This window comes from Xenopus laevis, chromosome 1S (assembly GCF_017654675.1).
Source record: "Xenopus laevis strain J_2021 chromosome 1S, Xenopus_laevis_v10.1, whole genome shotgun sequence".
Lineage (NCBI taxonomy): Eukaryota > Metazoa > Chordata > Amphibia > Anura > Pipidae > Xenopus > Xenopus laevis.
The window spans coordinates 91635060-91779238 of record NC_054372.1 but is presented as its reverse complement, the minus strand read 5'-3'; the positions used below and the strand labels follow the sequence as shown (position 1 = coordinate 91779238).

Genomic DNA, 144179 nt, shown 5'->3' with positions numbered 1-144179 from the left:
ATATAAACAGTGTTTTATCTGTTTAGCCTAGCCTTAAAACAATCAACAGGTATCGATAATAATACAGTTCTCTTTGATACCTGCCTGAAGGATTCAGCTTCCAAACCTGATAGGTGCTTCATCTTTTTATGCTGCTAGCCACTGTTGTACTGAGTTGTCTAGGGCTCACCCGGCCTCCACCTCAGGGACCCGCGACCCCAGTTGAGTCTCTGAATCTTATAATTGATGGCACCTCACCCTGCACTCAGACCACATAATTTTAACTTTCTGCTTGCGTCTGTGATAGGGGGTGTTGACTGTGCCCAGTCCGACACTGCTACTAGGATTGCTCTGCTTTGGACTAGTAGTATCTTCTGGCAGATGAATCCTTCCATATTTAAGAGAAAAATTGCATAATCACTAGCATAACTACCATACAGCAGATATTCACAGTGTTTACGGTGTGGATATTCCTCTCCTGCCCTTTGCTATCAGCTGCAAGCATGTGAAGTAGTGATGAGCAAATCCGTCCCATTTCTCTTTAACAAAAAAATTGCAAAACCACAGACAAATTTGTGAAGTGGTGATAATTCATGAAACAGGAAAAAATTAGCCAACAGAAAAATGTGTCAGATTCAACATCCCTTTGCTCCCACAATGATGCTTGATTCTGGGGAAAAACTGCAGTGAACCTTTAAGTGTTTTTCATTTAAAATGAATAGGAGTGGTGTCAAGTATTTAAGCTGCCATGACAAAATACCCAGTGTATTCCATTGCACTACTGGAAATTGCTCATTCAAGCAATTACTAAAATGAAACTGGTGATGAAACTGCATCAGGCACTTTAAATTTATGTCAATAGAAAGAAGCATGATTAGGATCACATGTCTTTCTGCCAGGTAGTAGCCTGGATCAGTGTATACAGAAAAAATATATATACTTGTAAATAAGGGTACAGTGAAACTTTTAGTTTGTTATAGAATAGCTAGTTCTAGAATAGCATCTTTTCAATTTGCCTTAATTTTTTTCTTTTGTATGTTTTTTGCCTTCTTCTTACTCTTTTCAGCTTTCAAATGGGGGTCACTGGCCCCATCTTAAAAACAAATGTTCTGTAAGACTACAAATGTATTGTTATTGCTACATTTTATTTGTGATCTTTTTATTTAGGCTTTCTTCTATTCATATTCAAGCATGGTTGCTATGGTAATCTGGATCCTAGCAACAAGCCTACTGAAAATGGAGAGCTGGAGAGTTGCTGAATAAAAAGCTAAACAATTCAAAAACCAAAAATAATAAAAAATTAAAACCCAAAGTCCAATTCTCTCAGAATATCACTCTCTACATCACACTAAAAGTTAATTTAAAGGTGAACAACCCAAATAATACAGTGAACAGTGAAAATTGCTGTGTAAGGTTAGATGAAGTTGTGGGCAAATCAGGGGAAGGGAGGCAGGACAGGGAGGACCAAAATATATTCAAAATAAAAACTAGTCCTAGTACTAAATATATGTTTACTAAAGATCCTGGAGGTACTGGTACTAGAAAATGTTGTTGACATTGGTGATATATGGCTGAGTCATACCTCCCAATTGGTATACCCAGCATATACCCAGATCTCATGCATTAATATAAATACAGAAATACAGGTATGGAACCTTTTGTCTGGAATGATTGGGACCTAGGTTTTTTTTAGGATGAGGGGTTATTTATATCTTACTTGGAATCTGGGCTTTCTAGATAATGGGTTTTCTCATAACAGATCTTATACTTGCATATGCAACATACCACACAGACTTTTGACACTATTAATCATAAAGTGTCTATAGGAGCAATAAATACATTTTAAAAACATAAAAATAGCTGCCCCCCCCCCACTCCTGACAGATGGGGGAATGCAATTCTAGGAATTCCCAGTTACACAGGGCTGGAAGGGGACTGTGATACCATCCTGCCATTTCTTTAAATCTATAAAATAGCATCCCATCAGGCAGTATGCAACAGTTTTGGACAACAGAACAATTTTTTGTATACGAGAGCTTTCCTGATATTGAGAGGAATAGTTATTGAACATTGCCCTCCAGGCAGATAAAAAAACATCCATACCCTCTTGCTAAGCTGAACAAGGCATTGCTTTCAATGAAATATGGAGGGTGATGCCACCTGCTCCTTGCTCTGGTATTTAGCTCCTCCCTTATAATGGTAGCTTAAGTCTGGAGGGAAAGTCATTTGAAAAGGGAGAGAATTTCTACAGAGAAGCAGAATTGGACCTGTCACCCAGATACTGTATAATAAAAGTCCTTTTCAAATTAAACATGAAATCCAATTTCTATTTTTTATTAAAGCATTCATAGCTGTTGTAAACTTATTTATAAATCTCAGCTGTCAATCAAGTATTGTCTGCCACTCCTCTATGCCCTGGGCATAGAGGCGGGTCAGACAATTACTTTCACTTTCCATTTAGTACTTCCTAGATCTCACTGCTCTCCACACATCCCCCCATTCTCTTTACCATTTAATTGTTTAACCAGTACATGGGGATGGACATTGGGTCCCCCATACTAGTGCACAAACAAGATTCTGAGATGATGCAAGGCTTGTCTTAATAACAGTGTCCACAAAATAGCTCCTGCCTGCTTGCTATAATTATGAATTCCCAGACTGAAGGAAACAAGATTCAAATGATTTATATAGTGTAATACTGTAATTGAAGTTCATTTTGCTTGACTAATGTGATAAAATAGAATTTTGAATCATTTCTTTGGGTGACCGGCCCCTTTAAGCAGATTTACATGGTACAGAAATCCCATTTTGGTAGGTGGTGATCTGTTTGAGAACAGGGAATCTGTGTGTAGGCTTATGTTATAGATAATTACAGATTCTTAGGGCAGAGAGCTGTTAGGGCTAGTGATGAACAAATTTTTTGCCAAGTTTTGCCAATGACGGGCATAGACTCCAATGGGTGAAAAAGTTGTTACACACATTTCCCGCCCATACTTCCATCATTTCAGCAAACTTTCGCCAATTTCTGAAACAGGTCAGATTCGGCCATCACTAGTAAGGGCTGCGACCCAGCCAGTATTTGACAAGCCTATCTGGAAAAACTAGTGTAATTTGTAATCACCCATCTTCTCCTCCCTCTCTAAAGTATTTTACTGGTAAACCTTCCTTTTAAACTCTCCCCTCTCCTATGGCTTACATTTCCCTAATAGACCAATATCCCCACTCCTGATGTCATATGCACGCCCATTTCCTGCCCCATGATATCAGCAACACGCCAGTTCTCCTCCCCATGATGTCATTAAGAAGGCCGGAAAAACAAATAACTGAGAAAGGTGGTGTCATAAAACAATCTTTTAATCTGGAGGGAAATGTTAACTATTGTTATTGATTAGATGTCTTCTAAAGCCCTTTTCCTAACTGTAGCATCCAAAGTATTTTAACTGATAACCGTTGCTCTATCTGTTTAATGTTAGGTGTAGCCAGCCATTCATTCCAGTCCTCCCAAGGTAATTGACCCCACTGTGAGGGTAAACAAAGCCAGGACCCTCTGTGGTACAATACACATAGTTGTTCCCAAGTCCCCATGTAAGAGTTGTGCACTGTCTGGATTCTATACGTAGACTAAACTGGGCATGCTCACCAAATGGCTCCTCATTGGTCCAGCAGTATTAGCTGTGATTGGCACTATCATAATTCAAGGCTGGATTGGTCTATATTTTGCCCTACCTGGGATGTCATGCAATTGGCCCCCTCTTGAAGCTGCCTTTGTGGTGGGCAAATATAATCAAACTCAGTTCTGCATTTACAACAGGGGCTGTTCCCTTTCTGGCTTACAAAGGTGTTTGTTAAGAATTGTTCATCTTTTTTATACACATGGTAGACCACAGAGACTACCCAGATGTAATCCATCACAGCTGCACCCACATGTTCCCGTGACCAGTGTACCAATGCCCAATGGCATCATCTGCAGGCAGAACCACTAAATGCCTGCTGGCTACCAACTAGACTCTAAGAAATCTGTAACAATGGATTAACAATGTCCTAAAGGAAACATGTGTGAGTCCTACCCTATGACCACATCCTCTAACGGCTAGGTGCCGTGCCAGATGGCAACCCAAAAAGCTGCAGATTTTCATTCTAGGATTATTTGCAATATTTGGGTAAACATGTGCTATACAAGCAGATTTATTTTTGTCCCATCAGTACTAAAATGCTAAATAGTATCCATGTCTTGGCTGCATCACAGGATGATCTTACTCCCTATAAATTGCCAGCTAGATTGGTGTCATCCCTATGTGTTTCCTGATATGCCTATTTCCTGATAGGATGATAACGTCCCTATTCACTGCCTTGTAGAATGTTGTCTTTCCTATGCACTGCCTGTTAGAATGATGTTGTCACTATGCACTACCTACTAGTTGTTGGAGGGCTAATTAGGTTTGCCACCTTTCTACAAGGGGTGGTGACAAAGTGGGGCAGTCTGTGATGTCAAGGGGGAGGGGTGATGACAAAAGGTTTTGGGATGATCAAGGGCTTAATGGGGTGCTCCAAGGGCTGAATTTTAATGTATTACAAATTTAGCTGCTTTATTGCTGGTAAATTTGTAATACTGTCCGCGGTCTTGGCAGATATTTTACTGGTTAGGTTACAGGGAGTTACAGGTCAGTGTATGACCACCTTTGAGCAATAATATAAATATGAATTCAGCCTGAATTAAGTCGTCCACTGTCATCTACAATTAACTTGATCCCCAGACCCCCCTACTCTCCAAACTGTCTTTCTTACACACTAGCTCTATAATCAGTATGCTCTCATTTAAAAATAACCAAATCCAGAGCATGCTGGATCTATAGCCCATTATTTATTTGACTCCACTGCACAGTTCCTCCTGCCTATGGCACGGGGACTCCTCAACTGACTCTTCACTTTCAGCCATCCCACTGAACCCCATTGTTACATACCTTAATGAAACACCAGGAGCCATAAATGAGTATTAGACTGTCTTTGCCTACAGAGAGGATGGCCCCAAACTCTGCTATGAGCAGGAGCTACATCTCCCAGCACGAGAGAAGTTCAGCAGCCCTGCTGTCTGTCCTGCATCTGCAGTGTGTTGATGATAGGAAATCCAAGCAGGCTGTCACCTAGCACAAGCAGTAGTAGCCTCGGTAACTATCAACCCACTCCTTTCTCTCTCTTCTAAATTTACCTGTGCAGTACTTTGGCAAGGTCCTACCACTGTTGTGACAAATAAAACTTGAAATACATTATCCACTGTTTTGATCCAGAGGAAGGCAAAAAAAACCCAGTCTAAAGTCAGTGCCAATTATGCCTCAAGAGGGGAAAAAATTCCTTTTTGACCCCAGTTGCAATTGGAAACATTCCCTGGATCAAGCATTTTACATTCATTTAACATGAATAATAACATACAGACTCTCACATGTATAACAGTACCGAAACCACAATATAACAGTGCATGCAGGAGAACACACACATTCAGTTATTAATAGATAATATGAGAACATAAAGAAGAGAAACTCCTGACATTTCACAGAATATGCAAAAGAAACGGGGGGGGGGGTAGTTTCTACCTGCTCAGAAGATAAGGAAGTGCTTTTTTCCCCTAACATCACATCCCTCTCTTTCTCCACCCCCAGCCCAGCTTTCCCCTACCTTAAAGGAGAAGTCAACCTGTACGGGGAAAAAACTCAACACGTTCCTAACGCCGCCCGCCTCACAGGCGCACAAAAGCTGCGCATCACCAGTGCTCCCTATTGAGCAGCTGGGCAGCATGCAGCCCCTAATAATCTGCTGCCCTAGGCCAGGGCCTTTGTAGTCTTTCCAGAACTTACTTCCTATATGCAGGGCTTACTGTCCTCTAATGAACCACCATATATTTTTCTTTAATACTAAGCATATTGTGCTTAGTTAGAGGCTACCATCTTTAATACTCTCAACGTAATTTCCCGCTTAGACTGTTAAGTGTATGCCTGCTTGTCTAAAAACCAGCCTCTTGACCTGATCATGAGAGTAAGAGGCAAGTGTGTAAGGACATTAGTAGAAGGTAGATGAAATACATCAAATTCTAAGAATAAAATGAGACAACAAGCTTGTGAGGGGACTCGTTACATAGACGTTAGAGGGCATTATAGACAGGTAGAAGGGAATCTGTTTTCTGATGTATAAACGTGATCCTAAATTATGGGTATTGATTTTGAGATTAACACATATTATATGGGAGGTATAATATGTGTAGGTATTCACACAGCACACAGGATTTTAACACTTTGATACGGGTAATAGTCAGTAGTTCAGAGACCCTAAATAGAACATCCATATGAGTGATTTTGAGTGAGCCACATGTGTCCATATTAGGTGGTTAATACCATGAAGAGGTGTAGCTAGAGTAACACCGAAATAGAGGGGGAAAGGGTGTAGACGGTTAGTGCTTTTTGGTAATGGTGAGACTAACAGCAGCTAGTGTGATACAGCACTGATTCAGGAGTTAAACATTTAAGGGGAATTAAGGCCATACTGTCTGGTAAGTGATGCATATAAGAATTATCCCGCAATATAAAAATCAGGAGAGATAGGTCCCCGTTTATTCTAAACATGGCTCGAAGAATGATACTATAGTAATATAGGCAATATTGATTGGCGATTTTCTCCCGTTTCGCTTTGCCAAAAAAATTGCGAATTTCCCACAAAATTCGCGAAACAGTGAAAAATTCCCGAAAAATTGTGAAATCGAAAAGTTCAAATTCGAACGTTTTCACAAAAAAATCAAGCAATTCGAACACTTTCAATAAAATCTAGCAATTCGAAACGATTTCACTAAAAAATCGAGCAATTTGAAGGTTTTCACTACAAAATCGAGCAACTCGAATGTTTTCAGGGAAAAAATCGAGCAAGTAGAACATTTTCACAAAAAAATCGAGCAATTCGAACATTTTCACAAAAAAATCGTAACTTCACCGCAAATTTGTGCCAGGCCAATTTATTCGCCCATCACTAATAGGCAACATTGTTTATTGCCATTATAGATAACTGAGAAGTGGCTACGTGATTAATATTACATTGTATCTTGTTTTTAGCTCTGGTTCAGATTGAATGTCTAAACTAGGATTTTAGAAATGTTCTGGATATGTAGAGGTAGTGTACCATAAATGTATTTTTTGTATTTTATATTTAACAGCATTTTTTAGCCTTAAGGGAGTCGCCTAGTGGTGATGATGTTGACACATCAGTGTTATGTTAGCTGTCTTCCCGAGAATCTATGTATTTAAGGCTTGTTTAATAGTAATTAGGCACTTTGAGAAAGGCCCCGTCCGGGGCCGAAACGTCAGTCTGTGATTGAACAATACATTTTTAGTATTTTTAAGACCTGAGAGTGCGGATCTTATTCATTGGATACAGAGTTAAATTATTGATGCTGCACCCAGCCACATTATCTTCGTTTTTGTGAGTGCCGGCTTCTTGGTGGATTATATATATATATATGTGTGTGTATAAATTTATAGGATCTGATTCATTTTATTGAAGGGTTGAATTTGATGGTCTTTTTTCAAACCAGATAAACTATGTATCTCACCAACAGTGGCCTTGATCTCTGTGGGATATTTAACATTTTTGAAATGTTCTTAACTTTCAGAATACAATCAATGAAAAGGTATGATAATGATAATGTATGGCAAATGAGTTACTATTTGTTTATTTTGCTGTCTAGGTTACTTTTAGGTATAGTCTCCAAAAGAGTGACTCTTTCCCCTGACAGGTCTACCTTGGGAAACAAAACGAAGGGGGGAAACGAAAAGTCGGAGCGAGGACTATATCAATGAGCTCATACGGTCCTCGAACTGGCGGAAAACACAAGCCTGCCGATCGAGATCTGCCCAATTTTTGGCAGATTTATAGCAGGTCATCATTAAGGGAGACGTCTGACAAGATTACATGCTACAGGGAGGGAGCTTGGAGGGGGACACTAGAGTAAGCAGTGGAGGGAGGTGGATGGGGGCTAGAGTTTATTTCTCCTTTAAGGCTGTTTGCCATTGTCGGACTGGGGCGACCTGGGCCCACCAGGCTGCTGTCTAAGGTGCCCCCTCCAATGTCAAAAAGTCCCCTCTGGGCCCCCTGCCCCTGTTGCAACCTGCCTCCAGCCCACCTGCCCCCTCCCTCGTTTGCATGTGCGTACCTTTCTTCCTGGAGATTGGGGGTAGCAGATTTGGGCATGGTGTTGTTCTGCATGAATACAAGAACTCGCTGCTAGTGTTGCCACCTAGCCGGTAAAACACCAGGCAATGCCGGGTGCGGTATTACAAATTTACCAGCAATGTAGCTGCCCGTAAATTTGTAATACATCAAACAAATGCCCGTGGCCTGCACCCAGCCTAGTAAAAACTTACCTTTTTGCTGCTGGCTTGAGTCCAAACGTGCGCTGTGGCCCCACCCCCTTTGATGTCTTGACTGGCCCAGCCAATCACGCGCCATGGATCCACCCCCTTAATTGTCACAACCCGCCCCTTTGCAGCCAGGGCCCGCCCTTATATTCCTGTCCCCTCCACCAGCCGGTAGAGATTTTTTTAAAAGGTGGCAACCCTACCCGCTGCAGAGCGCTGATCGGAGCATACCAGGAGACAGACTCGTATAATATCAATCCGGCTTTATTTCAACGTTTAAAATGACATTAAAAAAAATAATAATAATTATTTATGCATGTAAAAAATATAAAAATAAAATACATTTTATTGATGTATTTAAGTACACATATGGACAGAAACCATATATCTGTAAGATACTGTCATGATTTTATGGTGTAGTTTTTATTTCTAAATTCTGTTTACATTACAAATATTGCATTCTACCATAAAAAATTGTATTCCTGAACCAACAATTGTATTTTTTTAGCAGTATTCATGCTGAAGCCGGTTGGAAGTGACATATCGCGAGAGCAGCGGTTGAGTGGGAGATGGAACACAGAGGGTGAGCTCCGCCATTACTGCATCGTTACTAATAGGGTGTGTCCTGCCTGCCCAGTCTGACCCTGCTGTTTGCCTGCACCATTATATCGCACTGCAGATTAGAGTGACATCACCCCTTCCCTCTCCATTTAGCGGCCTAACAACAGAACAATGGGAAGGTAACAGGATCAGGTACAATGACCTGAAATGGCGCCTACACACCAATATTACAGCTAAAAAAATACAATTGTTGGTTCAGGAATACAATTTTATATGGTAGAATGCAATATTTGTAATGTAAAGAGTGGAATAAAGAAATAGAAACTACACCATTAAAATCATGACAGAATCGTTTTAATGCACATCAAGCATTGCTTTGGAAATATTATAAAGATTGTCCTTTGTTGGCAAAGGTGCAAGAATTTCCTGGAGATCAGCATAGAGGGGCAGATGAAAGGCTAACAAAGTCTTCTGGGCTAGGGCTGCTGTTAGACATCTCTGCCATCTTGTCAGGCCCAGTGTAGGTTCTGGAGCCTAATGTGTTATTGATTTTGATAAAAATACACTTTGTCAGTTTAAAGCAGTTCAGTAAATAGCCTTGGCAAAAGGTTTGTTTCGGAGGAATGCCATAAAAATAACAATTGCCAATAATTCAATATATATACATTGATATAAATTGTCTTAAAGCCATTATTAAATTGCTGTTTACTTTGCTGCACCTTTAAACAGACAGAATACCTTCAGTGGTTTTTGTCCAGCTGTATATCACTGTGGCATCCAATGTTGTCATACCATTTAACACAATAATAAGTATCAGTATCCTGAGTGCCTGCATTTTTTACAGTCAGTTGATATTCTGTGCCTGCACCATTTATAGTGGAACCAAAATGAGCGGATGACATTCCTGGTCCATATTTAGGTTCTGTGTATGTATGATGATGATATAAAATGAGCTGGGGAGCTTTTCCAGGTGTCTGACGTAAAAAAACGGTGGCTGCATTGTTTTTAACTCCCACATTACAATTATAAGTACCAGTTTGTCCTTGGTTAACATACAGGACAGATGGAGTCAACACTGGCACCTGGGATTCCACATCTGGAAAACAAAAATAATGATCAGTGTTAATTGTCTTTGTATATCCATTTAATATTCAATAATTTATTATAACTTGTTTATACTTACAGGACATCCAGAATATTACATAAATCACTGGTACCAATAATCTCATTTTCACTGAATGGTATACAGTAATACTTCCCTTTACCCAACAAATAAACGATGTCTTTTGTTTCTAACTAACATGGTTATTTATATACAGTAGACTATGCAAACACAGCAGTGTGAGAGTCAGAGCCTCGTCCTTAATTTCCATAAAATTAATAATGCTAATCTTACAGTTTATGAATTGCCAGTTCACAATTTATGCAAAATTAAATACTACATTTAACTAGAGACAGATTAAAGCAAGTTGACTTTTGAAAATCGGTGTACTTTAGAAACACCTGCTAAATGAGCATAGATATAAAATAATAATAGAAAATACCATATGGCTGCTTGAGATACAAACAAGGTTCTGATACTATTTTACATCCTATCACTGACTCTGAAGTACAGGTATGGGATCTGTTATCCAGAATGCTTGGGACCTGGGGTTTTCTGGATAACGGATCTTTCCATAATTTGGATCTTCATACATTGAGTCTACTAGAAAATCATATAAACATGAATTAAACCTAATATGCTGGTTTTGCTTCCAATAAGGATTTATTAGGATCTTAGTTGGGATCAAGTACAAGTAACTGTTTTATTATTACTGTTGGAATACAGGTTTGTATGTATTAGCAACAACCATATCAATGTAACATCTGTTATACTGTATTGCCAGTAGATGGCAGTGTTGTGAGGGATAGTCATGTGACATACAAGTTCCCTGTGTTTGCTGTGTTCTGTTATAATAAAGTTGTTGTTGATAGCTGTGTAAGAAAGCTACACCACAGAGACTGTCTGTCTGCCTTATCTTTTGCTTAGCTTCTAGAGAGGTTTTTCTATCAGGTTATGGGCCCAGGATACGCTACAGAAGCCCAGGATACGCTACAGAAGCCCAGGATACCTTACAGCAAGCTACAGCAACTGAGTGCAGGAGACAGCAACAGATACAGAAAGACATACAGCAGAAATGGCTGCCAGCATCCCCTCAGCAAAGATCTCCATCGCAAATCTGACAAATCAGAATTACCAGTCCTGGAAATTCAAGATGAAAATGCTGCTTATAAGAGAAGGTACGTGGAAATGTATAAATGAACCCCAACCTGCACAGCCCACAGAGGATTGGCTAGACAGAGATCAGAAAGCTCAGAGCACAATCTCCCTGTGCATAGATGATGATCAAATCATACATATATGTAACTGTCAGACTGCTAAAGACATGTGGGAAGAACTGCAAAAAGTGCATGAGAGAGCTAATCTCAGCAATAAACTGTATTTAATCAGAAAGCTCTATCAGACTAAGCTGCAGAAAGAGCAGAGCATGCAGGACTATATAAGACAGACCTTAGAGATGGTGGAGAGACTGAGAGGAATTGGAGAAGATATAAAAGACTTTCATATTGCAGCTCTATTATTGAGTGGCCTTCCTGAAAGTTATGAGACCCTTGTCACAGCACTAGATGCACGTCCTGATGATGAACTGACACTGGAATATGTTAAAGGCAAGCTTGTGGATGAATACAAGCGCAAAACAGAGAGCATAAAGAATGCAAGTGTGTCCAGCTCAGAGACTGCTTTAAAGATGAAAAATAAAATTAAAAATAGCAATGTGCAGCTAGAAAAGCGGGAATGCTTTGTGTGCAGAAAGCCAGGACACCTAAAGGCAGATTGCAGAATCTGGAAAGCTAGAATGCAAAAACAAAGTGGATTGCAACAAGCTAAAAATGCCACTGAAACACAGGAGTATGCATTTCATTCTAGAAATAATGTTACCTCTGTGCAAGCATGGTGTGTGGACTCTGGTGCTACAAGTCATATGACTAATGACAGACATTTCTTCACTCAGCTTGATGAAAGCAAATCAGAAAATATAACTACAGCTAATGGACAATTAATGAAATCAGAGGGAATAGGAGACGGCGTTCTGTACTGTCCTATCTCTCCAGATATCACCAGAAAGATCCATATGAGGAATGTTCTGTATGTGCCAGATCTTGAAAGCAACCTTTTGTCAGTGAAGAAACTCACTAACCAAGGCAACATAGTCACATTTCATGGTGATAGTTGTGTCATCACACAAGGGGACTGCTTACTCGCAAAGGCTAAAATTACAGATGAACTATATCAGCTGAAATGCAGTGAAATGGTTAATATTGCCAAAGAAGATAAACATTTCAACTGCATCCACACTTGGCACAGACGCCTCGGGCACAGAAGTCCTGATATCATAAAGAAAATAGTTGAGAACAACTATGCAAGTGGTATTCAGATCAATCCATGTGATCAGACAATGACCTGTACCAGCTGCATTAAAGGGAAAATGACAAGGAAACCTTTTCCAAAGCAGAGCAGCAGCAAAGCTCATAAACCTCTGGACTTAATTCATTCAGATCTTTGTGGTCCAATGAAAACTATAACTCCAGGAAAGAAAAGGTACTTTCTTACTTTCATTGATGATTACTCTAGATATACCACAGTGTTTCTACTTCACAGTAAAGATGAAGTTCCAGAGAAAATAGAGGAGTATCTTGCTCAAGTAAGTAATAAATTTGGCAGAATGCCCAGAGTACTAAGAACAGACAATGGCTCGGAATATACAAGTGGTAAAACACAAGCCAGTCTCAGAAAACATGGAATAATGTTCCAGACAACTGTTCCATATAACCCAGAGCAAAATGGAGTTGCAGAGCGGATGAACCGCACATTGTGTGAAAGTGGGAGGAGCATGCTATTTGATGCTGATATGCCAACAACATACTGGGGAGAAGCTATTATGACTGCATGTTATCTTCAGAATCGTTTGCCAGGAAAAGCAACAACAAAAACTCCATATGAACTGTGGAACAAAAAGAAACCAGATTTAAGACATATCAAAATTTTTGGAAGTAAAGCCTATGTACACATTCCAAAAGAAAAACGTACAAAATGGGATGCTTGTGCAAAAGAAGGAATTCTTATGGGTTACAGTGAATCTCAGAAAGGATACAGAATTCTGCATCAAGACACAAACAAGGTTACAGTCAGCAGAAGCGTCATTATTGATGAAAGTTCTGTGCGTTTAAAGTTTGAACAACCAACAGAATCTGCCCAAACTGAGAGAGAATCTACATCAATCACTGAAGAAAACAAAGAAAGTGACAAAGAAATAGAGATAACAGCAGAAAATTCAATAACTGTAAATGAACCAGAGGAACCTTCAGTCAGAAGATCAACCAGAACCAATAAAGGTGTTCCAGCTGAACGTTTATCCTACATGGCTCGCAGAGCTGTCCAAACCGAACCTGGTTCATGGAAAGAAATGCAACAACTGCCTCAGCATGAGAAGCAAAAGTGGAATGAAGCCGCTGATGAAGAGATGACATCACTTCATGATCTCCAGACATGGACACTTTCAGAGCTACCTCAAGGTAAACATGCCATAGGATGTAAATGGGTTTTTAAAGCCAAATGCAACTCTGAAGGAAAGATCTGTCGTTACAAGGCAAGGTTGGTTGCTAAAGGTTACTCACAAAAGTTCGGTGAGGACTATGATGCTACTTTTGCTCCTGTTGCTAAACAAAGTACTTTTAGAACACTTTTGACGGTGGCTGCCATGCATAAGATGATTGTGAAACATCACGATATTAAGACAGCTTTTCTTAATGGTGATATAGAAGAAGAAATTTACATGTCTCAGCCAGAAGGATATGTTAAAAAGGGACAAGAGCATCTTGTATGCAAATTGCAAAAATCTCTTTACGGCCTTAAACAATCAGCACGAGCATGGAACTTAAAGATAAACCAAGTTCTATTGAATGAGGGATTTACAAGAAGCAAAGCTGACCCATGTCTCTACTCTAAACAAATAGATGCTGAATGGATGTATTTGCTAGTTTATGTAGATGACTTGATTATTGTTCACAAAAGCAACAATAACATTGCAAAGTTAACAGGAGTACTCAATGAGCACTTTGAAACCAAAGATCTTGGAGAAGTGACATATTATCTCGGAATTGACATCCAGCGTGAAAAAGATGGAAGTTTCCTATTAAACCAGAGTGCAAAAATTGAATCAATTCTCCAGCAATTCAACATGACAGAAGCCAAAGGAGCAAGTACACCTATGGATACAGCCTACCCAAGGTTAGAAGGAGAAGATGATCTTCTCACATCCAATGAAGAGTACAGACAAGCAGTGGGGGCACTTCTCTACATTGCAACCACTACTCGTCCAGACATTGCAGTCGCCATGTCTCTTCTTTGCAGACGAGTTGATAAACCACGTCAAAGAGACTGGAATGCAATCAAAAGAGTTATGAGATACTTGAAACAGACAAAGGACTTATGTTTGAAACTTTCAGCAAGTGATGACTTGAACCTCACAGGATATGTGGACTCTGATTGGGCCGGTGATCACAGTACACGCAAATCCACCAGTGGTTACTTATTCAAATTGGGAAACAGTCCTATATCCTGGTCAAGCAAGAGACAGATGTCAGTGGCATTGTCTTCTACAGAAGCTGAATACATATCAGCAGCTTTTGCTTGTCAAGAAGTTGTATGGTTACAGCAATTAATCAAGGATCTTGGAAAGCCGACATCAGAACCTACTGTGTTATTTGAGGACAATCAGGCATGCATTAAGCTTGCAACAAGTGAGAAGATGAATGCAAGAACCAAGCACATCGACGTCAGACATCATTACATTCATGACTTAGTTGATCAGAAAGTGATTGTATTGATATATTGTGAGTCTGAAAAAATGATTGCTGATGCCATGACAAAGCCACTCGCTAGAAATAGATTTGTGAATCTTAGATCAGAAATGGGACTGACATAGATAGTAGTTGTTGAGTGGGGGTGTTGGAATACAGGTTTGTATGTATTAGCAACAACCATATCAATGTAACATCTGTTATACTGTATTGCCAGTAGATGGCAGTGTTGTGAGGGATAGTCATGTGACATACAAGTTCCCTGTGTTTGCTGTGTTCTGTTATAATAAAGTTGTTGTTGATAGCTGTGTAAGAAAGCTACACCACAGAGACTGTCTGTCTGCCTTATCTTTTGCTTAGCTTCTAGAGAGGTTTTTCTATCAATTACAGAGAAAAAGGAAATCAAATTTGGATTATTTGATTATAATGAAGTCTATGGGAGATGGCCTTTCTGTAATTCGGAGCTTTCTGGATAATGGATCCCATATCTTAGATTTGTTTGTCCTCTTTAATCACAACTTAAAAGGGTGGTTCACCTTTCAGTTACTTTTAGTATTTTATAGAATGGTCTATTCTAAGCAACTTATCAATTGGCCTTCTCTAAATCTCTATATTACTCTCTATATTATACTAAAAGTCCATTTAAAGACAAAATACCCCTTTAAAGGCGAATGAAAGGCTCACATAAAATGTAGGGTTACCACCCCTAACCCAAACTGCACCACTTGAAGCGACCCAGACTTTGTTTCAACCGTGCACGCTTCATGTCTGCAGCCACTTGCAAAAGATTTGGCAGCATGAAATGGTACCCTTCAACTCACTGCCTTTTCTGCTACTAGCCACAAAACATTTTTTCTCTTTTTCACACTCTACCTAAGCTTTTTCACACTCTACCTAAGCAACCAAATCTAAAGTAGCTAATAAATTACAGGTTGCTAAAGCCAAATGATACTCCTCTATTTTGATCTTTCTTATCCGCCTTTGATATTTGACCATTTTATTTTAATGGAAATTCTTGCCCTTGCTGTTTGTAATCGAGCTCCATCTTGGTTGTCTTATTAATATTGAAACAAGTCTTCTTTGTCTGTTATGCAAACAAAAGCTTGTGATGGGTTCTCTAACTGTCTCCTCTTAACTGAACCAGTGCCTTCTCTATGGTTGTGAAAATAAATGATGTCATACTGCTCAACACCTGCAGAAGTCTTTAAGAGGAAGTGATGGTGCTTTCAGTTCACCTTTAAATGTACTTTACAGGTTTTATTTATCAGCTTGCTTTCAAAACATGAGGTGGTAGGACAGGATGGGTACAGTAGGTATAATAGTATGCAAGTACAAAAGCTAATTTCCATAGATCACTGGATCAATTCATATAATACATTCACAGTTCCCAAAGTATTATACAGAATAATGATATAGTACACTCACAAGTATCAGAGTAACATCCAGAGCAATAGTATAGTAGTACATTCACAAGTGACAAGTAGTCTTCATAGCAGTGATAAAGCGCATTCATGAGTATCTGAGTAGTATTCAGAGCAGTAATATAATACATTCACAAGTAGCAAGGAAATTCCTGTATTTATCGGATCAATATTCTTTGGGGTTAACGTGGCCATAGAAGTTAAGATTTTTAAAAGATATTTTTAATATCGTAAGACCAAACTTATTCTGAAACAATCGTTTAAATGTACAATTTGTCCATGAACTAAAAAGACCATTTCAAGTGATATCGTATAATAAGGAAAATTGTGGCTAGCTGCATGTTTGACCCTCCAAATAATTGGTTAATGGATAAATTTCACTTTGAAAGAAGAAATTTCTAACCTAACCAATCAATTTTCTGACCTATATTGGATGAAAAATCATTAGATGTGCAATTGTTCAGTGCCCACTAACCTAAGGTTAATTTGACAGATTAGTCCGATGGCACTAAAATTGGTCATTATAGTGAGAAAAATCTTAACGTCTATGGCCTCCTTTAAAGTAGATTAGCTGTTTTGTAGGCTCAGATTTTGTTATACATACCCTAGCTAAATATGTCAGCTGTTTTAATGGCTAGTTATTATTAATTGCAATCAGTGTTTCAATAAGGGAACATAATCTCTTCTAGTATAGAATAAGAGAGACTTCCAAATGTGTTATGAGGAACTAGTTTGTCTATAATGCCAAGAAAACATATTTACATGATGAGGATTTAGGGAAGGTGGTTTTGTCCTAGCTGGATTCCATCACCTTATGACAGAATCTCATTATTTTTGGGCATGACCATATCATATACTATGAATTTGTGGCAGCAATGGTGTAGTGGGGTAACACAGAGGTGGTAGAGTATCCTAATTGGATTAATCTATCTCTAGTGACAATTGGTATTCCTTATCCTTATATTCCTCCCACTCATTGGACAGGGTCGATATTTCCTGTTGAGAGATCTGGTATACCCTGAAGAATGGTGGTGGGATCATAGCCACCGGATCCCTGTACAGTTTCATAATAATTTTCTTCAAAGTCTAGGAGGATTACACTAGGCCCATCTGTCAGAAATTGCTCAGTAAAGGCTTGTTTATTTTATAAAAACACAATTTGGTCTATCCAGAGACCAGGATTAGATTGGAGTTGCCCCAAAAAGGAAGATTAGGGTATCATAAAGGGGGTCTCTTACAGCATATTTGTAGGGTGTAGGGACCAGTCATATATGATATGTCTAAGACTGGATGTTTGGACTAAAAGTTTTCTATAGGGTATATATCCCAGCAATTTTACTAGGCCTGTAATTGGATATTGGGATTATTGGGGTCAGGAATAAACCACTAAACTTTTAATACTGTTCTTGGGAGGGGCTGGTGTTTCTTTCCCCAGGAAAATTATATTTGGATACTCTTAATTTGTGCAAAGTTTAGGGGAGTTTTGAAGGATATACAAATACTTTGAGAGAAAAATTATTTTCTGTAAATTTATTCTACCCCAAATTGTCAATGGGAGGGTATAGCAGTGATTAAGTTGCCATGTCATTTTCTCAGTTACCGGAGTAAAATTGAGCTTAATATAGAGTCTAATGTCCCTTGCTATCGATGTTCCTAAATATTTAATATTTCAACCAAGGTCAGGAGGGACTGAGTGAAGATGGTTGGGATCACGTTATAATCTTTGGGAAAGATATTAGATTGGAGAATGTCCCAAAATTTTGCTTATATCAGGAACCACTTGGATGGAGGGGGTTGGATAATTTAGATAAAGTAGTGTATAATTAGTGTAGTTCAAACTTGGCAGTGAAAAGTGCCCTGGAACTGTTATATTTTGGCTCTCATCAGGCTGCACAGGTCTTCCAGCCTGGATATTCATGACTCGGCCTCAGTTGTTCTCTCTCTTGCAAGTTTCTCAGGTCCTTCTGCAGATTGAAAGCTCACTTTTAAACTAATTGATCATGGTGGAGAGAGTAGACTGACAGTCAGTTACACCTGCTAGTAACAATTGCGCTGCATGGTCTTGACTTTTAAAAGGAGATGGGGGGGGTGTCATCTTCCTGGGGTGAAGAGGTGCCATCATCTTGCATATTGCTCCAGCTATTCACAATAGCTGAAGTGGTGCTCACAATGCTGCATTTGCTCAGAAAGCCCTGCAGACAAGGTCCCCTTAAATTAACTTTTAGTATAAAGTAGACATGAACATTTTGCATGACAATCTGCAAACGGTCTTGATTTATTTAAGTGAATTTAAAATGATTAAGATTTTTGTTCAGCAGCTCTCCAGACTGGAATTTCAGCAGGTTTTTGATAGCTATGGTTTAGTATTCTATTGAATAGTGAATCCGCAACTGGAAGATGAGAGGGAGAGGACCTGTATATAAATAAAAAATATAAAGTAATAAAATTGTAGCTTTACAGAGGAATGTTTTTTTTGACCACCTGGGCCAGTGACCCCAATTTAAAGTCATAAAAATACAAAGGAAAGATGCAAACAATTAAAAAAACTATAAAAAAAATAATAAATGAAGACCAATTGAAAGGGTGCTTGAAATTAAAAATTATGACATACTAAAAAAGGTGAACTCCCCCTATAAAGATACAAAATATTAATTTAAACTTTGACAGCACAATGGCAACTGAAAGTACATTAAATAGCCTCTGGGCAGGGACTGTTACTTGGGAATTATTGTGTACAATATGATTACTTCCACTAACGCTATTTATATGTAACTGACATAGTTTGAATTTCTCAGAAAAATGCTATTTACTTTATTGCACATTTTAGCAAGAAGAATCCCTTCAGTGGTTTTTGTCCAGCTGTATATCACTGTGGCATCCAATGTTGTCATACCATTTAACACAATAATAAGTATCAGTATCCTGAGTGCCTGCATTTTTTACAGTCAGTTGATATTCTGTGCCTGCACCATTTATAGTGGAACCAAAATGAGCGGATGACATTCCTGGTCCATATTTAGGTTCTGTGTATGTATGATGATGATAAAAAATGAGCTGGGGAGCTTTTCCAGGTGTTTGACGAAGAAAACGTGTAACGTGATTGTCTTTAACTCCCACGTTACAATTATAAGTACCAGTTTGTCCTTGGTTAACATAAAGAACAGATGGAGTCATCACTGGCACCTGGGATTCCACATCTGGAAAAACAAAAAGAAAGAACAAGTTTAATTGTCTTTATACATCTGTTTAAAAGCCAGTAATACGTTATAATTTGTTTTTACTTACAGGACATCCAGAATATTAAATATATAGCTGGTGGCAATAATCTCATTTTCACCAAATATTTAATACTTCTCTTTAGCCTAAAGAAATTATTTCTCATTTCTACCTCACACCAGTCTTTTATATACAGTGCATAATGCAAAAACACTGCAGTTCTGCCAATCAGAGATTCCGACCCTGCCCTTGATTTCCATATGGTTAATAATACTTCCCTAACAGTTAGAGGTGGAAAGAATGGAGGAAATATTAAGCAGGCCCATTTAACTTTCTATATAACTCAGATTCTGTGCACAAATAAGCCAGCAACTGAATGTTTAGATGTGTAATGTAATTTCCAAATAAATGGCCCACCTTTGCTGTGATATGTGTGACATTACCTGACTTTGTCTCACCCACACAGATGAGGCCACATGGACATATATATATGTATGTATATACACACACAATGTGGCTCACTGAGAATAAGAAACATATCTACCCCTGTGTGCCAGTGATACATTTTTTATTCCATGTTGGTTGTGAGGTTGCAGATTCCTCTTCAACTGTGCACTGAGTATATATCTAATGGGAGCGCCAGGGTGTGCAAGTGTGACTCTTTTTCTATCTGAGTTTGAATCTTTCATTGAAATGTTGTTTACTTTGCTGCACCTTTAAACAGGCAGGATACCTTCAGTGGTTTTTGTCCAGCTGTATATCACTGTGGCATCCAATGTTGTCATACCATTTAACACAATAATAAGTATCAGTATCCTGAGTGCCTGCATTTTTTACAGTCAGTTGATATTCTGTGCCTGCACCATTTATAGTGGAACCAAAATAAGCGGATGACATTCCTGGTCTATATTTAGGTTCTGTATATGTATGATCATAATATAAAATGAGCTGGGAGCTTTTCCATGTGTCTGATGTAAAAAAAACTGTATCATTATTGTTTTTAACTCCCACATTACAATTCTAAGTATCAGTTTGTCCTTGGATACTATACAGAACAGATGTCATCACTGGCCCCTGTGATTCCACATCTGGAAACCAAAAATAATGATCATTCTTAATTGTCTTTACATATGTGTTTAATATTCAGTAATTTATTATAAGATGTTTATACTTACAGGACATTCAGAATATTGGTGCACCTCTTTGTCCGAAATCGCCCGAAGTTGCCTCACGAGGAAACTTTGAGCGCCTTCAGAAAACGAAGTGCACCGAGTACCATCCCGCCGGTGATTTACATTCTAGCAGGTGGGAGGCAGTTAAGGGAGATTAGTCGCCCCGAAGAAAAGGCGATTTCTTGGTGGGAAACTAAATCCCCTCTGAATCGGAGCATGTGTCTCTGCCGTAAAAAACAAACGCTCTGTAAGGCTACAAATGTATTGTTATTGTTACTTTTTATTACTGTCCTTCTATTCAGGCCTCTCCTATTCATATTCCAATCTCTTATTCAAATCAATGCATGATTGCTAGGGTTATTTGGACCCTAGTTACCAGATTGCTTAATATGCAAATTAAAGAGCTCCTGAATCAAAAGCTAAATAATGCAAAACAGCCCTTTTAACTAGTTTCAGATAAAAGCAAGTTAATTTCTAAGTTTAGAAAAACTTTAGAAACACCTGCTAAATGGTCTTTGAAACAAAACAATAAGAATGGCATAATATGGCAGCTTGAAATAAAAAAAAAAAAAGTTATTGTATAAGTTAAATGGAGAAAAGAGAAAGCAACCCCCACTAAGCCTTCTATATAACTCAGACTCTGTGCACAAATAAGCCAGCAACTGAAAATCAGGGCTAGAATCTCCCTCGTCAGATAGACCTGTTGTTGGCAAATGGAATTGGTAAAAGTTCAAATGGAAGCAAATAATCATCATCGCTGCTCCCATATACACATTACTTCTTCTAAACACTATATGGGGGAAATTCACTAAAGGGCAAAGTGACCAACGTTAGTGAAAATTCGCCAGCGGCACGTCTTTTCGGGACTTCGCCGATTTACTAACGGGCGCAGGCCAAACTTCGCTAGCGAAGGAGATAGATTCTAGCGCTACTTCGCACTCTTACGCCAGGCGAAGTTTCGATCTGGCTAAAGACCGTTACTTCGCAAATTCACCAAGATGTGCCTTTTACTCAACGTTACCTGTTCTGCCAGACTTGCCGTCTCCAGCTCAGACCAGGCGAAGTGCAATGGAATGTATAGTTCCAAAAAACGCTAGCATCTCTTACTTTTTTTTATTATTTAAAGTTTTTTCTTGTTTTTTTTTCAGTCATGAATTTGCAATAACAAAATCATACATGTATAACAAAAAAAAAAAAAAAAAAAAGAGACAAGAATTGACTCTGGGACACATTCATTTATATATACTGTTAAACCATTGTTGACATATTCTTATGTTAACAATATCACTTATCATATAAATACAAGCATTGCCAATAACTAGCAGTTTTTTAGAGAAGGTTCCCTGGGTACGTGCAAATGAGCATTCGTATGTTGCTGTTTGGTTCAATTCCTGCAAAATGCAGTGTATTGAGGGAATATCCTCCGTTTTCCATTTCCTTGCAATAGCCATTCTTGTCGCAAACAAAATATGATACATTAAATAACATTGTGCTTTGTTATACTGTAATGTTTGTATTGGATTCATTATACCCAAAAGTGCTAAGGCCGGAGTAAGTATAATATTAATTTTAGTAGTATCCTTTATCACATTCTCGACTAATCTCCATAAAGTTTGTACCCGGGGACATTCCCACCAAATATGTAAGCAACTCCCTGAACCCCCGCAGTTTCTCCAACATTTATTCGGTGAACCATATATTTTATTTAATTTGCTTGGTGTTAACCCTTTAAATGCCACAGATCGTAGAATCTACGTTCTGTGGCAAAGGTACTTGAAATGCCACAGAACGTAGATTCTACGTTCTGCAGCACTTCCGGGTTCAGAAGCGGAGGAGCGGCTGTTAGAGCCGCTCGCTCCGTTCCTGCTCGATCCCCTGCCCCTAGGCAACGAGCAGAGCAGGGGATCGAGTGGCCCCTGGGGCGCGATCGCCCAGGGGCCCAAAAACAGCAGCAGGCACGTGTTACTTACGTGTCCTGCTGCTGCAGCCTGCACCGGATCGACGATCTCCGCCCCCACAGCACACAGACAGGAACCACGAGGCAGATGTCTTCCAGGGAGTCTTCCTGATCGCCTGCAACAGTCTCCAGCGATTTTTTCAGGTTAGTGCAACAATTACACACACAAACACACCAACACACACTTATTACAGTAATACACACTTAGATTCACACTTACACACACTTACACATACATTTTTGGGGATTGGGGGGGTCACTTACACTCACTGCACTTACACACATGTGCACACGCACACACGCACACATAACATGTAATTTACCATTTGTACACACGCACACGCACATACATGGCATTGTGGCTTTTTTTTTTTTTTCTTATCGCATCGTCTCTTTTTTTGGCTGAAAAAAATGTTTTATTGCCATTACGAATAGCGTATTCGCTAACCGTACTGTGCAATATCTTTTTTATGTTATTTCGGTGATTATATTGCAATTTTGGGTATTTTGGTGCATTTTTAGCCATTTTATTGAATTTTTAGCCATTTTATTGCATTTTCAGCTCTGCGTATGTTGTGTTCACTTGTTTCTAGCCGTATAACCTGTTTGGCCCAGCTAAAATATTCAAACTGTGATTCTGACGGCCGATAACACTAGTCTGGAAAAAAAACATTGATTTTTGTGGTTTTATTGGATTTTTTTGCATTTCACTCTTTACTGCCTTATTTTGTTTTGCCTTGTAAATTTTATCTACTTTATATCCATTTGGGGGTCTCTGTGCGCCACATAGTTTGGTATATCTATGCATATTGGGCATCAAAGTGTTCAGTAGACCCCTGGCGTTCATATTTAGGATGTTTTATGCTGATACGTTACGAAATGTGGGGCATATAATGGGGTAAAATTCAAGCTTTGTGACGATTTTCAGAAATTTGATAAAAACCGTTATGTTCAGCATTGCTTTGCAGTTTGGCAGTTTGCAGTAGAAACACTTATTTACCCATATTGGATTCGTCAGAATGTGTACTTTCTGAAAATATATGGTTTTCTGGGGTCTCTGTACTGTTAGGGGGGTCTAATGTCGCATAATACACACACCAGGTGCTCATATTGCAGCAGCCAGCGCGTCAGCCGTGAAAATGTATATACACTATTGTCATTTGGGGGTCTCTGTACACCACATAGTTTGGTATATCTATGCATACTGGGCATCAAAGTGTTCAGTAGACCCCTGGCGTTCATATTTAGGATGTTTTATGCTGATACGTTAAGAAATGTGGGGCATATAATGGGGTAAAATTCAAGCTTTGTGACGATTTTCAGAAATTTGATAAAAACCGTTATTTTCAGCATTGCTTTGCAGTTTGGCAGTTTGCAGTAGAAACACTTATTTACCCATATTGGATTCGTCAGAATGTGTACTTTCTGAAAATATATGGTTTTCTGGGGTCTCTGTACTGTTAGGGGGGTCTAATGTCGCATAATACACACACCAGGTGCTCATATTGCAGCAGCCAGCGCGTCAGCCGTGAAAATGTATATACACTATTGTCATTTGGGGGTCTCTGTACACCACATAGTTTGGTATATCTATGCATACTGGGCATCAAAGTGTTCAGTAGACCCCTGGCGTTCATATTTAGGATGTTTTATGCTGATACGTTAAGAAATGTGGGGCATATAATGGGGTAAAATTCAAGCTTTGTGACGATTTTCAGAAATTTGATAAAAACCGTTATGTTCAGCATTGCTTTGCAGTTTGGCAGTTTGCAGTAGAAACACTTATTTACCCATATTGGATTCTTCAGAATGTGTACTTTCTGAAAATATATGGTTTTCTGGGGTCTCTGTACTGTTAGGGGGGTCTAATGTCGCATAATACACACACCAGGTGCTCATATTGCAGCAGCCAGCGCGTCAGCCGTGAAAATGTATATACACTATTGTCATTTGGGGGTCTCTGTGCGCCACATAGTTTGGTATATCTATGCATATTGGGCATCAAAGTGTTCAGTAGACCCCTGGCGTTCATATTTAGGATGTTTTATGCTGATACGTTACGAAATGTGGGGCATATAATGGGGTAAAATTCAAGCTTTGTGACGATTTTCAGAAATTTGATAAAAACCGTTATTTTCAGCATTGCTTTGCAGTTTGGCAGTTTGCAGTAGAAACACTTATTTACCCATATTGGATTCGTCAGAATGTGTACTTTCTGAAAATATATGGTTTTCTGGGGTCTCTGTACTGTTAGGGGGGTCTAATGTCGCATAATACACACACCAGGTGCTCATATTGCAGCAGCCAGCGTCAGCCGTGAAAATGTATATACACTATTGTCATTTGGGGGTCTCTGTACACCACATAGTTTGGTATATCTATGCATACTGGGCATCAAAGTGTTCAGTAGACCCCTGGCGTTCATATTTAGGATGTTTTATGCTGATACGTTACGAAATGTGTGGCATATAATGGGGTAGAATTCAAGCTTTGTGACGATTTTCAGAAATTTGATAAAAACCGTTATGTTCAGCATTGCTTTGCAGTTTGGCAGTTTGCAGTAGAAACACTTATTTACCCATATTGGATTCGTCAGAATGTGTACTTTCTGAAAATATATGGTTTTCTGGGGTCTCTGTACTGTTAGGGGGGTCTAATGTCGCATAATACACACTCCAGGTGCTCATATTGCAGCAGCCAGAGCGTCAGCCGTGAAAATGTATATACACTATTGTCATTTGGGGGTCTCTGTGCGCCACATAGTTTGGTATATCTATGCATATTGGGCATCAAAGTGTTCAGTAGACCCCTGGCGTTCATATTTAGGATGTTTTATGCTGATAAGTTATGAAATGTGGGGCATATAATGGGGTAAAATTCAAGCTTTGTGACGATTTTCAGAAATTTGATAAAAACCGTTATGTTCAGCATTGCTTTGCTGTTTGCCAGTTTGCAGTAGAAACACTTATTTACCCATATTGGATTCGTCAGAATGTGTACTTTCTGAAAATATATGGTTTTCTGGGGTCTCTGTACTGTTAGGGGGGGTCTAATGTCGCATAATACGCACACCAGGTGCTCATATTGCAGCAGCCAGCGCGTCAGCCATGAAAATGTATATACACTATTGTCATTTGGGGGTCTCTGTGCGCCACATAGTTTGGTATATCTATGCATACTGGGCATCAAAGTGTTCAGTAGACCCATGGCGTTCATATTTAGGATGTTTTATGCTGATACGTTACGAAATGTGTGGCATATAATGGGGTAGAATTCAAGCTTTGTGACGATTTTCAGAAATTTGATAAAAACCGTTATGTTCAGCATTGCTTTGCAGTTTGGCAGTTTGCAGTAGAAACACTTATTTACCCATATTGGATTCGTCAGAATGTGTACTTTCTGAAAATATATGGTTTTCTGGGGTCTCTGTACTGTTAGGGGGGTCTAATGTCGCATAATACACACTCCAGGTGCTCATATTGCAGCAGCCAGAGCGTCAGCCGTGAAAATGTCTATACATATTGTCATTTGGGGGTCTCTGTGCGCCACATAGTTTGGTATATCTATGCACATTGGGCATCAAACTGTTTAGTAGACCCATATGTTTATATTTAGGATGCTTTATGCTGGTAATGATACATGGACAATACGATGCTGGAAAGTTGAAGCTTTGAGGCAATTTCCAGATATTTCACCAAAACCGCCAAATTTGGCAAAGCCTTGCGACTCAGTAGTTTGGAGCAGAAAGGCATGGGTACCCATTTTAGATTCTGTAGAATGTGTACTTTCCAAAAATATATGGGGTTGGGGGGTAAACATCTATTTCTGTGTTTTTACCCCACAAAAATGCAGTGAATGTGTTAATTTTTCATTAGCTGAAGTTACCCACCGGACAATTTGTATGTGCTAACTTCATTTTGGGGCCTCTAAATGCCATATACTTTGGTAAACTTATGAACGATGGCCACCAAAATGTTCTGAGGAACCCTGGCAATCATATTTAGGGTGCTTTTTCTTAGTACGTAATGACACATGGGTGATATGGTGCTGGGAAGTTGAAGCTTTGAGGCAATTTTCAGATATTTCACCAAAACCGACAACTTTGGGAAAGCCTTGCGACTCAGTAGTTTGGAGCAATAAGGCATGGGTACCCATTTTAGATTCGGTAGAATGTGTACTTTCCAAAAATGTATGGGTTTGGGGGGTAAACATATATTTCTGTGTTTTTACCCCACAAAAATGCAGTCAATGTGTTGATTTTTCATTAGCTGAAGTTACCCACGGGACTGTTTGTATGCGCTAACTTCATTTTGGGGCCTCTAAATGCCAGATACTTTGGTAAACCTATGAACAATGGCCACCAAACTGTTCGGAGTAACCCTGGCAATCATATTTAGGGTGCTTTTTCTTAGTACGTAATGACACATGGGTGATATGGTGCTGGGAAGTTGAAGCTTTGAGGCAATTTTCAGATATTTCACCAAAACCGACAACTTTGGGAAAGCCTTGCGACTCAGTAGTTTGGAGCAATAAGGCATGGGTACCCATTTTAGATTCGGTAGAATGTGTACTTTCCAAAAATGTATGGGTTTGGGGGGTAAACATATATTTCTGTGTTTTTACCCCACAAAAATGCAGTCAATGTGTTGATTTTTCATTAGCTGAAGTTACCCACGGGACTGTTTGTATGCGCTAACTTCATTTTGGGGCCTCTAAATGCCAGATACTTTGGTAAACCTATGAACAATGGCCACCAAACTGTTCGGAGGAACCCTGGCAATCATATTTAGGGTGCTTTTTCTTAGTACGTAATGACACATGGGTGATATGGTGCTGGGAAGTTGAAGCTTTGAGGCAATTTTCAGATATTTCACCAAAACCGACAACTTTGGGAAAGCCTTGCGACTCAGTAGTTTGGAGCAGAAAGGCATGGGTACCCATTTTAGATTCAGTAGAATGTGTACTTTCCAAAAATATATGGGTTTGGGGGGTAAACATATATTTCTGTGTTTTTACCCCACAAAAATGCAGTCAATGTGTTGATTTTTCATTAGCTGAAGTTACCCACGGGACTGTTTGTATGCGCTAACTTCATTTTGGGGCCTCTAAATGCCAGATACTTTGGTAAACCTATGAACAATGGCCACCAAACTGTTCGGAGTAACCCTGGCAATCATATTTAGGGTGCTTTTTCTTAGTACGTAATGACACATGGGTGATATGGTGCTGGGAAGTTGAAGCTTTGAGGCAATTTTCAGATATTTCACCAAAACCGACAACTTTGGGAAAGCCTTGCGACTCAGTAGTTTGGAGCAATAAGGCATGGGTACCCATTTTAGATTCGGTAGAATGTGTACTTTCCAAAAATGTATGGGTTTGGGGGGTAAACATATATTTCTGTGTTTTTACCCCACAAAAATGCAGTCAATGTGTTGATTTTTCATTAGCTGAAGTTACCCACGGGACTGTTTGTATGCGCTAACTTCATTTTGGGGACTCTAAATGCCAGATACTTTGGTAAACTTATGAACAATGGCCACCAAAATGTTCAGAGGAACCCTGGCAATCATATTTAGGGTGCTTTTTCTTAGTACGTAATGACACATGGGTGATATGGTGCTGGGAAGTTGAAGCTTTGAGGCAATTTTCAGATATTTCACCAAAACCGACAACTTTGGGAAAGCCTTGCGACTCAGTAGTTTGGAGCAGAAAGGCATGGGTACCCATTTTAGATTCAGTAGAATGTGTACTTTCCAAAAATGTATGGGTTTGGGGGGTAAACATATATTTCTGTGTTTTTACCCCACAAAAATGCAGTCAATGTGTTGATTTTTCATTAGATGAAGTTACCCACAGGACTATTTGTACGCGCTAACTTCATTTTGAGGCCTCTAAATGCCAGATACTTTGATAAACCTATGAACAATGGCCACCAAACTGTTTGGAGGAACCCTGGCAATCATATTTAGGGTGCTTTTTCTTGGTGCGTAACGATACATGGGTGATATGGTGCTGGGAAGTTGAAGCTTTGAGGCAATTTTCAGATATTTCACCAAAACCGACAATTGTGGGAAAGCCTTACGACTCAGTAGTTTGGAGCAGAAAGGCATGGGTACCCATTTTAGATTCGGTAGAATGTGTACTTTCCAAAAATATATGGGTTTTGGGGGGTAAACATATATTTCTGTGTTTTTACCCCACAAAAATGCAGTCAATGTGTTGATCTTTCATTAGCTGATATATTATTCAAATTGCAGGTGAGTGATTACTCACCAAAGTTAATCACATCTCAAAGGAGATAATTAACTGATTAAAATACAACTGTCACTTAAATTAAAGTGCACTTAAATATGGAGTGTGAGAATTGTCTGAACAGAAACCAGGTCTGGGGATACTGAGCAAAGTACCCCATCTATTGCCCACTGGTCAGCAAATTCTTTCAACCGACCAGTAAACACTGCTTGGGTGTACTCTGCTCGGATGCGGGAACGCACCAGCACTCGGAACAAGACCTCTGCTGGCAGAGGATTCCCACCTTCCAGACATTGCTTTCTAGATTTATGGATGACTAATTTAGCTAAAGCCAGGAGCAAGTTGGAGAGAAGGTCTTTCTCTTTATTGTCCCGGGATACTGGGCGTCCAAAAATATAAACATGAGGGGAAAAGTGTAACCAGAACTGCAGGTAAAGCTTCCTCAAAAGAGCCAATAGAGGTTGCAGTCTGGCACACGTAAAATAAGCATGAAACACAGACTCTCCTTTGCCACAGAATGGACAAGCAGCTGGGGAGTCTGTAAAACGAGCTAAATACTCTCCCGTGCTCAATGCACCATGCAGCACTTTCCAACTCAAGTCTCCAGTTGGTCTAGGCACCAAACTGGAATAAAGAGCTTGCCACTGAGGTCTTTCACCCTCATTAAGCACACGTCTCCAGATGGTATCATATCGGGAGATGAGGGCAAGGAAGTGTACAGTGTGAAGCATTAGAGAGTACAACAGCTTTCTTGTTATATCATGAAAGCGTGTCAATGGAAAATTCTCCAACTGGCTCAAGTTGGGGGAAGGAGGTGCTTGGGGGGATTGACGGGTTTTAGGTGCTATTATTATGTCTGGAGGTGAGGAGTTCCAAGGTGGACGTGGCTCTCCAGCATGTAAAACCCCATCAATGAAGGTGTGAGAATCAGGAGAGATTGTGTCCTTGATTTCCTTGAGAAGACGGTGTGGAACCCTAGTGGTGAGGAATCCCATGCGTTGCATAACTGCTTGAGAGTCCACCCAATCTGATTTCTCAAAATCCAGGAGATCTCCAACTCTGGTTAACCGAGCCTGGCAAAGGCGACGTCGGATGCTGATGGATTCTAACATCCTAGTCTTAAAAGATGGATTGTAAAGTAGGGGCTCATTTAGAATGTCTTCCCCTTCAATGGCTCCTTGCCTTAACACGGATACCATGCTCCAGGTTTTGAGCGTGTCTTGGTAGTAAGCCGGCAGGGTTGAAAGGTTTCTTAGGAAACCCTCAGGTTCAATTATAAACAATTGCCGGTCATATCCCATATTTCGTACCTGGCGATAAAAACTCGATGCTAGAGTACACCACTGTGGAGAAGGATCTGCATACAAGTATCTCTGTATTTGCTGGAGACGGAAGGTGTGCACTTGAGAACGTATACACACGACTCCCTGCCCTCCCTCTTTCAATGGGAGGCTTGAGACACCTGCAGAAACCCAATGCTTTCCTATCCAGAGAAAGTCCAGTAACCTTCTCTGGATCTTAGCAATGAATTCTTGGGTTGGGCTAAGACATATCAGCCGGTACCAGATCTGAGAGGCCACCAGCTGATTAATCACCAAAGCTCTCCCCCTCATAGAAAGTACTTTAGCAAAACCCTTCCACTTTCCAAGGCGCGTTAGAACACACTCCTCAAGTTCAATGAAATTCTGTGAGACAGGATACTCCTCAGCTGATAGGTAGACGCCTAAATATTTAATGATTTTACTCTCCCACGAGATGTCACGAAAAGCAGGAGGCAGGAAATCCACCTTTAGAGAACCCTCCAGAAGGCCTGAGCTCTTGGACCAGTTGATCCGGGCAGATGAGGCAGCAGCGTAGACTTCTTGACACTCTTGTGCCCGCTCAAGATCAACTAGGTCCTGGGCCACAAGAATTACATCATCAGCGTAGGCTGAGAGAACCACCCTCATGTCAGGTTCTTTGAGCACCAGTCCCGTGAGCCTTTTCCTTAAGAGACACAGGAAGGGCTCAATGGCCAGCGAGTACAGTTGTCCCGACAAGGGGCATCCTTGCCGAACTCCTCGTCCAAAGGCCAGAGGTGCAGTCAGAGACCAGTTGATTTTAACTAAACACTCTGCAGAGGCATACATTGTTTTCAGGTAGCCCACAAACTGTGGGCCAAAGCTATAGGCTTGCAGAGTGCCTATAAGATATTGGTGATCCACCCTGTCAAATGCCTTCTCTTGATCCAGAGAGAGAAAAGCAAGAGATAGACCAGTCCTTCTCGCAAAATGTAGTAAGTCTCGGATTAAAAAGACATTATCAAAAATTGTCCGACCGGGGACTGTATAGGACTGGTCAGGATGAATCACCTCTGCCAGCACAGATTTGAGCCTAAGTGAGATAGCTTTGGCCACGATCTTATAGTCTGTGCTAAGCAGTGAGACTGGTCTCCAGTTCTTAATAAGACGGAGATCCCCCTTCTTAGGAAGTAGTGATAACACTGCTCGACGACACGAAAGTGGCAACTCACCTTTCTTGAAGGCCTCAGTTAGGACCCTATGGAAATCAGGGCCCAGAGTATCCCAAAAGAACTGGAAGAACTCTATGGTCAGTCCGTCAAGCCCAGGAGATTTATTGTGGGGCATTAAACGGAGTGCTTGAGAGAGTTCATCTAGAGTGATTGGTGTTTCCAACCTCTCTTTTCTCCTCTCACTGACCACTGGAAGCCCATCCCATAGCTCCTCACAGGCATCTGGAGAGATGGGATCTGGAGAAAAAAGGTTTTGATAGAAGGACCGGGCTCTGTCCCGGATAGCCTCCGGATCCTCAAGGGGGGTTCCATCCTCCGCAAAAAGGCATGTGATTTGTTTTCGGTTCCCCTTCTTCTTCTCTAGAGCATAGAAGAATCGGGAACCACGATCCATATCACAAAGTAACTGCATCCGGCTTCGCACAAAGGCACCACGAGCCTGTCGTTGTTCCATGTTACGCAGCGCTTCTTTCCTTTCTAGATATTCACACTGAAGGGCTTGGTCTTCAGAGCCTGATAGCCTTTGCTCAAGATCAAGCACCTCCCCATTCAGTGCCTCAATCTCTGCATTGCGCTGCCCGCTCACACTTTTGGTATACTCTTGACACAAGAGCTTTAGGTGAACCTTGCCTACATCCCACCACTGGTTCAATGTGGCAAATTCATCCTGAAAGGCCCTCCAGCCTCTCCATGTATCCCGGACTGACTTTGCAAAACCCTCATCTTCTAATAAACTGTTGTTAAAGTGCCAGTAAGCAGCTTTTGGCAGAGATGGTGCGATTGACATTCTCAGGGATACACAATTGTGGTCTGAGAATGGTGCCAATCTAATGGTGCTCGACTGGGCTCGTGACATGAGATGGCTCGATATATATATCCTATCAATCCGGGATTGAGAAACATGACCATCTCTCACCCTGACATAGGTAAAAGCAACCGTCTCTGGGTTCTGTTCTCTCCAGACATCAACCAAGGAGAAATGAGCAATTAGTTCTCGCAAAAGGGACTCAGACGAGTCTCTTTTCTTGGGTACATTGCGATCTCGAGCGTCAAGGGTGTAATTAAAATCACCCCCTATAATCAAGGCTTCATCAGAGTCAATTGTCTCCATGTAGGCTGACAAACTTTCAAAGAACCGTGCCCTCTCTGGTCCGGTAGTAGGAGCATACACATTCATTAGATTATATGTTCTACCTGACTCCCGGACCCGAAGATGCAATAAACGGCCAGGGATGACAGAGGTAGCATTCAGGACCTCTGGCTGGAAGGAATCTGAGAAAAGGGTCACCACCCCGCATGATGTCCAAGTGAGGTGATTAAAAAAGACCCTTCCCTTCCACTCCAGATTCCAGCTTGCTTCAAGCTCTGGAGTGGTGTGGGTCTCTTGAAGGAAACTCACAGAGTACCCTCCTTGACGAAGAAAGGAGAGTACCTGAAACATTCGGAAAGGATTCCGACAGCCATTAGTATTAAGTGTGCTTATACTCAAGGCCATTACTGAGTCTTAGGAAGTGCTTTAACCTTCATCAAGGTCTGATGAGACAAACATTTTTTGTGAAACTTCATTATACGGAGATATTCCGCTGTTCCATAGTTCTTGGCCTCTTTTATGACCTTAATGTATTGTCTCACAGAATTGATAACTAAAGGCAAATCATGCCACTTCTCCAGAGCCATGTGCATCTTCTTCTCTAATTTAACACCAAGGGTGCTCTCAAGAAACTTTTTGAGTTCCTCAGCAGGGATGATTGGGGTAGAAGGATTTGCCACTCCTATGTCAACCTCCTCTTCGATGTTCCCCTCATCCATGAGCTCTTCCTGGCTAAGGGATTGATAATCTCCCCTCTCCACTAGAGCTTTGAGAATCTCTCCACAAGTTGTTACAGGAAAAGTATCAGAATAACTTTTCTGGAGACCCTGCAATGGCTCAGGTGTTCCCTCAACTTCACTTGAAACACATTTGGAAGTGTTTGACACAGGAGCAACAGAACTAATTAGCTCCCCAGCAACAGGTAGAGCTTTGGAGGCTCGATGGTTAGCCTCTGCCCTCTCTACTACCTCCTGTGCTTTCTGGATGGCAATAACATTTGGGTCAGTTGAAGACAAGGGAGGAGAGATTTTAGCATGAACAGTAGAGGTTGTCTGGCTACCCTCCACCGTATTTACAACTCCACCCTCACCATCCTTCCCAGCAGTTTTATTTGCAGGGTCCTGTATGGGGGTTAGCCCAATATTCTCCCCCTCCTGGAGTGAAATACCCTGAGGCACTAAAAACTGAGGCTGGTTGCATTTGCCAAATCTCAGCACCTCAGGAACACTGACTACCCACTCTGCAGGAGTCTCATTAGGTATCTCTTTACACTCCAAGGGAAGATCTTCCAAATGATTTTGAGGCAGATACTGCACCCCTGACTCTGTGGGGAAACCAACACTGCCATGCAGACCATTAACCTCATTATTCCCCACCTGGTCTGGAGGCAAGAGTGCATGGTCTGACACCGGTTGATCGTGACCAACAGTTGGGCCAGACAATGTCACCACATGAGGAGCAGAAGTTTTGCTGCCCTTTTTACCCTTGGATGGGGGTGCCCCATCATTAACCACTGATGCCCATTCCTCAGGTACCAGCCAGTTTGATTTAAATTTCCTCTTTTTCTTGGCATCTGAAGAGGAAAGGCCACTATCTGCCCCAACCCCAACAGGTGTTGCAATCATGGGTACCCCCACACCTTCAGGGGTGCCCATAACAGGGGTACACTTTTTTGTGGTAGGAACAACTGCGACCCTGGGGGAAGCTTTGACATGTTTTCCCCCCTTCTCTTTTGCCGCAATTGTAAGACATGCTGCAGCCTTAGATGTCTTCAGTGAAGAAGGAGGAGGTTTGGATGTTGTAGAGGTGGGTTGTGTAACAGCCACCTCCTTTAGTGAAGGAGATATCCCCTTTGAGGACCCTGCTGAAATAGTCCCAGCAGGATAAGATGTTTTATTTGAGGCACTGGGAGCAGGAACAGGGGCTGTGGTCTTAATTTGCCCTTTGGGGCAACTCTGGCGAGTGTGCCCCAGGTTCTTGCAAAGGAAGCACCTCACTTCCTCTGTGCTGTAAAAAATTTTATACAGCACCCCTTCAAATGGAACCCCGAAAGACCCCTCAATAGTGTCTTGCCCCCGAGGTAAAAGTAGTTGCACCTGCCTTTTAAAGGAAAGGACGTGCCTCAGTCTGCTCTCCTTACATCCCAGGGGAATTCTAGACATATTTGATTTTAACTCCCCAAGGGCTTGCAGGTGGGGGTACAATAAGTGGTCTTGCAGGAAGGGGGGCACATTAGATAAAACCACCCTTGTGCCCAATCCTTCTAGGGGTTCTACAGGGACATAACTCCCTCCCACTGTGATACCCCTCTGTACCAGAGTATGCACTGCAGTTAGAGTACGGGCAAAGATTATGGCTTTCCCATACATTTTACTTGCTGCCACTACTGCAGAGTGGCCCACCACTTCAGCTGCAGCCTTTATATAAGCCTCTATGCCATGAGTGCTTGACATTAGGCATCTGACCCCATGCTTCCTTGTAAGCTTCTCTACCCCAGCAGTGACTTGGCTAGGGTTGCTGCCAGTAGCTACCGCGTGTGCAAATGTTTTAGCAGGGGTCACATTGGCTGCAGCAGCAGAAGTAGAGGCAATGGGGCTTTTTGACATGGGCTCTGACTGGTGTTTCCTTGCAGAGCTACAGCTGGGTTTTTCAGGTCCTTTTGCTTTAGAACCAAGAGATGTTTTTTATAACTTTCCTTTTTATTCCCTCCCATTATTTTACACAACACCACACAAAAAGAAAGCTTTATACTATTGATTAACAAAAAAGTAAGTTTTAAGTTGAGAAGCTGTGGCAGGGAGAGGGTTAATGTGAGCAGGTGCCTGGGAGCTGCACTGCTGCTGCTGGAAAAGATTTTATATTTATACTTATATTAAATCCTTCTCCCTTTAGCTTTCTCTCCTCACAGAACTGAGTGCAAAATCAAAATATCCACTCAATCTGTACAAAAATTAAACAATTTGTGCTGAAACAAGAGAAAAATGCAAATGAAACTGACACCCAGGTGCGGGGGAGGGGTAGGGGATCTAACAGTGAGTTTGTAGCCCAGAGCAAGTGAAGGGAACTGGGCTAGGAATCACTCACCTTCAGGGTCAAAAGAAAAATCGATTTTTAGTAAAGAAAATCAACTCAAAACTTCCCAAATTTCACCCACCAAGTGGACAACACATTCACACACCAAGTGATAACAAAAAATCCTGTCTCAAACAGGAATTTCAATGCTTAATTCAGCACTAAACAGAGAGCTTTCTCCTGTGTGTTGATCTTTCATTAGCTGAAGTTACCCACGGGACTGTTTGTATGCGCTAACTTCATTTTGGGGCCTCTAAATGCCAGATACTTTGGTAAACTTATGAACAATGACCACCAAAATGTTCAGAGGAACCCTGGCAATCATATTTAGGGTGCTTTTTCTTAGTACGTAATGATACATGGGTGATATGGTGCTGGGAAGTTGAAGGTTTGAGGAAATTTTCAGATATTTCACCAAAACCGACAATTTTGGGAAAGCCTTACGACTCAGTAGTTTGGAGCAGAAAGGCATGGGTACCCATTTTAGATTCAGTAGAATGTGTACTTTCCAAAAATATATGGGTTTGGGGGGTAAACATATAATTCTGTGTTTTTACCCCACAAAAAATGCAGTCAATGTGTTGATTTCTCAGTAGCTGAAGTAAAGTCCTGAACAATTTGGATGTGCTAACTACATATTGGTGTCTCTAAATGCCAGATACTTTGGTAAACCTATGCATAATGGGTATCAAATTGTTCAGTGGACCCCTGGCAATCATATTTCAGGTGCTTTTTCTTGGTACCTAATATAGTTTGGGATATGCGGAGCAGCAAAATAAAACCTTTGAAATGATTTTTCAGAATTTTGAATTTTTTGTTGAAAAACCGCTATGTTCAGACAAGCTTTTATGTTTGGTAGTTGGGAGTAGAGAGACATAGTTACCCATTTTGTAATCGGCAGAATGTGTACTTTTCAAAAATGTATGGTTTTCTGGGGTAAACCTACGGTTTCAGGATTTTTTGCCTTGGAATCTAAAGCATGCCGTTTTCTGCCTTAGTGCTTTCAAAATTTGGTAATAGACTGCCGGGAGTTTTTGCTGTACAGAAATCCTAAATCTCCCTAAAACTATACATATCTGGTATTGGCACGTTCGAGAGACATAAGGCTTTCCAAATCAGTTGGATTTTCATCCGTAAAATGAAATATTTTTCTGGTATAAATTGATATACGATGAAAAATTGTAATTTTTCATTTTTTTTTGGTATTTAGCACTATAAATTTTTTTGCACAGGTGTAAATACATGAAAACTCAGGCAGATTTAGAAAGCTCAGTTTCTACCGAAAAAAACAATGTATAGTTTTCCTAGGTAAACTATAGGTTTCCCCTCAGAAAATGCCCCTAAAGTGAGAGAGCACAAAATGTTTCAAAAACGGCTGGCATTTCGCGTAACCAAAATGTGAAATTCTGCTGGCACTTAAAAGGTTAAATACCATTGGTAAATTAATTTCCTAGCATTCTCAAGATGATTAACACATTTAGAAAATTCTAATGGCGATATAAATGCTTCATTCCATTGTTGTATTGTGAATGTCTGATGTAGGTCTTTTTCCCATTTTTGTATAAATCCATATTTATTTTCCAGCAAATCCTCAGGTAGTACTAACAACTTATACAGTGAGGAAGTGCCTTGCTTCTTAAGAATGGGATTTCTAAAGAAAACTTCCCAAACTGTAGGTGATCTATTAACATAATGAATCAATTTCTGTGTATAATGGCGAATCTGCAGATATTTATAAAATTCAGTATGTGGCAGTTGAAATTCTTTCTGTATTGCCGTAAATGACTTTAATGATTTACCTTCCATTAATTGAAGTAATGTAAGTATACCCCTTTGAGACCACATTTTAAATTGTAAAGATGGTATATCCATAGCAATTGTGTCTAACAATATATGGGGTGATGGAAAAGGAGAGATATATTTGGAATTGCGTATAGATCGCCATTTCTGTATTATCCACCCTAAATGAGGAGGAATGGTACCTAAATTGCAAAAAGTTATTGGACTATTAGAGGTAAAAATTTGAACTGAGGTCCAAGGGGAAAGGCAATAAATCTCAATGTCAACCCAGTGTTTAATACCTCTGGGTAAATTTAGCTCTGCTAATTGGTCTAATATTGATGCTTTATGATATATTGAAATAGCTGGAGATGCTAGTCCCCCTTTTTTTACCTCTTGTTGTAAAATTTGTTGTGCTAACCTTGGTTTTTTTGAGTTCCATATATAAGATGTAAAAATATTTTGTAATTTCTGTAAATATGATCGTGGTAAAGCGATTGGCACCACTCGCATGAGGTATAACACCTTAGGTAAACATATCATTTTCAACGCCTGAATCCTACTAAAGATAGATTTCCATGAACCAATTTCCTCCCTTAATGAGTGTAAAAGGGGTATAAAATTATCCTGAAAGAGATTATCTATAGTATTTGATAGATGCATACCCAAATATGAAATCTCTTTATCCTTCCATTCAAATGGATAAGTCTGTTTTAACTGTACCATAATGTGTTCGGGAATATTCATTCCCATAGAGCGTCTCTTACTTTTTAATGGTGATAGGCTGCAAAAGTCCGTAAATTTTTTTTTTGTGTATTTTTTTTTTGATAGATCCTACATAAGAATAGCAATTACATGTAGAAATAATTTTAAAACCAATGAACACTTTACTTTATTGCACATTTTAGCAAGTAGGAAACCTTCAGTGGTTTTTGTTCAGCTGTATATCACTGTGGCATACCATTTAACACAATAATAAGTATCAGTATCCTGAGGGTCTGTGTTTTTTACAATTTGCTGATATTCTGTGCCTGTATCATTTATAGTGGAACCAAAATGAGCAGATGACATTCCTGCTCCGAATGTAGGTTCTGTGTATGTATGATAATGCCATAAAATGATCTGGGAGTTTGACAGAACTGGTTTTTATCTCCTATAAAGAAGTGTTTTTAACTCCTATATTACAATTAAGAGTACCAGTTTGTCCTTGGTTAACATACAGAACAGATGGAGTCACCACTGGCATCTGTGATTCCACATCTGAAAAACAAAAATAATGATCAAGCTTAGTTGTCTTCATACATCTGTTTAATACCCAATTATTTATTGTAATGTGTTTCTACTTACAGGGCATCCAGAATATTAATTAAATCAGTTACCACTTATCTTATTTCCACTGAATGTTTAGTACTTTAATATTCTGTTTTCCCTACAAAGAAATAATTTAATTAATTTCTACATACTACCAGTCCAACATTCCCTCTAATTCCTTCTTGTCTATGTGTGCTAAAAAGTTTTCACACAAAATTCTTTGTGTGCACCACCATTTGCTGTGCGCTGGCCTCAAAATTTGTGTGCGCGTTCACAAGTGCACAGTTTAGAGGGAACATTGCATCAGCCATTTATATACAGTATGGTGGATCATACAAAACTTTCACAGTTTGGCAGAGAGTCTAACCTTGCCATTCATTTCCATATAATACTCCCACAGTTTTATTTTAGTGAAAGGTTGACAAAATAATGTTTTGCCCTGGGATCTACCTCATTAGATGGGCATGTGGTTAACAAATGCAACTTAAACTGTAAATCACTTATTGCAAAAGGGAAAGTTATACTCACAACCAAACAACTTTAAATTATTCAGCGGGGTGTGATCACAAAATGAATACAAAGACAAAAAATGCTCTGCATTCAGGACTGCGACATTATGTGTATACAGCTACCCCCCTTTAAACAAAACAGGGACTGTTTGTCCATATATTGCAATATATTTAAGCTTGCCAAATGTATAAAAAAAAGTATTGCCTTCCACTATTATAAAAATATTATCAGTATGGTTGAGTTGTTTGCAGCAGGAAAAAATACTAGTAATAGTAGTAGTAGTAGTTGATTAAAACCATTTATTTCTTGAAACCTATTAGAAACTTTATAAAACCTTCCTTTTAAAAAGTTATTATTAGGCATCTACTATAGTTTAGTTAGGGCTATGGTAGACAGACCAAGAAAGCTCCTCTACTGTGGGGAAATATAGCTCCCTAAATTACCTGCCCCTCTCTATTTATTTGAATTGCTGCATGTAAAACACGTTTACAAACAGCGATCATGCCCTTAGTAATTCATCCTACTAAAGCCATTACCAGGGGTTGCCACATATAAAGAGTTTAACATGTGCCAATTCAAATAAATGTGGAGTGGCAGATATTGTGGGGTGCTTAACTGCCCAGGGGAGAGCTTTGTCCCCCATCCCCGTTGTCAGTGCTTGTGTGCTCTCTTTCAAACCCCCCTCAAAATACATCTGTTATGATTGATGTCTAGTATTTGGTGTGCAATATCACTGATGTTGTGACTTCCCAAGGGCTTTACAGAATTGTTCTTTTCTTGAAAGTTATTTTCTTGAAAATTATTTTTTTTTGCACATTATCACATGATTCAGTTGTTACTTTTTTTTGTTAATGTGGCAATCATAACAGCCTGGAGTTGAGTCCCGGGTTTCAGAAAACTACTTTACCTTTTTAACAATGAACTGTTTATATGCTTTTTATCTCAGGTGGTGGTTGTGGGTTGTCCCACGAACCCTTGTACCTATCCTTTCTATGATTAGAAGTAAGATTCCATTATTAAGCTGTAAAAGTTTATGTGTGTTATGTTAGTTATATCTGGCAAGAATCTGACCACAGCAACCATTTTAAGAGCATCTTCTTTCAGTCATCATATTCTTGTGCAATCTGAGGTCATATTCACTCCATCTTCTAACAACTTTTACTGTACACGCATCAAATCGAACGAAAATCCTGAACCTGAAAAACACAGACAGCAATCATCTATAAATGGCTCTCCAGTTGATTATGAACTACCACTCACAGGTAAAAACACATGGGACATTTTGTGTTACGTGCTACAAAATATTAATTTCTTTGCATTGGAGCAAAGTGATGTGGTGCTGGTACCCTGATGTGTGTGTAAGTCACAGGGGCAACTTTGTTCTTAAAAATGGGAATCCCTATGATGTTCAGGAAAAACAGAGGAAATTTGCAGCAATCCGAATCTGATGTTAAGATATATATTTTTTTTTATTGTTGCATTAAAACATTGGTCCACATGGGACAAGGAGGGTCAGTCTTCTGCAGTTTATCCAAGTGGTGTTTCCAAACAGAATAATATAAAGCCAGAGAAGCCCTCTACAAACTGTACATCACAGGGCCCAAAGAGTTTCAGTGTGCTGAGAAAAGCATGAAACACAAGTCAAGTCACATCCTAACCCTATAAATAAATAAATACCAATTATTAGTTCAAGCCTTAATTGAAGTTCAGCTTGTCATATAGCCTTCCCTTTATATTAACATATTAACATGCAGTTTGCCCTGTCCTCTAGCTAAATGTTTAGGGCAGTCCACCGAGGCCCTCCATTAACTTGGATCTTGCATCATGTCTATAATTTGCTTCACAGACTCTATTTTGTTTGGCTTTAAGATAACAATTGTCTGGATTCAGTCTCAAACTGGGGCAGTGGTGCCCCCTTCCAACACATTACCCCCCATTTACAATTAAAGGCTACAGGGGGAATTTAATATTGGTTGCTAGCTGAAAAATCATTTGCAATTCATTCGGATAAATGTTCGCAAATCGCAAAGTGAAAAATTTTGCCTATGCAAACACTTTGCCCCTCACACAACAGTAAGATAGCGATTGCGAATTTTATAGTTTGCGATAGTGCCCAATGTATGTAATAAAATGTTGCTATCACAAGCCATTTTATGCAAGAAAATATTTAACAAAACTGCAAAGCAGGTGTCAAAGGGTCACAATGCGCAATTAAGATTAAGAATAAAAGCCTAATGAAGAAAATTACATTGCAAAGTTTGGTTCTTTGTGAATTTTATTACATTTCCCTCTTATATCTTTCTGGATCCTTTTTTTTTTTTTTACACATGTCAAATCAGGTTATAGAGTTTTACCTCAAACCATCGCATTATGGTAATTCCTCTGGCAAAAAGCATTATAGATCTACTGCTTTACACAATTGAATGTTTAACCAGACAGTGACATCTAGTGGTTTAAAGTAAGAATAATTTGTTTTAAAGGGGTCCTCCACAAAAAAAAATCAAATTTTTGTGAAAGAAAAGGTAATTTTAAGCAAAGCTTCAATATACATTCATTAAACATCTTGAGTGGCATCTGCAAACTCTGGCAAATTACAGAGGGGCTGCTCCGAGCTGCCATATATCAGTTGGCATATATATTGGGCCAGTATGGGGCTGTTTTGGCCTTAAAATGGCAAGGCTTATTTTGACTCCCAGTCCACACGTTTGTAAATGTAGTGGAAATTCAAGTCAGTGTTTGTTTTTTTCCTTTTCCTTTCTCTGGGTTAGACTTAAAGCAATGAAGAAGTCTGTTAATCAGCTGGTTTGCAACATTATTGCAGGAGTCAGATCGAGTAGTACAGTGGATACAAACTGGCAAACAGATACTTCTTTAAATAGCAACTTTTAAACTAATGAAGATTTTTGAAATTTCAGTATGTAGGAAAGTTGCTTAGAATTACATTTTCTTTCAATATGCAACAAAAACAAAACGGTTTGTGGGCACAGAACCACTTTAAATTTAAATGTCTAGATTTTGAATATGGTCATAGGTGGAGCACACATCAGAAATTTATAAAAACAGCTGATTTCAGTTTTATGTTGTTGACCTCGGCCTATACTCTGGCTGTTGTGTTATGCAGGGGGTAGGATAAATTGCTGGAATACTAATTTCTTGTTGGAGTTAAGCTCTCCATAGACGCAACGATTCTTCTTGCCGAACGACCGATTTTAGGGAAGCCCGACCAATCCTTCAAAATTATCGTGCGGTTAGTGGGATTCGAACGATCGTACATCTTACGATTTTTCAGCCAACATCTGTCAGGAAATTGATCAGCCAGGTCAAAAAATCTTTGTCGGTCCCAGTGCAATCTATCTATGCTTGCAGGGCCAAGCAGGCAGCTCCCCATTGTTTTCCTGGAAAATTGGTCTTTTTAGTTGATGGTAAATTCGTACGATCGTACGATTGTTCTGAGAAGATCGTGGTCTCACGATCAGGATCTGATCTTTTAAAAATCTCAACATCTATGGCCAGCTTTACTCTAGAGCAGTGATCCCCAACCAGTAGCTCATGAGCAACGTGTTGCTCACCAACCCCTTGGATGTTGCTCCCAGTGGCACTAAAGCAGTGGTTATTTTTTAATTTTGGTTTGGAGGCAAGTTTTGGTTGCATAAAAAACAGGTGTACTGCCAAACAGACCCTCCTGTAGACTGCCAGTCCATATAGGAGCTACCAAATAGCCAATCACAAACCATAACTGAACTCTCAGGAGTTTGCTTGCTTGTGTTGCTTTCGAACTTATTACATTTGAATGTGGCTCAAGGGTAAATAAGGTTGGGGATCCCTGCTCTAGAGGAGCAAACCAAATGCAGAGTTAAACTGACAGAACTCTTAGGGAATGATGAGCTAAGAAGTCTTGCTCTCAATCTTCTTTTGACCTTCCTCTATCTCCATCTGATGTTGCTCACCCACTTGCAGGTGTTAATAAACAGGTTCAGTTAGATGGACTGTTTTAGAAGAGACTGCCTTAACTTTTATCTTTAATGTGGTGATGTCAGCCATCTTCTAAGAACCTACACCTCTTGGTAATAATCTTTCTTCATTAAAGACTGTTCTCCATTAAAGACAGTAATACCTGCTTTAATCGCAACCATCATTACACTCTGCATTTTTTTTACTGAAAAACAAGTTCTCTGGAAAATCAAGCCTTTATTAATTCAGGAACAAGGAGTTGCTTCATGAACTTGACATTTGCTGAACAACATCAGATTCCTTGTTCCTTCATTCTGGTTTATTTAAAACTGTATTCATTATTTGATCCATTCATTAAAAGCATGTTAAAACTCTGTCACCATCTTCATTGGCATTGCAGAGAGGCTCATTTTAATCTCAGTACTGTTTAAATGACTTTTTAGCCATTCAGGTCCTTCATTGTTTATGTTTAACTGTTCAACAGGGTGAAGATAATTCCCATACTGCTCCAGATCATTACTATTAATCACTGGCTGTTGATTAAAAAGCCCATCATCCTTATGGTTAACCTAATAATCTTCTTCCCCATTCTTTTATGACATTTGGACATATCTTCCCTCTTTTAGAAACAGAAGTAGCTGTTCTTCAGAATACTGGCAAAAAGTGCGAAAGGGATTAAAAATGGATATACCCATCCTTTTTTTTACAGAATGTTTTTAAAGATTAAAGGGCTCACATACAGTTGTTTTCAGAATAATAGCAGTGTGTTTAAAAAAGTGAATTAAGGTGAAAATCCTTATAGCTTTTATTACCATACATGCAATTGCATTGGGAACACTGCACATTCTATTCTAAATCAAAACATGAAGAAAAATGTATTAAGTGTGTATTATTACTTTACAGAAAGTGAAGAAAAGGGAATAGTAGACTGTTCTTTACAAACAAACACTCACTGTATAAACTGAAAAATGTTTAAAAAAAAAAGATTTCGCTTTCCTTTGAATCACTAAACTAATATTTAGTTGTATAACCAGGGTTTCTGAGAACTGCTGCATATCTGTATTGCATGGAGATGTGAGAAGCCTATCATTTACTGCACTTGTTTATATGTTTTTCCCTTTCCAATCAACTTTTTAATCAAAGTACGCTGTTCTAAACAATGTCTGGAACGACTCATTTTACTAAGCTTTTCAGAGAGAAATGCATTAGAACCAGCATGCATTACATTTGCTGCCTTCATTCCGTAAATAAGGGGCTTAATTGACACCTGTTTTTTCTCAGAATCAATGACCTCACTAATTGAACTCCATACTGCTATTATTTCGAATACTGCTTATGATCTCTGAAGATCCACTTATTTTGCGACTTGCAAATGAGCAGTTAATCCCCTGACATGACCACCTAGGGTGGGCGATATCAGGCTTTTATGCGATTGTTGGTCCTCGAGACAACAATTGGATAACAACGGTGGGAGTACAAGCCATTGGAGCGAGGACTGCATCAACTAGCTGATTCAGTCATACAAAAATTTACTGTTCCAGGAAAAGAAGCAAAAATGTCTAGCAGTTAGATAAGGTAACTTTTATTGTATAACATAGAAAATAATTTAATTGCATATGCTTTCTATTGCAGTTTGTGAATTTTGAATAAGAAACAAATGTACAAAAAGTTCCAAAACAAATGTACCCCAATTATTTGAGACATGTTTGAAGTGTGTGGTAAAGTGAAGCATAACATGGTTTTGATGTTTATTTCACCAGCAGAGGTCACTGTTCCACTGAAAGTAATCTAATATAAACCATAATCCTACCTGAAATCCAAAGGGCAAAAAAAAACAAAAAAAACAAGCCGTGTGGTATAACAAATATCTGAAGCACTGTAGCCTTAACACTTTTCAATGTTATTACAGCATACAATATTAGACCAATAGAAATAAATTGATTAGATTCACCAGCACAAATAACAAAAATCTTTGGAACACTGTTGGGACAGTTTCAATAAATCAGCCATCCTGATATAAAAAAAGAAAACTTAATGGGCAATGATAATTATCCAGCTTGTGAAAATCCAACGACTGCAATGTTATGTGATGAAAAACTGCTCTCAGCCACTTTGTTAAAGGAAATAAAAAGCCCAGTAGTTAGGAAAGCTTTCCTTCAGATTAGTTACCACACACTCAACAAAAATTGTGGTTTTTTTCACCATAAAAATATGGTAATACTGAACATAAAAGTCCTTAATTCTATTTGCAGTGTTACTATGTCGAAGTCACGCCCTGTTGCATCTTTTTCATCAGCTCCTCGTCTTGCAGAGACAGCTCAGTAAGCTTCTTTCCCATTTTCTCATGGATGTCCAGATACTTAGAAACACAGCGATCAAGGCATACACTCTCCCCTTTAGACAGTTCAGCCTCTTTGTAGTGTGGTGGAACACATTTTTTATGACAAGCACCAGTCATCCTTAGTAAGATAAAAAGTTACATTTTTATGTTAGCCAAAGACAGAGCAGATTGTATAGAAATCAAAAACAAACTATAAAAATGTTTTAAAAAAAAAGTGAATGCCAGCAAAAGAGAGTCAGTGTTAAAGTTTTAAGTCAGAAGAGAGTGATTTTCTTGCCTAAGATATCAGTTGGCCTAAGATATCAGTAACAGTAATCCAACCAGTCCAGATAATAGTGCCAATCCATTTCTGATATTACAGATTTCATCTACTTTTTTTATGGTAAAATAAACCGTTTTGTAAGAATTAAAGAGGATATTTGTTGCCATGACTTTCAATTGAATGGTTTATTTGGTGTTACTGAGGACAATGATGAAAAATACTGTCTACAATAGAATACAGCTGCAAAAAAAATCCAGTAGCGCACTGAAAAATTGAATTAGTGAAAGAGTATTTAGTAGATTGAGTACACCGATTTCAGCATGTCTACAATAGAATTTGCCCATAGTCTATTCTCTTGTACTGGTTATAACACAAGGATTATAACAGATAAAAAAACAGAGATAAAGTGGATTATGAAGTCTAAAAAAAACAGATTTGGAAAGATACCTAGCGAGAGAGAGAATCCTGCAAAAGGAATGTATATTTAGAAAAGCATCTAAATTCATCTCAAGAAGCTATAATCAAAAACATTGTGGCAACAGGTAGAGATTAGAGATTAGAGGTAGAGATTAGGGAAGATGCATAGCACAGGTGAAAAATGCAAGTTCTTAAATAAATGGCTGATATTTTTGATTACTTAAATATTTTAATCAATGATAAATGAAAAGAAAGAAGGCCATAGGCATATGACCAGTAAGGTAGAATTCATTGATATAAGTAAAAATTATTTTAAATAAATTTTTTCTTAGCATTCAGTGTAATGTTTTTTGTTAGCATTCAAAAGATACAAATGTGCAATGTGGAAGGGGAAATTGTACTGACTAACAAACAAAAGAAGTTATACAAAAAAAATTACATTTAGACTGTAAAAACACACCCTACTCAAGACAGTTACAATCAGTAGAACACAGACTATGTATTATAGAATAATTTGTATTTTTAAGGGATGGGGCACAACATATATATATATATATATATATATATATATATATATATATTGTGAGAGAAATGCTGGATTAGAGGTGGAAGGTGTTTATATTTCTCCCAGATTTCTCTCTTATATATACTAAGCTCCAGGGAAAGTATGTCAGCAGTGAAAGAGTGTTCTTTCACTGCATTTGGCTTTTGGAAAAGCCGGTAAAAAGGGCCCTGGAGTGAATGGAAGTGAGTGGGTGGGACTTCCATTCACCAGGCTATCCAGGTTTTGGTGAAGCCTGGCTAATTAGTGGCCTCGTTAGACTTCAGGGGAAACCCCTTTAAACAGTGTGTCTCAGAGTTACTCTCTCTCTCTCTTCCTGGGGAACTGCCTGCATGCAGTAAGGGGAGAGCCGGACACAGTGAGTAACCAAACAAACAACTGTTTTTTGTAGAGTTGGATGCTAGATCCTCTCTATTGTATAGAGAGGGAGCGACTGTATGTTATTTAGAGCCGGACAGGCTAGGATTTCTTTTTATGTTTTGTTTTCCAATATGCTCCTGTGTGCCGGTTATGTGTGAATAAAGCTGATTGCGGTCAGCCTAAAACTCAATGCTGAGTGTGAACTGTGGTTTTCTGAGACCAATCCGATCCCTGCAATCTACCTAAACCCCCCGAGACGGCACCGTTTGGACGAGTGACGTTACATATGGTGGAGGATGCGGGCAATTAAAAAAAAAAAAAAAAATTTTTTTTTTTGTTTGGTTTTTTTTTTTTGAAGATTTAAAGGGCCAGAAACCCAGTTCCAGCTGTGCATTATAAAGTGTTTTGCTGCAAGGCATTATGGACGACGTTCTCAAGGCCCTGATACAGGCTACGGCTGCTCAGCAAGAGGCAACCAGAGTCCAGCAGCAACAGCTGATCGCAAACCGAGAGGAGCAGCGACAAGACCGGGAGCTCCTCAAAGAGGTAGTGCAGCAGCTAGCTGCAAGGAGTGCTGCAGCACCCCCTACAGAAACTGCTAAACCAACTGCTATACGGGCTAGCTACTATCTGCAAAAGCTGACAACAAGTGATGATGTTGAAGCTTACCTTTCCACATTTGAGAGGACAGCAGAGCGAGAGGACTGGCCTAAAGAGCAGTGGGCAGGCCTGGTGGCACCTTTTCTCTCTGGGGAACCACAAAAAGCCTATTTTGATCTGGATCATGTTGCCGCTAAAGATTATGACAAGCTTAAAGCTGAGATTTTGGCCCGGCTGGGGGTCACCCTCTCGGTCCGTGCCCAGCGTGTTCATCAGTGGATGTTTATGGCAGAAAAGCCTCCACGCTCCCAGATGCATGACCTAATTCATCTAACTAAAAAGTGGTTGCAGCCGGAGACCCTAACAGGGCCACAGATCGTGGAGCGGATAGTGATGGACCGGTACCTTAGGTCTCTGCCTTCACCTTTGCGCAAATGGGTAAGCCATGCAGACCCAACAACTGCAGACCAGCTTGTGGAAATGGTAGAGAGGTACCTTTCTGCCGAAGAGCTACTCAGTTTTCAACAAGTGGAGCACACCCTAGCTCCCAAAGGGAAACTTCCTGGCATATCCAGCAAACTCCCTGCATGGAAAAAGGGACCTACGACCGATAAGAGCATGCTCCAACGTGGAGAATCTACAGGCACTAGACCCAGAGACTACCAAAATGTGCCAGGAGGGACCCCTCCTCGCAGAGGACCCAATAAAGACTTGGTGCGGTGTTACCGGTGCCATATGCTGGGACACTTTGCTGCCGACTGCAGCCTAACTGATGAACCTATGCAGTGTGATACTGCCTTAACAAAGAGACGTACGTCAATGTATGCTCAGGTTGTATGTACTGCCCTTCCAAAGACAGGGAAGGATAAGTACCTGTGTGATGTTGTTGTGGAAGGAAAGCTAGTAAATGCATTATTAGATTCTGGTAGCCAGGTTACCCTGATGAAATCTTTGTTGATTGAAACGCCTCAGTATGGGCCTGAGACGGTAGGGGTCACATGTATTCATGGGGATACTCGCGAGTATGCTATGGCTGAAGTGGAAATCAAAACTGCCTACGGGACATTAAGGTACCCCGTAGGGTTGGTTCCCACTTTACCACATGACATAATTTTGGGGAGGAACTTCCCCCATTTCTGGAAATTGTGGGAAACTGACAAGGTTATGGACCAATCCTACTCAAAGGGAAGCCCCCCTGATTCCGGTACTAAAGTGTCTGAGGGTGTACCGGAGGGTGAGGTTACGACAGATTTTCCCTTTCTGTATTAGCAGGGGAATCTGATGAGGTAGACCCGTTGGAGGAAGACAATGACATGCCTGACTTGGAGATTAGGAGGGATAATTTTGCTTCAGAGCAGTTAAAGGATCCCACACTGTCTAGAGCAAGGGCCAATGTAAAAATGATAGATGGGAAATCTATAGATTCTGACTCTAGACCCTCTTGTCCCTACTTAGCCCTCCAAAATGACCTACTATATCAGGTAGTAGAAAAGGGAAATGACCGGGTAGAGCAGCTGGTTGTCCCAAAACCATACCGGCGTATGGTACTTGACCTCGCACATAAACATGTGATGGGCGGACATTTAGGTGTAGAGAAGACCAAAGAGCGAATTTTGCAACGGTTTTTCTGGCCAGGAATACATGGTGAAATCGAGCAATACTGTAGTTCCTGTCCAGACTGTCAGTATTCGGCTCCTAAGCTGCATTTTCGGAGCCCTTTGGTCCCTCTCCCTGTGATAGAGACACCATTTGAGAGGATAGCCATGGATTTGGTGGGCCCAATAGTAAAGTCTGCACGGGGACACCAACATATATTAGTAATAATGGATTATGCTACCCGATACCCCGAGGCCATTCCTCTACGTAATACCTCCTCTAAATCCATTGCTAGAGAGTTGGTACATGTCTTTAGCCGGGTAGGAATCCCAAAGGAAATACTCACTGACCAAGGCACCCCGTTTATGTCCCGGGTCATGAAGGATCTGTGCAAGCTGTTTAAAGTAGTCCAACTTCGCACTTCAGTATACCACCCCCAGACTGATGGATTAGTGGAAAGGTTCAATAAAACGCTCAAAAATATGCTTAAGAAGGTGGTAGACAAGGATGGGAAAAATTGGGATTACCTGTTACCCTATTTGATGTTTGCCATAAGGGAGGTCCCTCAATCCTCTACGGGATACTCACCGTTTGAGTTACTATATGGTAGGCACCCTAGGGGCTTGTTGGACATAGCAAAGGAGACTTGGGAGGGACAACCCACCCCCTTTAAAAGTGTCATTGAGCATGTATGCCAAATGCAGGACAGGATCACCGCGGTGATGCCCATAGTAAGAGAGCACATGGAGCAGGCGCAAGAAGCTCAACAGAGGGTGTATAATAGGGGTGCCAGAGTACGCAATTTTTCCCCTGGTGATCGTGTACTTGTGTTAATACCCACGGTAGAAAGCAAATTTTTGGCAAAGTGGCAAGGACCCTTTGAGATCCTTGAAAAGATTGGTGAAGTAAATTATAAGGTTCGCCAACCAGGTAAAAGAAAACCCGAGCAAATTTACCATGTCAATCTTATAAAACCCTGGAAAGAAAGAATGTCATTGTTCACCAAACCTACTTCATCTCTAAGGGCAGAACCCTTAGTGCCAGAGGTTAACGTATCAGACTCCTTGTCAGACACTCAGAGGAAAGAAGTACAGACCTTTGTAACCCAGAATAGGGATGTTTTTTCTGAGAAACCTGGACGAACCTCTTTGGTAAAGCATGACATCATAACTGAACCTGGGGTAAAGGTTAACGTAAAACCTTATAGGGTGCCTGAAGCTAGACGAGAAGCCATATCTCAGGAAGTTAAAAAGATGTTAGAGTTGGGAGTCATTGAGGAGTCGCATAGCGAGTGGTCCAGTCCCATTGTTTTAATACCTAAACCGGATGGGAGCTGGCGCTTCTGTAACGACTTTCGAAAATTAAATACGGTCTCCAAATTTGATGCCTACCCGATGCCTCGTGTGGACGAGTTAATTGAGAGATTAGGGACGGCTAGATACCTGACAACCTTAGATTTGACCAAGGGCTATTGGCAGATTCCCCTGACGGATCAAGCCAAAGAGAAAACTGCTTTTAGTACTCCTGAAGGTCTGTTCCAGTATGTAGTGTTGCCGTTTGGGTTACATGGAGCCCCGGCAACCTTCCAACGTACCATGGACCAAATCTTAAGGCCCCATAGGCACTACGCAGCAGCGTACCTTGACGACGTCGTTATCCATAGCTCGGATTGGCAATCCCATCTACCTAGGGTACAGGCCGTGCTTGATTCCATACGAATGGCCGGTTTGACGGCTAACCCAAAAAAATCTAGCATAGGCCTGGAAGAAGCCAAGTATTTGGGGTATAACATTGGTAGAGGGCTAGTTAAGCCTCAGCTTAACAAGGTGCAGGCCATTCAAGAATGGCCTAGACCAGTCACAAAAAAACAGGTTCGAGCTTTTTTGGGGATCACTGGTTACTATAGACGGTTCATAGCTAACTTTGCTACTATAGCTGTCCCTCTGACTGACCTTACAAAAGGGACCAAGTCCATAATGATCAAGTGGAACTCTGAGGCAGAGCAGGCCTTTCAGACCCTGAAAAAAGCCTTATGTAGCCAACCAGTACTGATAACCCCAGACTTCACACAGACATTTATTGTACAGACTGATGCATCCGATGTGGGGGTCGGAGCAGTACTATCCCAAATCAGAGAAGGTGCAGAGCATCCTATAGTTTTCCTGAGTAAAAAGCTGAACATCCATGAGAGAAACTATGCTACAGTAGAGAAGGAATGCTTAGCAGTGAAGTGGGCTCTGGAGGAGCTTAGATACTATCTGTTAGGGCCGCCAGTTTACATTAATTACTGACCACGCCCCCCTTAAATGGATGTGTGAAAATCGTGAAAAGAATAGAAGGGTGACAAGATGGTTCCTGGCCCTTCAGAACTACAAGTTCACAGTGGAGCATAGACCGGGGTCCCAGCTGGGAAATGCAGATGCCTTATCCCGGGTACACTGTCTTGAGGCTAATTGTGTTCCGACCCCTACGTCGAAACAGAGGGGGAGGGTGTGTGAGAGAAATGCTGGATTAGAGGTGGAAGGTGTTTATATTTCTCCCAGATTTCTCTCTTATATATACTAAGCTCCAGGGAAAGTATGTCAGCAGTGAAAGAGTGTTCTTTCACTGCATTTGGCTTTTGGAAAAGCCGGTAAAAAGGGCCCTGGAGTGAATGGAAGTGAGTGGGTGGGACTTCCATTCACCAGGCTATCCAGGTTTTGGTGAAGCCTGGCTAATTAGTGGCCTCGTTAGACTTCAGGGGAAACCCCTTTAAACAGTGTGTCTCAGAGTTACTCTCTCTCTCTCTTCCTGGGGAACTGCCTGCATGCAGTAAGGGGAGAGCCGGACACAGTGAGTAACCAAACAAACAACTGTTTTTTGTAGAGTTGGATGCTAGATCCTCTCTATTGTATAGAGAGGGAGCGACTGTATGTTATTTAGAGCCGGACAGGCTAGGATTTCTTTTTATGTTTTGTTTTCCAATATGCTCCTGTGTGCCGGTTATGTGTGAATAAAGCTGATTGCGGTCAGCCTAAAACTCAATGCTGAGTGTGAACTGTGGTTTTCTGAGACCAATCCGATCCCTGCAATCTACCTAAACCCCCCGAGACGGCACCGTTTGGACGAGTGACGTTACAATATATATATATATAGGTATCAGTAAAAGGAGCAACATCATCATTTCTGCCTACATAAGAATTAGTAAAGTAAATTAAAATGTTATTAAAATACAATGTATATTCAGCAGCTGGTCAAACGGATTGAATCTAGGAAATGCATGGAATGTTTAACGGAAACCGACCCGGAAAGGAATCTTCAAATTATACAGACATGGGCACCGTGGACTTCCTACCAGCTTTCCATATCCACCCAGTCTGTTTAGCCCATTCTTACAGTTGAGAAGGCTAGCTTGCATCCTTTAGGGGCCACGCATAAGTATTGTGTTAGTCTTTTCTAACTGCTTGATCAATGTGTTCCTTAGATGTCAGACAAATTAGGGTGTAACTATCATTGTGTGCTGATGCATGTGAACTGTTATTATGTACTTGCTCATTATACCTTGCAATTGTCATTGTATGCCACTATTTGCTTTTTCTATTTGTTTTTATGTTAATAAAAGCAGTATTGAATTAAAAAAAAAAAATACAATGTATATTACCTATAATTTACCATAATTAATCAAAGTGGCATGGTATTATAACACAAAAAACTATAGGGATTTCCAAATGTTATAATTCTTAACATTTACAAAACACATTCCAGCAAATTTTCCTTACAATCAAGTTTTTATAAATTGACACATTTAACAAGGTAGAAAGATGTAAATTTGGCAGAATATGTTCAACTGCTATAAGCTCCTCTGTTGGACATTATAGCTCAGCAGCAGTGGTTGAGGTCTAACATGATTCTGTATCATTTATCCCTGATTTAAATCACAATCAGGGATTGACAACTAAACAAATTATTTCCATGGTGGAGAAAACAAACAATTCAAATTAAGCATTCAGTAATGGTTACTATAGTCAGATGCCCACATGTTTCTCTTCTATGAGAGTAAACTAAAAACAAAGATGATTTTGATTTGATATCTCTAGAGTTTTTTAAAAAATTATTAGTTAAAATATTAAATGATGCAAAGTAAAAAAAGAAAACTAGAGAGAGAGAGAGAGTGAATGTTCAAAATAAAAGTATTAAATGTTAGTATACATAATTATATGATTGTAATTTTTTGGCTCACATGCAGCCCACCTGAATGTTAGTAAACATACCCACTTGGTTGTCTAATGAAAGAAATTACAGACAAAAAAAAAGTTGAAAGGGGGCACAGCTAAAATGGATGGTTAGCTATCTGTCCAACACCTGCCATCAACCATCTACCTGTAACATAAAATCTTTATGGATAACCTTACAGAAATACAAGGGATGACTGATCAAGTCATATCTCCGCTTCCTTAAGAATGTTCAAAATACATGCACTATTAGGGAAGGCCATGAAGGGTAAGGATGTGTCATGTATTTAAAACGCGGTGAAAGAATTGTTCTATACTCATACCTGTTATACATATCAGCCATCATTTCCACCTCCAATTCAGCTGCTAACTGCTGTGCTTTTACAGGATCCATTTAGAGACAAATAATCTGCATTTAAAACAAATCAATCGTTAAACAGTTGTATAATTGTATTAATCCTATAACATGGTTCCAACATACTGACTTATTTTACAAGAAGAATTACACTAAATTCACTGTACACAGCTCTGCTTCAGATTGAAAGCAGAGCTATACATTGGGTTGGCACCCTTCATGTTTGGCATCATTTCACATCAGTCCCTGTTTCTAGTTCCTTGGCTCTAATTACCAAGTAGTTACATGTATGATAAAAGCTGATCTCATCCTGGCTAATCTCATCCACTGAACATGCTTCTGGTCGTGGTCCTGATTCTGTTTAGTCTGCATTTTACAGCTATCCCAAATAGCAACCTTAATAAAGATCCTTGGGTCTTTATTGTAACAATCCACTAGGAAGGCTTATTGTAAGGTAGCAAGATATAGAAATACTTTTACCCAGCTGTTACTGTTACCCTGTACAATCTTGGCATGTATTGGGTTTAAGACGCTTAGGGAAAGATTTTCTTCCTATACTATACACATTTATGAAGGCCATGCTAATAGTATCAGGAATAAAGAGCAGAATTAAAAATAATCATATACATACCTTCCAACATTTTAGAAAGAGAGACAAAAAGCTAATTACCATGTTCATTTTACTCAATTTGCAGTTCATTAAAGTTTGAACACATTTTCTTTGTTATTACAGTTTTGCTAATGAAGGTGAATTGCCCTCCAAGATGCAAAATCACAGTTTCCCCAAGAGACCTGCTTATCTGAAATTGTGACAATTGTTTCTTTATCTGTATCTTAAATTGTAACAAAGTATATCTAAGTGCATCTACCATGTATTCTGGGCTTTCTGACAAAAACCTATTAAGTTTTAGAAAATGTGTATCTTTTTCTGGCTATTCAGTGCAGTAGATCAAAGACACTGGTTTATATTTATTAAAGTGTGAAGTTAGAGAACGCCACAGTCTGCTAAAATGAAATCCCGCCACTCTCCATTCATTTCTATAAGATTCTGAAAGGTGAACTTTCACCCATTGATTAATACTCTTTTAAAAATCCCATAGAAATGAATAGCCCCCCAGCACAGAGCAATCAGGAATCATGTAGCCGTAATATTTGGGCACATGATTAGTGAAATGATCATCTATACTGCTGCCTGTGTGCTGAATGTGTTAGTAATAGACACATAGTGACGTGCTGCTCTTGCATACGTCTTTAGGGCTGAAGGTGCAATAGACGTTCTGACGTGCCAGTACAGTAAACTAAAGACGTATGCGAGAGCGGTGCATCACTAAGTGCTAACACCTTCAGCACACAGGCAGCAGTATAGACCATCATTTCACTAATCATGTGCCCAAATATTAGTGCTACGTGATTTTCTGAATGAGGCGCAGAGAATAAGTCCAAACAGGATGCACTTCTCCACTTCCTAAACGCTGTGTACGCGTCCATCTCCAGGAGTGAATGATCCTGATCACAAGCTAGCTACCTCGGAATGGATGTCAGGAGGAATGGTCGGCCCTCGCACATTTTCACCTCACTAAATCTGGCCCTCGTTGCAAAAAGTTTGGACACCCCTGCTCTAGAGGACTGTGGTGATCTATAACTTCACTCTTTGATAAATATACTTCAAAGTCGGGACATTTCAATAACAATCCAGGACTACGGGCCGAGCTGTCAAAATCAGGACTGTGCCATGAAAAAGAGAGACAGTTGGGAGGTATGCATGTGACTTCCAGACTTGGGATACAACAAATGAGAGGAGGACAATGTAATGTATCAGTGTTACTGACACTAAACTATGAAAAACAATTAAATCCATCCCAGATGCATCATCCTTCCCAAATAAGCAATCTAGGCAGCTGGGATGCAACATGCATAAAACATGCAGCAGAAACCTCAAAATAAGTAAAAGGCACATTAAATGGAAATAAGGTAACAGTAGAGGCACATACCTAGGGAGGGGATATATGGGCAAGTTGGATTCAATTGCAGACATGTTTATTATGACTTATTGCAGTTGCAATGTCCAAATTCACTGCAAATCAGTAACAACTCCTTGCATTTCCTCCATGTGTGTTGTTGTCTCTTAACCTGACAGCGTGCAATAGTGTGGCCGTGCTATTGAGGTGCCACTTTTGTCCTTGGTCGGCTTTGAACATCCCTAAAGCACGTCATTAAGAAAACCTATTACCGTGCAGACCGGTGCCATGTTTAAGCATCTTTTAACTCGACTACCAAAACAAATATAAAACATTTGGTTTACTAAAAGAGAGCCACATCTAAACTCCAATTCATTCCATTCTTACTACATCAGCTCTTGTAAGGCACTCACCTATAGTCCACACGAGACAGAACTTGCTAATAACTTCCGGTGCATGTTAGAACAAGGGCACCGGAAGTATAGAATCATAGAGTTGGAAAGCATTCGCTCGTTGTTGCTACAGAAGCGGGTACAATCCTGCCACTCTTGTTGCAGCGCTAGCAAAAACTCACTTACCACGGAAGGAAAGGAAAACACTGAAAATGAGGCTTGGGACGCAACCAGAGATAACATTTTCACATGACTCGCTATTCTCCTGGTTTAGGTATAATTTTGGGCGGACCTGTACAACAGGTGACAAGAGCAGGCACAGTTGTGTTGGGTGCCTTTCTTTTTAAGGGGGTCGAAAGAGATGGAGAATGAAAAGATAACTGTGGTGGTGACTGGTAAGTGAGGGAAGGCAGCCATTGTCGGGCATTTCCAGCAAGTTATTGTCATTTGTCTTTTAAGTTATCGTGTCTGTGTGTTAAAAAGTATTCTAAAAGGATGTCAGTTTTGTCACATATGGGTTAAACTGGCTAAACATTTTAGAGCTATGTACCGATATTGTGGTATCATTTAATATTTTAAATCTTTATTGCTTACATATTTACTTATGTCTGTTTAGTGTACTTGCACCAACATATTGTCTATGGCAACATTATTTGACAAATTATAAATTGCTGCCACAAAGCTGAATCTACTCTACTTTATATTACCTGCTGCGGATTTATAATGTTTTTATAATAAAAAAAAAGTCATGAATATCCTGTAAATTATTTCCTTATAATACACAAAAGCCATGAATATCTTGTAAATTATATCCTTATAAACGGTGAGTAGTGATGTCATCAGTTATAAACGGTGAGTAGTGATGTAATTTCTGTCACATGACTCACTAAAATTTGTGTATTATAATTAATAAAGTACCCCCAGTTGTAAAATATGAGGATATTATAAGTTACCTCGGAGTTCCATGACCTGTATAAAAACACTCGGCCTTCGGCCTCGTGTTTTTATATGGTCATGAAACTCCTCGGTAACTTATAATATCCCTATATTTTACAAGAGGGGGTACTTTATTCACTATATAAACAGCTCTTAGTGATGTCATCAGTTATAAACCGAGCTTAGTAATGTCATATTTGTCACATGACGCGGTAAAACGTGTGTATCCCTTGTTGGAAATGATGAGGATATTAAAAGTAATCTCTGAGTTCCGTGACCTGTATAAAAGCTTTCATATGGTCATGGAACTCCTCGATGACTTATAACATCCTTTATATTTTACAATAGGGGGTACTTTATTCACTATATTATTACCTGTTACTTATACAACTACATTTTTGCAGTGCTTTAAAATATTTTTTTTTGTTGCTTTATAGTGACATGTTGCAATATAGGCTTCTTCAAATAATCATCATAATTTATTTATATGGCATCAGCAAGTTCTGCAACACTAAATATAATATTGCCACAATAATGTATGACAAAAAGGCATCTTACAGTAATTTAACAAATAAGCGTTACTTGAAAACAGTAAGGATGCACTGAACCCTGCATTTTTGCAGGATCTTGGATTTGGCCGCATCTTGCGAAATATAGGCCAAACCAAATCCGGGATTCTGCAGATCCTTACCATGCCACCTTTTCCCATCTGTTAACTCTTTTGTTACACCATTTTTCTTCTACAAGTGATTGTATCAGCCAGAAAAGTGTTTAACCTTTTGGAGGGAGCCCATCCTTGTCAGTTACGAAGACACATTCATGGATAGACTATGTCATTTTGCATAAACAGACTATGTCATTTTGCATTTTCTGTTTGCTTTTCTGTCTGCTTTACTTTGTGTATATGGACACCATGCCGGGTGTCTAGGGAATAATAGCAGTACCACTAATATACAGTTCCAAATTTGGAGTGCAAGGGTAGCAAATCTATTTCCCAGCTGTGTAAGCCCCTAACTGTTACTGGACTGCTGATTACAAATCCTGGGTGGTTGAAGCATGTGTAAGTGTGATATTTCCCGGTTAGTTTAAGTTGTGGAGCATCAAAGATGATGTAATACGATTGCCAATATAGAATATAAGGGTGGTAGTGTCGGTGTTGAAATAAAGTCAAGTACAAAAAATATGTTATTGGTTTAGTTTTCTCTCTTATGTGGTGGGACAGGCATACAATATGTGGGTTTAGGGCTCAATTCCTTGTACAGCCCACCCTCTATATCTATGATCTTTAAGGAACAGTTTTACAAAAAAAGTGTTTTAAAGTAATTAAAGTATAATCTATTGTATCCCTACACTGGTACAACTGGTGAGTTTGCTTTAGAAACACTGCTATACGGTAACTATAATAAAAGCTATTATAATCAAGCTGCTGTCTAGCCATGGGGGCAGCCATTGAAAGGACAGGTTACATAGCAGATAAAAGATGCACTCTTATAATCTATTGTATTCTATTACAGAGTTTACAGTATATAGCTCCCTATAGAGGCAACGATTCCTCTTGCCGAACGACCGGTTTTAGGGAAGTCTGACCAATCCTTCGAAATTATCGTGCGGTTAGTGGGATTGGAACAATCGTACATCTTACGATTTTTCGGCCAACATCTGTCAGGAAATTGATCGGCCAGGTCAAAAAATCTTTGTCGGTCCCAGTGCAATATATGTTTGCAGGGACAAGCAGGCAGCTCCCCTTCGTTTTCCTGCCAAATTTTTAGTTGATGGTAAATTCGTACGATCGTTCCTAGAAAATCGTGGTCTCACGATGAGGATCTGATCTTTTAAAAATCTCAACATCTATAGCCAGCTTATGTTATCTGCTAAGCAGCCCGTGCCTTTTATCCTTTTTTAGCTTGAATGGCTGCCCCATGGCATTGTCTTTTTAAAGCAAACGCATAACTTTTACTAATGCATAGCAACAGTACATTACATTTTACTTGCTTTTAGTTATTTGTGTTACTGTTCCTTTAAGTACTGAACAGAGAACTGTGGGCAAATCTAAAGGCCTTTTAGATTGAATGGATATTTTCTGTCTGTTAACTATGCTACAGTGACTATAAGGATGTCTTTCTATACATCCTTATAGTATAGAAACTCTGAAAAACTAAGTTAGGCTAGTTTGTTTGGCCAAATTAGGCTGAAACGGTAGCCATAGTCTATCTGTGTATGGGTTTCTTTTGTGTCACAGTAAAGTCATGTTTCATAACTGTAACTGGCATCATGCACCTCTTTTCAATAACTAAGCAGGCATATAACAGCTCTAAACCTTGTCAGATATATTTATATATGTTGGCTACATGTATGTGGGGCTTACCTGACCACATAACCATAAAATCCTTAGGTATATGTTTTCTCCTATGCAACATACATCTGCTGATTAGATCACCAATACTAAGGAATGGCGCAGTCTCATTGGTCATATTGATTGGCCTTTGATTTTGGGGTAAAGCTGGCCATAGACATGCAGATTTAGCTGCTTATCTGACGAATAATCTTATGTCACATTCTTCTGACCTGCAACTAACCATTCAGATTAAATAAAATAGCAAAAGAACAAATCGGACAATGTTCTGGCCGTGACGGTAATCCTGCAAAACTTATGTCCGACCAATAGTAGTGACAGTCACCTGTTGATATTGTCAGATAGGCAATACAGGCAGAGATATTATTGTTAGCCAACACAAATCTTCTTACCTGTCCGATTGCCATGGTGCAAAAAATGCCGGGATGATCAACACGCGCTCCAAAAATCAGAATGATTTGTGTAGAAAAAGAATAAACACCTTCAAAGCAGTAGTTTCAAACTGCAGGTATTGTTCTATTTAGCAGTATAAAATACTAAATGTTTCAGGTCAAGCCCTTTCTCAAGTGACTTGACCCATAACATGTAGTGTTTTACACTGCTAAATAAAATACAGTGGTGTGAAAAACTATTTGCCCCCTTCCTGATTTCTTATTCTTTTGCATGTTTGTCACACAAAATGTTTCTGATCATCAAACACATTTAACTATTAGTCAAAGATAACACAAGTAAACACAAAATGCAGTTTTTAAATGAGGGTTTTTATTATTTAGGGAGAAAAGAAATCCAAACCTGTGTGAAAAAGTAATTGCCCCCTGAACCTAATAACTGGTTGGGCCACCCTTAGCAGCAATAACTGCAATCAAGCGTTTGCGATAACTTGCAACGAGTCTTTTACAGCGCTCTGGAGGAATTTTGGCCCACTCATCTTTGCAGAATTGTTGTAATTCAGCTTTATTTGAGGGTTTTTCTAGCATGAACCGCCTTTTTAAGGTCATGCCACAACATCTCAATAGGATTCAGGTCAGGACTTTGACTAGGCCACTCCAAAGTCTTCATTTTGTTTTTCTTCAGCCATTCAGAGGTGGATTTGCTGGTGTGTTTTGGGTCATTGTCCTGCTGCAGCACCCAAGATCGCTTCAGCTTGAGTTGACGAACAGATGGCCGGATATTCTCCTTCAGGATTTTTTGGTAGACAGTAGAATTCATGGTTCCATCTATCACAGCAAGTCTTCCAGGTCCTGAAGCAGCAAAACAACCCCAGACCATCACACTACCACCACCATATTTTACTGTTGGTATGATGTTCTTTTTCTGAAATGCTGTTACTTTTACGCCAGATGTAACGGGACGCACACCTTCCAAAAAGTTCAACTTTTGCCTCGTCGGTCCACAAGGTATTTTCCCAAAAGTCTTGGCAATCATTGAGATGTTTTTTAGCAAAATTGAGACGAGCCTTAATGTTCTTTTTGCTTAAAAGTGGTTTGCGCCTTGGAAATCTGCCATGCAGGCCGTTTTTGCCCAGTCTCTTTCTTATGGTGGAGTCGTGAACACTGACCTTAATTGAGGCAAGTGAGGCCTGCAGTTCTTTAGATGTTGTCCTGGGGTCTTTTGTGGCCTCTCGGATGAGTTGTCTCTGCGCTCTTGGGGTAATTTTGGTCGGCCGGCCACTCCTGGGAAGGTTCACCACTGTTCCATGTTTTTGCCATTTGTGGATAATGGCTCTCACTGTGGTTCGCTGGAGTCCCAAAGCTTTAGAAATGGCTTTATAACCTTTGAAATTGAACTCAGGTGTGATAACCCACAGTTAAGTTATTTTTTAACAAGGGGGGCAATCACTTTTTCACACAGGCCCATTGGAGTTTTTTTTCTCCCTTAATAACGTAAACCTTCATTTAAAAACTGCATTTTGTGTTCAATTATGTTATCTTTGACTAATAGTTAACTGTTTTTGATGAGCAGAAACATTTAAGTGTGACAAACATGCAAAAGAATAAGAAATCAGGGAGGGGGCAAATAGTTTTTCACACCACTGTATGTGCAGTTTGAAACTACTGTGTTGAAGCTGTTTAATTTTTTTTCTACAGAAATGATTCTGAATACTTTGGGGAGTGTTACACAGACTCCTGGATTTTACAGCTTTACAAATTTTGAATGAATACGTTTGAACCAGCATTTTGTTTTCCCATTGTCCGAAAATTGTGTGAACCTTCGATTTGTACAACTTTATCTCTTCATCTATGGCCAGCTTAAGTGAATTAAAAAGTGGAGATTGGCATCTTCAATATGTATATGTGTTGGTTTTTTTTTTCACCATACTTTAAGAATGCATAGTAATATGTGTTTTTGTAGCCACATTGCAGCATTATAATATATTTGTATGCACCAAATAATAAATCAAATTCAGGTAAGTGCAACTTGCACTTGCAAATGAAGTGGTAGCACATGACCTGACATGGCCTTCAGTTGCATGACACAATTCATATGGCACTAAAGGAGGTTTTGCAAGGATCCATTATTTTAAACATGAGTTAGGCATGGTCATTAAAGGATAACTAAACCAACTTTTACACAACGGGTTCCTGCACAGCCCACAACCTCATCTGCCATGTTGCAAAATGCACCAGCTGTTCTGTCGTACCTGAAGGTCCAAAGTAGAGCTGTGCAGTAGGGGTAGGTGGTTGCAAAGTATAGCTTTGTTGCATCTATGTCTGTCATTGCTGACAAGGCACTAGATCCAGTAGTGATTTTCTTTTATACCATTGCTAGATTCTGTACAGTGGCAGAACTACCAGGGATGTTGCATTAGACCAGGGGTGTCCAAACTTTTTGCAACGAGGGCCAGATTTAGTGAGGTGAAAATGTGTGAGGGCCGACCATTCCGCGGTAGCTAGCTTGTGATCAGGATCATTCACTCCTGGAGATGGACGCGAAGTGGATTCTTTTTGGACTTATTCTCTGCGACGTGTCTATTGCTAACACCTTCAGCACACAGGCAGCAATATAGATGATCATTTCACTAATTATTTGCCCAAATATTACTGCTAGGGCTACATGATTCCTGATTGCACTGTGCTGGGGGGGCCACATTATTATTAATTTCATGATGGAGGCTGAGGGCCAGTGTAAATTTGAAAATGGGGCGCAATTGGCCCACGGGCCTGACTTTGGACATGCCTACATTAGACATTTATAGCCATTTCTAAAGTGTATAAATTAGCATAAAGCGGTAGTAATGTGGTATATTTTCATTGCTCGACTACTCCCAAATCCATTAGCTGTAGATATCGTTAGTGTAATCAGCACCAGACTTGCCAAGTCCACTAGGTGTGTTGCCTGGGATGCGCCTGCCATGAGGCAAGGTGAGAACCTTGCCTCAGGTGGCAATGCAGTGCAGTGATATAACTGTTTTTTTTTTTTTTTTTTTTTTTTTTTTAAATCATAAATTCTGCTGTTCTAGTTTAGAGAATGCCACTAAGATTTCTGCATTAGTTCTGCAGCCGCTCCTTGCACCATAGAAGCACATAAAAGGCAAGCAAGAGCGGAGAGTAGATGAAGGGGGGCAGCATTTGGAAGGCTGCCTCAGGGTGGAGGTGGAGGGCAGAATCAGTCCTGGCCAGCAAACTGAGACCCCCATGTAATAGGAAGTTGTATTCTTTTGGTAGATTTATAATAAAGTACTATGCTCTCTGCTGTGAATTTGGGTCGGTGCGGGTTGGGTTTTACCCGACCTGCACATCACTATTATACACAGCATATGCCCATTAATCTATCTGCAGCCTGCAGGACAGCCATTAGTGTTAGAGAGATACTGGAACAAGCTTTGCAATGTGTCCCCTATTTACTTTTAAGCAAACTATATTTTCCAGTAATTCTAGATCTGCAGCTCTATTTGTATATAATGCCCTGCAAACACACATGCACATAATATAGTGTAATCCTGCACTAAATGTGTACACAGTCCCCAGTAATAATTAAGAAACATGTATTGCACATAATACTGAAAGGACTGCCTCTAGTAATTTGCAAATGCTCATTATCCCCAACCATACAAAATTCCGTTAATGACTACAGTATTCCTGTAGCCATATTGTGACATTATCTGTATTAATCTGCAAACCCAGAATTGATATTCATTACACATGCACATAAACTCCAGTAATATGGGTGATTTATGTGTGTCAGATTGCCGCAATAATAAGCCAAAAAAATATTTTCATTGGCAACTAGTGGATAAAGCATCTACTTATAACTGTCTTATTATTAAATGTGCCCCTCTTGCCCTGGTTAATAAATTATTTTGTTCTCTACACTCCTCTCAAATTCATTATCTATTTCTTTAGTTAATCCTTTACCTTGTGTACTTTAGACATGCTGAATAACAAACACTTATCTGTGCTTCAAAAAGATAAAATTGAAAGGCCAGTTCTGTGCAAAATACGTTGTTTGAGACAGCACAAATATGGTGACCGCGTTTTTGGGTATGCTTCTTACCTGGCAGTTTCAGTAAAACAGCAGAGTGGCAGTAGGGATTTAGATGCCCTTTTATTCCACTGCTCACTAAATAAACTAAATATCTGGTTCATTTCATCTATCTGACATGGACCTCATACTATAACTCATTTACTTCAGGAATGCTTTTTTTTTTTTTCTCTCTAAAAAGAGCTCCGTATAGAATATTAAATTGCAAGAGCAGTCTGAGCTGTCTAACTTAGAGAGATACTAACACCAGAAAATAACCTTATATAATATCTATCATAACTTTATCTTTGAATGTTATTTATAATTTTGCCATAAAAGTATTTGCCCGATGCTTTTACATTACCTATCTGTTCCCACATGTTCCACTATGAGGGGGCTGCCATTTTTGTGCAGCAGTAGTCTGTTAGCATTAGATACTGACAGGTTGAGAAGGCACAGTCTGGTTGGCAAAACAGTCAGGTTTAGGAACAATTACTTACAAAAGCAGAACTATCAGTGAAAAATTACCAAGATGACCTATAGGGAACGTTTGGGGGCAGATTTATTAAAATGTGAGATTGGAACTCACCACAGAAAAACTGTGAGATACCTATCAATCATATTTATCAATTGAGTTCACCATATTTAAATATGCTTTTAAAAATCCCATAGGAATGCATAGAAAGTAAGTGATTTTTTCTGTGGTGAGCTCTAATCTCACATTTTGATAAATTTGCCCCTTAATGTATATTAATATAATTTTTTGTGTCAGTGTCACTTTAAAGGGCCCCTGTTGCCAAAATATATCATCGGAAAAAGGTGCGGGCTCTGGTTGGGGGTAGCTTTAGTTTTTTTGTTTTTTTGAATTGCCCCCCACCAGTGGTCTGTCTCACATAGACTCCATTTTATCCAAATAAGCCACATTTTTGAAAATGATTTACTTTTTCACTGTAATAATAGTTCCTTGTGCTTGATCCAAACTAAGACGTAATTAATCCTTATTGGAAACAAAGCCAGCATATTGGTTTTATTTAATGTTTACATGATTTTCTAGTAGACTAAAGGTGGCCATAGATGCAAAGATCCGCTCGTTTGGCCACATCGCCAAACGAGCGGATCTTTCCCCGATATTCCATTAACAAACATGGCTATATCGGGGGTAATCTGATTGTTCGCCCGTATGTCCGAACGATCCGATTACGATGTGCCGTGGGCTCCAGCGGGATCGGTCGGGTCAAAATCAAACCTGACCGATCAACCAAACGACCGATCTCCACCGGACGAAAGATGTCGTACACGCCACACACGATCCGAAAATTGGACGAATCCTCGATTCGTACGATAGGATCCGTGTGTCTATGGCCACCTTTAAAGTATGAAGATCCAAATTACAGAAATATCTGTTATCCAGAGCATTCTGGATAACCAGTCCCTTACCTGTAATATGTTTTATGATGTGCAAATGAGGTACTAAGTTATGGAACATATGCTGCCAATCTCTACAAGAAGTAGTGGAGATAGTTTCTCATCCAATATTTGGTCTGTGCCACAATGCATTTAAAAAATGCAGGTCTCTGCAAGAAGTAGTGAAGACAGGGGGTCTCCTCCACTGGGGCAGCAATGGACCTAATATTGGATTGGACAGTGGATTGCCCAACCAGTTACTGAATGATCCTTCGTTGTAGTGGGATTTAATCAAAAGTGCTTCTGTAAATATTTTTAAGATAAGGTCTTCCAAGTGAGTCTCCAAGCACGGTGAACATGGCTAATCAGGGAGGAGGTGCATGTGGTGCCTGGGCTATTTGTTGGGCATTACTATACAAGTACCCAAACTTGTGAAAAACAGAATCAGAATGCAGCTCACATAGACTTTTTGCAAATAAAAGGTCGCTAAATGGATTACAACAATTTTGCCTGGCAAGGTTAGCAAGTTTCCTTATCTTAACTCTATCCCTATCTTGGTTAGAAATGGTATAGTATGTTGCATTAGCCTTTTAAGAAGTAAGAAAGCAAGTAAAGTAGTTGTTCTCTGTCCCAAAAAAAATTCTGATGACACGTCTTCATGGTGTTTTCTGAATAAAAAGTATGTTGGGGTGGCTTTGTTTTCTGAGACTTTTAAGCAGTGGCGATACTAGAGGGGGGCGGGCCCTGGTGCGTGACGCGCAGCCGGGCCCCGCCCCCTCCGTACAGCCGCATTTGCCGGTCTTTTACAGAGGCGAACGGACTGCCGGGGGGCCCTGAGGGGGTGCGGGCCCTGGCCCGCTCGCACCCCCTGTTCCCCCGGTAGTTCCGCCACTGCTTTTAAGAACTATAGCATATTTTAACTTTTTTTCTATTCTGAATTAAGAGCAAAACTGTAGGACTATTTTACATAATATACCTGAAAAAAGATCTTATCTTATCTAAAAAAGTATCTTATTTAGGTAGCAACAATTTACATACAAAATATAGATTACAAATCACAGCACAGTTATGTGACCCTAGACTTGTATAACTTTATCCACTACAATCTAATCTCATTAATACTAATCCTACAAGGTCTGTAGTGCATAACTTTATCCCCTACAGACCATGTAAGATTTGTGCAAATGGCACCCATCCATAATTATGTTGATTGGGCAGTTACATTTTTTTTTATTAATTTACTTTGGCGTTAAAACTAATTATTTATCTATCAGCAGAACCAATAAAAAAGTGCATGGTTTTACGGTAAACACATATTCACTGTGGTTTTTTATCTGTTTTATTTTTTTTTTGCCGTTAAAGGATTTGGCCCTTTTGGAGAACACACTGTGAATGCAAGTTGGGTTGCAGTTCAGGTAAATGTCTACAGCAACAAATTAACCAAGCTCGCAATTACAAGTGAAGCGGGGTAAAACCTGCATGTTTATTATGTCAAATGCAACGTTTCAGGGATAGACCCCTTCGTCAGACTGCAGCACTTAGAAGAGTAATATATACCCAAAACAATTACCATAATACACAAACGCCACCCCTTATTGAATGCATCTTATACTAAAGCATAAATATAGAGTACTAACCTATTCACAATGGAACACAGAAAATAAATTGTGGTCTTAGTTTTTAGTCCATTCAATAAAATCCTTTCAAAAGTCCAGTTCCAAAAATTAGAAAGTGTTGTAGAATTCTTAATGGCACATCATGGTGCAGTACACAATAATGAACAATACTTAAAATTAAGACAAATCCCAATTGCAAGAAATACTTATCCTATCCCATAGCTGCCCCCGGACAGTATCCTGTTCATTGAAAAAATCTATAAAAAATTAAACAAAGTTTAGTGCTGAAAAAATAATGCTGCAATAATGGGATACAAAATTAACATTACAAATAGCAGGTCATATTAAATTCTTCATTTAACCCTGGATGTTGTTTAGTTTGCAACAGCCATATCCAGAAACGCTCTCTTTGTACGATTTTTCTTTTTAATACACATTACACTCTAATGGGCCTTAAAGGAGAAGAAGAGGCTAAAATTAAGTAAGCTTTATCAGAAAGGTCTATATAAATACACCAGCAAACCCTCAAAGTCTTTATAAATTGCTTTGAATAGCAACAGTACAGTCATCCAAGCTATCCTATTATGGTGCATCAATTGTTCCAACCTTCTGTAAAAGGGGATCTACACCCAAAAACACATTCTTTGCATAATTAAAGGATATGTGATTCTATGAAACTTTACAATATATATTTGTTTTTTAAAAAAAAAATGTTAAATCTTTTTTAATGTATTTGTAAATGTAATTGCTTCTGAAAGCCTCTGTAGATCTGCTGTTTGATCCATCTTTTGGTCCCTAGGCCAATGATCAGATCATCAGAATTAGCAGCCTAGCATTCATGCAACCTTGCTAAACAAACAAATGGCCAACTTATAGATAAACTAAAGATTCCTCTGTGCCCTGTGTCATTTTGATGAATAGAAACTGCCTGTCCTCACTGAGATATTTTTGCTCCAAAAATGCATTTTTGTATATTTATAGGCTGAGAGCTGCCTGTCACTGGCGGTGACTAGTTGTTTCTATTCATCCAAGTGACAGATCCACTACATTGACTGAAGCTTTAGCTGTCTCATTGACCTAACAATATTTAAACGACTACACTGCCTCTGTTAATGTACATTTTTTTAAAGCTATGGTATATTCCGATACTTTGTTCCATAATACACTTGTCTTCTAGGAAATGGAAAAGTTGGGCTTGGGAGAAGAGGTAGATTTGAATATTTACGAAATTCCAGTTGAATATCAGACTGTTCAAAGACTGATCCCAGCACTGCGGAAAAAACACAAGCCAAAGGTAAAAATATTGGAACATGTACAAAGTCGCTATAATTTAATGGAGTAGTTCACAATTCTATTGTTTGTTAATTATTTATTATTATTTTGTTTGGTTGCTCTCCAGTTTGAGATTTCAGCCAATCATCTTGTAATCTATTATTTCTAGCTACCTGTTAAAGACCACTCCACAACATCTTTAAAAAGTATCACCACAAGGGAGCCCATATCACCAAGTGATTTAATGGGAAAAAGAAACTGATCCCAAGCTGAAAGATTTTATTACAAGTTCACTGTTATGTGCATATCAAAATAAGAGATAATCACTGATTTGATATTCATGTATTCTTTGCTGCATTGATTTGATGATTCGTACTATAAAATCATTATCCACTACCATCTCCCAACCCCCCCCCCCCCCCCGTGTCTTCTAACATTATACCAGTCCAGCCAACACTTAGCAAGTCACGTGGCCACTTACTTACAGAACAAAACATGGTGCTGGAGATTGCTTCCACACTTAGCAGTGAGGATACGAAATGATGGCACTCGCAGGATTTTAGCAAAAACAGACAAAAAGTGTCAAAAAAGAAAAAGGTTTATTATTTTTTGACACCATTTTTTGTCTGTTTTTGTTAAAATCCTGCGAGTGCCATCATTTCGTATCCTGCATTTACCCTCTAAGCATGAGCACCCAGGTTGTGATTATACTTAGGGTGTGCGGCTCATATCCACCATTTTATATTTATATATATATATATATATATATATATATATATATATATATATATATATATATATATTTATATATATATATATTTATATATATATATATATATATATATTTATATATATATATATATATATATATAAAATCAAAGGATGGACCGTGCGTCCAACGTTTCGGCCCGCATTGGGGCCTTTATCAAGGATAAAAGTGCTTGTGATGATTTAACAATTTATATACCCACAATAGGGTATTGTGGGTATATAAATTGTTAAATCATCACAAGCACTTTTATCCTTGATAAAGGCCCCAATGCGGGCCGAAACGTTGGACGCACGGTGATATTTAAATAAAAGCACAATTATTTATTTGAACTGGAGTGCTGGTCCATCCTTTGATGATTATACAACATTACTTTGACCAAGCACCCGTGAAAAATATATATATATATTGTGTCCCTATACTTTTGGCCATATAATATGTATATCATAAGAGTTTTTGTAAGGCCTTGTTACAGAACCAAGGCATAATTTTGGTGTGTGCAATTTACTTGCTCTGCAGGTTACTGTTCATGTAGGAGTGTCTGGCATGGCTACAGCTGTAACACTAGAGAAATGTGGTCACAACACAGGCTACCAGGGCCTTGATAATTGTAAATTCTGCCCTGGCACGCAGTGCTGTGTGGAAGGAGGGCCAGAATGCTTGCACTCCATTATCGACATAGATACAGTCTGCAAGAGAGCTGCTGAAGCTGGTCTGGATGTTCAATTCACTGTGTCTACTGATGCTGGCAGGTATGTTTCTTGGGATAAATATATGTAAACGTGAACCATTTAGATCCATTGAAGGTAAATGTAAAATATTTAGCTGCTCACCTACCAAGTTGGCAATCACCCTTTGTGCTACCGCCTATAGAAGATAGACTATCGGGGTAAAAAAAAAAAAAAGTGACATTAATTTAACAGTACCACAGTTTATTCATTGATTCACTCCATATAACAGTGTAGATTGTGGCAACAGCCATGATCTGTATCATTGACCCTCTGTGTTCACTGCAGATGACAACATGCAACTTGCAGCTCCTAAATATTGTCCTATATTAATAGCTGTGCCTGCTTTTGGATTGTCTTTAATTAATTATCAATGCTTATTGGATACTTGGGTTTTAGGGATGGATATTTTGTTTTATAAATGGTAACTGTGGGAAATGGTGCTAAATTGTATTTATTTTCTTCTTTTAGATACCTCTGTGATTTCACTTACTACACCTCCTTATACCAGAGCTGTGGCAGATCAGTGTTTATCCATGTACCCCCTCTAGGGAAACCCTACACGGCAGAACAGCTGGGCCAGGCTATTCAAACCATCATCAAGGTGATTCTTGACATGCTAGAGCAATCTGAAGACCATCTCAATTGTGGCCACAGTTATAACTGACCAGGAAGATATCCCTTGCTGCAATACAACTGATTGACTATACTGCAGATTTCTAAGTGCACTCTATGCAAAGGAAACCCTTTGGTCACCTAACAGGAAATATAATCATTGGCGCTTATTTATACTATGTCCAATTTAAAATTATTCCTTGATTTACATTTGCCAGTTCTAGAGTTATTATTGAGTGTATTTCTGTTTTCTTGTCTGACAGACGTTCATTTGCTAAAGCTTGGTAATTCATCCATGAAGAACATATCTTTTGTTTCTCTTCACCCAACAAGGGGTTAGTCGTATTGTAATTACAAGTGGTGCATATTTGTGCTGTTTGAAGGGTTTGAAAGCTACTGGCTTAGATTGTATTGTTCTACCTATCAATATCCTAAGATTAATTTATATTACTAAAATGTATGACCCAACTGTCTTAGTGCATATCGGTACTAATGACAAAATAAATGGTAGATGGAAGACCTTAAAGAGTGATTTCAGGGATTTAGGCTCTAAGATCAGGGAAAGGTCTTCCAATGTCACCTTTTCGGAAATTTTCCTGTGCCACGTGCAAGTTTAGGAAGACAGCGGGAGCTTAGGGAGCTAAATGCGCGGCTCAAGTCTTGGTGTAGGAAGGAAGGGTTTAGGTTCCTAGAGCACTGGGCTGATTTTTCCTTGGGGTACAACCTATACAATCCTGACAGTTTGCACCTCAATGGAAGGGGGTCCACTGTGCTAGGGGAAAGAATGGCTAAGAGGTTGGAGGAGTGTTTAAACTAGGCAAAGGGGGCGGGCGGGTGAGATAAAAAATTATGGGGAAGCTAGGGTAGACGGGGCAGTGGGATTAGTAAGGGGTCATGGGGAAGAGGTGAGGGGGCATATCGTTTACCAGCTAAGGAGGTCCCTCTGTTACAAGAAAAACAGAATAATGCTATCTTAACCTATAATTCTCCACAAAGTAATGCAAATTTCAAAAGAAAAAGTATATAATTTGTATCACTGAGACCTGGTGGGATGAAACGTGACTGGACTGTGAATTTAAATGGCTACACCCTTTTTAGGAGAGACAGAGGGATAAAAAGGGTGGAGGAGTGTTTTTGTATGTAAAGCCTGAATTAAAGCCATGCACTAAAGAAATAACCATAGCTGGCACTGGTGAGGGTGTAGAATCCCTCTGGGTAGAGATTTTGACAGGGCAAAAGGTTACAAAGAGAATTCTCATTGGTGTATGCTATAAACCACCTCGTATAAGTAACTAGTATGAAGCCCAGCTACTCTTGCAGATACAAGCGGCTTCACAGCAGGGTCAAGTTGTTGCTATGGGTGACTTCAATTATCCAGACATTGACTGGGGTAATGGGGTTGCCAAGACAGAAAAAGCTAGTAGGTTTGTAAATATGCTGAATGACAACTTTTTATTCCAGCTCGTTCAAGAACCTATTAGGAATAACTCACTTTTGGATCTTGTAATAAATAATAATACTGAACTCATCTCTAACATTTGTGTATGAGCATTTAGGGAACAGTGATCACAACATGGTCTCCTTTGAGATTCTGTTGCAGAAGCAATTCTATAAGGGAGTAACAAACACTAAATTTCAGACGTGCAAACTTTGAAAGTATAAGGGCATCTCTGCAACATATTAAGTGGGAATTGCTTTTCACAGGGTTAAACACGCAACAAAAATGTGAAGTCTTTAAAATGCTGCTTAATAAATATATATGTCAGTATATTCCCCTTGTAAGCAAGGAACGACATTGCAAAGCAAAACCTTTTGGTTCAATAGAAGTGTTGGTGTTGAGGTGGGTAAGAAAAGATGTGCTTTTAAGGTTTTCAAGTTAGCTGAGACAGCCGAAACATTTATAAGGTACAAGGAGGCCAATAAATCATGCAAAGAAGCTATAAGGCAAGCTACAATTGATATGAAAAAGGATATTGCAGCAAGCAGTAAATAGAATCCAAAATTGTTTTTTAAATATGTTAATAGTAAAAAAATGAAGCAGGAAGTTGTGGGAACTTTAGTATTAGAGGGGGGTCAGCTGGTTGATGAAAACAAAATAAAAGCGCAGATTCCGAATTCATATTTTTCGTCTGTCTACACAAATGAGGAACCAGTAAGTGAAGGTTTCCTTTTTAATAGTCCCAATTCTATTAATACAACTAATGATGCATGGTTCACACGAGGAAATTCAAGAGAGACTAGAACATGTTAAGATAAACAAAGGTCCGGGACCAGATTGTATTCATCCCAGGGTACGTAGCGAGCTTAGCTTCGTGATTGCCAAACCTCTTTACTTTTAAACCTTAATTTTTCAGGATTCATTGACGTCTGGCATAGTGCAGAGAGACTGGCGAATTGCTAATGTGGTGCCTCTATTCAAAAAAGGATCCCGTTCTCAGCCTCAAAACTATATGCCAGTTGATCTGACATCAGTGGTAGAAAAGCTTTTTGAAGGGTTGATAAAAGATAAGATACTGGACTTTATAGCAAATCATAATACTATGAGTGTGTGCCACCATGCTTTTATGCGTAATAGATCTTGCCAGACTAACTTAATTTCTTTTTATGAGAAGGTAAGCAGGGACCTCGATTCTGGGATGGCAGTGGATGTGATTTACTTAGACTTTGCTAAAGCATTTGATATAGTGCCACACAAAAGGTTACTGGTTAAATTAAGGAATGTTGGCCTGGAACATAGTATTTGTACCTGGATAGAGAACTGGCTAAAAGATAGACTACAAAGAGTGGTGGTAAATGGAACATTTTCTAATTGTACCAGTGTTGTTAGTGGAGTACTGCAGGGCTCTGTACTAGGTCCCTTGCTTTTCAACTTGTTTATTAATGACCTGGAGGTGGGCATAGGAAGTATTTCAATTTTTGCAGATGATACTAAATTGTGCAGAACTATAGGTTCCATGCAGGATGCTGCCACTTTGCAGAGTGATTTGTCTAAGTTGGGAAACTGTGCAGCAAACTGGAAAATGAGGTTCAATGTTGATAAATGCAAGGTTATGCACTTTGGCAAAAATAATATAAATGCAAGTTATACACTAAATGGCAGTGTGTTGGGAGTTTCCTTAAATGAGAAGGATCTAGGGTTTTTTGTAGATAACAAGTTGTCTAAATCTGGGCAGTGTCATTATGTGGCTACTAAAGCAAATAAAGTTCTGTCTTACACAAAAAGGGCATTAATTCAAGGGATGACAACATAATAATGCCTCTTTATAGGTCCCTGGTAAGGCCTCATCTGGAGTATGCAGTGCAGTTTTGGACTCCAGTCCTTAAGAGGGATATAAATGAGCTGGAGAGAGTGCAGAGACGTGCAACTAAATTGGTTAGAGGGATGGAATACTTAAATTATGAAGTAGACTGTCAAGGTTGGGGTTGTTTTCTGTGGGGAAAAAGGCGCTTGCGAGGGGACATGATTACACTTTACAAGTACATTAGAGGACATTATAGACCAGGGGTCCCCAACCTTTTTCACCCGTGAGCAACATTCAGATGTAAAAAGTGTTGGGGAGCAACATAAGCATGAAAAATGTTCCTGGGTGGTGCCAAATAAGGGCTGTGATTGGCTATTGGTAGCCCCTATGTGGACTGGCAGCCTACAGGAGGTTCTGGTTGGCTGTACATCTGGTTTTCATGCAACCAAAACTTGCTTCTAAGCCAGGAATTAAAAAATAAGCACCTGCTTTGAGGCCACTGAGAGCAACATCCAAGGGGTTGGGGAGCAACATGTTGCCCGCCAGCTACTGGTTGGGGATCACTGTTATAGACAAATAGCAGGGGACCTTTTTAACCATATAGTGGATCACTGTACCAGAGGCCACCCCTTTAGACTAGAAGAAAAGAACTTTCATTTGAAGCAACGTAGGGGGTTCTTCACAGTCAGGACAGTGAGGTTGTGGAATGCACTGCCGGGTGATGTTGTGATGGCTGATTCAGTTAATGCCTTTAAGAATGGCTTGGATGATTTTTTGGACAGACAGAATATCAAAGGCTATTGTGATACTAAACTCTATAGTTAGTAAAGGTATGGGTATATATAATTTATGTGAAAGTATGGAGTGGTGTGTGTATGGATACTGGGTTTTCATTTGGAGGAGTTGAACTTGATGGACTTTGTCTTTTTTCAACCCAATTTAACAATGTATTATTCCCACTTTTTTATTTTGTGAATACATAGCTTTGAATCAAATTATTTAGGCACGATATAGGGAATTTGTTTCTTTGCTAAGTTATTAAGTCAGTACATAATGTGAACATGCCAGAAGGGTTAACCAAATGTCTGTTATTCATAATTTTTAGCCAACTATTGATGACAGAGACCAGGGGGATTTGGTGCAATACTGAGTTATATGCAAAGGCAGTTTAGAGCTTAAACTGGGCATACACAAGAATATTTTTATGCCTCCCTGGAACAATCTTATTGGTTATCTATTTGATATGATTCATCCATCAGTGGTTAATGATATGTGAGGAGACATTTGTTGTATCTTTGTCAGGTTGGCTGCAAGATCTAACATATATTAACCAATGGTTATCTGTCCCTTTGTTTACTTGGGCATTTTACCCATCCCTTCAAAATAAAGGCATGCACAGGGAATGTTACTTTAACAATGACTGATCTCCCATCCACTGACCGATTTTCATTGTTTCACAGCTAAAATTTTTAAACCTGTCTGATCGACTTTTGGGATCATTTTATCAGACTGATGCAATCATGTGCACCCCATCGGTGTAACAATAAGTAGACAATCAGAATGCTCTAATGTTGTGTAAATGCCATTGTGGCATATGTTTTTTGCCTAAAATGTCCTTTAACAGAAGCTATAAAATTAATTGTCATATTTATAGATGTTCTTTGTACTAGATAGGGGGTCCCCACCCTTTTTTACCAATGAGCCACATTCAGATGTAAAAAGAATTGGGGAGCAACACAAACAATAATGTTGGTGTGGCTGGTGCAAAACAAGTGCTGTGATGGCCTTTTGGTAGCCCCTATATGTACTGACAGCTGACAGTCTGCAGAAGGCTCTGTTTGGCAGACCACCTGGTTTTATGCAACCAAAACTTGCCTCCAAACCTGAAATCCAAAAATAATCACCTGCTTTGCAGCTACAGAAAGCAACATCCAAGGGGTTGGTGAGCACTGGTTGGAGATCACTACTCTAGATGGAAAATTGTTGTCATTGTATTCCGTTATTTTTAAATGAAAATATTACAAGAAAAAGGACAAACTTAGTAATTACCATTCTAATCTTTATGAATTTCTTGTAATACATATCCTTTGTGATAAGTGGAAGCATTTTGAGTAATGTTGTGTGTTGCCAGCCTGAAACCTGTCCATGCAATAGTCTTCTAGCTGGTTACAGGCAGTTGAGCAACCAGACTCTGCCACAGACCCCCCCCCCCAGACTGCACAGAGAGTCCTTCTGAACAATTTTGCAGATACTTTATATTTCCACTTTAAAAAAGTGTAGTGGTTTTATACTGCTGTACAGACAGTCTATAGCCAGTGGTATACAGCTCTGCATATCAACTCTCTTTGCTTGAGGATGTTCAACACAGTGGATAAGTTATTGAATAGTAAAAACACAGGAAAGGTTTCATTAGATAGAAGTGTAAATATTCTAGAACACACATTTTGTATGGGTAGGCTTAAACTGGTGTCTGGCTGGCTGTTCAGTTCAGAAAGAGTTGAAAATAGACATTCCAGCTGTTATTTGCCAGGATTATATTTAATTTTGAAATCTGACATGGTGCTAGACATATTGTCGGTTTCCCAGGTGCCCCGGTCATTTAACTTGTGCTTTGAGAAATTTCAGTCACTCTTTACTACTGCACTACAAGTTGGAGTTATTTCACCCCCTCCCTTTTTCCCCAGCAGCCCATCAGCAGAACAATGGGAAGTTACCGCTCCCTGGTAGATATAAGAACAGCACTCAATAGTAAAATCCATGTCCCACTGCGACTCTTTTAGTTACATTGAGTAGTAGAAACAACAGCCTGTCAGAAAGCAGGTCCAAAGTGCAGCACTGGCTCTTTCTGAAAACACATGACCAGGCAAAATGACCTGAGATGGCTGCCTACATACCAATATTACAACTAAAAAAAATAAATTTGTTGGGTTAGGAATGGTAGAGTGAATTGTTTGCAGTGTAAACCGTGTAATTTAGAAACAAAAACTACACCATAAAAATCATGTATGAATCCCTTTAATTATATAACAGAAGCTTTCTGTGAAAATATATATTAAAGCATATTTTCACCATATTTTTATTCACAAAAATCCAGGATTAATTTAGCAAGGAGTGCAGCAAGATTAGCCTCATGTCTTCTGTTGTTTTGCTTTATTTCTTCCTTTGGTTTTGTGAATGTAAATGTCACATAGTAACAAAAGGAAGAACTGGGGATTCACCTGGGCCTTAGAGGGCAGTGCTATGACCTAATCCTAATAAAGGATTAATAATGAAGAGGGTTATATACTAAAGGGCACTAAATTTGCTCAGGAGCAGTTGCTCATAGCAACCAATCCACAGGTAGCATTTACTGGTCCCCTGTTTAAAATAAACATGAACCAAATTGTATAACCTTTTTGAAAGAAAGTTTAGGGTTGATTTCTCTTTTAAAGATGTTTAAAATATATGTAGTTTTATCTACAGGATTCTTTCATGCAATGTCTGATAGTGGCCTTATAACTACCAGGGTAACTGGTTTCATAAATGTTCTTCAATTTGGTTCATTGCTGAATGGGAGACCAATGTTTCCTGGTTGTTAGGGCATTGTTTCACTGTTGCAGGGTGTTTAAGTGTAAGTGCAAATATCTTATTGGTTGCTATGGGTTACTGCTCCTGGCAAACTTTTATTACATATAGGTTAAAGTGACCAAATTTTAGACACTGCATTTGTGAATTGTGATGAATGTTTGTGTTTTTTGGGATGTGTGGTCTTCTAATAAGTTTGACTTGCAGAACTTGTGATCTGCAGATTTTAAGCAATTCATTTATGTGCCATTGATCGCAACTTTGCGTTAGTTATCTTTTTCTGATCTGTTTATTTGTTGAGTGATATAAAATTTTATGTGCACTATTATGACACAGGGCAACATAAATCCCTAGATGTGTATTGCCTGTTTTCCAAAACTAAGTCTTAATAGCTCACAATAACTATAACTGTTTCCCTGCATCCACCACCTCATTTAAAATGTAAGTTTCTTCTGTGCCTGTGTCTTGATTTCCTGTGTTTTGGTGCTGAGGTTAATGAATGGCCTCTTTCTTATGCAAGATAGTTACCTGATGCACACAGCAATATGTTGAGTTGAGAAGGTTTGGCAGATCAGCCATTATATTTTGGGTACTAGTGACAGAATAGCTGCTTCTGCGCTAAACGTATCAACGCATTTTTAATGGTGAATCCCTGATCTCCGTGATGGAAGGGCTTCAGCCATGCAAAAGTCAGAAGAGCTTTCAGAGCTGCAAAAATTCATATATAGGAATAAAGTGTTTAGAGAACCATAGGAAATTGTTTAATATGTACGCATAGGGTTGTGATCAATTGTTAAATAACTAATTGAAGGTAATATAAACCTCTGCCTCTACAGCTATGGTATACACAAACAAATGCACTGCCAGTTCCTTCAATGTGTCATATTCCTCAAGCAGCAAAAGGACCTGAATGCAATCTTGATTGCCATCTTCATCATCTTAAAAAGTTTAGTTTCTACAATTTTGTTTAGGGCAAGCAGGTAGTTATAAATGTGGGTGCATACTGGTCATCAAATCATGTGTAGTTTGATGGAATGTAGCAGCAGTGTTTCGCCTAAAGACCCTTTACACAAGCCTGTGGAAGGCATGTCTAAAAAAAACAAAATTGAGTTTACAGATTCAATAAAAAAACAATGCAATGCAATATATACTGTATATATAAACAAAATACAAGTATGGTTATGGAAAACAGGCTCTCGTTTAGCGACATCAATAGTTTTTTGTTTGGCTACTGATCTGATAATTTGTGCTGATTATTAGTCCGGTCCCTTCCCCTGGATCATAAAGGGACCGTGCTTATGTGGTTCCCCATCTAAAAGGATTTTTAGGGTGGTGGTAGATGGAGAGATTAGTCGCCACTGGCAAGAATATGAATCGCCGGCGGGATGACATGCGAATCTCCCCAAAATGCAAAGTAACTTCGGACGACTTCGGAAATCCGAAATGATTTGTATGCCATCCCGCCGGCTATTCGTATTGTTGCCAGTGGGAAGGCATGTACTATGTGTAGGGTTGCCACCTTTTCTGGAAAAAAAATACCGGCCTATATATCTATCTTTTTTCCCCTATTATGTTGATCCCCATTGGGATCAACCATCATTTTTATCGGCCAGGCCGGTAAAATACCAGCCGGGTGGCAAAACTAACTATGGGTAATTTAATAAAAGCTGCAAAGTCAGATGTAAAAAGCTGTAGAAACCATCATTAAAAGCATAGCTGTTACTGGTTCCTTAAGCTGGCCATAGACGCAAAGAACTGATCTTACGAATCATCGTACGATCGGACTTCCCCATCTCCCAACCTGCCACTAACCATTCCTATCAAATAAAGTACAAAAGAATAGATCAGCCGATATTCTGCCCATGACAGCAATCGTACGAAAGTAATGTCCGACCAAAGCTAGTGACAGTCTCCCTCTGAATATCGTACGATCGGCAATACACGCAGAGATATTATCAGCAGCCGACAGAAATCTTTTAACCTGTCTGATCGACCAAACGACCGATCTCCGCCATACGAAAAATGACGGGACTCTCCACACACGTTCCGAAAATCGTACGAATCCTTGATTCGGACGATTTGATCTTTGCGTCTATGGCCAGTTTTAGAGGTAGATCTGGTGCAAATGTTGTCTTATTATATAACCTACTAATTCTGTAATTACCCTTTACTGCCAATGCAAATGTGCCACTTGTATTTAAGGACTTAAATCTCAGGTTTGATATACTAGATTATGACTTCATATACCTCCTAAATCAAGCAGGCAAAACCCAGTGTGATTGTTTATCTGGTCTCACAATTCTGCAGTGCCTTGTATTATCAAACTGTTTACCATAGCAAAAGGGCTTTGATCTTGCAATCTTTGTCAACATTTAATTGTGGCAATTCTAACCTCAAATATGTGCAAATAAAGTCTTTGCAACATAAAATAAAGTGTTTGTCATCTTATTGTAATTTTTTATGTCCAATATTTTGCTGTCTTTATCTAGAAATAATAATTTGGTTTGGCTACTTTGCCTGACTTTGCCTTCTAAAATGTATGCCAAATCCGACTGAGCCTATAGCTCTGTCCCTGGGCTAACAATGGATAATTCCATTCCAAGATCTGTTGAGAGAGGCTTACGTTAGCTTTGTGCCACATCTGCATCCATAAAAGCATCTATTTCTGAGCCTTTTTTTAGCAGTATTTAGATTTGGCCAAATTCAAGAACCTGGACAAACGTAACCCTGTACAACAGTAAGCATTTCTGTAGGGTGGCAATTAAGTTAGTACCCTGTTCTTGCCTGGCCATTCCAGTCATTAAACATTTTGCATTCTTGCTTTGTGTGCCACTATACTTGAAATGAAGCAATCCTGTGTCAAGTCATTGAACATATTTTGAAAAAATGTTGCAGCCAACGACTTCCAGTGCTGGGTTTCCTCCCAGCAATTCATTGCCAGGTCTTCACTGTAGCAGTTTGGTTGCTGTTAGTTTGTTGGTCTTTCAGCCTTTGGTTTTGTCTTCAGCATGTAAAATGCTCAGTTGGGTTAATGGAATTGTTCAGTGTAAAAATAAAAACTGGGTAAATAGATAGGCTGTGCAAAATAAATAATGTTTCTAATATAGTTAGTTAGCCAAAAATGTAATGTATAAAGGCTGGAGTGATTTGATGTATAACTTGTCAGTCAGAACACTACTTCCTGCTTTTCAGCTCTCTTGTTTTACACTGACTGGTTACCGTGGCTACCAGGCAGTAACCAATCAGAGACTTGAGGGGGGGCTACATGGGTCATATCTGTTGCTTTTAAATCTGAGCTGAATGCTGAGGATCAATTACAAACTTACTGAACAGAAATGTACCATGTGGCCCCCACCTTCAAGTCACTGACTAACTCAGAGTTATAAAGCTGAAAAGCAGGAAGTGTTCTGGCTATTATGTTACACATCCAGTCACTCCAGCCTTTATACTGGTCATGTTATAGGCCATTGAAGTACATGCTACTTGTTTGCCTTTGGGTTTCCTGTATGTTCAGTACCTACTGTATGCTTCTTCAGATCCTGTTTCCTGCATTCCACAAGGTAAGCATTATTTGTGTTGTAGTTAAAATGTGGAAGGCAACAGGCTGCCAAACTAAATCTCTGCATACCTCAAAACTCACCATGAGCTAGTTAAGAAAAGCAAGCTGAAGGTTTTGGAAGGGTCCTCACAGTCTCCTGAAATAAACATCATTAGAAATCTGTGGGTAGTGCATGGGTGTGAATATGGCGTCATGATGAACTACACCGTGACATTACACATTGTTTCCCCTTCAGTGTATTGGGTGGAAGGTACCAGAATTCTCCACTTATGCCTCATTCTTCTCTTTTATGTTATAGACCTTAAAGGGATACTGCAGCAGGAAAACTTGTTTTTTCCAAAGCACATCAGTTGAACGTGCTGCTTCAGCAGAATTCTGAACTGAAATCCATTTTTTAAAAGAACAAACTGATTTTTTTTTTATGTTTAATTTTGAAACCTGGCATGGGGCTAGACGTATTGTCAGTTTCCCAGGTGCCCTCAGGTCATGTGACTTGTGCTCTGATAAACGTCAGTCACTCTTTACTGCTACACTGCAAGTTGGAATGATGATTTTCAAAGCTCAGAATAAAGTACAATGCACTGAGATGGTTGCCACTATATCAATATTACAGCTAGAAAAATTATATTTGTTGGTTCAAGAATAAATTTTTAAATGGTAGAGTGAATTGTTTTGAATGTAATTTAGAAATAAAAAGTTAAACAAATATATTATATATATATATATATATATATATATATATTTATAAAATAGCCCAATAGCCATATACTTTTTTATACATATGTTCTTTTTTGTACATAAGTTACAATTTATAGCCCCTTATCACTTACATGTTGTTGGGTACAGAGACAAAACAACTTAAAATGTCAGTTATTTTGGATATCTGCACATTTTTTCCTTAACTTTCTACACATTTCTAAAAATAGACTCAAAAGTTGCATTGTACAGCATTCTAACTTCAATTAGGTATCATACAGTACATAAGATTATAGCGAGAGCCTACATTTATAGGGCACCCAATATATGCAGCTCCTAGAAACTACAAAACATACATTATAAATCATATTTTTGTTTTTGATAATTTGCCTTTAAAGTAACACGTTGTTATGTTAACCCCAAAAACCCAAAATGTCATATGGACAAAATTAGTAAGCTTGAGACCCGGAAGAATTCAAAATGGGAAAGTGTCTCTTTGTATTCAAAAGTAGTAACATCTTTAGTAAATGTGTGGTTTTCCATAAAATTTAAATTTACAATATATTTCTCTCCCACCATTTCTTTGGTGTGAAGACAAACAGGGTATCCAAACTTAAAAACCCCAGAATATGTAAGTGTATGCAAATCATGCAAACACAATACATTTCTTGGGGTAAATATTTTCATGTGCACAAAAAAACCAAACTGCAAATCACTGATACATCTGCTGATTGCAGCATTTTGTCTCACGTGATCTACAACAGAAAGGAAAAACATCACAAACATGAATGCCACTGGTTTTTTTAACTGATTGATGTCACATAAGTATGGTTTTCTAGGCTGAAATAGGGACACCTATCCTTGCACTTATCTTCTCAGTCATTATACTTTTTCAAATTGAAACTTATGTTTCAAATTATAACAATATGGAAAATCTACAGTTCTCCTTACTAAAGGAGGGGAAGGCAGGTAATGCTAATTTCTCTACAATTTTTTTTTAAAGAAATCAAATGGTAAAAAGTAGTTATTTGTGGTGTATTACTTGAAACCAATAAGTCTGGAGGTGGTGAACTACCCGTTTAACTACTGTATGTCTCAAATAAGCATGTGATAATCCCAAGGCTATATTTAATGATACTGAAGATAATAACAGATGACTCAAAGTTAATACAGTAGTAAGGAAATATATACAAGTATGGATTAATTAACCAGATCAAAAATTTTATATTGTTTTTTAACAATTTTTTAACAATTGTTAATTAACCCTCGAATTCGACCCTCAAAGTAAAATCCTACAAATTCGAATATCGAATTCGAAGGATTTACTGCAAATCCTACGATAGATCGACCGAAGGAAAAATGATTCAAAGGATTTTAATTGATCGATTAAAGGATTTTTCTTCGATCAAAGAAACCCAAGTTTTTTTTAAAGAGACAGTACTTCGACTATCGAATAGTCGAACGTTTTTTAGTTTGAATCGAAGTCGAAGGTCGTAGTAGCCTATTCGATGTTCAAAGCACCCAAAAAAACCCTTAGAAATTCTAAGTTCTAATAGTCGAACGGTTTTTACTTTGAATCGAAGTCGAAGGTCGTAGTAGCCTATTCAATGTTCAAAGCACCCAAAAAAAAAACCTCCTTCACTCGAGCTTAGTAAATGTGCCCCACGGTGTGCTTGGATCCCCACAATATTGGCCAGAAAAGCTATAACTCCTTGCACACAACCCCCACCATAGCCCTCCATAGCAAAAGTAACCTTTTTATATTAGCTATAGGGCAAAGTCTGGTAGAGGTTAGGGTTATGACCTTCCAAAAAAGGGGTGCTTTGCAATAGTGGTCCTCCAGAATCACCCTGCAAGGAGCAAGCATATATGAAAGTATAATATTTGAAACAGAAGAGAGACTGGAGACGACATATGGTAATGCAATGTGGTTTTTTGATTCTTACATCACAGACGTCTTTGAATGGTGCCCCAGGAGTGGCCGTACACAACATAGATTCAGATAAGGTGGACCTTTCTGATAAGGCTTACTTAGTTTTAACCTTTCCTTCTCCTTTAAAGAGAAAAAAGAACTTTCCAAACATAAAAGAAGCATTTAATTAATGCTTCTTTTGCTTCACAAACAATATATTCCAGTTCTCAAAAACTGTGTTTATTTAAAGGCTTATATGGTCAAAACACTACAGACAATCCCACAAACAGTGACGATTATTATAGCTTAGATGTATATGCTCAGTCAGTCCAGTCACACTGTTCCAATCTTTAAGGTGGCCATAGATGCACCGATAATAACGGACTAAACTAATTTTGTATGATATTTGATGCATGTATGGTGGGAGACGAGCCGACCGATATCGGCAGAAGACTGGAATATCAGACGGCTCGTCGATCAGACTTGCCAGAAAATTTTGTTAAAGGAACAGGAACACCAAAAAATTAAAGTGTTTTAAAGTAATAAAAATATCATGTAGTGTTGCCCTTCACTGGTAAAACTGATGTGTTTGCTTCAGAAACACTACTATAGTTCATATAAACATGCTGCTGAATAGCAATGGTGGAAATTGAAAAAAGGCTATATGGCACAGGTTAAATAGTGGATAACTGATAATATTATGTTCTACAGAGCTTATCTGCTATCTGCTGTGTAACTTGAACCTTTTTTCAAGTTAGTAGTGTTTCTGAAGCAAACACAGCAGTTTTACCAGTGCAGGGCAACACTGCATTTTATTTAAAACAATTTCACTTTTTGATGTTACTGTCCATTTAAAGGCATCCGAACATTGGCCATTGTTAGTGCTGAATCATCAGATACAGGTAGAATTCTGTTGTTTCTACCTGTATATCTGATGATTCAGCTCTACACGTGTCTATTGAAACAAATGATCTTTCTTGGAAAGATCTTTTCCAGGAAAGATGGTAATTGTAACTTCTATGGCCACCTTTAGCTGGTTAGATCTAGATTTAATTTAGATCTAGCTGGATTAGTTAGAACCAAAAAAGTGGATCTTTGCTCGGTTTAACTATTAATGTGGTGGTCCAAATAAACAGAGCTACTTATCTGGATCCAATTATGCGGATGACCAGTGCAGAGCTGTCTGCTGAGGATCACCTCAGTGGCTCATTGTCCATTGACATTTCCTCTCTAGAACAAAATTACACTAAGACCACCAGATACCAGATTAACCAGTTTAAAAAGACTCTAAATCCAAAGAGAGTCATCCTCCAAAAAAATTTGCAGGCAATTCTCTGCCTGAATTGGAGCACTTTAGGTGAGTTTACAGTAGTTTTGGTTTTTACACCCCGTTTAAAATTACACAGCATCAAAAAAATGTGTGCATGGGTATAAAGCTCATTTGAAATCTGTGGGCTAAAAAAAAGCTTGGGCCATTCTCAATATGCACTATGCTTTGTAAGCGGAAGGTGGCACTAGTGCTCGAGCTGCTGTGCGGCTGTTCTTCAGATGAACAGCAGAGACCGCTCTGTGCAAGTAAATATTGAGCAAATGGTATGATTGTAACGGTGACTCCCTCCTGTCACACTCCCTGGAAGGCTCTCATACACACATACATATATATATATATATATATATATTATATACACACATACACACACACAGGGCTAGACTGGGCTCTGCTGCATGCACATCACCCCGAGCTGTGTGAGGAGCCTGCGCCATGGAGTAAGTACCATACCATCTGATACGCTCTTTTCCATCCTCAAATCACTGCTCTTCTTTGCCCTGTGGTGTTTTCCTGCATCTCTTACCCATCTGTACCCTCATTCCTGTATTACCTACTCCCTCACTGTACCTGTTACTATTTTCTTTTCCTCTCCCCTGACTTAGCCTGTCATGATTTTACCCCAATACCCCTCCCTTTTCCATATCCCCATCCTGTGACTGAACTTAGGCTGCACCCAGTGTAACAGGCAAGCCGACTGCATAGTGTATCGTGCTCTCATTTTACACTCTCCTTCCCTGTGCACCCACTTATTTCCTCCCCACCCCAATATTTTCTCTTTGCATTTTCCTCTCACAAGTCTGCACTCCCATCTCTCTCTCAGTGAGCTTGCACCACCCCCCACTGTTTCCCTGCATTTTTTGCTGGGCAGTGTATCCTCAAATTCCTGTTCTTCCTGCAGTCTTATCTACTCCTAGTTCCTTCATTGCTGCTGCTGCCCAGTCACTCCCCCCCCCTCCGTATCTCTCCCCCATTTACTGCCCCTGCTTGTCTCTGCTTTCCTCTATCCATCTCCTGGTTGTCTCCATTTGCTGCTCTTGTAGTCCGCTATTTCTCCATGGATTTCCTTGTGTTTCCGTGTCATCTTATCAAAGGGTCAAGAGTCCTTACATCACAGATGTCCAACCTGTGGCCCTCTTATTTTTTACTGCTATACAACTCCCAAAATTCCCTGAGAGGATGGCTACAAATGGATACTGGAAGTTGCAGTTAAATAATGGATAGAGGATCACAGGTTGGGAATCCCGGTCCTTAGATCACTAAGCTGCCCCCACCTGTGTCCTTGCTATAGGATGTTTGTCATTGAAAGGAAATGTCCTTTGCATCTAGGTGTTTATGCTGTGGATGTATCTTGCACAGTGGCAAGGTGCTTCGTATTTCTCTACCCTTTTCCAAGATGGTTATTTGCCACTTGTTGGCATTGCTAGAGTAGTTTGTTGATAGCTAGATTCTGATGTCCATCAGTGCGGTGAATGAGCAGGTTTGTGTTTATGTATAGGAATGTGTGTGGGAGCCCCAGAATATCATTTGAAAGCACCACCTGCTCTGCTCGGTGGGGGATTGACTACGGATCTGAGGCCTGGTTACCAGGTGTCAGGGGCAATGGAGGAGGAAGCAATAACAGGGCAAGGAGAGGGGGAGGACAAGAGCCAAATGAAAACAGTAGTATTAGGAGAGACATTGGACTGCAGCAGGGAGAGGTGCAAATCACACTAGAACAGTCTAGAACAGCCAACAATCTCTGGGGATGGGGTTCATAAATAGTGTTCACAGAGATGAAAGAACTCTTTGTAGAATCACATGATATAACTGTAATCAGGGAAATCAACAGGGATAGGACATTTTGAAACTCATATTTCAGTTTAGCATTATAAACGGTGTTTGTTCATTTGCAGAGCTAATAGTATTATTCACTTTGCATGCTCCAATTAGGTGGGCTTCTAATAAATGACAGTCATGCAGCTCCAGGGCTTACTTATAGGAAAAGCAAATCCTGAGAATACTGGGGGGGGGGGGGCAGGAGGCATAGGACACACAGTGGGTCATATATCAATAACCATCTTATTTTTGTAAATTAAAATAATGCTTATTTGCAAAGTTCAGAGGTCCTCTAAAATAATTTTGCTGTGGGGCTCAGTTACTTCTGGTTAGGCCACTGGTACAGCTGCTTGCACACAATCTGTAAACCTTGACACATTTCTGAGGGTACCAGAACTGACCCACTACTCCGATTGTGCTAGATCTGTCTTAGTAGCAGATGCTTAGGTTTGGCTTGTTACTCCATACTCACATCCTGCCTGAGTCTTCCAGGGGAAGGGGGTGTGACTGTTATTTGTATTTGTTGCACATGTAATAGCATGTAGTTCCTTCTAGTTCTAGTGTTCCAGAACCTTTTAGCTTTTCTTTAGCAAAACATTGCACTTGTTTTCCATGTTAATATTTAGCAGGACATCAGTTTAGCAATCCACTAGAGATCTAAAAACAGCTGTTCTGTCCCAGTTATCCCCTGGCAGGTAGCTACTGATTCATTTTCCAAACATAGAATAAGGAAGAGGCCAAGACTTGATTTATTTCCCATTTTCTCCTTAAGCTTGTCTAGAAATAAAAATTTCGGCTGCAAGCTCCTTTCTGTCCCATTTCCACTGATCGGTGCCACTAGTAAAAGTTAATAGGCATGAAACATAGTTTGGGGGGAATATTATGTGCCAAGGAGCTTGCAATCTGAAATGGTATCTTAAGTATTGCAACCACAGAAATGGATGATTGCTTGCAACTACTGTTGGTTACTGTTGGTTTACTTTTTTTTGTCAGAGCAGTATGATTGTTTTCCTTTATATACATATATTTGTGTATGCTTATAAACATAGTACATATTATAGCAGCAGTGTAATTTATATCAGTGACGTAGCTACAGATCTTTGCATTTGGCAGAGGCAGCCTACTGTCTTGTTGGGTGGGAGCCAAAGGAGTAGGGTTAACCTTCAGTAATTTGACCCTCACACATCAATGGAATTCCATAGGAAATCCCTGGAGGTAGGGGGTCTCTGAGCAGGAAGAACCCCACATTAACAGGTCACATCTGGGAGCCAGATGGTACAATCAAAAGTTACCCCAGCGCCACTGCCAAATAAATTTACTGCAGGCAACCACAATCTTTGTGCGGTGTGCAGCAGGTGTGCAGGGTACTTGAATAATAAAGCCATTCCATTAGCCAAATATATGTTAATGCTCTCTCTGCTTTTATGAAGTAAGGGATCTCAAAAAAATGTTGCTCATAGGAAATAAATACAAATTATTACAACAATGCTTACAGTTTTTAATATGCAAGTGAAATTAAGATTTGGCAATTCACTGAACACTTTGCACACCATTACCTATTTTAAGGGAGATAAAAGGAGCCCCTAATTGCACTCATTGGTGGGTACCCTGCATACCACGCTATGAGCAGAACTAAATCAGCCGATATCCTGACTGAACCCGTGTGTCCATTTATAGATAATATCCTGCAGCAAATGAGCAGCAGCACTATTTACAACACTGCATGTTAGTGGTTTACAAATTAACACTTGTAATTATAATGTAGTGAGATATCTTAGCAGTTATTGTTTGGCGGATGACATATGAACAAAGCTGATCATTGGGTTGGTATTACTGAATAAAATTTCACCTTGGGAAGCCGACAATTATTGACATTTTGTTTCTACAATTCCCAATTGCATTTACTGAAGTCATATGAAGTCATTGACATGGGAGATTGTGGAGATGTCTATTAGGTCCATGATTTGCTAGACCTACTTAAAGTGCCTCCAAACATGTCCTCAGGGCGTTCATAAGCCCACATTGACATAATTAGATTCATATGTCACTAATTATTCATATAGCATAATTTTCATGAACAATTCCACCTGTGATGGCTGGTCTACCATGCATGCAAAAAAATAATACTTGCTATGTTTTAATTTTCCACTAGCAAATTTACACCAATGTCAGTTTTGGAGCCTAAAAACCATACATATATAGGCATCTAAAACTCATTTGATCATCCATGCATGATGCACCCAATGCAAAGAATTGGTTCTTTGGTGACCTGGCTCTGTACAACAAAAATGTGATTGCCTTTAGCTCCTGCTCACTGACTGCTAAACTTCAGGGTGTTTTGCTCTGTTCACTGCAGCTGACTTTACATGCATATCTTAAAGGTTGGGAACCACTGCTCTTATCTAACAATGCTGTTCATAATTCAGCTTGCTACATATTTTAGTGAAATGTTTGAGGCCCCTGCCTTCTGGATTTCCCACCTTTTGCCTAGCACTGTGGATTGGAATTGTAATTTTCACAGTGTTTCTAGGAAAGAACTGTTCCTTGTTATAAGCACAAAACGGAGTCCTTTATGTAATTCATTCTGCAGTCAAAGCTTTGAATGCCCCTCAGAGACCTGAATGGACTGTGTGGTGACCATATTCACTATTTTCTGTTAGTTTTAAGCTTACTACAACCTTGAAGTTTTATGGACAGTGCAAAACGTTATTTCTTTAGCATTATCCAACAGGCTTCTGCGTTAGTCACTTTATGGGGTTTATTTTTATAAGTGAGTTTTACTATCCCCTTGTGGAGATAGCTGTGTGCCTGCAGGCCCTGTGTACTTGTTCAGTTTTTTTCAGGAGATCATCTTACTTTAACGGGCCCAAAATACTTTGTTTATACATACTTGAGCTAAAAATTAACCGCAGAGAGTAAGGAAAATCTGATTTACATATAGACTGTAAATACCATTGACTTTCATACAGGAGAGCAGGAGATCTGTGCATGTTTGTATGGCCAACAGCTCCCACGTAGTCTGAGGTTTCTCATGTCACTGCTATTAACCTGGATGTGGCTGTTAAACACTATTCTGATCCTTTAGGCTTTATTGTAATGTAACGCTTTATTGAGTGCCACTGATCTGTGCATTTAACCCTACACAACCACTGTAGGGTTTATAATAATAAAAGTGCTCAGATAAGTACCTCTGCCTTCTTAATTCTACTTACTCTCTAAGTACCTTAGTGCCTCTTACTCAAGGGACATCTGACATTTTATTTCTAAACAGGACTAAGTAGGTTCCCATTCTCATTAAAAATACAGTAGAGGCCATCCCCCACTCACTTTAATTCAGACTATTTTGCCCCATCATTAAAATGGACCTTACCCTTGTAATCGGCTTCATGCCTCATCCCTGAACAGCACTCAGTCTGGGAACCCCAGCACTCAGACTACCCCCCCATCCTCTATGACTCCATATCCAGATCACTTATCTACCTCCTGCTTTTATCTCTGAGCCACTGGCAACTCAACACAAGTGCAGAAATCCTTCTCCATTATATTACAATTAATGAGTGTCTGTCTATTCTTACAACATCAACAGCATACATATACTTTGTGTATTTTTAGGAAATACATTTTCCATTATGATTATATATGTACATGCTTATATACATAAATACAGCCACTAATGTTCTCCCTAATGCAAACTATAAGAGTCCCTTGCCATATAAAGATGTGAAGCCTCAGATAGAGTCACTTTATTATGGACCTGGAAGCTAAAGTTTTACTATCCTCTTGTTTGGTGTGCCATAATACCGGAAGAACTACTTGTCAAAGAAAGAAGAATTTATTTACAGACTAGTCATCATGGGCACACATAGGCAGTAACAATTGTCTAAAAACCGCTGCCCAAATATGTATACATTCTCTTTTCTGCTCTGTGTTTGTTAAAGAGTCCAACTTTGTCCGTACTGAGGATGAATGCTGCACATCCCTTATGTTTTCTGCACAAAGTTAATGTATATATGCTTGTGTTATATTTATCTACTTGCAATATATAGTACAGTAAATGTAGAAACTATATATTATCATAAAATGGCTATATTACTCGAGTATTCTATTTCCAATTCAAAAAAATCTGTAAATGCCATATTTGTTTTACGTGTCTGCTTTGTATATGCTGGTCGCTTTCTCTTTTGCATCTTTCTGGTCCCTTGACACTTCCTCGTCCTGGTTTCCATGGTGATGTTGCCACGGTACCCGCCTCCCTGTGGTTGTCTACAATTAATCCCACACATCCCATCTCTCCCTTAGGGCCCCTCCAGGAGATGATGGGAGTATTTTATAGGTACTAGATTTAAAGAGGCAGGTGGAGCATTTTGAGGAAACTAGAGGAAAGAGCATTTAAAGGCATGTGGTCAGTCAGAAAGACGTGGAGAGGTAAAAGCCAGATTATTTACAGAGTTAGCATGGGAAACAGGTTAAAGGACTTCAGAAATAAAATATGCAGGTCAAATTGCATTGCAATGATGCCAAGGTTATAGAACTGTACTTATTATGAACTCATTGGCTAAGACTGATCTGTGTAAAAAATGGCAAAAAAAATAAACTGCTCACTTTTTTGTGTTTTTTTCTTAAACAATAGGCAAAAAGTATGTTCAGCTTATACACTACTGAACTCAGAAGTATGGTGCCCCTTGAACTGTTCTCGAGCAGACCACCTGTTAACTTCTGGCAATTGCTAAAATCAGTAACCGCATACCTACTTCTTGTTATCTGCTTCCCCTCTTTTCAATTCTCTCATTTCAACAACAAGTTAAATTTCTGTTTTAGCATAATGGATCTGCTTGCAAGGGCATCAGTTGCAATGCTTGATTATCCAAAGTACTGCATAGCACATTGTGGGCGCAGCCTGTGTGTAACCGGTATAACCAAAGATTCCTATATCGCTTTCTTTCTGTGTCTTTAATTTGATTTCATATCATAGGGCAGGACTAGTGTGGATTCTTATTTGAGGGTTGGTGCAGCAATCAGAAAATAGCAGCCCATTCAATTCCGGCTACTGAGTGAAAAGTACGTCATATCAAATAAACAAGGTTCCCTTTTGGGCACAATTCCCAATCCCAGCTGATTTACGATCCTCTTTCTCTATCAGCCACACCGCTGCCCCTTATGTCTCCAGCCCTGCATCACCTTTTGCTAGAAGGAAATTATAAAAATGTTTAACCTAACTGTTAGGTTGAAGGGGACCCTGATCAAATGTGAATCTCAGAAAGCTTGTACAGACTAAGCTTGGCAGACTACATGGAACAATCAGAGGTAGTATGATATGTTACAATCAGGTCCGGACTGAGAATTAAAATAGGCCCTGGCATTTCAGGTACACAGAGGCCCAAACAGCCCCCACCAGCCCACTAAATACTGACTTTCTATGGCACCTTAAAGCAGCCCTTCTGGCATTTGCCAGAACCCACAGATTGCCACTCCGGGCCTCGTTACAATGTTTAACATCTAAACCAGTGAATAGATGTAGTTTTACTGACTTGAGTCTGTAGCAGGAGTGTACCACTCCTCTTGGTCACCAAACCGGTTAATCCAATAAGAAATAGTGTGTTTTAACACCCACACAATGAGGTCTGCAGTGATTAGGGGTCACTGAGCAATTATTCACACCCCTTTTGCCACCTCCTCTTTTTTTGTAGTTCAGAAAAATAGAAGAGCATGTTTAATCAGTGTAGGCGGAGAAGTGTGGAACACAGGGAGAGAAGCCAACTGGTAGACAGATCTAGAAAAAGGATGCTTTAGCTTAAATACAGTATAGCTAGACCATTGTCCATGTACCTGCAAATACAATCATTAAAGAAAGGCACTCTCTGGTGACCTGGAAGCATGAAAGTGGCAATAAGCACTTAAATTTATAGCAATATGCTAGTCACTCCTGATATGGGACAAAATCAGTAAGGCAGATATTGCATTACTGGAACCGTATCAGTAATGTTCTTAAGAACCCAGTTACTGGAAGAGGAATTATCAGTGCAACAGGAGCTGAAATCACAAACAGATTAAAGAAGTGCAGTATGGGATAATGTAAAGTATGCGTCTTCAGGCATTATAGGAACATGGGGGTTATGTGATTGAAATGATTAAGAACAGAGAAGGCGTGCGTTTAAGAGTGCATATTTATTATTTAGGTTGCCATATGAATATTGAAAAAGTGTGACAGAGACATATTTCTTATGCATTTCATTACATATATCAATATGAGCATGACCGCACAGAAATGTCTCTGCTTTACATACAGGTTCCCCCTTCTATCGTCGGCTTTCTCTGACCTTTTATTGTAATGGAAGGGTGGGGTGTCTCCTTCCCTTGTTATTGAAGGATGAGCTCATATATCCCGCACCCTTACCCCTGGGACAGCCAGCTGTGATTGGCAGCTTCCTCCATCAATTAGAACATGGGACTGTTAGATCACCTCTATGCAGGTCACTTGTCCCAAGGCATGATGAAAAATGTATTTCTCAATAATACAGCTCCTGTGTGTAAAGGATGTGCTTATGTTTGTGTGTACAGTATTAATTCAGCATGAGAGACCATGTTCACCCAAGAGTGAGTGCATTTGTGCTAGCCACAGTCAGTCATGTGCTTGTTTCCATGAAAATTCCTGTGTTCGTTTTCTGTGTCCTCTAGGTCAAAAGCTGCTGCTGATCATAAACAAGTATGTGTCTGAAAATGCAGGGGCTTTACTAGAAGTGACACGAAACAGTGCTTGGAATAAATTATTTAATCCATAGCTCATGCAATTATGTTTAAGTATATAAAAGAAGTAATTCATTTGCTGAACTTTTTTCCCCATTACTTAAAGGATCATTGTTTAAAAAAACACTAACTTGAATTGTACTTTCCTGGGGTTTTTTTTTAGATTTTTTTCTGTTAATATCTGATACAATATTTGGTTAAGAATACCCTTATAATAAATTGGAAGTATAACATGCATTAGTAAAGGTTGCTTTTCATATAATATACAGATAAATGAAAGTGGTTTTAAATTCAGATGGCGGCAATGAAATAGTGAGGAAATGCAACTGCACTTGCGAAATTAATGAGCCTTGTCGATTAAATCCATAGCATTCGGGCCCTCGCACATGGGCTTTCTGGGCCGTGCTCTCCTGCATTCTGTTTACATGCAACATGCTGCATTCCACTTGCATTCGGCACTTACATGCGTTATTGTGAGGACAGCACCATAGGTAAAAATTTAGTGTGTCTGGGCCTGCAGCCCAGAATAGCCATGTGTAAGGGCCCTTAGAGCGATAATGATCCAGTCCATATTAAACTTTACAGCAAACATGGTAACATGGAATGGAACTGAGAATGCTACTAGTGGCTAATTACCTGCCAGAATTCTATATGCTGCCCTCAGTTCAATTCATGTGCAGAATGGCTTGGTGCATGCACAAAACATCTCCGTACATATGTGCTGTGTTACTTCTAAATTTGTACTGGAAGTTGGCTGGAAGAGATGAGACCATGAGACCATGAGACCATTGAAAAAGTGTGACAGAGACAGCTGTATTTCTTATGCATTTCATTACATATATCAATATGAGCATGACCGCACAGAAATGTCTCTGCTTTACATACAGGTTCCCCCTTCTATACAGGTTCCCCCTTCTATATATGATATACAACATATGCATTTGCATTTCTTCTGTTTCTCCAGAACCTACATGAAGTTGTTTTTTTTTTTTACTCCCCACCTTCTGATCAAATCCAACAGTTCATATAGCACAGCCAGTACATTACATAACTCTTTTTCTATAAATGCAAAAATCTGTGAATATTATTGGTATTGTGTAGATTTTGCTGTTAGGCTCAGGTATGAAATTTTAAAAAACAAATAACCGATAATATTTATAATTTGCAGGTTCAAAATATTTTAAATATTTAATATTCTTCCAAGTCAAGGCTATTATTATAATCTGATTGTGGACCCAGGGGATATCCAACTAATATTTGTCTGTTGTTTAGTTCTGACTCTTGAAACAGTGTAGCAGAAGTCAACACTGCTTTAGAAGTCTGTGTGTATGCACAAATATACTGAACAAATCAAATAGTATCATAACAGGTATAGAACACTGATCCAAATAACTTGGCCTGTTTACATCCTAATACAAAATAGGGGGATTGTGGGTGCACTCCAAGGCTAAGTTAAAATGTGTTTAAATGCAATGGAAGTGCTATTAATTTGGCCAATTAATCATTGCACATTCCCTGCTCCCCTGTCTCATAAGTAATTCAGTCTATATGCAAGTGCATGTGTTTACAAAAACAATTACAAAGTTATGATCATAAAGTTGATAAGCCTCCATACCACGTCAAGGTAAACCCCGTACAGTGATCCCTAACTTGTTTACCTTCGTTCATAGTATAAAAAGGCTTGTACCTCTGCATAGTAGCATTACTTGGGATGTGTATCCTGAACCTTGGCTCCCTTTTGAGCAAATTATTCCTTTCAAGTATCTTTAAAATCTTTTATAAAAATCCACAGCATACTCTTCTCTAAAGCCATTTTCCTGGCCTAGTAGGAAACAACATATTGTCTAATTCCTTTCCCATCTGCAGGGCTTTCCACTCATCTGTCCCATCTTAAGTCACATCTGTGATGTCCATCCTGTCACAGCATGCTGTCTTTGTTTTACACAGAGTGGCTCTCCAGCCCTCATAATTTAAGGGACTGTGTCATCTTTAGCCATTACCACTACTGGACTTTACTCAGAATAGATACTGTATCTCAAGCACCACTGTATATACAATCTCAAAGAATATTTTTTTATCAATAAGGAGTTATAAAAATTGAGCCCATATTTTTAACTAGCCCCCTTCATACCTCCCAACATTTGCAAAATGTAAAGAGGGAAAAAAACACTAGCCACTTAGTGTGGCTGAATTTTTTGACCATGCCCATTTTATGGCCACACCCCCTAATTACTACGTCCATTTTACAAAATTTGCAGGTTATGAAAGTCTGAACACATTTCTGGGATGGTTTTATGCATTATAACAGTTTTGCTAATGAAGCTGAAATTGCCCTTTAGGGTAAGGCTACACGCTAAGATTCAGGGAGATCTAGTCGCCCGATGACAAAGCGCCTCTTCTTCAGGCGACTAATCTTCGTGAAAAGCCATCCCATCGGCTAGAATCTAAACCGCTGGCGGGATGGCACTCGGAGCACTTCATTTTCCAAAGTCGTTCGAAGTTGCCTCACAAGGATTGTAGCCAGCGGGAAAGCTTTTCGGGAAACTTAATCACCCGAAGAAGAGGCGATTTGTCGCCGGGTGACTAAATCTCGCCGAACATTAGCGTGTGTCTCTGCCCTTAAGCTGTGACTCTCAGTTGCCCAAATAGACTTGCTTATCTTAAATTTTAACAATAGTATCTTTGCTTATCTTAAATTGTTACAAATGTATCTAAGAGCAGGTGTTTAGTGTTCTGGGCTCTCTGCCAAAAAGCCTCTTATTTTAATTAAGTTTCAGAAACCTTGTATCTTTTTCTGGCATCAGTGCAGGAGATCAAAGAGAAACTCGGGACATTTCAGTAAGAAACCCGGGACTGCAGGCTTAGCTGTCAAAATTGGGACTATGCCGGGGAAAATGGGACAGTTGGGAGGTATGCCTCTTATGTATTTCAGGTATCATCTTAAAAGCTTAGGCCTGTTCCACACTTTGCCTGTGGCAATGCACTCACAGCGTTTCAATTTCCGAAGTCGCCAAAAGTTGCCTCACAAGGAAACTTAGAGCGACTTCAGAAATCGAAGTGCCGCGAGTGCATTGCTGAAGTCAATTTTTCATTTTAGCAGGTGGAATGCGTGGGAAGGCAGTTCGGGGAGATTGTCGTCCCGAAGAAGAGGCGATTAGTCACCAGGCGACTAAATCTCCCCGAATCTGCCCGTCTGCTAAAGCCCTTAAGAATAAAAAGCAACTGTCAAGAGTTCTGAAATACAGTAGAGTAGGGAAGGAGCAGAGATTAATGAAGTCTCTGTACCCAGTACCTTTACCAAGATAGGTTTTTTGACAGGGTCAGGATTATACTTCACAGTTTATGCAAGGGTGATCGCGGATCATCTACTTTTAAGCACTTCATGACCAATCTTATGCCAATTAACTGACATATTTCTGCATCTTCAGCACTAATAGGACTTAGAAAAAGGGGAAACCTCCCTTCCAAGGGAAAGCTTTTAAAGCTATTTAAATGTTAGTGTTGGATTTTAACCACTTAATTACTGTGTTATCACAGAAATACCATACCTATTTTTTTAAATTAACATTTGCATAATGCAAAAAGTAATAGAAAAAAATCAAATATCTGTTATATGTATATACAGTATGTTCGGCACTTTTAAATATCTGTTATTTTTCTTACCTATTAATTATTAATTATTATGTGTATCAAGCCATGGGTAGATTCAGATCCCTAGCCTATCACCGAATTCAGTCACAGTCACATACACATTTTTGGTTGGAAAAGCATGCACATGATTCATTAAAGGAATATGATCATAATTTATTACCTGTCTTTTAACCCCAAGAATATTTTTATACAGTACTTTAGAGGCTTACCTTAAAAATGTCACTGCTGTAATCTTGCCAAACCAATTTTTTGAGGTCTCACTTGGACTTGACACATGGGCGGGTATGTACTATTTCTAGTGCTTCAATAGGTTGTGTTTATTATCTGCTGCCTCTACAGTTCCTTGCTGGGTGCCAGTATGTGAAAGAACTGATAGAACAAGAGGCTCAATTCTAGAACCCCTTTTTCCGGTCAGCTCACTACCAAGTTAAAACAGATGTTGGTAGCTAGGGATCACAAGTTTACTCCATGTGTCTCAGCAGATATGTCCTTTCCCCAAATAAAAAGAACAGAGTAATCACAAGGAGTAGGAAGCTTCATTCCTCTGGGAATAGGGATGGGAATACTTATATACACATATTACTATATAACTGAGCTGGTGAATTGGTACACAAATGGTTCCCTGACATTTTTTTCTTATGACTGCCAATGTATATGTCTGGTAATCAATGGATACAAAAGCTCACCATTGGTATTCCGGGAATGGAGCCTGACAAGATGGTTATTGATTGGAGCAGAGATGTTGTGTGTTCCAGTCAATAAGAGGTTGTCGATCCGTACAGCCATCATATCAGTCTCGGTGTGCTTTACTTACACTTACTCTTACCAGGGCAAGCTTTCAGGTTCCTTTTTAAATCAGATTTACAGTGAAACTATAGTGGTTTTGATGTATATATAAATGAAAAAGAAATGTATGTATGAATAAACTGAGGTACAATAAGCAGCGACATACAAAAGACATACAGCAGCATTTTAATAACCAGCTGTGAATTCTGAAAACTGGTACAGTATTGCACAGTGATTCTTGCAAGCAAGCTTGGTAAAATTGAATGACATTGTTCACACTGAACATAGAATGTATTAATGTTATAATAGATGTATGCTGCATGCCTGCACCTTTTTTTTTAAATTTTGTGGCAAATCAAAGTATTACTGATCAGACCCAGTTTAGTGACCTGCACCCTCTGTCTTTAGCTTACATTGAAGTAGGGATTTGGTTGGCATTGCAAAACACGTGAATTGTTATTTTTATATGGATTTGCCTCAGGGCTATTATTTTCCCTGAGCTAATTGAGTAGGATTTGTGCTAACCATACTTTTTTGGTTATTCTTCTTTCACTTTTAACTCCTGTCCAACTTCCTGGTTTTGCCAAGTCACTGTTTGAGGAGGAGTAGCAACAAAACTGTTCCTTATGTGAAGAAAAAGTCATGATTAGGCAGGTGGCCACGTGGTTATTTCAATTCATGCTGCTATAGTATGTTTTGATACTTTGTTATTGGTGGAAGAGGTGAGAAAGAACACAGTTTTTCCATCACCCTAAAATAGATTACCTTGTTTACAGGGGGAGAGCAGGGTTGTTCAGCAAAAATAAACCACTTTTTAAATAGTGCTTTATAATATTCCGGAAATTGTAGACTTTGTAATTTTTTTAAGAAAACGAGATTTTGTTCAACACAAGTATCATTTATTGTGTTCATTAACCCCCCTCCCAATAAGAAAACTCCCTACCTACTACCCTAGGTAGTTCCCCCTCTCTGCTCCCCCCACATAGTTAGTTACACCTGAAATTGCAAGTGGGTTGCATATGCTCAAACTCCTTGCTTTCTTTTTAAAACAAGGTGAAGCAATTTAAACTGACTTAAAGTGGACCTGTCACCCAGACACAAAAATCTGTATAATAAAAGTCCTTTTCAAATTAAACATGAAATCCAATTTCTATTTTTTATTAAAGCATTCATAGCTGATGTAAGATCATTTAAAAATCTCAGCTGTCAATCAAATATTGTCTGCCACTCCTCTATGCCCGTGGCATAGAGGCGGGGCAGACAATTACTTTCACTTTCCATTCAGCACTTCTTAGCTGTCACTGCTCTCTACATATTCCCCTGTTCTCTTTACCATTTAATTGTGTAGCCAGGGCATGAGGATGGACATCGGGTCCCCCATTCCGGTGCACAAACAATATTCTGAGATGATACAAGACTTGTCTTAATAACAGTGTCCACAAAATGGCACCTGCCTGCTTGCTATAATTATGAATTCCCAGACTAAAGGAAACAAGATTCAAATAATTTATATAGTGTAATTAAAGTTCATTTTGCTTGACTAATGTGATAAAATAGGATTTTGAATCATTTTTGTTGGGTGACGGGTCCCCTTTAATAATATAACCGCTCACCCTATTACTGGGTGGGTCCAGGTGCAAATGCCCTGGACCTTTCGCTTAAACAATTGCTTTCACAGGCATTCATGTTCAGGTTACTCACCGCCCAAAGTCCCTGGTCCGGGTGCGACGCCCCTGCACACCTGAAATTGCCCCTAAGAGTTTGCTCACATAGTGGTGCAGAGTAAGCGCAGCAGAGCTCATGGGCACCACCTTCTGGATCTCCCGTATTCTTCTGTAAGTGAGTGCCGTATCAGCGCATGCACAGATGGAACAGTGTTCTGGTTCGTTGCAACTGCGCATACGCCGGAAATTGCCGAAGGGAAGGAAGAGGACCAGAAGAAGACCAGAGAGAGAAAATGACGCCCATAAGTTCAGCTGCGCTTACTCTGCACTGATATTAATAGGACTACATGAACGATTCCGGTGCGATCCGACGCGCTGAGACAAAAATAAGGTAAGAGATAGAATTGTCGCATGGTGTCACAGCGTTAATCCGACGCCACACGTCTGTCGGATGCAGACGCAGCGACAGTTGTGTTGCATCGGATCAACGCCGCGACACCATGCGACAATTCTATCTCTTACCTTATTTATTATCTCCTACCTGTGTTTTGTCGCAGAGCATCGAATCGCGCCGGAATCTTTCATGTAGTCATACCCTTAGGGCCAATTTCAGGGATAACTAACTATGCGGCGGGGGGGGAGGCAGGGAGGGAGTGACTACCTTGGGGAATAGGTAGGGGTTTTTTCTTTTTGGGGGATTATTTCTCCTTTACAAGGAACAGTAACACCAACAAATGAAAGTGTATTTATTTAATTAAAATACAGTATAATGCACTGTTGTGCTGCACTGGTAAAGCTTTTTTGTTTGCTTCAGCAATTCTACTTTAGATTATATAAACAAACTGCTGGATAGCCATGGGGGCAGCCATTCAAAGCTGAAAAAGGAGAAAAGGCACCGGTTACACAGCTGATAACAGATAAGCCATATAGTATACAATGAGATTCTACATAGCTTATCTGTTATCTACCATTTGTTTTGTGCTTGAATGGCTGCTCCCCTGGCTACAAAACGGCTTGTTTATATGAACTATAAAAGTATTTCTAAAAGCAAACACCCCAGTTTTACCAGTGCAGGCCAACACTATATTATTTTTCAATCCTTAAAAACACTTTAATTTTTTGTTTTTACTGTTCCTTTAATCAAAACTAAATGTAAAGTTTAAAAAGTAACAAAGTAATTTGTGGTTTACTGTTTGAAAACAAAACATTTTGAAAAGTAACATAGTTAGGTTAAAAAAAGACACACGTCCATCGAGTTCAACCTTTTAACTTTTTTTTAACTTGCCTAACTGCTAGTTGATCCAGAGGAAGACAAAAAAACCCATCTGAAGCCTCTCCAATTTGCCTCAGAGGGGGAAAAAATTTCTTCCTGACTTCAAATTGGACTAGTCCCAGGATCAACTTGTACTATGAGCTATCTTCCATAACCCTGTATTCCTTCACTTGCTAAAAAGCCATCCAGTCCCTTTTTAAAGCTATATAATGTATCAGCCAGTACAACTGATTCCAACATCTTCACAGCGGGACAGTCCCTCTTTTGACAGCTCAACCCGCAGTCACAAGTTTGTACTGGAAAATCCAAATTTTCTCTGCACTGAACAGCAAAAAAAAGATACAATGTACAAACCTAATTTGCTTTTGGCAGAGAACCCAGAACAGCCTCGAGGTTCAGATAAGATACTTTGTAATAATTTTGAAATAAGCAAATAAGTAATTGTAACAATATAAGATAACTGCTCCCTTGGGAGAAGTTAGACTCACAGCTTAAAGGCCAATTCACCTTTGTTAGCAAAACTTTCATAACCAGCCAAATTTTGTAAAATGAACATGGTAATTAGAGGGGTGGTCAAAAAATGGGCGTGGTTAAAAATTTGCCGTTACACGCTGCAAATTTTTTGTCCCTCTTTTTATTTCCGAAATGTTGGGAGGTATGCAGTCCCTCTATGTTTAGCCACAGTTCCCCTTGAGCCTTTTTACATTCCTTATTTATATTTGCAGCTGCTGCACTCCTGAAGATAAAGGCTAATATGTAGGCAGTTTCTGTGTATTTGTGTCTAAGTGAAAGGATGAAATCAATAGTAAATTAATGCACATGAATAGACAATTTCCAGTTCAAATGAGGATAAACAAACAGATGCCTCAGCTTCACCCCGTAGTAACTGAATGTCTGAACTAACAACTCACACCAGATCTGCCCTGAATCATCAGTATGCTTAACAGATAAGCTCTGGAGTATATAATCGAATTCTTCAGAATTTATCAGTTATCTACTGTGTATTATGTTCTTGAATGGCTGCCCCCATGGCTACACAGCAGCTTGTTTATATATACTATAGTTGGGTTTCTGAAGCAAACCCTCAATTTTTACTAGTGCTGAGTGCAGAGATCTCCTGCATACCTAGACGCCAGTATCCAGTGCAAACTTAGGGTAAGGCCAGACGAGGAGATTCGGGGAGATTTTGTCGCCTGGCGATTTATCGCCACGTCTTTTGCGCGACTATCTCCCGAACTGCCTCAGCGTTTTTTCCCCATAGGCTACAGCGCAAAATCGCCTGCGCTAATATGCACACGCGACGATTCGTTTTCAATAGTCGGCCGAAATTGCCTCACATGAGCTAAAGAAAGATTGTGGGGGGGGAGGGCGGCATCACAGGAGCTGCCTCAGCATGGCGTAGGGGCCTGAATCACCCCTTTAAAAGTATCATATCTCTGCTAACAAAATATTATACGTCAACAACTATACAGTGTAATAATCTGTTTGGGGCACAATATAGCTCCTGATACCAACAGGTGGGGACCTTTACCACCTTAAGCACCCTACAAACTAAAATGGTATTCAATAATTTAAAATAATTGTATTGGTATCAAGACCTCATGCAGTTTTACAATCTATTAAAAATTGGCTGGCCGGCCGGCCGGCCTACTTCAACTTCAACAATTAAAAACAAATAAATAATTAACTGTTATTAATTTCAATTCATTTTGGCGGAATTCATACACCTTCAACTTTAATTCATTCTAAATTTGCTAAAAATTCATCAATGGAGGTTGTTTGTTTGATAATTTGTATTTATAAATTTCACAATCCGTTAGTGTGTGTTGCTGTATATTCAATGAAAATGTCCCCTGCCAATTCTGTTTAAGTTTTACGTTGTGCAGGCTGTTTAACATAAAAGTGCTCAATTCGCTTATCATTAACCAGAGGATTAATTCAGCTAGTTCAGGAAGAATAATACCTTGTGGGAGTCCATTCTATAATGTCCACCTGCACCAGCGTCTCACATGGGGCGCCCCCTATAGCTATATCTGCGCCAGAAAAAATTTTGATTATTTTTTAGCGAATATAGAATGAATTGAAGTTGAAGGTTTATGAATTCCGCCAAAATTAATTTAATTAAATCCCCAGTCCCCACTGCCCCAGACTGAAAAAGAAGATACGATAGAAGCAATAAATGTTGGATTCAGATGGTTGGAATACTAATTTTGCTGACTTGGCTTCTGGCTGCTGATAGAAATGTGATAGTTAGTACATCAATAGGATACTTTGCTATTTTATGATAGGGTAATGGCACATTGTATGCACTAGTCACCCACACTTAGGGGCCCATTCACTAAGTTCGAGTGAAGGAATAGAATAATCAAAGTATTTTTTTGGCTACTTCGACCATCGAATGGGCTACTTCGACCTTCGACTACGACTTCGAATCGAACGATTCGAACTAAAAATCGTTCGACTATTCGACCATTTGATAGTCGAAGTACTGTCTCTTTAAGAAAAAACTTCGACCCCCTAGTTCGCCACCTAAAAGCTACCGAAGTCAATGTTAGCCTATGGGGAAGGTCCCCATAGGCTTTCCAAGTTTTTTCTGATCGAAGGATAATCCTTCGAATAGTTCGAACGTTTATTCCTTCGATCGAACGAATTGCGCAAAATCCTTCAACTTCGATATTCGAAGTCGAAGGATTTTAAATCGCCAGTCGGATATCGAGGGTTAATTAACCCTCGATATTCGACCCTTAATACATCTGCCCCCTAATCTCTTTCAGCAAAGGTGACAAAACATCTGAAAATACCATTGCATTGGTGTCAGTGTGACAGCTTCAAGTAAAATATTTCAATTGTGTAACCACTAATAAATGCAAAAGAATGCAATTTCCGATGGTTTCACGATTAAAATGTTTTATCAAATGAAAAGGTCTTTTTGGAGGCTTTGTCACCTATGCTGGAGGAGATTAAGGGGTCTATTTATCTTGCTCTGTAAAATATGGAGTAAAACGTTACAGTGATGTAGCAGTGATTTTTCTAGCTGTTGAAATGTAATTGCTGAATGGATGCTATGGTCAACACCACCAGTAATGTTTTACTCCACTTTTTACACAGCATGGTAAATATTAAATAGGCCCCTAAGTGTGGGTGAACTGGAACAATTGGTCAGCACTCAAACCGCAAATTTATCAAGCAGGTGCACGTATGAGGTTGTCCACTCCAACCGGATAAGCGATGCAAGACAGAATCACAGCACCATGCAAATCGTATATAATCTTAAAAAGCCTTTATTGGATTTTTCTGGCTTGGATCTCAAACGAACAACGTTTCAGGCCTCCATGGCCTTTTGTCAAGTTAATGAACTACTGCAGATTGCAAGGTTTTATACTCACACATTAGATCGCCCTCTATAGGTGAGCGATCAGAATTAATTGATACAAAGAAAAAGTATATATACACATAAAGGCAACATTGTCAGATACATTGTAGTACATAGATAAAGTGTCCACTTATTTCCTGGTAATTGCATTCATCACGGTAAAGGTTTGAATCTCATAGTACAGTATCTGTAAAACAATAAAAATGACCAATATTTATAAAAAATTATCTGATCATAATGTTATGATTAAAAACAACCTTTAAAATTCTATCGGTATATGGGATGCAAGTCATATTCGCGATTAAGGCCATGGGGTTCCAGCGTTTGGATACTTCCATCATCAAGAAGGGTGGCACTTTGATTACAGATTTGTTTCGTAAACCCTCAGATAGAAACACTCTGCTCCATTACAATTCATTCCATCCTATGCAAACTAAAAAATCATTACCCAAATCGCAATTTGTCCGCGTCAAGCGGATTGTGACAGAGGGTAGTTTACAACAGGAAAGATTGAATGAAATGGAGAATAATTTTTTGCAGAGAGGTTATCCCCTAGGCCTTCTTAAAAAGCAACGTGAGGGGATTGAGGATCCTCTGGTAAATCGCCAATGTGACCACAAAAGGGATCAAAAACGTATCCCTTTTGTCTCTAAATTCAATACAGCGAGCCAAGAGGTCGCCAAGATTATACGAAAACATTGGGGTATATTAAGAGATGGGGTCCCTGAGGTGGAATCTTTCCAAAATATGCCACTTATGTCATACAAAAGGAACAATACCATTGGATCCACATTGTTTAAATCAGATTTGGGAGGAAATTTAAGGGAAGAACGGGTCTTACGCCCTAGAAATAATGGCACCTTCCCCTGTCTGTCGTGCAACTGTTGCTCCAATGTCCTTAAAGGGGATGTCGTATATCATCCGCGGAAGGGCACCCCGATAAAAATTCATGGCTTCTACACATGCAATACTACTTTCGTAGTTTATGTGATAAAATGCCCATGCGGCCGATTGTATGTAGGGCAGACAACCCGTGCCATCAAGGATAGAATACGTGAGCACAAATCCGCAGTGAAACTTAAAAAATTAGATCAGGCGGTTTCCAGTCATTTTGCTGAAAAGGGTCATGGGGTCCAGCAATTAAAGTTTCAAGTAATAGACAATATTCCAAAACTTCGTCGCGGTGGTGACCGTGTTAAAATGTTACTTAAAAAAGAAGCTAAATGGATACGCCGCTTAGAAACGCTGGAACCCCATGGCCTTAATTGCGAATATGACTTGCATCCCATATACCGATAGAGTTTTAAAGGTTGTTTTTAATCATAACATTATGATCAGATAATTTTTTATAAATATTGGTCATTTTTATTGTTTTACAGATACTGTACTATGAGATTCAAACCTTTACCGTGATGAATGCAATTACCAGGAAATAAGTGGACACTTTATCTATGTACTACAATGTATCTGACAATGTTGCCTTTATGTGTATATATACTTTTTCTTTGTATCAATTAATTCTGATCGCTCACCTATAGAGGGCGATCTAATGTGTGAGTATAAAACCTTGCAATCTGCAGTAGTTCATTAACTTGACAAAAGGCCATGGAGGCCTGAAACGTTGTTCGTTTGAGATCCAAGCCAGAAAAATCCAATAAAGGCTTTTTAAGATTATATACGATTTGCATGGTGCTGTGATTCTGTCTTGCATCCCTAAGTGTGGGTGACAAAATATACCATAGGGTTGTCACCTTTCCCTGCGGGGAACTCCTAGCTGGGGAGGGGCCGTGACATAATAGGGGCTGACTAATGATGTGGCATGAAGGGTCAATGATGTATCGGGGGGCATGCTGATAGTGTTAGAGGCGGGGCTATGATGCCAGACAACCACCAATTGGCGCATGAATCTCTGGGAATCCTGTCCAGTTTTCATAATTTGGGAAACCAGGCAGGCAGTTTTGACCCGAAGAGCCCTGAAAAATACTGGGCTGTCCAGTTCAAAACCGGACAGGTGGCAACCCTAATATACCACCGGAGTCAGGCAGGTACATCCAGGGCCGGCATTGTGAACTCATAGGTCACCTTTTTCTATTCTAATCTAAATGGATTTTGTTTGCCATACCAATTTTGTCAAAGAAGTCTGAATTATCAGCATTATCTGCCTCACAGCATGATAAACTACTCAGGCTTTTTGGTATGTTTTACCTTATTTGCACTTATGTATGACCTTTCTTTGTTTTGTGGAGATTTTTTTCATTGTTCTTATTTTCTGAATACACAAATATGTCTATTATGGTGACATATAATTACAGCTCCCTTATTAGCACTCTCTCCCATGTTGTAACACCTTTTCAATTGAATTCAAAGCAGAAAAATGATAGTGTGCAAGTTCCTAACAGTAGAGGTATATAAAAGGTTAAACAGGAGCATGTCTTCACAAGAGTCATGTCTGTATGTGTCTCTGGGGATGGGTGAGGTAAGGTTAATTCTATATTGTGAGAGTGTAATGTAATGTTCCTTTTGCTTTTAACTGCAGAAGGAATTACCTGGTGTGGTCAATGAAATTGTTTCAGTGAGAAAATAGTGCTTTACATGTAAGCCAGGACCCGTGGTTCCAGAAACCTCTCCACTGAATAAATATGCAAAGTGCACACATCCTTAAGGGTAAGGTCACACTGGGCGTTTCGGGGAGATTTAATCGCCTGATGACTAATCAACTCGTCTTTGCGGCGACCAATCTCCCCGAACGCCTTCCTTCACTGTTGCGTTGGCTAAAATTAAAAAATCGACGGCGCTAAGCACACGCAGCGATTCGTTTTCCAAAGTCGCCCAAAGTTTTAGGCAACTCCGGGCGACTTCGGAAAATGAATCGCCGCATGTGCTTAGCGACTGTGATTTTTCATTTTAGCCAGCGCAACAGTGAGGGAAGGCGTTCGGGGAGATTGGTCGCCGCAAAGACGAGTCAATTAGTTGCCAGGCGACTAAATCTCTCCGAAACGCCCAGTGTGACCTTACCCTAAAGGGGTTGTTACCTTCAACAACTAGTTGTTTTCAGAAAGATCACTGGAAATAACAACTTTTTCCAATTACTTTGTATTTTCTAATTATTTTCCGTTTTTCTAATATTGAAGTGTAAAGTGTCATTTTTCACCTTCTTTTCAATAGTTTTTTATTGATTTTCCAAGAAAAGAAAAAGGTTATACAATCAAGCAGTGTCGTCAGGTATTTTCAAACAGAGGAAAACAGAGAAGAGAGAAAGATAATGAAACGAGCTCATCCTCCCCCCCTCCAGACACTCTGTCAGAAGTGGGAAAGAGACGAGCTACAACAATGATAGTACTAACTTTAGATGACATGGTACAGTTGACGTATGCTTAACTGTATATGTGAAGCAGAGATGTTGGCGACTTCAGCGGGGTCCCTTGACTATGTAGAATATCTTGATGAGATGGATTCATTTTCGTTGGCTCACGGCTCAGGAAAAAACCAATGCTTATCCAAACAATAGTATCAAGTGCCCATTACCTCAGGTCACGTCAGGTACTGTCTAATGATTATAAACACTTTACATTCAGAGGGGATTACCAGAGAATAGAAGGGGTTTCTGCCAATGGAAAGGAATATCTGTACCATGGTTCCCAGATTTCCTTGAATTTTTGATATTTGTCCACAAGTATGCTAGTTAACCTTTCATTGACCATGATCCAATTTAGTTTCTCTTTAAAATGCAGTATTGGGATCTGAGACGATTTCCAATGTTTGGCTATTGTAATTTTCGCAGCAAGGAACATAAAAGTAATTAGGGACTTTGTATTACTATGAACATTGGAGATCTTCTGGTTCAATAAAGCCTGAATCGGATCTTTCTTAAGATTAACCCGTGTCACTGAATATATAATAGTATAGATCCGAATCCAGAATCTATGAACATGAGGGCAGGTCCACCAAATATGCATGACGGTCCCACTCTGACCACAGCCCCTAAAACAATCCTGGCTAAGTTGAGGATTAATTTTATGTAAACGAGTCGGGACCATGTACCATCGAGTAAGAACTTTATAGGCAGTTTCTAGTAACGAGACATTTCTGGAACAGTGGGCTGTAGTTTCCCAAATCTTGTCCCAGGTTTCCTTGTCAATGGTAACATTGAGATCTTTATCCCAAGCTGTCGTATATGACAAGGGGACCTGGGAGTCCATATCTAGCAGGAGACGATATAGATAGGAAATCAATCCTCGTGAGTATGGATATTTAATACAGGCATTTTCAAAGTAGGTAGTAGTCAAGGATATTTTTTCTTTGTTGTGCGAATGGAGAAAATGGCATATCTGCCGGTATCTGAACTGTTCAGACAATGGGAAATGGAAAGATTCCTGTATAGAGGACCAACTTTTGAGTCCCGAGATGGAATAGAAATGATATATATATCGGAAGCCGTTGGATGACCACCTGTGGAATGGTTTAGCCGATAAGCCAGGGGGAAGGATGGATTCCCCAATATAGGGGCTGCTGGGAGTGTAGATGAAATAAGTTTAGCTGGATGTTTATATCTGTCCCAAACTTTGAGGGAGTGGGCCAAGGAAGGGTCAATGGCGTCAGGACGTAATACAGGGGGACACCATACCAACGCCTGTGGGTGACCGGGTTTAATTGATGTTTCAACATTGTAGCCCATTTGGGTGGTATGGTAGCATGCATATGGATAAGTGGCACCAGTTGAGCTGCTGCATAATAATAGCGCAGATTGGGGACATTTAGGCCTCCTTGAGTTTTGGGGCTGTACATGGTTCGTCGAGGAATCCTGGGGTGTTTGTCTGCCCAGATAAATTGGAAAACCTTCCTTTGTATAGTTCGAAGGACATTTTCTGGTACGGGAACGGGTAGTGCCCTAAAGTAGTAGAGAATTTTAGGTAAAAGTGTCATTTTAAATGCCTGGATCCGACCGAACCATGAGAGGTCCATTTTCGACCATCTTTGTAAGGTTTCCTCTGTCATTGTCCATAATCTAGGGTAGTTCTGGCGATACAACCTGCTGGTGTCTCGAGGGATATCTACTCCTAGGTAATGGATGGCTACGTCTTGCCATTTGAAATCGAAGTTAAGCTGTAGTAACTTAACTGTATGATGGGGTAATGAGATATTAAGGGCCTCTGATTTAGTATGGTTTATTGTGAGTCCGGAAATCTTCCCAAATGTGTCTAATAAATGGATTAAGTTGGGTAAGGAAGTAAGAGGTCTTGTTATGGTCATTAGAATGTCGTCGGCATATAGACCCAATTTATGAGTATGATCTTGTTGAGAGATCCCTGAGATATTTTTGTCTTGTCGGATGAGTTCCGCCAAGGGCTCTATGGCCAAAATGAATAGTATAGGGGATAGAGGGCACCCCTGTCTCGTCCCTCGCTCGATGTGAATGGGTTCAGCTGTGTACGACCCCCATTTGGGGATTGCCTTGGGGGAATGGTACAGAGTCTGTATAATCTTAATGAAGTAGGGTCCGATGCCCCATTTATTTAGTATAAAATACAAATAGTCCCACGAAATAGAGTCGAAGGCCTTATGTATGTCTATAGATAGTAGCATCCCCTGTTGGTTAGTTTTATGTAATATATCTATGAGCTGTAGGGTTTTCCTAATGTTGTCTGTGGCTTGTCTGTTAGGGGTAAATCCCGTTTGATCTGGTTCGATCAGATCAGGGAGGAGCCTGTTAAGCCTGTCTGCTAGAATTTTTGTAAGGAGTTTGATGTCGATATTCATAACCGAAATGGGTCGGTAATTTGAGCAATCTAAATGATCTTTTCTTGGTTTGGGGATAAATGAAAGCTGAGCTTTCAGCGACTCTTCGTTACAGGATTCCCCTGATCTGATCGAATTGAACATTTCGGTGAGGTGTGGACTTAGTAAGGTTGCCAGTTTCTTATAGTATAGGCCAGTGAAGCCATCTGGTCCGGGGGATTTAGCTATCTTTAAATTTTTGATGGCTTTCGAAACCTCTTCATTCGTGATGGGTGAATCAATATGGTCAGATTGGGCTGTTGTTAATTTGGGAAGATTGAGAGAAGCAATGAGACTATTAGCTAATGCAGATGGGAAGGTTGCCGGTTTTGCATATATCTTAGAATAGCAGGCGGAGAATTCCTGCAATATTTTATGGGGATTACTAGTTAAAGTTCCAGTTTTAGTGCGTATCGTGGTGGGCGGCGATTTGTGGATAGTGGGTTGATTAAGTTTCCTGGCCAACATCGTCCCAATCTTATTACTATGGGCATAGAACCTTTGTCTGGTCCATTGTAGTTGTTTTTCTGTAATGTGGGATAAAAAAACATCTAGGTCAGTCCGAGCCTGACGTATAGAGGCTTTAAGGGTGAATGATGGAGAGGATTGATCTTGTTGAACTAATTGATGTAATTTTAGTTCTAACTCCGTGATTTTCCGTTGGGTTTGCTTTTTCGTGACGGAAGCTAATTTAATTATCTCGCCCCTGATAACAGCCTTGTGGGCTTCCCATAAAGTGATAGGAGAGGAGACTGAGGTGAGGTTCTCCTTAAAATAATTTTCGACCGATAGCTTAATTGGCGTGAATGTTGTAGAATTTTTTAGTAGGGAGTCGTTAAGTCTCCAATTGAATTTGGACGGTCTCTGCCACAGACCCGTCAATGTAAGAGTGGTGGGTGAATGGTCAGACCAGGGGGTAGTCAGAATTCGAGCCTGACATGCGTTAGGAATTAATGTTTGAGAAACGAATATGTGGTCTATCCTAGAATATGTGCCGTGCGGGTTGGAATAGAAGGTGAAGTCCTTAGTGTGCGGGTGTAGTTCCCTCCAGGTATCAATTAAAGTCATACGGTTAAACAATGATTTTATCCGGGCTGGGGAATAGGATGGCGAGGGGTTGGTGTTAGGGTGCGATTTATCCCAGAGTGAGTCGAAGGGGACATTTGTGTCACCTGCCATGATGATGGGACCCGAGTAATGGTGCGAGATTTTACTGAGTAAGTGGTCTAGAAAGGCTTCCTGATGAGTGTTTGGGGTGTAGTAGGTGACCAGAGTTATTGGGCTGTCAAATATCTCCCCTGTTAAGATAATAAAACGGCCTTGGTCATCAAGTATTTGTTGGGTGATTGTCAGTGGTAAATTTTTCCGTACAGCTATTAGAACTCCCTTAGTCTTATCCGGGCCTGAGCTGCGGTAGAAGGTCGGGAAGTGACGTGAAAGATATTTAGGGGCGGAGGAGTTGGAAAAATGAGATTCCTGAATACAAACAATGTCAGCATGTGCAGATTTGTAAAATGTAAAGGCTTTAGATCGCTTGTGGGGCGAATTAAGGCCTTGTGCATTATGTGAGATGATTTTCAGATGAGTAGCCATGTGGAAACATTAAATAATCGATAGTATGTAATACTCACTGTCTGACCAACATTCCAAAAATCTCTGGTTTGCCTGAACCGTAGAGCCAACGAGGGAAAAGCTTCCCGCTGAAAGTCGCCTGAACATGTCATCATAAAAGAAAAGGCAGAACAATGGTAAACATCTAGAATACAAAGAAATAAACACAACATGGGTAATAATAACATTGTAAATAAAAGTGGGATCATAGTGGCCTCCTCCAGCAGGGCCGGAAACTCAAACAACCTGCTGGTCTGCTGTTACGGTGCTATCCCAAAAAGGGGTAGGAGGCCAAAGTGGGGGGTAGCTCAAGCGCAACCAGGCACCCGTGGTTGCTAAAGGTAAATATCAGTTAAGCTGAAAAAAACAAAACAAAACCAGGGAGTTCCATGTTCAGATCTCGACCGGTGAGGTACTGTCCAGGTATCAATCTGGTCTGGGTGGATAGTCCGGTCCGGACGGTGTATTTGGAGTCTTCTGTCTGTTCCACAGCGGAGTCAGAGTTGGTGAAGCCGACGCACTTTGTGAAGGAATAGGAGATGGCTGGTCCCTTGGTGCGAGTTGTAGCTTCCGAAGGATTTCTTGCGCCTCGTCGGTGGTGGATGGCGAATATTGTTTGCCTTTGTAGGTGAATAAGAGGCGGAAAGGGTAGCCCCATCTATATCGGATGTCTGCTTGTTGTAGTATGGTTAAAGCCGGTTTCATGGCTCGTCGTCTCTGGATTGTTTGAGGGGCTAGATCTGCAAAGATTTGTAATTTGTGACCCTGGTAGAGTAGTTGACCTGTCTCTCGGGAGGCTCTTAACAGAGCTTCCTTGGTTTGGTAGTAATGAAACTTTGCAATGATGTCCCTAGGGAAACCGGACTGCAGAGGCTTACCCAGGGAACGGTGTATTCGGTCCATCTCTAGTCTGGGGACCGGGACATCTGGTGCCAGTGAATGGAAAAAATCTGTAATCTCCTCTTCCAGATTTTTATAGGATTCCGGGAGGCCTCTAATCCTCAGGTTAGATCTCCTGGACCTATTCTCAAGGTCTTCCAGCTTGTCCTTAAGATCAAGTACTTGCCTGTTGAGGTTATTGATATCAGATTCGTGGCCATCCAGGACGGTGATAGTGTCGTCCATTTTATTTTCAAGGGCATCTGTGCGTTGACCAAGCTCCTTGATTTCTCTAGTGAGTGACTTCATTATTTTGTCTGTGGTAGCCTGTAGCTTCGAACGGAGCATAGTCTGAAATTTGTGTAGCAAGTCTTGATCTTTATGGACTCGTGTAGAGGGGGAGGACGGAGGGGAGGCCTCCCTTGGGTCCTGTACGGATTCGGCATCGGAGGCCATGTCCGGTGGGGCTGCCAGTTGTGAATTGTGTCTTGAAAGATATGAGTCCAACTGTGTTGGTTGTTTGGAGGGCTTTGTACGCTGGCTCCTTTGTGGTCTATTTTGCTTACCCATCTGGGTGATAGTCGAGTAGCCGGTGTCGCGGCTAGGAGGATCTGCCAGCAAGATCAGGGGCAGTATGTACTCTGGGTAAGGTATGAGCTCAGGGTACGGTGATATGGCGGTATGACGGTCCAAAAGAGAACCCCTCGTGATACAGGCCAAAGCTGTGGTTGCCCGCGTGATTTAGGCTAGAGTGGCAGAGTTTGGGAGTCCAGAACTTGTCTCAAACCGTTCCACCGGGACCCTGCAGTGCTGCCTGTATAGTCATGTAGGTAGGCTGTATTGCCAATATGTGCAGGGTTGCGGCTAGTGGCGATAGAAAGGTTAAGTAGGGGGCCCAAAATCGAGGCAGCCTGGCACTGGGTCAATAGAATGTTGCCGGCTGGAGTGTCCGGCAACTATAATGAGGCCCTGGTATCGGTCCCAAAGGGCCTGCTCCCCGGCTCTGGATGGACTTGGTGCAACAAAATACAACCAGGAAGTGTTACCTCAGCCCGGCGACCGGGCGGGTCTGTAGCCCCAGAGTCAGTCCTGATACGGTTGCCTATGGCTCTCCCCTGCTTATAGCAGGCGCTCCGGTACTTTAAATTAGCCCAGGGGTTCCAGACTGTCGGGTTGGAGTCTCCGTGTCCTATGCGCTCGTTGTCTGTGGTGCGCAAGATGGCCGCCGGGCCTGTGCTGACGCGTGGCGCACTTAACTGTTAGTGCCGAGAGAAAGCTGCCAGACCGCCAGGAAAGTGCGTCCTCTGATCCTGGGGTATTCGGGGAAAGGTTCTGCCTGGTGATGTGATTGTAGGCTGCGGAAAAAGAGAGTTTCCGTTAGTTCGGTGCCTGGCTGGTGCGGAGCTCGTCTATGGAGCGGCCATCTTAGATGCTGCGCACTAGCGCCCCCCCATTTTTCACCTTCTAAAGCAACTCTGGGAGGGGGGGTTGCCGACCCTGTAAACTGTTCTGAACTGATACATTTAGTTGGTACATTTCTTATCTTTGTACCTGCTGAGCTAAGGAAGCTGTTATAATTGATGCAATAGTTGCTTCTGAGAAATGTATCAACTAAATGTAGCAAAATTGTAACTGTTTAGAGTCTGCGTCTGAATTACTGAGCTGCCAGACTTAAAAGCTGGCCATAGATGTTGAGATTCTTAAAAGATCCGATCCTCATCGTGAGATCACGATTTTCTCAGAACGATCGTACGATCGTACGAATTGACCATCGACTAAAAAGACCAATTTGCCAGGAAAATAAAGGGGAGCTGCCTGCTTGGCCCTGCAAACATAGATAGATTGCACTGGGACCGACAAAGATTTTTTAACCTGGCCGATCAATATCCTGATAGATGTCGGCCGAAAAATCGTAAGATGTACGATCGTTCAAATCCCACTAACCGCACAATAATTTCGAAGGATTGGTCGGACTTCACAAAATCGGTGGTTCAGCAAGAAGAATCGTTGCGTCTATAGGGAGCTAAACACCAGAGAAAGGAATATTCAACTTTAAACTTAGATTTTGAAAAAACTGTAGAAAAATAAGTAATGGAACGTAATTGAAAACAGTTTATTTCTTTGGAACAATCTGAAAACAACTGAACTGAAAAAAAAGTGTTTGAAAGGTGAACAACCCCTTTAAGTGGATTTTATAGCAGTTACAGTTTATACGGTATATTTTACTTAGCATAGAAACAAACATCAGCTGCCAAGCAGATAAGTGTATAGAATTCAGTTTTATTCCATTGCTAAACATGACAAGGAATTTGTGACAAATAACAGTTAGTGTCATTCTACAGCACAGAGACTGTCAGTTCACAGACATCAGCCAAAAAACATTTATGCCAGTCAGGCTCAATGGAGCAAAAGGCTTCCTGCTCACTCGACATACTGCCAGAAGTAACATCATGTTGCACCCCCCTGCAACAAATCATATCTCTGTGTAAGAATAATTAGTTATAGTGGCTCAGGAACCATTGTAAAACTACAACAACTACATTACACACTGAAATGGGGCTGTTTCAATGACGAAGACTACTGGTATTTGTAAAAAATTATAATAATGTAAAAAAAAACGTGTGTTTCAGTATAGCACTAGATGTATCAGACACAGTACTTTGTTGCAGCAACAGCAGTTGTTTTGCCCCTGGTTATAGTGGCAGTTATTCTACAAATAAAGTCAAAGGGTTTCCATGAAGATGACCATAGCATTTTAGCATTAAAGATGTGTGCCTCTGAGGATGCCGTAGCAAAGAGGGAAAGTTTTGCTCACCACTATACAACTGAAATCATTTGTATCATTCATACAAAGACAAGAAATCTTCTGTACTCGCCCATTTTCAATATATGGAGGACTTTTTGTGCAGGAAGACACCCTCCCCTATAAACAAAGCAGGGACTATTTGTCCATATATTACAATATATTATGCTGGATTATTCATGAATTGTGGTGCAAAATGTACATATTTCTGTGCTGCCAGAAATCTGAGTTAATTACTTTTCAGCTTTGTATCTTGAGCCCTGTGTGTGTGTGTGTGTGTGTGTATATATATATATATATATATATATATATATATATATATATATATATATATATATATATATATATATATATATATATATATATATATATATACACACACATCTCATTGCTTAGGTAACTGCTGAGAGCATTCCATAGCATGTGCTGTAAATCTCCAGAAAAGAAGATGGGGGGCTAAAGTGCTTATATTTGAAGGCTTAGATTTTTAAGTGCTAATGGGTCATAGTGGATTTTGGCTGATAAAGAAGCTCAAGACGTAGCATTTCTAGCCTAATCATGAGCTTTAGCTCTCTGTTAATGCCAACTGTGTTGTCTATGGTAAACAAGCTCTTTGACTGCCACTTCTAGAGAACAGCAACAGTCAAAAGCATACCACCCAACTGTCCCGTTTTTCGCAGGACAGTTCTGATTTTGACAGCTCAGCCCACTGTCCCAGATTGTTACTGAAATGTTACTTTCTCTTTGATCTCCTGCACTGAACAGCCAGAAAAAGATTCAAAGTTTCTAACTTAATTGGCTTTTGGCAGAGAGCCCAGAATAGATAATTAGGCCCCAGACACAAATGCGTTTTTTAACAGCTGTTTTGGTGCGGTACGTGCCGTGGTTTTTAAAAACAACACCTTTTCACTGAATAATATTGCAAGCTGTGACAGGTGGACAGGGACATTTTGACCATTGATGCTTTCCAACAGGCAGCAGCAGTCCAAATACCCAGTGTGCCATTAGTCTAAAAATATGCCTTTGGAATGTATGTGTAACTGTTATGCTTCTCACAGGGCCTAGGAGTACACATGCCTTTTGGTGATCCTCATGCTCAGCACCACCATCAGGGGTGGCAGATGGACAGGCACAACTGCTGTCATGAACCCCATAGACAAGGGGATCCAGAACTTCAATGAAAGGGCTGGGGTTTGGGTGTATTGGGAATGTGCAGATTCTAGGCAGAGACAGGCAGGCACTTTTAACAAGCCTGCTGATGTAACAGATGCAAGCCAACCCTGTCATAAACCCAAAATATTATGTGTAATAGTGTTGCCATTCAGGGGGTCTATACCTTAGGTCTGTGTTCAGTGTAAGTTAAGGCAGCCAATTCTTGCTATAACAATAAAGGTCTAGTACTCCAGGGCTTTAGCTAAAAAGGTTTAGGGGCCATCACCGGCAAACAAAAATGCAAAAATCCTATTTATATGCTACTTAGTATTAGGGATCCACCGAATCCACTATATTGGATTCAGCCAAACCCCTGAATTCTTTGTGAAAGATTCAGCCGAATACCTAACCGAATCCGAACCCTAATTTGCATATGCAAATTAGGGGTGGGAAGGGGAAAATGTTTTTACTTCCTTGTTTTCTGACAAAAAGTCACGTGTTTTGCATATGTAAATTAGGGTTCGAATTCAGTTCGGCCTGGCAGAAGGATTCGGCCGAATCCTACTGAAAAAAGCCGAATCCTGGCCAAATCCTGAATTCGGTGCATCCCTACTTAGTAGGCCTTAACTTGTACATATATACATGTGTATATATGTATATATATATATATATATATATATATATATATATATATATATATATATATATATGAAATTGAACTCTATGACAATCTACCCTCCTCCCTTTGATGACAGTACAGTTTCTCAGCTTCCCTTCCCCCAGCAGTGCAGCTGTAAATGCATCCTTCTTTAAGTACATGTGGATCAGCGAAACATTGCGATTTTCACACATCCTAAGGTTCCATCATAAAACATGAAACCTGCATGTATAGGGAATGGGTTAGAGAGGTGAAGGCCAATCTATTGATGGATTTCAGTCTGAAATCACATGTTAACAACTCACTTTTGCCTTATCATATGCAGCCTCCATCAGCTATCTCCAGCCTTTTCTGTCTTGCCTGCTGTTTTTATATTTGCTTTGACCACATCTGCCTAATTCTGTTTCTATGTTCAGTCTACTCCTCAGATCTGTTTATTCTCCCTATCACTGCTCTTCTTATGGCCTGTTTCCCCAATTGCATTCATGTAAGAGTTCATTCCTTTTTTTCCAACCCTTCCCCCATCAGCTATCCATTTTAACGATTTTATTACATTGCCTTCCTGTTTCTCCATTCTCTTGCAAGGATTCAAGGCCATTTATATGTTAGGTTTCAAGATCACAAGAATCCTGACACAGGCAGGGCTTAGTTAAAATATACCATCTGCATTGTCAAGACTAGTTATTCTAAATATTGCCAATGCATGGGGTCTGTTATCCCCAAACCTGTTATCTGAAAAGCACAGCAGGCCACCTCCCTTAAGCTGGCCATAGACGCAAAGATCTGATCGTACGAATCGAGGATTCATACGATTTTCGGACCGTGTGTGGAGACTACCGTCATTTTCGTCCGGCGAAGATCGGTCGTTTGGTCAATTGGACAGATTAAAAGATTTCTGACGGCTGCCAATAATATCTCTGCATGTATTGCCGATCATACGATTTTCACTGGGAGACTGTCACAGCTTTGGCCGGACATAACTTTCTTACAATTGCTGTCAGGGGCAGAACATCGGCTGATCTGTTCTTTTGTACTTTATTTGATAGGAATGGTTAGTGGCAGGTCGGGAGATGGGATCTTTGCGTCTATGGCCAGCTTTAGGGCAGGGGCACACAGGCAGATTCGGGGGGATTTAGCCTGGCTAATTGCCTCTTCTGCGAGGCGACAATCTCCCCGAACTGCCTTCCCCCTGCCTTCTGCCTTCTATAATGAGAAAACGCCAGTACAATGGCACTAGCGTCGATTCGATTTCCGCAGTCGTCCGAAGTTTCCTCACGAGGCCGGGGACTGAATCTCCCCGAATCTCCACATGTGTTTCTGCCCTTAAAGGGGTTGTTCACCTTCCAAACACTTTTTTCAATTTAGTTGTTTTTAGATTGTTCCCTAGAAATAATGACTTTTTCCAATTACTTTCCATTATTTATTTTTTACGTTTTTTCCAAAATCTAAGTTTAAAGTTGAATGTTCCTGTCTCTGGTGTTTGAGTCTGACAGCTCAGTAATTCAGGTGCAGATTCTGAACTGTTACAATTTTGCAACATTTAGTTGATACATTTCTCAGCAGCATCTCTGGAGTATTAGCAACAATTGTATCAATTCTAACAGCTGCCTGTAATGAAACCCAGAGATTCTGCTCAGCAGGGACAAAGATAAGAAATGTATCAACTAAATGTATCAATTTAGAACAGTTTACAGGATCGGCGACCCCCCCTCCCAGAGCTGCTTCAGAAGGAGAGAAATGACACTTTATACTTCAATATTAGAAAAATCGTGACACATAGAAAATAGAAAGTCATTGGAAAAAGTCGTTATTTCTGGTGATCTATCTGATAACAACTAGTTGTTTGAAGGTGAACAACCCCTTTAAGGTGGCCATACACAGGCCAATAAAAGCTGCCAACAGACCAAGTCAGCAGCTTATTGGCCCGTGAATGTGGCCCTCTGACAGGCACATGCTTCCTAGATTGATATCTGGCCCTAGTGTCCACGATGGTATCAGCTTAATATTGCCCACCTCAAGGTTGGCATATCGGGGAGAGATCCGCTGTTTGGCAACATCGCAAAACGAGCAAATGTCACTGTGTATGGCCACCTTAAGGAAGGTAGATCCAAAGATTAGTAACAAAGCATTCTCATGGTTGGAACTCTTGTTTCCTGATTGGACAGTATCGAAATGTGCAATTCCGTGTGTAAACAGGCGATAGCTTAATGCAGGTCTATAATTGTGCACACAGGTATGTGTCAACATGCAAGTATGTGTGTATAAATGTGAGTATGTTTGCATGCTTTGGCATATTATGTGTGTGTGCAAACACATGTGAGTGGCCAGTGTGGTTGTAGGGATTTGTTTTGGAGAGTGTTTGTGTCTATTGTATATGTGAAATGTGAGCATGCACAGTTTTTGTGAGGGTTTGTTAGCATGCTGAAATGATTGCAAATTGCATTTGTCTGATCTTTTGAAGAAGCAAAATAATAATCAAGAAGTGTGACTGGAACCATATGCCTTATATATATAAATAAATTATTGTAGCCGCCAAAGCATTATTCAAATGAAACAGAGTACAACAATATACTAGCCTTACAATAATATACTAGCCTTACAATAATAAAAATCAGGAGCAATATTGCCCAGAGCGATTACAACCATTAGTACACTGAAGTATGATTTTACAGATTTTATTTACATACATAGTTACATAGTTAAATTGGGTTGAAAAAATACAAAGTCCATCAAGTTCAACCCCTCCAAATGAAAACCCAGCAAACATACACACACACCTCCCTACTTTTAATTAAATTCTATATACCCATACCTATACTAACTATAGAGCTTAGTATCACAATAGCCTTTGATATTATGTCTGTCCAAAAAATCATTCAAGCCATTCTTAAAGGCATTAACTGAATCAGCCATCACAACATCACCCGGCAGTGCATTCCACAACCTCACTGTCCTGACTGTGAAGAACCACCGACATTGCTTCAAATTAAAGTTCTTTTAATTTGGCCTCTGGTACGGTGATACTCTTTATGGGTAAAACAGTCCCCTGCTATTTGTTTATAATGTCCTCTAATGCACTTGAAAAGTGTAATCATGTCCCCTTGCAAGCGCCTTTTTTCCTGAGAAAACAACCCCAACCTTGACAGTCTACCCTCATAATATAAATCTGTCATCCCTCTAACTAGTTTAGTTGCATGTCTCTGCACTCTCTCCAGCTCATCTATATCCCTAGTAAGGACTGGAGTTATTTTCAAGTACAAGAGGACCTGGCAGCACCACTGCTAGAAAAATATGTGATTATGGGTTTGGTGTCAATCTATAGTGCTCCACTATTCTGTACATGGTGTCAAGATGTTCTATGCAGCTACTGGGCTGGTGTTGTCCAGACTAGACCTATAAATGGCATTGCCTTCATAATGGAACTGTGGTTGAGAGTGACACCCATGGTTCATTGAAGGCAGCAACGTAACTAGAGGGGGGCGGGACGTGCAGCGGGGCCCCCGCCCCCTCCATATGCCCGGAATCCCGCTTAAATCACCCAAAGTCAGTGGCGCGCAAGCTGCCGGGGGCCCTGAGGGGGTGCGTGCCCTGGCCCAATTGCACCCCCTGCTCCCCAGGTAGTTATGCCACTGATTGAAGGCTGTTTTGTATGCAGGAGACATGCTGGTATGGAGCTGTGCAAGGCTAGGCTGATTTATTTCATACAAGTCTGATTTATAACTTACGTGTGCATTAATATTGATGTGTTTTTAAAGTAACATGAATTGAAAAAAACAATCCAGCAGGAAAACATTGCACATATAATTCAATGAAGCTAGTTAAAGTGTGGGGGTTTATATGGTAGGGAAGGTAATACAACAGGCATGCATTCATAGCTTGTGCTACACCAATACTTTAAATAAATGATGCCTCTAGAATGAAATATCTGAAAAATATCCTCTTCAAAGCTAGATTACTGCAATTTTAGCCTGACCCAAAATCATACACACATATTGCACATAACTGCTTGTATTTGGTAAGGGACATACGGTATATTCCTTACTCTTTCATTTTACTTTTCGGATAGGAAACATACATAGGTTTGATTGCAGTTTGGCCAACTTCGACTTTACTGCCCAGTCATCTGGGCATGTACTGTATGTCAACTTACAGGCCAGTTTCGGCAGATGACAGATGATGCACCTTTTTGGAGGTGTATTGTGCAATGGCACAATTCTAAAGGAGCTGCAAATTCCCATTCACTTTCCGCAGTTCCAATTGGAATGATTGGTTTCACGAGAACATTTTTCGGGCGACTTCGGAAATCGAAGTGCCACGGGTGCATTGCCGCAGTCGATTTTTCATTTTAGCAGGGGGAAGGCAGTTTGGGGAGATTGTCGCCCCGAATATGAGGCAATTAGTTGCCAGGCGACTAAATCTCCCAGAATCTGCCTGTGCGAAAGTCCTAACACAACAGATCCGTAGCCAATGGCTGCAATAAAAACAGGACTTTTTCTTCAAAGAACTGTGCAGGAGATAAATATTGTTTAATTTCAGTGTCCATGGGGTTCTAAAAGTGTAACTGGGGGGTTGCTTTTTTCTAGTGCCTCCCTCTTGCCCCTTCTGCTGGTTTAATTTTTACCTCTGCCACAAGCAGATGGGCAGAGGGATGGGGGCTTTTGGAGGCCGCCACTTTGAATTCCTGATGCTTCCCCCCCCGGAAGTTTTATTATGGGGGGGGGCTGGCCATTAGTAGTTACACTGCTGACTCCTTCTATTAGTTATGCCACTGAAAACCTCTGTAGAAACAAACCATTTCCTTTCCACAGTTTATGAATTTTTAGGTTTTGAAATAAGGAATAGGCTATTATATAAAGGTGCTTTTAACCGACTGCTGACTTGTTTTCATTATGCTTGCAGGTGTAATGTGACTTTACTATCAGTTTCAGATTTTTTCCTGTTTAGTGCAAGTAGAAACATAAACCATAAGTATTTCATTATTAAACAGCAGGTGAAATGTATGAAGTACAGTCCAGGCCTTGAAAATTCTAGCCCACTATAAAACCATGGGGGCTCTCTAAGGTATTGGCTCTGTGCACATTCACCTAAATATATTTTTCACTTCTCTCTGCATGTGTGCTGAGGTTGTTACAGTGAAGCTCCAGGTTTATTGTATATTAAACAGAAATATTCCCTCTTACTTTTTTTTGAGCCTTAGTTCATTTCAAAATTAAAATAAAACCCCACTTGATATTTAAAGGAATTGTTCAGTATAAAATAAAAACTGTGTAAATAAATAGGCTGTGCAAAATAAAAAATGTTTATAATATAGTTAGGCAAAAATGTAATGTAAAAAGGCCGGAGTGACTGGATGTGTAACACTACTTCCTGCTTTTCAGCTCTCTTGGTTTCCATTGATTGGTTACCAGGCGTTAACCAATCAGTGACTTGAGGGGGGGCACATGGGCCATAACTGTTGCTTTTGAATCTGAGCTGAATGCTGAGGATCAATTGCAAACTCACTGAACAGTTATGTCCTGTGTGCCCCCCCCCCTTAAAGTCACTGACTAACTCAGTTAGAGAGTAATGTTCTGGCTATTATGTTAGATATCCAGTCACTCCAGCCTTTATACATTACATTTTCAAATAACTAACTATGTTAGAAACATTTTTATTTTGCACAGCCTATCTATTTACCCAGTTTTTATTTTTACACTGAACTGTTCCTTTTAAACTTTTAAAGGATGAAACAGAATGGGAAAGAAGTACAATGAAAATATACAGTATATTTGTACAATAAAAATATACAGTGCATTAGCAGGCAGTCTTTACATTAACAATACATGTCATTTCAAAGTGTGGCTACATTTTCTGGGGTTACAGCTGTGACCTGGGATAGTTTATCCATATTGATTAAAGTTTATTTTACCTTCAGTCACTTCAGATGTGAAGGTTTTAAGGATATTAGAAATTCTTAGTTAGCAGTGACTTTCTTTGCTTGCAATCTGTGAGTGCATGATATTTTACATTAACATCACTGTAATGTTAATAACATACATTCTTTAATTAGCCAAGAAAAAGTCAAGTTAAACTGACTCATAACATTTAAGTGCTCCTAGTCACCAGAAAATCGATTATTTCTACATATAAATTCATTTTGTGAGAATGAGAACCCAATGATACAAAATATGTGTAACATATTAATAGCAATATTCAACTGTTCATAGAGCCATGGTGGAAGTGCATAGCAGTGGCAATGAAAGAAATGAAAAACCGGGGATGTCCATTCTTTTGGCACCAGCCTGGAGTAACTTATAGCAGTTTGGGCAGCTGCTATCTTTCCCTTATTCCCCCCTTATCCTTTAAACTGTATATACACAAGCTGATAATAGCTGCCCCTTGAGATGTAGCAGCTTCTGGGTCTGTGTATGGGTCCCTTCTCAAATAACTGACTGAAAATTGAGCAGATATCTATCAGGCTCACTAAAAATCCTACTGGCAGAGGACATTAGAATGTTGGTGTGGTCATTACAAGTGGGTCCATATAGATCAGGGGTGTCCAAGGGGATCTACCAGTAGACCTTTAGCTGGTGATCAGTAGCTCTCAAGAAACTATCAACAAACAGCTTGTCTAAATTACCCTATTTTCATTCAGATGTTTATCATATTAAGGGTACATAAGAAATAGTTAAATATATCTATACATTTTCTCATAAATCAACATTTAAGTAATATTTTCCATGGAACAGAATGCTAAGAATGCTTTTATGGATGTAGATCCTAATGGGACATCATAACTTTAAAGGAAAACTATACCCCCCAAACAATGTAGGTCTCTATAAAAAGATATTGCATAAAACAGCTCATATGTAAAATCCTGCTTCATGTAAATAAAACATTTTCATAATAATATACTTTTCTAGTAGTATGTGCCATTGGGTAATCATAAATAGAAAATTGCCATTTTAAAAAATAAGGGCTGCCCCCTGGGATCGTAGGATTCACTGTACTCACAAACATACTAACAAACCATAAATGTTAGGTCACATGAGCCAATTAACAGACAGAGTTGTGTCTTTTGCTTCCACACTTCTTCCTGTTACAGTTAGAGTTGTAGTATTTCTGGTCAGGTGATCTCTGAGGCAGCACACAGACCATCATGAAATGGTGGCTCAAGGCAAGAGATGTAAAAGGGCAATATTTACTTAAATATATATTCCAGTTTGGTAAGATTCTTTAATATGCCACTTAATATGATATGAACTATCTGTTGCTTAAGTGTTCATTTTGGGGGTATAGTTTTCCTTTAAATAGACCCCGCATTAGCAAAGTATGGGCATTGCTGATCTAGATCAATGTTAAGATCTGATCATTTGGCCCCCACATAGGGCAAATCAGGCAAAGATCCTCCCTACAATTTAGGGAGTGGGAACTTTTGATATTCACATACTACTGTATTTAACCCACATTTAATTAGTTTGATTACAAATGTTAATTAGATTCCTTCCTATCCTTCCTGCCCTTAAACTAATTACCATGCCCCAGGCAGAGAAGTGTCGTTGTGCGTTTATTTACATTGTGTAAATTGCAGAGCTTTTTGTTGACCGGCCAACACCCAGAGGCCTTAGTATAATCAGTGTGAAGACTAAAAAGGGAGCACTGCAGTCAACCTAATGGGGATATATGTATTACCTTAATGCGGCTGTTTGAAATTAATTTAGGCTGTAAACCTACCTGAATAGCCACATTCATTTACTGTATAAAGTAGTTGTGACAAATAAAACACCAATATGCACAACCAGTAAGAGTAGCCATCTAACAATCTTATATTACAATTTCTGCTGCCTTGTAGCCCATATAAAAAGCTGCCTTTGAAAGAAACATTATGGGGTATTTTAATGAATGACTGATTGTACAGATGTGGGCAGGCTGACTTGATGATCGCACAACATTCTGTATCACAGACACCCAGCACATTGGCCATATTCTTTAGAAATTCATAGGCACACTCTGTGAACAAGTCATACAATGCTAGAAAGCATATGATCCATGGTTACCAGCCCTTTTGCTGAGAGATTGGTTCTCAGTGGGATATTTCTTTCATCATACTCAACTCTGCAGGGGTGCAGTCCATTTGCCCCATATGGACAATGTCTTGGTAAAGGTAGACTGTCACAGAAAGACATCTTTTGTTTATTTAGTTAAACCATTTGTATGTATACACAGAGGAGGAGACTACAACATGCTTGGGAAACCCCCAAGTGCCATTTATAGGTAAATACAGCAATATTCATACTCCTGCAGAATTACCACCCTTTGGTTCTGGTTTTAGTGCTTCTGTTAAAGGGGTTGTTCGCCTTTGAGTTAACTTTTAGTATGATGTAGAGAATGATATTCTGAGACAATTTGCAATTGGTTTTCATTTTTTATTATTTGTGTTTCAGCAGCTCTCCAATTTGCAGTTACAACAATCTGGTTGCTAGGGTCCATATTACCATTAATTAATTTGAATACGAGACTGGAATATAAATAGGAGAGGGCCTGAATAGAAAGTTGAGTAATAAAAAGTAGCAATAACAATAAATATGTAGCCTTGCAGAGCATTTGTAGATGGGTCAGTGACCCGCTTTTTAAAGCTGGAAAGAGTCAGAAGAAACACGCAAATAATTAAAAACTATTAAAAAAAAAATAATGAACACCAATTGAAAAGTTGCTTAGAACTGGTCAATCTATAAGATACTAAAAGTTAACTTAAAGGTGAACCACCCCTTTAAAGTTTTCTTTGGCTTTTGGCTTTTCTAACCATTTGTCCCATGGCCTGAATGGCTGGACATTTACTGTAGAGAGCTGTGACAAACAATTTTAAAAAATCACATTTAAATACCACACAAAAAGAAAAACTAAAAAAAAAATATATGTATGAAAATTGTTTAGTGTCATTTATCACTTCCTAGGTTCACAATGCTGTACATATGAATTATTGATATAATGGGGATGACTATATGATTTAGCAGTAATCCATAGCGACCAATCTGCAATTAGGTTTCATTCTTCCAGTGCAATATGGACTAGTGAAAGCAAATGCCCGGATGCTATGGATAACATCGTGTGATAGCTGCACTGTAAATAAGCAATCGTAATTCATTGTGGTTCTGTATTATAGGGTTGCTCATGGCATGGCTCAGAATAATTCCCCACTTTTTAAACTCAGTAACCATTTTAAAGTATAAAAAAGTTTTAAATAAACCCTTCAATAGAAGTGAAGTAAACTCTCGCCACCAGCCTGGCTGGTTTTAGTTTTTGTAAGTGATATACAGTATATTAAGAAACAGTCAGGCTACCTTTTTATTAACAGTTAATCTTTCAGAAACATCAGAGTTGTGAACCTTGTTGAAACTGTTCAGTCCCCTAACTGTCAAGATTGTACAATGTACACTGCCTACAGCAGTCCTTGCAGAAATACGCAGCTTTCATGGAATAAGTACATGTTTTCTGTACTAACCTGAAAAGTTGCTGCATGTTTTAAAGGAAAAGTTACGTGTGAAAATGTTTTCTGTGAAAGTAAGATTCACAGTTTTATAGATATATAGCCAAACAGATCTTCGGGTATGCCTGTGGCATAATGAATTTTGTTATTCTGAATGCTAGAAAATTTATTATTCTAAGGCAGTGTGCTTGAATGTGAAAAGGCAGCTGCTAGAGTAAGGGCACTATATATATAAATATATATATATATATATATATATATATATATATATATATATATATATATATATATATATTATATATAATATGCGTGTGTGTGTATTGTATATAGTACACAGTTTAACCCCATATATTTGTGCTTTTTCAAGTGTATGGGTTCAGCTATGTCTGCATACACATTCTATATGCATATATCTGCATGCACATTCTATATGCCAAATAGTATTTGGAGTCGAAGATGTCATAGGTGGACAGAAATTTGACAAGAGTCTGCTTTACTTCAGCAGGTCAAAACCAGTGTAGCCATTTGAATCAGCAAGCTGCATGTTTAAAGGAACAGTAGCATCAAAAAATTAAAGTGTGTTAAAGTAATAAAAATATAATGGAGTGTTGTCATTTGCTTCAGAAACAGTACTAGTGTTTATATAAATAAGCTGCTGTATAATGGGGGCAGCCATTCAAAGGAGAAAAGGCTCAGGTTACAAAGAAGATAAGCTCTGTAGAAAATAATGGTGTTATCTGTTATCCACTATTTAACCTGTGCCATATAGCCTCTTTTCAGTTTCCTCCATTGCTACACAGTAGCTTGTTTATATGAACTACAGTAGTGTTTCTGAAGCAAAAACATCAGTTTTAACAGTGCAGGGCAACAGTACATGATATTTTCATTACTTAAAACACTTTCATTTTTTGGTGTTACTGTTCCTTTAATTAGTAAGATCAGTTAACATGAGTATAAAGAATTCATTTTTCTTTATACAGTTGTCCTATGAACTTATAAAAAGTTCCATTATACTCAGGAATTTCTCCTAAACAGGGGTAAAATGCTGTTTTACCTACAATAAGGATTAATTATATCTTGGCTGGGATCAAGTACAAAGTATTGTTTTATTGTTACAGTGAGAAAAGAAATTATTTTATACAAATTTGTAGGGATGCACCGAATCCAGGATTCAGGTTGGGAATTCGGCCAGGATTCTGCCTTTTTCAGCAGGATTCTGATTAGGCCGAATCCTCCTGCCTGGCCGAACCGAATCCTAATTTGCATATGCAAATTAGGAGCGGGGAGGGAAATCGTATGACTTTTTGTGACAAAACAAGGAAGTAAAAAAAGTTTTCCCCTTCCCACCCCTAATTTGCATATGCAAATTAGGATTCGAATTTGGTTCACAAAGGATTCGGGGGTTCGACCGAATCCAAAATAGTGGATTCGGTGCATCCCTATAGATTTGCATTATCTGATTATAAAGGTGTCTATGGGGGATGAGCTTCTGGTAATTCTTTCTGGATAATGGTTTAATGTATCCCATACCTGTACAAATACATATTGAGGAATCTGTGTCTCTGCACTGTTTGTATCTAAACAACTTTGGTTTTACTATTACATTCCTCTGTTTAACTCAAAATATATAATAGCTACTTTTTATTTCTATGATTTCAAATCATATTCCAGCTATTAACCAGAAACCAAATGATTTCTTATTGTCTCATATCCAGGAAATACCTGTCATTTTTTTATTGCACAGTTAGATTTTTGTAACTTGGAAGTGTTGCTGTTTGCATTTTAGCAGTGAATAGTATGTTGCACTTATACATTACTATAATATTCTTTAATCACTTACTTTATGTAAGCAATTTCTTTCAGATCTCCTTTGAACCTCAGATGAAAACACAAAGAAAGTCCTATGCACTTAATAAAGCTGATAGTAGCAGGGTTTACATTCATTTTATTTTCCTATAGATGCTATATAAAACACAATCATGTTTTATTCTAAAGCCCTTATATGTATGTGTGTGTGTGTGAGAGCACCATGTGGGTGTGCTGTATTACAGAGATAGAATTAGTAGTGCGTGATGTTGATGCAGCTCAGGACATTCATTCATGCAGGCATGCAGCTGAGGAGTGCAGGAGGCTGCCTGGAGGCTTGTTTTTTTTATTTTTTTGTGGTGGGCCCAGAAAAATTAGGTTACATCACTGAGTGGGAGCATATGTTGAAGTTGTCATACTACATGGCTTAGTGAACTTACTGCTTACACAGCAGATGGGTTTGAAAATGACACATCTATAAAGAGGAACTGTTTATATAAATCCTATTGGCTTCCTGCTTAGCTACAGTTGTCCAATTGCTTTTCAATATGGCTTGCTTCCAGGGCTGGTCCTATCAAATGTGGGGCCCAATTGGGACCATGTTGGCGGGGCCCCTAGACAAAGTGTTGCTGGCTACTGACACACCAAGTATTTAGGAAAATAAGGTCATACAGGCACAAAATAGAAAGGAAAGGGGCAGACAAGGTAAGAGAGTGAGAGGGATGAAATAGGGGCACATAATAGGGGCACACAGGGTACGAGAGAGAGGGAGGAAATAGGAGAGTGGACTGGGCCAATTAGTTTGGGGCAGGCTGGGCAGATTCAGCTTGGGAGCAGGCTTGGTTGGATTGGGGGCAGGCAGGGCCTATCAAGGTTGGAGGAAAGCTGGGCCTATGAGAGTTGGGGGATAGGTTGGCTTATCAGAGTTGGGGGTGGGCTGGACCTATGGATTTGGGGATGGGCTGGACTCTCAAAGTTGGGGGCAGGCCAGGCAGAATCATGTGCTGAGGGAAATATTATCTGTGCTGCCCTGTGGTGCGGGGCCCCCAGAGGTGCGGGGCCCTATTGGGCCCAATTGGTCCAATAGGCCTAAGGCCGGCCCTGCTTGCTTCTCTTGTCTTGTGATAGGTAGGGGCATACGAATGATGACAGTTGATCTCTACTCAGCTCTCCTTCAGCTTCTCTATCATGACAACATAAAAAAGAAAAGATTTGTGGAAAAAGTTACAAGAGCATTGTGACATCAGTTCTGGGATTCATAGCCAATGGAAGTAATATGGCATTTACGGTCACACTAATTACTGAGCTCTAAGGAATTAGAATGTGCATTCCTATTTAAAGCTATGTATTATTTTTTGGGGAGTTACAGGCTTTAATAATATTTCTTGTTTTACAGGATCAACGACTCAATAAGCCAGCAGGGCAGACTGCAGGTCATAGCAGTGAGTATTACACAAAACTACCTTAAAGGAGAAGGAAAGGCTAAAATTAAGTAAGCTTTATCAGAAAGATCTATATAAATACACCAGAAAACCCTCAAAGTAATGCTGCTCTGTCCTCAAAAGAAACACAGCATTTCTTTCCTTCTATTGTGTATACATGGACTTCTGTATCAGACGACTTCCTGTTTTCAGCATAAACCTCCAGGGCTAGGGCTTGAGCATGCTCAGTTTGCTCCTCTCTCCTTCTCCCCCTCCCTTTCCCCTCCTCCCTGCTGTAATCTGAGCCAAGAGCTATGAGTGATCGGGGAGAGACTCAGGCAGGAAGTGATGTCACAACAACCTAATATGTCAGCTGCTGTCCTAAACAAACAAAGAGCTTCTAGAGTTGTTTACTCAGGTATGGTAATGCATTCTACAGAATAAATATAGTGTTATAGCTTGCACTATTGTGGCTAATCTATTAGCAATAAACTTTCTTTCTCCTTTAATGGTACATCTGCACTCAAATTTCAATATATTTTTACTTTTGCTATTCATTAAGTTATCTGAGGACAGAATTAATAATCAGAATGTGCCCACAATGGTTTTAAATGCCTGTTACCGGCAGCCACACATGTGCAGGACTGCACCTTGCCATCCAGGTAGAACAAAGAATAACCATAAAATGTAGAATCTGCAATACTGACAGTCATGTTCTTGAGTGTCAGTCATAGATTTTTACAAACTTGCAAGTCCAAATTGACTGGCAAAGAAGCAGATAGTGGAATCCTGCTTAAAGGCGAGTTCTGGTCAACAATTAGTGCTCTGTTCTGCCCTTGTTTGTGTGGCATGCCTAATTCTTGGAGCAAAAGCCTACCCTATTGCTTCTGTCATGTTGGGAATGTACCAGCTATCTGAACCAACTTTACATGTAGGCCAAGTGGGGTGCATTGTAGCTGAGTAGGAATAATCTACAAATGAAAAAGATTAGGCAGAGTAGACACAAATACAATAGTCCAGAGTCCAGAAAGGTTTGGCAGTAGTTCTGACTAGAACAGACAAGGGCATGTCCAAACATAGGCTGCATTAACAGCAGACAGCAAAGCTTCATCAATGAATACTCAAGGTGAACAACCCAGAGTCAAGGTCCAAACAGTAGGCCAAAATAAAAAAAAGCTCATTCAAAAGGCAAAGGCTAGTCAAATCAGGCACAGCTCAGAAAATTATAGTGCCTATAGCAAGCATAGGATACCATATCATATAAAATATCACTGTACTTGGGCCATCAGCTAACAGTCAACACGCATACAGATTCTAGCAGGTGAATGTACCAATAGTGGAATTTAACAAAACAAGTATGGGTGTAGATTAGAGCTTAACACATTTTCCTGTACATAAAAAGGGGGATGCTAAGTTTATATGTACAATTTAAAGAAGTAAATCATTTAAATGCTTTGCAACTTAGCCTCATGCAAACATTTAGGTGGTCAGGTAACTTTTAGCCTAACATTAATTCTCATGTTAGGAGAAACGTAGGAGACAAGTGGAGATTGAGACTAAGAGACGTCAGCTGGAAGATGACAGAAGACAGCTGCAACACCTTAAGGTAAATCAATTTTTCTACACCCATTTATTGCAGTTTACATTTTATGTTTAAAAAATTTAATTTTAAAATAAATCTAGATCAGTACTTCATGTATAACCCTGAACTATGAAAAAGGGCCGAGTGAGGCCTGAAACGTTGCGGTAATGCCCTATAAGTGTGTAATAAAGGCATTTTTAATATAACAAGACATTGTGGTACTGTTCATATCGAATCTCTAACCCTGAACTATGGACAATAATCAAAATATATTATTCTGTTAAAATGTATTTTATACACTGTCTTTCACAATCCATTAACTCTTTACATGTTGTAGCCCTACAGCAATGTTCACTGTCTATTCTACATTGCTGTGCTCGGCTCTAAAACCCCATATGTCCACCTGCACCCCTGTTATTAGACTGTATAGACTTTGTCTCCCATTTATTTGTGATTATACCTAACTTTCTGTGTACACAGTAGTTACCAACACTAACCACTTCATTTTTTGTTTGTTTTTTTTATAGTCCAAAGCTCTGCGAGAAAGATGGCTCCTGGAGGGTGCTCCAGCTTCCACACCTGAGGAGGATGAGGCAACAAGGAGGCAAATGCAGGAAGATGAGCTGAGGACCCAAGAACTAGAAGACAGCATTCAACGGTACACAGTGTTGATTGGGGATGGAAAGGATTAAGGTTATGATATCAAAATTACTAGCATCATAATTAAAGCGTTGGAGGACATATTTAAAGCCTTTTCACTTTTTAAAATGTGCCAATTTATAAGAATTGAACTGACAGTTTTGAGCAGTTAAATTAATTCCTAGCTGTAACTCTAGCCCCCTACTGATCTGGAAAATCTCTTAAAATGTTTAATACAATATTCTTTTATGGGGGGGGAATTCAAATTTGGTATTTTGTAATGATTTTCTGCATTACTATGACGGTATAAAGAGTAATAATTTGTAAATATAAACTGATTTCTTTCTTTTGGATTAAATAGTTCTAATATTGTTTAGTACACAGGGCCCATAACAAATCTGAGGGAGTGGTTTGTAAATAGCTCCAAATAACTAGGTTTCTTTGTAGTGGCATATAATTTTTTATTTTCAGTTTTTTTGACTCCTGATATACTGTATTATTCCTCTATCCAGCACCATATTAAATATTTCCTCTATCCTGATTCCACCATATCTTTAACACTATCCTATGCCCTAATTTTTATTTCTTGATGCCACAATTTATACTCTGGATTTCTCTGTATTCTTCAAAATGTATCTCCCCTACTCCTTTGCCATGAGTTCCCTTCTGCTTTCACACTTTTCAATTTCCGCTTACTCCCTACAGACTGGAGACAGAACTGGAATTTCTTGAGAGTGGCTTGTCAAACACATCCACCAAAGAGAGCCTAGCAGAGGAGTCACTACCTGCAGGTCAGGAGATTGCAAAGAGCTACAAGGTCAGTCTTTACCTATTATGTCACTGCCACAAGAGTGGAAATGCTACAACAAAAATGGTTATATTTTATTTATGCTCAGTCATTAAATGTTTTTTTTTTGTTCAGGTTTATTTAAGTTTATTTGAGCAACAATATATGAAATGCATATACAGCAAAAGATAATGCATTATAGAGTACACTGGTTTTCTAGCAGCTACACATTTTCCAATATCCACAGTTGCCAGATGTTAAGGTGTTGTTTAATTATACCATTCTTTCTGGCTATTAAATACTCTACTGCTTGTGTTTCCTGGACTACTTTTTCCCACTCAGGGTATATGGGGGGGGAGGGATTTTTCCTTCCAGTGCTGGACTATAAGCCTGTGGGCTTGAAACAGTATTTTGAGTACTATTTGGCCCGACAGGTCAACTGAGTTGGGGGGTCCATTCCCAATAGGTACCACTTTGGGTCTATTGGTATCTCAAACCCCAGCAATTTGGTAATTTTCTCCTGTATTGCCGCCCAGTATGGCTTTATTTTTGTACAGGACCAGAAGGTGTGTAATATCGTCCCTTCTTCTAGGTTACACATAGCATTATCAGAGGGGTTTGGAGAACTTGGTTCTTCTGGTCATCAGATATTGATTCTATATTGGCCTCCCAACAGTACCTGGCTTTCAGTGAGGTTATTTGTATCATGGGTGTTAGCAGGGCTTTAAAAAACAAGGATATTTTGTGGCTCCTGTTTGAGCACTTCTGCTACTGGGGATACTGCTAGCTGTCAGTTTCTGGATTTAAGGGTCTGATATACTGCCCATCACAGTCTGTGATAAGTGAACCACTGCAAAGGAGGCTTTGAATAGGTTTCTCTAAGGTAAGAGAATGAGGCTATACCTTGGTAAGTCCACACCTGTTGCAGCATTTAGATCCCAGCTTCCAGCCAGGGTTTCGGCGGGTTAGTGGGGCTAGTTTTTTATTTTGCTTGTGGTGTGAGCGGGTCCAGTTTCTCTGCCCTGGTTAAGTGGTGGACCTTGGTAAGAACATATTACTGGGAGATTACTATTGGATTGTTAGCGGGTTTGGTGCACTGTGGGGTTGTAGTCTCCAAAGCATGTATTTGGAGGAGCTCGTCTGCAGTATTTCCTGCCACAGCTGGTATAATGACTCCTTTTTGTCCAAGTATTTCAGGGTCCAGGGTTTCAGGGTCTACGACAGCTGTGTTACCAAGTAATAAAGCTGCATATCTGGTAGAGCCATTCCCCCAGCCTCTTTCGTCTTTGTAAGGTTTCAAGGGATAGCCTGCTTCTGAATATGAACTGTCTGAAAATTTGTGCAAGCTCTGTGAAGAAGGGTTTCTGTATTTTAAAAGGTGCATGCCATAGCAGATACAGGATTTTCGGGGCTTTAACCATTTTTATTATCTGTATACATCCGGTTGGACCAAGTGGGAGTTGCTTCCAGACTTGGAATTTGTCTCAGGTCCATTGTATCAGGGAGGCAACATTAAGTATGTAGTATGCTGCTACTGGTAGGGCTACCTTAACTCCCAAGTACGTAAATTGGGAGGTTATTTTGCAGAGGGACCACTGTAGGAAATTTGTAGTTCCCCTCTGGGTCAATGAGAAACATGTAGGATTTAGCCGGGTTTGTCTGCAGGCCTGAGATCTCCCCAAACTCCCTGGTTAGGTCCAATAGCACCACCAGTGAGCCAAGCCGATCCCCCAAGTATACCAGAGTATCATCAGAATTTGTATTTTTTCCTCCCGTGTGCTATTTTGGAGTCCCCTGATGCATGGTATTTGCCTGATTGCTAGCCCCAGCAGTGAAAAGCAGGGGTGACAATGGGCACCCCTGACATGTGCCTCTGGTTAGGGCAAAGCTGTTAGTTTGGGAGGAGTTAACTCTAAGGGAAGCAATTGGGGCTACAAATTAAATTACCTGCCGTACACAGGCAGGATCAAGTGGCGGTGGGGATATATATGTTAGCGATAATGTATTCATGGATATTGGCGTGCATAAAGACGTATCTGCCCCTTACATCAGATTGCATCGCCAGTAGTTGGAAGGGAACATGCTTGGCCACCAGAATTGCTACACCTGAGGAGTGTGGGCTATACGTAGAGTGGAAGTGCCACCCAACCCATGGCTTCTTCAGGGCTAATATTTTGCTACCCGTTAAGTGGGTTTCCTGCAGTAATGCAATGCTGCCCCTTTTTGTTTCAGATAATCCAGCACCAGCCTTTGTTTGATGGGGTTGTTTAGACCCCCTCAAGTTCCAGCTAATTAATTTTAGGGTCATGGGGTCATGTGTCTCAACAGAAACTGAATTTGTGTTCTTGCGCTCGTGTTGGTCATACTTTTTCTGAACATAACATGAACTTTGACAAAATCAAAACCAAACATTCTGAATTTCCCTTTCCCTCTCCCTGTTCTACCCTTATCACCAACCATAGGTAGAATTTCACCCATAACTGTAAATGATAGGTCACTCATGGGCGGCCAGTGCAGGGAGCTCAAATAGAGCTAGAGACTAAACTACAACTTGAGCGGCCCCTTGTGATGCCCTCCCTCCATTATCCATGTATTCCAGGGTAACTGGCCCGCTTAAATCAAGTATTATTTCCCCCAGACCCAGGGGTTAGTCCTCAATAAAAAAAAAAAAGGAAAGTACAGGGGAAACAGTGTATTGTCTACCTTACTGTCACTCGGTTGTGCTCCCTGAACTGTTGTTTTGGCGCGATCTGTGACTACCATTTCTGTGTTGAATGGTGGTAATGGTGAGCTTCCCGGACATGTCAGGGTATGTCTGTATATGTACGTACACTGCTCCAGAGTAGTGCAAGGCTGTGCTGCGGAGTGAGTATCATCAGGGCCTGGTCCCTTCACTAAGGATTTGGGTTTGCAGGTTCTCCTCAATGCCCTCTACGGTCAAGCCAGTCGCTGAATTCCTGAACGGTAGTGAAGAAGTGAGTGGTTCCATCTGTGGTTGCCCTCATTCTTGCTGGATACATCATGGGGTGTTGGAGGTTAAGCGCCCTCATCCGCCTCTTGCCATCTGTAAATTGGGCTCTTTGTTTTTGGATTTCAGTGGAGAAGTCCGTATAAATGGAGATATTACCGGCTTGGAATGTAATGCCGTCCTTCTAAATCACCATCCTCAGGATTTTGTTGCGGTCTCTTGAGTTTAGTAATTGCGCTATCAGTGGTCTTGGGGTAGTCCCAGGAGGCCCGCATTTGGTAGGAATCCTATGGGCTCTCTCTATGGCAAACGTTGTGGAGAGACTTTGTTCCCCGAAGGTATTTTCATCAGCTTTTTGCTGGGCCTGCATTAGGGACTGCTGCAGCTGTTGTATACAGTCCGAGTGTGCTAATCCTCTGCTCTGCCACTTTAGCCCTTTCTCTGATCTTTTGCATGTCGTGCTTAATTATAGACAAATCCACTCTTTCAGCATTGTTTTAGCATTGATCAGCGATGCACACGTGTCTCTCGTGGAGAGACACGTGCTAGTAAGTTGGACATTGTGGGTTCTGTGGCCTCTGGTTGTGTCGCTGGACTTTCCGGGTCAGGGGGAGCTGGGCCCTGGGTATGAGGCGCCATCTTGCGCGGCCTTACCCTCCCGGGCAAATTTTTCCAACTTTGCCACTGCCTCTGAGGCTCGTTTTTGAGTGTGATTTTGCCCCATCAGGTATCGTTGTGGTAGTTGGTCCCAGCGGTGCTCGACTTTATCAGAAGTATGCAGGTAAGCCAGGTAAAAACGAAAAAAGGAGTTTGGGCACCGGTGCTCTTTACAAATGTGTCTGCTCACATCACACTGTTGGCCACGCCCCCATTAAATGGGTTTATATGGTTGTTTCCCAACCTCTGCCTCAGGAGCTCTAATACACAATGTGTAAATGACATCCAAGAATGTTAATACCTTGTTCATAAATATGCTGTGCAGTTCCATGCACTTTTTCTATTCCTCTGTTAACTGCAGGTGATGGATGATGTCAAAAGTATTTATAGTACTATTTCTGGGTATCAAATACTCATACAACACAGCCTGTAGGCTGCATGCAGAGAGCAGCATTCAGACTAATATGATGGCTGGGAGTCAGGTTTTGGATTGCTTGGTGAAGGTAAAGGAATTAAATATAGGATAGGTGCTGATCACATACCAGCTATAGAATGGTTTCTCTTTTGTAAATTCAAAAAAGTGATTTTACACAGCGACTCGTGTATAATGAAGAGAGCGCATACTACTGAGTAATAGATATTATAGATTTTGTCTGAGCAACCAATTACTCCAAGAATAAATATTATTTTTAAATCTTCTAGAGAGTGGGAAATGATGCGTTAACCTTAAAAGCATCTGTTGGTTTGGCAAAAAGAGCATGTAAAAATGACATTGTGCTTCTTAGTACTTGCATTGGATGCAGGTGTGACTACAAGTCATTCACCATTCAAATTCTCATTTCAAGTTGAAAAATGGCATGTGCATTGATCAAGTATATGAAGGCTTATTTATCAGCACTAAGCAAATTTGCACCTGGGAGGTAACCCACAGCAGCCAATCAGTGGTTAGGTTTTTTTTCAGCCAGCTGCAGGTAGAACAATGGAAGCAGACATATTTTGGTTGCCATGGGTTATATTTCAGATTAATCCAGTATTGAGAAAAAGTTAATAACCCCAATTTAATTACTGCATAGGCAGAGGTGCACAGTGTTTCAGATGTTGTTTCATTTCTCCAGAATGTTACGTACCTGTATTTATACAGACCTAAAAATTGAAAAGTGTCCCTGTTATACCCCCACTGGAGTACATTTGATGTTTTCCATCTTGTATAAAGTCTGCATTATTTTGGATTATATTCTTTGAAATGTAATTGCTACTTGAATTTTGGCTTGTGTCACATTAACCAAATCATTGTGCCACAATGTGAGCATTAGTGCTCTAGGGCTGCATTTGGAACCTGGCTCCCATTCCTTAACAAACACATCAAAGAACCATCCTTTGGAAAAATTGTTCTTCTGTTGTTTAAGTGGAAATTAATAGATGGAACCATCTGAAATCTTACTGATAGTTGGTTATTTTTAAATGGCCAGGGCTGAATTAATGGGGTTAAAACTATTCAGGATTACAAACAAATGTTGTATGCTGACAGAAATTACATTTACATTGCAGAAAAAGAGGCTGCACAACACTTGCATTTAAGCAGGGGAGCACACACCATTTGTTTTGCAAGTGTGCAACCACACGATCAACATTTCAGGGGACAAGGGTTCCCTTCATCAGGATCCAATGGTACTACAGTCATGTAAAACAATGCTATGGGGCAATGGGGTATTAAAAAGGATTGTAAAGAGAAGCTGCCACTATGGGTCACATGGGTATACCTTACAAAATATACAGAGGTCTATCCTAGGCTTTCCTTTCGTTATTTGCATAGACCGTTGACTGCTGAGACAGTATACATTAAAATATATTTAATTTGATAAAACCAATCATATATTTACACGTCATCAGTGTATTGTTGATTGAATATTTCACCTGTTATTATTAGTATCAGTACTGTTAGTATAAATATTTAGAGCACAGGTTCTTAGGTTCTGCTAACATTGCTATAGCTCCACATCTCAATTTTTTTCTTTTTCTGTGCTTGAACAGGACGTGAGGGCTAAAAGAGTCCTATCTTATCCACTGTTTACCTCAATAGTGACCCAATCATTGGCTTAGTGAATCATAGTATAAATTTGACTTTTGTTTGCATTTAAAAACAGTAGTATTATAGAACATACACATAACAGTGCTGTGTCTATAAAAACCTCATTCATACTGACTCTGCACCTTTTATAGCATAGCTGACCTCTAGTCTTGGCCGCGTGCCATGATCTTAGACAAGGCCGCAGAGATGTGACCTGCTGCAACAGGGCATATCATTTCTATTCATGGGCCGAATAGAAATGGCTGCTATATAACAAATAGCTGCATTAAATAATAACCCAGTGCCTTTTAGCCACTCTACTAAGTAACCTATTTATCAGCAGGAGCACTTAACTGGGTACCAACACTAGTGTAGTTTACCATTATCATGTTCTGGACATATTAGCATTTGTGTGGCATATTAGTGGCCATTATATTATTATCATCATCACATATTTATAAAGTACCAACATATTCTATAGTGCTGTACAATAAATGGGTGCATACACTGAACATACAGATTTACCAACAAAAACAGCCAATAACCTAAGAGGTAAAGAGGACCCTTCTCCAGTGGTGTAACTATAGAAGAAGCAGACCCCTGAAAGAGGGGGGCCCGGACTGTGGGGGTCATCTGCTTCTATAGCATCTGAAGATTTTCTTTGGCAGAGGGTTCCCGGCTATTTCTCGTTACGCCACCGCCTTGCGAAAAAAGCTTACAAGGCCATGATTTATTATTTAGTATACAATATGACTCTTTGATTCTCACTCCATTTGCCTTCTGTCATCTGTGCCATTAGCAGTTTCTTTGCCTGTCAATGTCTGTGTGTAGAAGCAGTTGTGCTTGCATATATTTAAAGATATGCAAGATACACACCCATATGTCAAAAAAATGCGTATGGCTTGAGCTAAGGAGTAGAATCACTGCCCCACCTTGTGGCGTCCAGGAGTAGTGCACTAAATTTTAAAGGCGATGTCCATTCAAATATTTATTTTCTCATAATGAAATAAATTGTAATTCTAAGATGCCTTCAGTTATAGGTTAATCAAACATTTTCTTTTTTTTACAAGTTTCATTTCATGAGTTATTTGTAAATGTAATTGCTATTGAAAGCAGGATATGTATTGTTTTTGTTTGTAATTTCTTTTTGCATGACTGCAAGGCACTGTAGGAATTTTATAGTTGTGGCTGGAGAAAAACCTCTTACTTATACAGCATTGTATCACTGGTACCTGGAGCCAGAACCAGGAGGGAGGGAATAGTAAGAGATGGGCAGATCCTGCTTTCAACAGCAATTAGATTTACAAATATTTAATTCATGTATTTGACAAAAAATATTATGCAAAAGTTTATGCTCTGAGATATTAACTCTAGGATGGTAGTAATTTTCTTCCATTTCTTTCCAGACATCCCTGAACACAACCAAGGGTAAGTTCACATCTGTTCTGACTATGCTGTTTTGTTATAGTATGAATGATTGCTTTTGTGCTTATGGCATGGCTTATGGTACTTATAATAAATTACTCTTACCTCCTCAGGTCAAGATGTTTCAGTATCCCCAAGTCACAAGGCAGAAAGCCCAGACATAATGAGAGCAGGTAAGATGGCAAATTAAATGCAGCTTGCTCACTGTTAGGTGTAGGGATCTAATCACACCTCACCCTGCACTGGGCATTGCTTGGCTTCTAAAACATCAAGAAAAGAGGCATGGCTGTTGTATCCCTGCTTATTTAATGACAGTGCCACTCAACAGTGAAATACTGAGCTAGATTTAGAAATACTGTATAATTCCTCTGTAAATTTCACCTAGCTTTAGGTGTGCACCCTTGTGCATTTTCATTTGTGGATAAAATACAAAATTGAACATTCAAAACATTTTGCGGTGTTTAGTAAATCTAGGTCTATCCATAAAATGTGTTCTGTACCAGAAGCATTTTCGCATTTAGGCAAGGCTGTGGTTAGGGATATTGTGCAGAGCTGTGGAGTATTTGCACACATAATATTCCTTGTATTGCAAGCACACAGCAGTGTTATAACCTCAGACTGTTACAGCACAAGATACAGTCTGCCCCTTCCTCTGTTATTCCCTGCTCTTTCCTACTCTCAGCATGAACAGTATTCTCTCTTTAGAACAGAGGATAGTAGCTGCCCGCTTCTTGCTAACTCCCTTTGCCTTGCTTCTCTCCTCTTCACACCTGCCTGCACATGCTTGCTGCCGCTCTTTTGGGGCGGTGGGAGCACCAAGAGGTTTAATGTCACTGTCATGTTTGTGTCCCAGCCATGTATTCTGTGGAGATTACAGTAGAGAAGGACAAAATCACAGGGGAGACTAAAATCCTCTCCAGCAACACTGTGCTCCCCAAAGAGTGCCCCCCGCAGGGGGTCAAGGTTTATGAAGATGAACAGAAAGGTAGGCTCAGCTGGTGAGGTTAGAATAACAAAACACGCAGCTATGGGTATTTTCACAAATTTGCACTGACGACACAGTTAAAACTACACTCATCTGCTATCATTAATTGTTCTGTTCTTCATCCAATGAGGGGAAAGTCCAGTCTGCTGACTCTCACTTTATAAAATCTTCAGTCAGACACACTGGTCTGCTTTTGCTGGACCGAGGGTGCTGCAAGGGATTTACAGCAATGCGTGTAGTTTTTTTCATTCATAAGTTTCTGACTGTTCACTTATTGTTCACTTGCACACTCCCTTAATAAACTTTTTTATTTTTATCTTTGTTATTTTCTCACATATTTTTTCAAATGTGTACTCTTACTTCTCCTTTAGGTTGTTCTACTTGCCCATGCCACTTTTGTCAACCATTCTTTTGTGTTGCTTGCCACACTCTCATTTTGTCTCTCTTCTCCCTGCAGTAGTGCATGCTGTGAGGACGGAGGCTGATGCACCAAATGATGCCGTACATGTACTAAGCTCAGTGGAAGTTGAAGATCTGATCCATAAAGCAGAAGAGGCCACACTCAGTGAGATTTCACTGATTTCTGATGACAAACCTAACATCCACCGTGCCTCTCCTCGGAAGGAGATTCCTGGAGTTCAGGCACTGCCTCCACAGACTCCTCCAGAGCAAGAGGCTCCAGTCACTATGATCTTCATGGGCTACCAGAATGTGGAGGATGAAAATGAAACTAAGAAGGTCTTGGGCATGGAGGAAGCCATCACAGCCGAACTGGTAGTCATTAGTGATGGGGACCCCCAAACTGCCACCGACCTGCCTGAAAAAATGGAGCATCCTCCTAATGGAGCCCCATCTGAAACCCCAACAAAGGTGGAAAAGCCAGAGATCAATGACACAGCAGCTCCCAAAAGTGGGGAGCAAGATATGACCATGAAGAAACAGAGGTGCAAATGCTGTAGTGTGATGTAAAGAGAGAGGTGGAAGAGAAAGTTATTTCTGCACCCACTCAAGTATGAAGCCCGAAAGACGATTTTTCCTTTCACCAGAAACCTCACAGGAAGGGTTACTCCTTCCTCAGCCTTTAGCAATTTGAAAGAGGACATTTCTCACACTTCCCATTACAGCATTGCTGGAGTTCTCTAATCCACAAAAGGGTGGACTTCTATATATCTTTTTTGTAATGAAGGGTCCCTTTGTCAGTCCAAAGAAACCAAATGGGAACCAAATCCCCCATGTCCCTCTCATAAGCAGCAATCGGTCTTTTCTCCAGACTGCAAAGGGGGCATCCATTCCCAAATTAAGATAGGTAAGCTTCTCAGCCTATACCTTAAAGATAAATTAAGTGGTCCCTTTTTCCTCCAATTTCTTACCTGAGATATTATTCCGTGTACTACTGTGTTCCTCCCTACCATGATAAATATGCAGCTGTTTATATATATATATACCCAGAAAACTGCCATTTAAGAAAGTATTGTACTGGGCCAAAAGATAAAATTCCCTGCAACACTTCTTCTGGCCAGCGCTCAAATAATCTTCCTTTAACCAAAGTCCTCGCCTCAAGCAAGTTACCAAGTTTAAAAAAAAATTCAGAAAACATTTTCAATGCCTGTTTCATTCTATAAGATTTCCCTGACAGAACTGTGCACAGTAGAAGGGCCATAGAACTGTGTATCCAGTCTATCAAAATTCATAGAATGGTGTGCAGTAATTTCAGCATTAGAATATCAAACAGCTTTTGCTCTGACACCTATGCTCTGTACAACAATTCAATAATGGAATTGGAAATGCTTTTCTGATTCATATCAGATTTTTTGCCAATGCTTGTTTAAGCTGGCCCTGTGAACTTTACAACTGGAAGAGGATCAGTTTAGCTGAATTCTGCGACAGATGCAACCCAGAAGTACCCTTACTAACAGTCTTAGTGAAAAGGACATGCAACTAAGATACCTGCACTTTTGTTGAAAAAGATGAAACCGTAGAGAATGATTGGATTAACTGGTATTACTCAATACTGAAGCATATATGCAGCAAAAACTATTGTATCCCTTGGTGTGTTATTCAAACTGTGCAGCCTGTGTTAGAGTGAATCTGTCACTGTGGGCACCTTCAGATAATGTGGGTCCAGTGCAAATAGTTATGTGAGCTAAATAGAGGCCGCCATCAGCTGCATATCCTCCAATACAGTGGTTTATGAATTTCACATAATTTGCACTGCAGTCGCATATTTCATTATGCCATGTGTACAAGAGAATAACTGTAAGAAGGTGCTGTATAGGAAAGCCTAGTAAAATATCTATATATTAATTCACCAACCAATACAATGTGCTTTTCGGATAATTTTTTATGGCTCTCAATTAATTGTGGGTGACAGATTCACTTTAGCAATGTTATAGGCCTCTATAGTAACATTGTTTTGCATTCTGTAATACCCCAGTGTTAAATTTTGCATATTAACTAATGTGGTATATTGTCTTTGGAGTGATATCAGTCACCTAAATATAGCTGGCGACTGCTAGGCAGAAGAAACTCTATATACGTTAGAAAAAGCAAGTGCTGTTCAGATTGTGAGGAATATATACACAAGATGGGTACAGATTAGGCATAGCACCATGCATTGTGGGTTTTAAAGAGATTACTCAGCAATGCATGTAACCTGAACAACAAAACACGCTGGAGTAAATGGCAAAGCTCACATGCAATGGAGCACGTGACCACGTGTGTTAATGTGACATGAATTTGCAAGTTTCATCTCATTCCTGGCATACACCGTCTATGTGCATAAAGTATGCGATTAGTTATATTCCTGTGTTCAGTCCGTATGCTAGCAATTGGACCAGCATTATGTAGAAACCAGATTTCGCTGCCTACTAGTCGCTTGGGTGCTTTTGGGTGACACGTTTACATTAACAAAATTTTATTGCAGCAAGTAGGTTGTGAGAGTGCCTTGTGTGTGTCTTGTATTTTAAAATTCTTGGCTACTGGAAGTGAATGCAGTATGCTGCAAAGCATTGTTATAATAGGCGTGGAGGGGTTCTGTTCTGTGGATCTTTATGGAGTTCTATTGACCCCCATATGCTGATGGCCCTCCTGTGACGACTTTAAGCTGACCCGGGCTGACTTTCTGTCTCTAAGAGTGAATATAATGCTGGGAGCTGCGGGGCTGTGAGGCCCAGGCTGGACATTCATATACATTATGTGCCTCTGGATTTCCCTGCCTGTTACTAACCCTCATTTGCTCCTATTTCCAAGATTCAGAACAAATGAATTGTAAAAAAACATCTCAGTTAGTAAATAAACTGTGTCATTTAGTCCCATGACTGCAGCGTGCTCTATCTGCTGACCAAGACATATTGAATGAAAACAGACACAAAAAGAGACTGGTTGTAAATGCCTAGGGGCTCCTAACCGAGACAAAGACCTGTAACTAACATTATTAAAGCCCTTGCTCAAAATTTTATTGCTAATTATATTTATCTTGATTTAGGGGTTAACCAAAATGATACTTTTATGAAACAGATCTTTTGATGTATGTACATACAAACCTAATGTCAGATATGCTGTTAAATACACATACTGTACTGCATATATTCATTATAAAAGTCA

General features: G+C 39.8%; 3 protein-coding genes and 1 gene segment (V, D, J or C); 2 read left to right on the top strand and 2 right to left on the bottom strand.

Moving 5' to 3' along the window:
• Nucleotides 1-18795: 18795 nt before the first annotated feature.
• On the bottom strand, nt 18796-19652 carry LOC121398614. The segment is given in 2 exon segments: nt 18796-19452; nt 19541-19652. Coding segments are annotated over 2 exon segments (453 nt in total).
• A 24985-nt stretch (nt 19653-44637) lies between these two features.
• Nucleotides 44638-56291, bottom strand: timm10.S (translocase of inner mitochondrial membrane 10 homolog S homeolog). Of its 3 annotated transcripts, none has more exons than XM_018239380.2 (3): nt 56153-56291; nt 53750-53835; nt 44644-45536 (listed from the first exon to the last, which is right to left on the bottom strand). In XM_018239380.2, the coding sequence occupies exons 2-3, from the start codon at nt 53818-53820 to the stop codon at nt 45335-45337; spliced, it is 273 nt and encodes a 90-aa protein (XP_018094869.1). In that variant the 5' UTR covers nt 53821-53835; nt 56153-56291; the 3' UTR covers nt 44644-45334.
• Nucleotides 56292-56296: 5 nt separating this feature from the next.
• On the top strand, nt 56297-70493 carry pgpep1.S (pyroglutamyl-peptidase I S homeolog). Its single transcript, NM_001096234.1, is given in 5 exon segments — nt 56297-56526; nt 66648-66700; nt 68079-68195; nt 69462-69694; nt 70142-70493. Coding segments are annotated over 5 exon segments (633 nt in total). The 5' UTR covers nt 56297-56492; the 3' UTR covers nt 70338-70493.
• Nucleotides 70494-84840: 14347 nt separating this feature from the next.
• palm.S (paralemmin S homeolog) lies at nt 84841-143893 on the top strand. Of its 2 annotated transcripts, XM_018243621.2 has the most exons (9): nt 84841-85025; nt 129441-129486; nt 130991-131071; nt 131575-131705; nt 132392-132503; nt 139573-139594; nt 139705-139764; nt 140445-140576; nt 141034-143893. In XM_018243621.2, the coding sequence occupies exons 1-9, from the start codon at nt 85021-85023 to the stop codon at nt 141543-141545; spliced, it is 1101 nt and encodes a 366-aa protein (XP_018099110.1). In that variant the 5' UTR covers nt 84841-85020; the 3' UTR covers nt 141546-143893. The 2 variants fall into 2 exon arrangements, with proteins under 2 accessions (XP_018099110.1, XP_018099109.1); XM_018243620.2 differs by lacking the exon at nt 140445-140576 and having other exon boundaries at nt 84843-85025.
• Nucleotides 143894-144179: the final 286 nt, after the last annotated feature.

Bases quoted from the DNA above. Each gene is read 5' to 3' on its own strand.
- timm10.S (XM_018239380.2), bottom strand. From the start codon at position 53,820: ATGGATCCTGTAAAAGCACAGCAGTTAGCAGCTGAATTGGAGGTGGAA. The intron at 45,537-53,749 runs GTATGAGTATAG...TATCTTACTAAG, and splicing joins ATGGCTGATATGTATAACAG to GATGACTGGTGCTTGTCATA.
- palm.S (XM_018243621.2), top strand. The intron at 131,706-132,391 runs GTACACAGTGTT...TACTCCCTACAG, and splicing joins CTAGAAGACAGCATTCAACG to ACTGGAGACAGAACTGGAAT. The intron at 132,504-139,572 runs GTCAGTCTTTAC...ATTTCTTTCCAG, and splicing joins AGATTGCAAAGAGCTACAAG to ACATCCCTGAACACAACCAA.